General features: G+C 46.4%; 3 protein-coding genes across 3 annotated transcripts in view; 1 reads left to right on the top strand and 2 right to left on the bottom strand.

The window, feature by feature from the left end:
- Positions 1-2,352, top strand: part of LOC311615868 (transforming acidic coiled-coil-containing protein 3-like) — a gene marked incomplete at its 5' end in the record, with an annotated part of 5,920 nt that extends 3,568 nt beyond the window's left edge. The window contains 5 exons of the mRNA XM_084906995.1: positions 216-292; positions 445-488; positions 1,020-1,150; positions 1,870-1,987; positions 2,186-2,352. Of these exons, the coding sequence (XP_084763121.1) occupies positions 216-292; positions 445-488; positions 1,020-1,150; positions 1,870-1,987; positions 2,186-2,301 (486 nt within the window). The 3' untranslated portion in view covers positions 2,302-2,352. The remainder of the gene's footprint in view (positions 1-215; positions 293-444; positions 489-1,019; positions 1,151-1,869; positions 1,988-2,185) is intronic.
- Positions 2,353-43,291: 40,939 nt separating this feature from the next.
- On the bottom strand, positions 43,292-90,397 carry LOC311615884 (protein Daple-like). Its single transcript, XM_084907003.1, has 7 exons — positions 90,281-90,397; positions 89,470-89,564; positions 84,841-84,946; positions 75,987-76,056; positions 71,359-71,423; positions 70,514-70,598; positions 43,292-44,770 (listed from the first exon to the last, which is right to left on the bottom strand). The coding sequence occupies exons 2-7, from the start codon at positions 89,520-89,522 to the stop codon at positions 44,745-44,747; spliced, it is 405 nt and encodes a 134-aa protein (XP_084763129.1). The 5' UTR covers positions 89,523-89,564; positions 90,281-90,397; the 3' UTR covers positions 43,292-44,744.
- Positions 90,398-113,663: 23,266 nt separating this feature from the next.
- On the bottom strand, positions 113,664-119,819 carry LOC311615880 (sulfotransferase 1C4-like). The gene is given in 6 exon segments (XM_084907001.1): positions 113,664-115,414; positions 117,315-117,409; positions 117,797-117,844; positions 117,847-117,922; positions 118,163-118,260; positions 119,457-119,819. Coding segments are annotated over 6 exon segments (729 nt in total). The 5' UTR covers positions 119,611-119,819; the 3' UTR covers positions 113,664-115,156.
- Positions 119,820-143,705: the final 23,886 nt, after the last annotated feature.

Here is a 143,705-nt window from a genome sequence, read left to right as displayed (position 1 = left end):
AGGCGGTGCCACTGGCAGCGGTGTCCTGCCCTGGCCTCGCTGCCCATGGCCCCTGCTCTGGGCTGCCTCCTGTGTGCTGTTCTCTCTGCCACCCTCTCCCCACAAGCTGCTCCCAGCCTGGCCTGTAGCAAGAGGCATGATGGGCTCACCCCCAGAACCGGGCTCTCAGTGGCACCTGCTGCCCGACTGGTGCTGCTCACACCTCTTCTGTGCAGGTGGAGGCAGCACAGAAGGAGATCCTGCAGCTGAGGAGCCAGTGTGAGATGCTGCAGGACACAAACCTGGAGATGAGGCGAGGCCTCCTGGGGGTGGGGGAGGTACCTGGGGATGGGGTGGGGCCTGTGGGGGGGGGGCACCTGGGGATGCGGTGGGGTCTGCAGGGCTGGCGAGACTGCAGTGGGGGAGTGGCCGCCACGGCACTCACATGTATCTGCTCCTCCACAGGAAGGTCCTGGACCTGTACCAGGGCTTGATGGAGCAGATGATAGGTAAGTGCAGCCCCAAGCCCCTTTCTAACAGCAGCTTCCGCCTCGGACACCATAGAGCAGAGCAGCCCAGGCCAGTGTGGGCAGGCTCGGCAGGGGGGTGGGGGGAGGGTAATGGGCTGGTGCTGAGTTCCCAGAGGGCCAGAACCCTAGCCGGCAGCTGGGACCACAGGGAGCAGTCCTCCCAGGGCGGGTCCAGCTTCACCTCTGTGGCCATCGGCTCTGGGTGCGTCCAGGCTGGGCTGGGGTGGGAGCACCCTGCCTCTCCCAGGGCCAGGGACTCAGGTTCCAGAGGCCACCAGCTGTGGGGACAGCTCTGCTGGGGCCCTGGGTTCCTGTTCTCCTTGGGCTTCTGGGCCTGGTGCTGGGAAGTGCTGTGCTCTGGGAGAGCAGACGGGAGGGGCCTGGCCACCGTCCTCTGGGGACCTCCGGGTGCTGTGGCCAATGCTGCCCCCGCGCCTCCGTCCCACTGTCCTGCCCTCAATCGCCCCGTGGAGACTGCCCCCTGACCCCGTGTGCCTGTTCCTTTTCAAGAGGAGGCTCAGAATCGGCACCAAGCCGAGATCCAGGTTCTGAAAGACCTGCTGAGCTCCATGGAGAAGTCCTTCTTCGACCTCTTCAGGTCCTTTGAGGAGCTGAGGGCAGTGATCGAGGGCTACTGCACGGTAGGGGGCTCTGCCCTGTGACCCGCCTTGTCATGCTCAGTCCCAGTCCCTCGGGCAGGAGCTTCCCTCTCCACCGAGTCCTGGTTCCTTAAACACGGCACCTGGCGAAGCCTTGCTCTGTGCTGTGCGGCCAGCCTCACCAGTGGGCCCAGGGCAGGGTGGGGTGCTGTCGGCCTGGGGAGGCCTGGGCATGTGAACAGCGGAGCTGGAGGCACAGCCTGGGCAGGACCGTGTGGCTCAGCAGATGCCCTTGTGACAGTGGGCACCCAGGAGCCAGCGCTGCCTTTGGAGGCCTGGCCAGGGCCCCCTCAGCGCCCCAGCTGGGATGTGCGGCAGTCAGCGCCCACAGGGCTGCAGGGAGGGAAGCTCTGATGCTAGGCAGGCTCAGAGGCCAGGAGGGCCTTTTCCAAAAGAAAAACAAGTGCTGTTTCTGCGGCCCTTCCTCGTTGGAGCTGCTGCTGGTGTGTGTCCCAGGGGCTGGTCGGGCCTCGCACACCTGACCCCACAGCAGCGAACGGATCAGTAACGCCCCTCCCCCTTAGAGAAGAGGTGATGAAGAAGTGTACAGAGGACTACTTCCTCATCGCCAAAAAGTTAGGCCAGCAGTACCAGGCACTGAAGACCCACGTGGAGGAGAAGCTCCGCCTGTGAACATGGGCACCTCGGGCAGTGGGGTGGTGGGGGAGGAAGGGGAGGCTGAGCCACTCTCCCCTGTGCAGGGCCAAGGAGGAGATCGCCCTGGTCTGGAGCAAGGCCCAGGCGGAGGCCCTGGCCTTCCAGGCGAGGCTGCAGAAGGAACAGCTGCAGGAGTCGCTGGAGAAGGCCTTGGCGCAGAAGGTGGGTGCGGCCTGAGGCCTGGGAGCCGGAGGGACGTGGCCCTGTGGTTTGGGACCTGCCCTGTCATGGCCCCGGGGCCTGCTGGCTCCCAAGCTGGGCTACAACCCTCCTCCCAAAAGCCTCTTCGTGCCAGGCCAGGTGCCCCCTGTGCCCTGCTGCCACCTCTGAGCACTGAGAGGGTGGACGCTCCTCTTTCAGACAGAAGAAAACGACAAGCTCATCAGAATATGCGAAGACCTCATTTCAAAGATGCAGATCTTACCTGGGTCTCCTCCCTGCGCACCCTCCCTCCTGTCTGTCTGTCTGTCTGTTAGCTCATGTTTAAACTTTAGAAATGAGACTAAATAAAATGTGAGTTTTGCACTGACGTGGCTCTATCTTCATTAAAGCAAGGCTTCCAGCTTTGCTGGACCCTCCATGGCCCACACTGCCTCTGGCCCCTCTGCCTGCACCTCGGGGTTGCCAGACGGGCACGCAGCCTGCTGTGTCTGCTTCCCAACCACAGACCAGAGTCCAATGGAGCAAAATTTATTTTATTTTTAATGTTTTTATTGATTTCAGAGAGGAAAGGAGAGGAACATCAATATTGATTGGCTGCCTCTGCATGCCCCCTATTGGGGATTGAGCCTGCAACCCAGGCACATGCCCTGACCAGAATTGAACCTGGGACCCTTCAGTCTGCAGTCTGATGCTTTATCCACTGACTCAGATCAGCTAGGGCAGTGGTTAGCAAACTCATTAGTCAACAGAGCCAAAAATCAACAGTACAATGATTGAAATTTCTTTGGAGAGCCAAATGTTTTACTTAGAACTTCTTCTACCGCCACTTCAATATAGACTGGCCCAGGCCGTGATATTTTGTGGAAGAGCCACACTCAAGGGCCAAAGAGCTGCATGTGGCTTGCAAGCCAAGATTTGCTGACCACTGAGCTAGGGCCACTGTAATCCTATCTAATAGAGGGAATATGCTAAGTGACCATCACTCCATCACAAAGATGGCTGTACCCACAGCTGAGGACAAGTTCCTATAGGTAGCCTTAAGGAGCAATCAGCAGGGACCTGAGGCTACGCCCTCCCCCTCCCCTGTGGGGCTTGATAGGGGAGCTCAGGCTGCACGCCCTCCCCCCCGCACCCCATCCCAGTGCCAAGCCAAGGGACCTGAGTCTACACCCCCTGCCTGGCAGGGCTTGACAAGGGTGGGACTGGCCAGATCTGGATCTAGCCCAATGTGGCAGGGATTGGGGGTGGCAAAACCAGGTCTGAGTCTCACACGATTTTTAGGTGCATGTGGTGTGCCCCAGACACTGACAGGAGGATTTCATATACATTTTACTAATTTTCTTTCACCTCTGACACTTCTATTATAAAGGGCAAATAGCAATATTAAATTATTTCCTCTAATCTAGGGGTGTCGAACTCAATCAGAGAAGGGGCCAAAATCTAAAATCCAGCCTAAATCGCGGGCCGAATGGTTTACTGAACAGTCATAAACTGACAATGTCATAAACTGACAGCGGAGTGCAGTGATGACAGCGCGGTGCGGGCCACATTGCAAGGCCTGGCGGGCTGGATTTGGCCCGCGGGCCTTGTGTTTGACACATGTGCTCTAATCCCCCTTTAATGTGCATGAATTTTGTGCACCGGGTCACTAGTTTTAATGTAAAAACAAACTGGCAAGCGTAGGCCCCTGGAAAAGTACCCCCCAACCCACCACCTCCTCTGCACAGGTACCTCAAATCTCACCCACCCCTCCTCTGTACAGGGACCCCAAATCTCACCCACCCCTCCTCTGCACAGGGACCCCAAATCTCACCCACCCCTCCTCTGCACAGGGACCCTAAACTCACCCACCCCTCCTCTGCACAGGGACCCCAAACTCACCCACCCCTCCTCTGCACAGTGACCCCAAATCTCACCCACCCCTCCTCTGCAGAGGGACCCCAAACCTCACCCACCTCTCCTCTGCACAGGGACCCCAAATCTCACCCACCCCTCCTCTGCACAGGGACCCCAAACCTCACCCATCCCTCCTCTGCACAGGGACCCCAAATCTCACCCACCTCTCCTCTGCACAGAGACCCCAAATCTCACCCACCCCTCCTCTGCACAGGGACCCCAAACCTCACCCACCCCAAGACAGGGATGGAGCTGACACGCTGAGGAGCCTTCAGAGCCTGCGAGGCCCCCTCACCAATGATGGTGGCCTCCAAGCCGTGGGCACGGGGACAATGACTGTGGTGGAGAGAGGGGGGTTTCTGGGGCTAGGGGGCAGTGAGAAGCTGGAGGGCTCACAGCTGCCCTGGCTCAGAGCTGCAGTGTGGCCTCCAGCCCCCCTCCTGTTGAAAAGCCAGGGCTGATGTGGAGGCCCCTCAAGCCTCTGATAGCCTCCCCGTGCCCTGTCCCAGGCCTCTGAGCCAGCCAGGCCTCAGCCCGGAGAAGGCCACGCAGGGTGGCTGGTCGCACTATTGTCACAGGCGGAAGCCGCTCCAGGACAAAGGGGCCCTGTGGGCTGAGTAGTGTTTATCCTGGAGCCCTGTTAGCGGGGAGCAAGGCAGGGGGGCCTGGCGAGGACCTCTGCAGGTAAGCATGACCGGAGCGGGGCAGTCAGCGGGCCTGGCCTCCCGCCCACAGCGTTTCCTGAGCCTCGACACCCTGGCATCACGGGCCTCCCCCCAGGATGGGGATGTGGGAGACCGAAGGGGGAAGCTGAGTTGTCCCAGGAGGCCCTCCAGGTCCCTAGCACTGGGCAGCGAGACCCCCAGGCTCGGGGCTGCCCCCTTCCTCCATGCACAGGAGGGAAGGGTGGCTACCCCTGCCCCTGGTATGGGGGTTCTAGGGGCAAGAACTCAGGGACCTGAACCACGACTTTGTCAGCCTTGATTGAATTTCTGTGCCCCCCCCCCTCCCAATTCATGTGTGGGAGCCCTGACTTGATGGGCTGAGAGATGGAGGGAGTGTGGTTAGATGAGGCCTGGAGGGTTGGCCTGTGATGGGTTAGGGGCCCTGGTGAACAGAGACCAGTGCCAACTCTCCACTGTGAGGAAGGTGACAGGCTGCGGGCCAATGAGCAGCCCTCCTGGAAAATAGACTTGGCTCCACCTGGTGGCAGAGGCCCAGCCTCCAGGATAGAGGAGGGCCTGTTCTGTGTTTGTCACAGAGGCAGGTGCAGACTAAGCCACAATGATGGTGGCCACCAATCTGAAGTCACCCTCTGCCCATCTGCTCCCTGAGCCATGGCCTGGGAGGCCTTCAGTTGTTCTCTAGCAATTCTGGCTTATTTACTGTTACTTTCTCTGGATTACTAGTTGTTTCTTGCAGCGTAATATAAATGGGCTTCTATACTTATGAGAAGTATGAGAATTGCCCACATGTATAAACGACTTCCTACACTCTTATCTTACATTGAGAAACTCTGAAAAATTGTCTCTCAACTATGTTTTACACTTTAATTCTACTTTGGAGTGAAGTCTAGGTGTTTCCTAATCTGGTTAAATGTGCTCATTTCTCCCTTTCGAGGATAACTCACATTGTATGAAATACTTTTTTTTTTTCTATATTCTGACATTGGGAAGTCTTTTCCACTTGTTCTCTAGCAATTCTCATCTATTTACTGTTACTTTATCTGAATTACTAGTTGTTTCTTGTAATGTCCTATAAATGGGCTTTTGCACTAAGTATAAGAATTGTCCACATGTACAAATAACTTTCTCCATTCTTATGACATTGTGAAACTTTGTAACATTTTCTGTCAACTATGTTTTACACTTTAATTCTACTTTGGAGTGAAGTCTAGGTGTTTCCTAATTTGGTTATATGTGCTCATTTCTCCATTTCAAGGCTAACTCACATTGTACAAAATACTTACTTTACTATATTCTGACATTGAGAAGTCTTTTCCACTTGTTCTCTAGCAATTTTGGCTTATTTAATGCTACTTTCTCTGAATTACTAGTGGTTCCTTGCAGTGTCCTATAAATGGGCTTCTGCTCTAAGAATAAGAATTGCTCACATGTGCATACAACTTCTTACACACTGTTCAGAACTTGAGATGCTTTGTGACATTGTCTCTGTATTATGTTTTACAGTTTAATGCTACTTTGCAGTGAAGTCTAAGGCTTTCCAAAGTTGATTAAATGTGCTTATTTCTCTGTTTCAAGGTTATTTTGCATTATTACCTTTCAGTGAAAAACAGAGTTTTCAAAGAATATTTAATGTGCTCTTTTAAGGATTTCCCACATCTTAAGATTCCCTTTCTATACCATACCTGACCTTGAAAAATCTTTTCCACTCATTCTATAGCAGTTCTCACCTATTTACTGTTATTTTCTCTGAATTTCTCTTGGTTTCTTGCATTGTCCTGTAAATGTCCTTCTGCTCAAGAATGGGCCAGTCCTACATGTACAAATAACTTCCTTCACTCTTATTTGACATTGAGAAAATCTTTAAAATTGTCTCTCAACTATGTTTTACACTTTAATTCTACTTTGGTGTGAAGTCTAGGTGTTTCCTAATCTGGTTAAATGTGCTCATTTCTCCAATTCAAGAATAACTTGTATTATATGAAATACTTTCTTTACTATATTCTGTCATTAAAAAGTCTTTTCCAGTTCTCTAGCAATTCTGGCCTATTTACTGTTACTTTCTCCGAATTACTATTGGTTTCCTGCAGTGTCCTATAAATGGGCTTTTGCACAAAGTATAAGAATTGCCAACATGTACAATCATCTTCCTACACTCTTATCTGACATAGAGAAAATCTAAAATTGTCTCTCTACTATGTTTTGCACTTTAATTCTACTTTGGAGTGAAGTCTAGATGTTCACTATTCTGGTTAAATGTGCTCTTTTCCCCCCAATTTTTTAATTAAGGTAGTATATATGTACATATCTTACCATTGCTCCCTCCCACTCCCATATGTGTCCTTCCTCCCCAGAGTTTTTTTGTCCATTGGTTATGCTTATATGCATGCATACAAGTCCTTCGTTTGATCTCTTATCTGCCCCATATCTCCCTCCCCTCCCCACTGTAATTTGACAGTCTGTTTGTTGCAGCAAACAGACTCTGTGTCTATCTTTTTGTTCATCAGTTTATAATGTTCTTTATTATCCATAAATGAATAAGATCATGTGGTGTTTTTCTTTCATTGATTGGCTTATTTCACTCAGCATAATGTTCTCCAATTCCATCCAGGTTGCTGCAAATGATAAGAATTCCTTCTTTGTTATGGCAGCATAGATGTATCATAGTTTTTTGATCCAATCATCTGCTGATGGGCACCTAGGCTGTTTCCAAATCCTAGCTATTGTAAATTGTGCTGCTATGAACATAGGGGTGCATATATCCTTTTTGATTGGTGTTTCCAGTTTCTTAGGATATATTCCTAGGAGTGGGATTACTGGCTCAAATGGGAATTCCAATTTCAGTTTTTTGAGGAAACTCCATACTGTTCTCCATGGTGGTTGCACCAGTCTGCATTCCCACCAGCATGAGGGTTCCTTTTCTCCGCAGGCTTGCCAACACTTGTCGTTTGTTGATTTGTTGATGTTGGCCATTCTGACAGTTGTGAGATGGTACCACATTGTTGTTTTGATTTGCATCTCTCGGATAATTAGTGACTTTGAGCATGTTTTCATGTGCCTTTTGGCCTTCCTTCTGTCTTCTTTTGAAAAGATTCTTTTTAGGTCCATTGCCCATTTTTAATTGGATCATTTATCTTCCTTTTATTTAGTTGTATAAACTGTCTGTAGATGTTGGAGATTAAACCTTTATCAGTGATAACATTTGCAAATATGTAATCCCATTCAGTGGGCTTTCTTGTTGTTTTGTTGATGGTTTTTTGGTTTTTTCTTTGTTTTTTTGCTATAAAAAAAAAAAGCTTTTTATTTTGATGCAATCCCATTTGTTCATTTCTCTTTAGCTTCCATTGCCCTAGGGGCAGTATCAGTGAAGAAGTTCTTTTGGCATATGTCAGAGATTTTGCTACCTGTGGATGCCTCTAGTATTTTTATGGTTTCCTGTCTTATGTTTATGTCCTGTATCCATTTTGAGTTTATTTTGGGGTAAGGTGTAAGTTGGTGATCTAGTTTCATTCTTTTGCATGTATCTGTCCAATTTTCCCAACACCATTCATTGAAGACACTGTGTTGACTCCGTTGTATGTTCATGCCTCCTTTGTCAAATATTAATTGAGTATAAAGGTTTGGGTCGATATCCTGATTCTCTATTCTATTCCATTGATCTATATGTCTGTTCCTGTGCCGGTACCAGGCTTTTTTGAAAACAGTGGCTTTGTAATACAGCTTGGAATCTGGTATTGAGATACCTCCTACTTTATTCTTCTTTCTCAGGATTGCTGTGGCTATTCAGGGTCTTTTTTTATTCCAGATGAATTTTTGGAGAGTTCTTTCTAGGTCTGTGAAGTATGCCATTGGTATTTTAATGGGGAGTGCATTGAACCTATAAATTGCTTTGGGAAGTATGGACTTTTTGATGATGTTGATTCTACCAATCCATGAACATGATATGTTCTTCCATCTGTTTACATCTTCCTCTATCTCTTCTTTCAGTGTTGTTTAGTTTTCTGCACATAAGTCTTTTACCTCCTTAGTTAAGTTTATTCCTAGGTATCTTAGTTTTTTGTTTGTTTGTTGTTTTTTTTTTTTTTTTTGGTGCGTTGGTAAATGGGATTGCTTTTTTAGTCTCTGTTTCTGTAAGTTCACTATTTGTATATAGAAATGCCATAGATTTCTTGATGTTAATTTTGTATCTTGCTACATTGCCAAATTCATTTATCAAGTCTATTAGTTTTTTATGGAGTTTTTTTGGTTTTTTATGTACAATATCATGTTATCTGCAAATAAGGACAAATTTACTTCTTCTTTTCCAATTTGGATACCTTTTATTACTTCTTCTTGTCTAATTGCAATGGCTAGGACTTCCAGTACCATGTTAAACAGGAGTGGTGAGAGTAGGAATCCCTGTGTTGTTCCTGTTCTTAGAGGGAATGGTTTTAATTTTTGCCTATTGAGTATGATGTTTTCTGTGGGTTTATCATACATAGTTTTTATTATGTTGAGGTATGATCCTTCTATCCCCATCTTGTTGAGAGTTTTCATCAGGAAAGGGTGTTGAATTTTATCAAATGCTTTTTCTGCATCAATTGATATGACTATATGATTTTTATCTCTCAATTTGTTTATGTGATGTATCACATTTATTGATTTGTGGATATTGTACCATCCTTGCATTCCTGGAATAAAACCTACTAGGTATGATCTTTCTGATGTGCTGCTAGAGCTGATTTGCTAGAATTTTCTTGAGGATTTTAGCATCTATGTTCATGAGGAATATTGGCCTGTAATTCTCTTTCATTCTGTTGTCTTTATCTGGTTTTGATATTAGAGGGTCTGCTGGCTTCATAAAAGGAGCTTGGAAGTGTTCCTTCCTCTTGAATTTTTTGGAATAGTCTGAGGAGAATAGGTTTCAGTTCTTCCTTGAATGTTTGATAAAACTCTCATGTGAAGCAATCTGGCCCCGGGCTTTTGTTTGCTGGGAGCTTTTTGATAACTGCTTCAATTTCTTTCAAAGTTACTGGCCTATTGAGATTCTTCTTGATTGAGTTTTGGAAGGTTATATTTTTCTGGGAATATATCTATTTCCTCCAGGTTGTCCAGTTTGTTGGAATAGGGTTGTTTGTAGTATTTTGTAACAGTTCTTTGTATTTCACCGGGGTCTGTTGTTATTTCACCTCCTTCATTTCTGATTTTGTTTATTTGGGTCCTCTCTCTTGGTTAGCCTGGATTGAGGTTCATCAATCTTGTTTATCCTTTCAAAGAACCAGCTCTTGGTTTTGTTGATCTTTTGTATTGTTTCTTTTGTCTCTATGTCATTTATCTCTGCTCTGATTTTTATTATTTCCTTCCTTCTGCTTATATTGGGCTTTTCTTGTTGCTCTTTTTCTAACTCTTTGAGTTGTAGAGTTAGATAATTTATTACCATTTTTTCTTGTTTTTTTGTTTTGTTTTGTTTTGTTTTGTTTTGTTTTGTTTTTGCAGTAGGCTTGTAGAACTATGAATTTCCCTCTCAAGATTACTTTGCGGTGTCCCATAGATTTTGGATGGTTGTGTTTTTATTGTCATTTGTATCCAGGATTTTTTTTATTTCTTCCTTGATTTCTCTGGTAACCCAATCCTTGTTTAATAGCATGTTGTTTACTGTCCATGTGTTTGATTTCTTTGGATTATTTTTATTGTAATTGACTTCCAGTTTTATGCCACTATGATCTGAGAAGATGCTTGATATGATTCATGTGGTCTATCTTTGAGTATGACCCAGGTGCACTTGAGAATGAATATTCTGTGGCTTTGGGGTGAAATGTTCTGAAGTTCTCAATTAATTCCATCTGGTCTAGTGAGTCATTTAGGATTGATGATTCTTTGCTGATTTTTTGTTTAGACGATTTGTCCAAAGGTGATAGTTGGCTATTAAAATCTCCTACTATGATTGTATTGCTATTAATCTCTCCCTTAATGTCCTCCAGCAGTGTTTTTTGTTTGTTTGTTTGTTTGTTTGTTTGTTTTTAATGTATTTGGGTGCTCCTGTATCGGGTGCATATATGTTTACCAGAGTTATTCTTGTTGGTTGCTCCCTTTAGTATTATGAAATGGACTTCATTATATCTTGTTATGTCCTTCACTTTGAGATCTAATTTGTCAGATATAAGTATTGCTACTCCAGCTTTTTTTTCCACTTCTATTCACCTGGAACACCTTTTTCCATCCCTTCACCCTCAGTCTGTGTGTGTCTTTTTTTTCTGAAATGGGCTTCTTGTAGACAGCAGATATATGGGTCTTGTTTTTTTATCCAATCTGTTACCCTATGTCTTTTTATTGGAGCATTTAATCCATATACATTTAAAGTTATTATTGATAGGTACTTATTTGTCACCATTTTTATTTTATACCCGTATTCCTTCTTCACTTCCTATTTCTATTTTATTTTCACAGCAGACACTTTAACATTTCTTGCATTGCTATTTTATCTATGTGTATGGTGATAAATTCCCTTAGTCCTTTTTTTTTTTTTTTTTTTTTTTTTTTTTGTCTGTGAAGCTCCTGATTTCACCTTCAGTTTTGATTGATAGCCTTTCTGGGTACAGTATTCTTGAATTCAGACCCTTCCTTTGCATGACTTTGTATATTTCATCCCATTCCCTTCTGGCCTGATGAGTTTCTGTTGAGAAATCAGTTGCTAGTCTGATGGGGGTTCCTTTATATGTAATTTTCTGTCTCTCTCTGGCTGCTTTTAAGATTCTTAGTTTGTCGTTGGTGTTTGCCAATTTAATTATAATGTGCCTTGGTGTTGGTTTTTTTAATTTCATTTTGCTTGTCACTCTGTGAGCTTCTTGGATTTGTGCGGTTTTTTTCTTCTCTATCTCAGGAAAGTTTTCTGTCATTATTTCTTGAAATGTGACTTCCTCACTTTCCTTTCCACCTGGAACCCCTATTATTATAATACTGTTTTGTTTTGTGTTGTCCCAAGTTCCCTTAATTTCTCCTCCTGCTTTTTAATTTTTTTTTTCTAGAAGCTGCTCTAATTGGGTATTTTTTTCCCATCTTGCCTTCTAGCTCACTAATTCAGTCCTTTGCTTCTTCTAGTCTACTCTTGATGCTTTCTATTGAGTTCTTTACAGTAGTGATGTCATTTTTCATTTCTTCTTGGTTCTTCATTTACTCTTGGTTCTTACTCATTGTCAAATTTGTCTTCCATTCTTTTTAGCCATCTTATGATCATTTCTCTGAATTCTTGCTCTGATAGGTTGCTTGTCTCTAACTCGTTTACTTCCTTTTCTGGTGATGCCTGCTTTCTTTCATGTGCGGGCTATTTCTTTGTCTCCCCATGGTCTCTCTTTTCAGGATGTCTGGTTATGCGGTTCTCTCTCTCCTTTCCGTGGGTGATTGAAGAACTCCTTTGAATTCAGGTGTTTGCACCAATTGGGGCATCACAGTTGTTCATTGGTCTACACTGTTGTGGGTTTTCCAGGCCTCAGATAAGATCCACTTTTTCTTGCAAGATGGAGCAGTTTTCCCTCTGAGCCTGTAGCTCTGGAAGAGGTCTCCGCCTCAGTGCAGGCTGCTTGCTCAGGGAACCCTGTGCAGTAGTCCTCCACCTTCTCTTAGACTTCTGCTACGCCTTACCTTGCCAACTAACACTCCTTGAGCGACTTTCAGGTGCTCCTTCTATCTGCTCTGGGACAAGGCTCAGAACAGGTCCATCTGTTCTGCTGCCAATTTCCTCCTCTTCAGCCAGTCCCATTTCGTGCATCTTAGATACCCTTTCTATACTAAATCCTGACTTTGAGAAGTCTTTCTCACTTGTTCCATACCATTTGACACCTATTTACTGTTACTTTCTAGGAATTACTAGTGGTTTCTTGCAGTGTCCTATAATTGGCCTTATGCTCTAAGTATAAAAATTGTCCACATGTACAAACAACTTCCTACACACTGTTCTGAAACTGAGAAGCTCTGTAACATTGACTCTCAACTATGTTTTAGAGTTTAATGCTACTTTGCAGTGAAGTCCAAGACTTTCCAAAGCTGATTAAATGTGGTTATTTCTCTAGTTCAAGGATATTCTACATTGTATGACACACTTTTATAGTTCTAGGCTACTTATAAGTAAAAAATAGAGGTTCATAGACTGTTTCAATATGCTCTTTGTTCTATTTTAAGGATTTCCTGCATCTTAGATACCCTTTCTATACTAATTCCTGACACTGAGAAGTGTTTGCCACTTGTTCTATACCAGTTCTCACCTATTTACTGTTACTTTCTATGAATTACTAGTGGTTTCTTGCAGTGTCCTATAATTGGCCTTCTCCTCTAAGTATAAGAATTGCCCACATGTAGAAACAACTTCCTACACGCTGTTCTGAACTTGAGAAGCTCTGTAACATTGTCTCTCAACTATGTTTTAGAGTTTAATGTTACTTTGCAGTGAAGTCCAAGGCTTTCCAAAGCCAATTAAATGTGGTTATTTCTCTATTTCGTTGTTTTTCTGCATTATTAACTTTCATGGAAAAGCAGAGTTTTCAAAGACTATTTAATGTGCTCTTTGCTCTATTTTAAGGATTTTCCACATCTTAGATTCTTCTTTTTGCCTCTCTGGTTGGGTGATTTTTGCTTCCTCATATTCTAGATCTTTGGTTTGATCCTCTGGGCATGTTAATCTATAGTTGAATTTCTGTATGTTCTTTATTTCAGACTGTGTATGCTAAATTTCTGGCTGGTTCTTTTCCATATTTTTGGTATTCTCATTAAGGTCTTTGAAGGTCTCACAAAGCTTATTGGAGGTCTCATCAAATTTCTCAAAGGTTTTTAGAAGATACTTGTGTAACCTTACAAATGTGATTCTGAACTCTGTGTTGTCCAGTAGTTCAGTGTTTTTCAACCTTTTTTGGGCAAAGGCACACTTGTTTCATGAAAAAAATCACGAGGCACACCACCATTAGAAAATGTTAAAAAATTTAACTCTGTGCCTATATTGACTATATATAAAGTAATTCTCTTGAATAGGAATCAAATAAACACAAAGAAAGTATTTTATAATTACTTTGTTATGAAATATTAAGTAAACAAAATAGTGAAAAATTATAAAATTCTTGTCTTGTCTGCACCTACGGCACACCAGGCAACATCTCGTGGAACAGCGGTTGAAAAACGCTGCAATAGTTTACTTTCCTCAATCTCTCCCATTCGTAACTTGCTTCTGTGTCTCCTCATTTTGGCTGCCTTCCTGTGTTAATGGAGTGGCTTTGTGTGGTCGGTGACCTATAGTTGTCAGTAGCTCAGCTTCCCCAATCACCTAAAGTGGTCACTTTTGCTATATCCCTTTGTGGGCTGAGTGCAAAGTCTTGGTGTAATTAAGCCTTGATTGCTGTTGGTACACTGGGAGGAATTGACTTCAGGCCAATTGTCTGTGAGGACCTGCTGTGTCTATAAAGGAAGAACTGCTGCACTGGAGACATGCGTTGTTTCAGTGAGGCTTTGGTGCTCACTGAGGCCGCCTCCTGAATGTGTCACTCATGGGTGTGAGGGGTTAAAACTGAGCACTAGGAACACTGGCTTCTGGATCTCCAATGGGGTGCATGTGGTTCAGCTACTGCACTCTGCAGGAGCTACAGTGTGAACCACAGTCCTCTCCTTCTTTGCTAGGTTAAACTGCAACTGAGAGGGCCATTCATAAGCAAAAGCCACTGCTAGGAGCTTGGATGTGTTGTGAAGGGCAGAGTCTCAAGGCAGAGTCTCAGGGCATCACTAGGCTGGGGTGTGGTCAACAGCAATGGCTGCCCATCAGCTGCCTCTCAGATCTGCTTCTCCGCATCTCCCCACATCTCGCCCCATAGCACAGAAAAATATTTTTGTGCGAAGATCTACAAGCCAGCCTCCCTCCCTTTCTGACCTGATGGCAGACAGTCTAGCCTCTCCCCAGAAGCTGGATTTCAGAGAGATTGGAGCTTGTGTCTCTTTGGGTTGAAGAAAGCAATGCCCTCCACCAGCTGGGATCTGCTGCCAGCCCGTATCATGTCTGCGCCCTCCTACCTCAGTTTTTCAGCGTTGTGCCTTGAATTCTCCTCTTACTCTTTCAGTCTAGTTGTAGGGCTTCCTTTCATCCAGATTTCCCTTGGGTTTAGGGTGATAGACATTTAATATATAGTTGTATATTTGAATTGTTGTGCACAACAGCAGATTAGGTGTGTTTACCTATGCCTCCATCTTCGTTCTCCATGTGGGCAATTCTTATACTTTGAGCAGAAGACCCATTATATGATACTGCAAGAAACCACTAATAATTCAGAGAAAGTAACAGTATATAGGTGAGAATTGTAAGAGAACAAGTGGAAAAGGCTTCTAAATGTTCTGATATAGTAAAGCAAGTATTCTGGCCTATTTACCATTACTTTTTCTGATATAGTGGTGGTTTCTTGCAGTGTCAACTAGGGTTAGGGTTAGGTTTTGGGTTTGGGTTAGGGTTAGGGTTAGAGTTAGGGTTAGTGTTAGGGTTAGGGTTAGGGTTAGATCTAGGCTTAGGTTTAGGATTAGGGCTAGGGCTAGTGTTAAGAGTTAGGATTAGGGCTATGGCTATCGCTATGGCTATGGCTATGTCTAGGGCTACAGTTAGGGTTAAGTTTAGGGTAAGATCTAGCATTAGTGCTAGGATTTGGGTTAGGGCTGGAGGTCAGGCTCAGTATAGGGTTAGTGTTTAGGCTAGGTTTAGGTTAAGGGTTAGGGTTCAGGTTAGGGTTATGTTGTATTAATATTTGGAATTCACAATGAATAAGCTACAATCAATGGAAATAACTGAATGTTACACTGAGGCAGACATGAAAAGATTAAAACAACATTTAGAAATGTGCTTCATACATGAGAATACATGTTCAAATGGCTCTAATATCTAAACAACACAATTTTGTCACTGGGAAATCTTGTTCAAAGAGTTAACAAGTATGTGTGACAATGTTTTCATTTATTTTTCCCATCAGAATGAATAAACATTTGGAATTCACAATGAATGATCTTGAAACCATTGTGAAAGACAAATCAAACTCTGGAAATTAACAATCATAACCTAAGGTAATGTCTAAGAACGTGCTTGAAACAGGAGGAATACATCACAAAAGAGTCTTAATATCGTTGACACATTGTTTAATGACAGGGAATAATGTTCAAAGATCAGAAAGGCAAGTTTTGTACTGATAACATATATATTTCAGTACCAATCAGTTGGCGTTTTAGAAAGAAGTTTGGTTAAGCATTTAAACAGGAAGTGCTGACATCACCAAGTGGGAGGGGCCCCGTAGTCTTGCTCAAGTGCTCAGGTGCTAATTGTTTGGGCCAGGGGTCATGCTGGGAGTGTTGATGTTACCAAGGTTAGGACTACGGTTAGGGTTAGGGTTAGGGTTAGGGTTAGGGTTAGGGTTAGGGTTAGGGTTAGGGTTAGGCTCAGGGTTAGATTTAGCATTAGGGTTAAGATTTGGATTAGGGCTAGAGGTCCAGCTCAGTATAGGGTTACCATTTAGATTAGATTTTAGTTAAGGGTCAGGGTTCAGGTTAGGGTTATTTTTATTAACATTTGGAATTCACAATGAATAAGCTACAATCAATAGAAATAATTGAGTGTTACACTGAGGCAGACATAAAGATATTAAGATAATATTTAGAAATGTGCTTCATATATGAAAATACACATTTAAATGCCTCTAATATTTATTTTATTTATTTATTTATTTATTTATTTACTAAATAAATCTTTATTGTTCATAATATTACAAATGTTCCTGATTTTTCCCCCTCCATTGCACCCCTCCACCAGGTTCCCACCCCACCCTCTGCCCTTTCCCTACCCCACACTGTCCTCATCCATAGGTGCACAGTTTATGTTCAGTCTCTTCCCGCACCCCAGACTCCCTTTTTCCCCGAGAATCATCAGTTCACTCCCCTTCCATATCTCTGACTCTATTATATTCACCAGTTAATACTGTTCATGAGTTTTTTTAATTCCCTTGGTTTTTAGATTCACTTGTTGATAGTTACGTATTTGTTGTTCATAATTTTTATCTTTATTTACTTTCTCTTCCTAAAGAACCGTCTTCAGCAATTCATATAATTTAGCTTTGGCAGTGATGAACTCCTTTAGATTTTTTTTTATTTATTTATGAAGATCTTTATCTGGCCTTCAATTCTGAGTGATAGCTTTGCTGCATAGAGTATTTTTGGCTATAGATTCTTGCTATTCATCACCTTTAATATTTCTTGCCATTCCCATCTGGCTTGCATGGTTTCTGTTGAGAAATCAGCTGACAATCATATGGGTCCTCCTTTATAGGTAACCTGCTTTGCTCTTGCTGCTTTTAATATTCTCTCTTTGTCTTTCGCTCTTGGAATTTTAATTATGATGTGTCTTGGTGTGGTCCTCTTTAGATTCCTTTTGTTTGGGGTTCTGTGCGCTTCCTGGACTTGTAAGTCTAATTCTTTCACCAGGTGGGAGAAGTTTTATGTCACTATTTCTTCCAATATGTTTTCGTTATCTTGCTCTCTCTCCTCTCTTCTTCTAGGACCCCATAATTCTGATGTGGGTTCGCTTGAGGTTGTCCCAGAGGTTTCTTACACTATCTTCAACTTTCTGGATTCTTTTGTCTTCTTGCTTCTGTAGAGGAGTGTCTTATGGCTCTTTATGTTCCAAATCTTTGACTTGATTCTTGTGATCTTCTATCCTGTTTTCAGGACTCTATAACATTTTTTATTTCAGACAGTATATTCTTTATTTCTACTTGATCCCTTTTCATATCCTCATAGGTCTCATTTATTTTGTCGGCTTTTTCTAGGAAATTCTTGAAAACCCTTATAACCATGGTTTTGAACTCTATATCCAGTCGCTTTTTGTCCTCCATTTCTTTCATTTTGATCTGTTTCCTTGTCTCAGCATTTTCACAGCTTTCCTGAGTTGGTAGGGTGGCTTTGTGCACTAAGGTGTCCTATACGGTTCAGTGGGTCAGCCTCCCAGTTATTTGAGGTGGACACTCTTGATGCACCCCTTTGTGGACTGTGTGTACAGCCTTATTGTAGTTAAGTCTTGATTGTTGTCGGTATGACTGGGAGGAACTAACCTCCAGGCCAATTGGCTGTGAGGATCAGCTATGTCTATGCCAGGAGACAGCCTTATTTGACTAGACTTGGAAAATTGCAAAGGCCTCTGTGCTCAGCTTGAATGGGGTGGAATTTCAGGGTGGAGCCTATAGTCTTAGCTTCCCGTATGCCCCGCCCTATGAGGTTTCTGAGTCTCAGTGTTCTCAGTGTCCTTAGGTACTTGCTGCAAGCACCTCTGAGAGAAAGGTGCTCTCAAGTTTCACCCACTACCAGACAGTCTTGTCTCTCCTCCAATGAGCCTGGAACTGGGGTTCAGTGTAGTTGGAAGTGGGGTTGTAAGTGGGGTTCAGTACAGTCCTGAGCTTTTGTCTCCTTCCCGCTAGGGAACGCCAGTCCTCAAACTTTTTAAAGTGGGGGCCAGATCACGGTCCCTCAGAGAGCTGGAGGGCCGGACTATATGAACTACTAAATCCTACTGTAACACCTCAGCTGCGCTCACTGCCCAAAAAACCTGGCGGGCTGGATCAGACTCCTCTGCGGGCTGCATGTGGCCCGCGGGCCATAGTTTGAAGACCCCTGCGCTAGGGCAATCCAGCAGCACAGTCAACAGTCCATCCTCTGCATACAGTGTGCGTGTCTCTGGGAATCTGCCTTTCACTGCTCCCCTGAGTTTCCACCTTACAACCCAGATTCCCTCTGTATGAGCCTGGGGCCCCAGGGTCTGTCCTAAAACTGGGGTTCAGTGCAGTCGGAACTGGGACTCAGCACAGTCTGGAGCTTTTATCTCCTTCCCGCTAGGGAACGCCAGCCAGGCACTCAGCCTCCCCCTCCTCTTTAGCTCAGTCCTCTCCACACAAATGCACCGTGTCTTTGTACCTTAGGCTTTTGCAACTTCTTTGATTTTCCTTCTGGTTTTCTCTTTCCTTCTAGTTGTAGAATTTCTAGTCAGTCAACTTTCCTGTAGTTCTGTATAATGTCCATTTTGTATTTTAGTTGTATTTTTTGAAATTGTTGTGCGAGGATACAGTTAGGCGTTTACCTATGCTGCCATCTTAGTTTCTCCAAATGGCTCTAATGTTTAAATATCACAATTTTTCACTGGAAAATCTTGTTCAAAGGGCTGAGAAGTGAGTGTGATAATGTTTCTATTTATTTTTCCTGTCAGCATGAATAAACACTTGGAATTCACAATGAATTATCTTGAACCACTGTAAAAGGTGAATCAAACTCTGAAAAATAACAATAACCACCTAGGGTAATGTGTAAGAATCTGCTTGAAACAGAAGGAATACATCAACAAAGAGCCTTAATATTGTTAACATATTGTTTAATGACAAACAAATCATGCTCAATGATCAGAAAGGCAAGTTGGATACTGATTACATATATATTGGGTGGGCAACTAAGTAATTGTGGGTTTCACACATATATGGCTTCAGTTGAATTTTTAGGTTTGCAGACGTAGTACAAATGTAAAACACATTTTGTTATTTGATAGTTGGCTATTCAGCTGTTAATCAGTAAAAAAAGTTTTTTGATCTGTTTTGTAGTTTTCGTTTGGCGTTCGTTAAAAAATGGAAAATCAAAAGGAACATTTTCGTCATATTTTGCTTTTTTATTTCCGCAAAGGGAAAAACGCATCGCAAGCTCATAAAAAGTTATGTGCTGTTTATGGTGACGAAGCCTTAAAAGAACGGCAGTGTCAAAATTGGTTTGCCAAATTTCGTTCTGGTGATTTTTCACTCAAAGATGAAAAACGCTCTGGTCGTCCAGTTGAAGTTGATGACGCCCTAATCAAAGCAATAATCAATTCGGACTGTCACAGTACAACACGTGAGATTGCAGAGAAGCTTCATGTATCACATACATGCATTGAAAATCACTTAAAACAACTTGGCTATGTTTTAAAACTCGATACATGGGTTCCTCACGAAATTAAAGAATCACAGTTAACGCAACGCATTAGCAGCTGTGATTTGCTAAAGAAACGTAATGAAAATGATCCATTTTTAAAACGACTGATAACTGGCGATGAAAAATGGGTTGTTTACAACAATATCAAGCGGAAAAGATCGTGGAGCAGGCCAGGTGAACCAACTCAAACAACATCAAAAGCTGATATTCATCAAAAGAAGGTTTTGTTATCAGTTTGGTGGGATTACAAAGGAATTGTCTACTTTGAACTCTTACCACCCAACCGAACGATCAATTCTGATGTCTACATTGAACAACTAACGAAATTAAACAATGCAGTTGAAGAAAAGCGGCCTGAATTGACAAATCGAAAAGGTGTTGTATTCCATCATGACAATGCAAGGCCACACACATCTTTGGTCACTCGGCAAAAATTAATGGAGCTTGGTTGGGATGTTTTGCCACATCCACCATATAGTCCTGACCTTGCACCATCTGATTACTTTTTGTTTCGATCTTTACAAAACTCCTTGAATGGTAAAAATTTCAATAATGATGATGATGCCAAATCGTACCTGATTCAGTTTTTTGCTAATAAAAACCAGAAGTTTTTTGAACGTGGGATTATGATGCTGCCTGAAAGATGGCAAAAGGTCATTGACAAAAATGGGCAATACATTACAGAATAAAGTTATTTAGTTCCATGAAAAAATTGTCTTTGATTTTCTTTAAAAAATCCGCAATTACTTAGCTGCCGACCCAATATTTCAGTGCCAATCAGTTGGCATTTTTGAAAAAAGTTTGGTTAAGCATTTAAACCAGAAGTGCTGACATCAGCAAGTGGGAGGGGCCATGTGGTCTGGATCAAGTGCTCAGGTGGTAATTGTTTGGGCCACGGGACATGCTGGGAATGTTGATGTCACCAAGGTTAGTTCTAGGGTTAGTGTTAGGGTTAGGGTTTAAGGTTAGGGTTAGGGTTAGGGGTTAGGGTTAGGGTTAGGGTAAGGGTTAGGGTTAGGGTTAGGGTTAGTGATCAATCTCAGTATAGGGTTAGGATTTAGGCTAGGTTTAGGTTAAGGTTAGGGTTCCGGTTAGAATTAGGGCTAGGGCAATGTTTAGAGTTATGGTTAGGATTAAAACTACAGTTGGGCAAGGTTTAGGTTAAGGGTGAATTAGGGTTAGGATTAGGGCTATGTCAAGGTCTAGGATTAGGGTTAGGGTTAGGGTTAGGGTTATGGTTAGAGCTAGGGTTAGACTTAGGGTTAGTGTTAGGGTGAGGGTTAGATCTAGCATTAGGGATAGAATTTGGGTTAGAGTTAGAGACCAGGCCTAGTACAGGGTTAGGGTTTAGACTAGGTTCAGGTTAAGGGTTAGGGTTCAGGTTAGTGTTATGGTGTATTAACATTTGGAGTTCACAATGAATAACCTACAATCCATGGAAATAATTGACTGTTACACTGAGGCAGACATGAACATATTAAGACAATATTTAGAAATGTGCTTCATATATGAGAATACATGTTCAAAAGGCTCTCATATCTAAACCACAGAATTTTGCCAATGGGAAATCCTGTTCAAAGGGCTGAGGAGTGTGATAATGTTTCCATTTATTTTTCCCGTCAGCATGAATAAACACTTGGAATTCTCAATGAATGATCTTGAACCACTGTGAAAGGTGAATCAAACTCTGGAAAACATCAATGATAATCTAGGGAAATGTCTAAGAACGTGCTTGAAACAGGAAGAATACATCAACAAAGAGCCTTAATATTGTTAAAACATTTTTTAATTACAGGGAACAATGTTCAAAGATAAGAGAGGCAAGTTCTGTACTGATTTCATATATATTTCATTACCAATAAGTTTGTGTTTTTGGAAGAAGTTTGGTTTAACATTTAAAATGGAAGTGCTGACATCACCACGTGGGAGAGGACACTTGGTAGGGCTTAAGTGCTCAGTTGGTAATTTATTGGGCCAGGTAATATGCTTAGACTGCTGATGTCACCAAGGTTGGATCTAGGATTAGGGTTAGGGCTATGGCTATGGTCAGGGTTAGGGATAGGGCAAGGGTTAGGACTAGGGCTATATTTAAGGTTAAAGGTTATGGTTAGGCCTAGGGCTAGGGTTAGGGTTAGGGTTAGAGTTAGGACTAGAGCTAGTGCTATGGCTAGGGCTAGGGTTAAGGTAAGTACTATGGCTAGGGCTAGTGTTAGGGCTAGGGCTATGGTTAAGGTTAGAGATAGGGCTAGGGCTAGGGCTAGTGCTATGGCTAAAGGTAGGTTTAGGTGTAAGGTTAGGGTTAGTGTTAGCGTTAGGACTAGGGCAAGGGCAAGGTCTTTGGCTAGGATTAGTTTTATGGTTAGGGCTAGGGCTAGTTTTAGGGTTAGGTTTAGGATTAGGTTTAGGTCTAGCATTAGGGTTAGGATTTGGATTAGGGTTAGAGGTCAGGCTCAGTATAGGGTTAGAGTTTAGGATATGTTTAGGTTAAGGGTTAAAGTTCAGGTTAGGGTTATTGTGTATTCACATTTGGAATTCAAAATGAATAACCTACAATCAATGGAAATAATTGAGTATTACACTGAGGCAGACATGTAGTTATTAAGACAATATTTCAAAATGTTCAAAGATAAGAGAGGCAAGTTTCTGTACTGATTACATATTTATTTCAGTACCAATAATTTTGCATTTTTGAAATAAGTTTGGTTAAGCAGTTAAACCTGAAGTGCTGAATTCACCAAGTGGGAGGGGACACGTGGTCAGGCTTAAGAGCTTAGGTGGTAATTGTTTGGGTCAGGTGATATGCTGAGAGTGCTTATGTTACCAAGTTTAGTTCTAAGATTAGGGTTAGGATTAGTGCTAGGTTTAGGGTTATAGTTAGGGTTAGGACTAAGGCTAGGGTTAGGGTTAGGGCTAAGGCAAGAGCTAGGGTTAGTTTTAGTGTTATTGTTATGGCTAGGGCTAGGGCTAGGGTTAGTGTAAGGATTAAGCTTAGGGCTAGGGATAGGGCTAAGGTTAAGGTAGGGCTAGTGTTATGGTTAGGATTAAGGTATGGATAGGGTTAGGGTCAGGATTAGGTTAGGGTTAGGGTTACGGTTAGCATTAGGGTTAGTGTTAGGGCTATGGATAGGGCCAGGGTTATGGTTAGTGTTAGGTTTAGGCCTTGGTGAGGGTTAGGGTTAGGGTATTATTTTAGGGTTAGGTCTAGGGCTAAGGCTAGTGTTTGGGTTATGGTTAGGGTTAGGGCTATGTTTGGGCAAGGTTTAGCCTTAGTGTGAGGTTAGGCTTAGGGTTAGAGCTATGGCAAGGCTAGGGTAATGTTTATGGTTAGGGTTATGGCTAGGCTTAGGGTTAGGTTTAGATGTAGCATTATGGTTAGGATTTGGTTATGGATAGAGGTCAGGCTCTGTGTAGGGTTAGGGTTTAGGATAAATTTAGGTTAAGAGTTACTTCTAGGATTAGGGTAAGGGTTAGGGTTAGGGCTCAGGTTAGGGTTAGGTTTAGAGCTAGGGTAAGGTTGGGTATTAGGGTTAGGACTAAGCCTATGGCTGGGGCTAGGGCTTTTGTTAGGGTTAGTTTTAGGGTTAGGGCTAGGGCTAGGTTTAGGGTTAGGGTTTGGATTAGGATTAGGGTGAGGACTAGGGCTATGGCTAGGGTTAAGGTTAGGGCTAAGGCTAGGGCAGGGTTAGGGTTAAAGCTAGGGTTAATGTAAGGGTTAGGGTTAGGGCTAGGGTTAGGTCAAGGGTTAGGGTTAGGGTTAGGGCTAGGACTAGGGCTAGAGGTAGGGCTATGAATAGGTTTAAGGTTAGGGCTAAGACTAGGGCTAGGGCTAGGGTTAGGATTAGGGTTAAGTTTAGGGCTAGTGTTTGGGATAGGGTTATGGTTAGGTTTAGGGTTAGGGCTAGAGTTAGGGTTAGGCTTAGCGTTAGCGTTATAGCTAGAGCTAAGGTTAGGATAAGGATTAGGTTAGGGTCAGGATTAGGGCAACGGCTATGGCTACAGTTATGATTAGGGCTCTGGCTATGGCTATAGTTAGGGTTAGGTTTAGGGTTAGAGTTATGGCTAGGGATAGGGCTAGGGTTAGTTTTAAGGTTAAAGGTTGATGTTAGGGCTAGGGCTAGGGCTAGGGTTTGAATTAGAGTTAAGTCTAAGATTAGGATTAGGGTTAATGTAGTGTTAAGGTTAGGGCTATGGGTAAGACTAAGATTATGTTTAGGGCTACGTTTAGGGTTAAAATCTTGTTCAAAGGTCTGAGTATTGAGTTTGATAATGTTTCCATTTTTTTTTTCCTGTAAGAATTAATAAAACTTGGAATTCATAATGAATGATCTTGAAACACTGTGAAAGATGAATGAAACTCCGGAAAATAATCTATAGTAATGTCTTAGAACCTGGTGAAAACAGGAGGAGTACATTAACAAAGAACCTTAATATCATTACCACATTCTTTAATGACAGGGAACAATGTTCAAAGATCAAAGAGGGAACTTCTGTACTGATTACATATTCATTACAGTATCAATCAGTTGGCCTTTTTGAAAGTAGTTTGGTTAAGCATTTAAACCAGAAGTGTAGACATCTCCAAGTGGGAGGGGCAACATCGTCTGGCTCAAGTGCTTAGGTGGCAATTGTTTGGGCTAGGTGCTGTGCTGAGAGAGCTGATGTCACCAAGGTTAGTTCTAGGATCAGGGTTAGGTTTAAGGCAAGAGTTATGGTTAGGGTTAGGGCTAGGGTTAGGGTTAGCATTAGCATTAGAGCTAGGGCTAGGGTTAGGATAAGGATTAGGTTAGGGTCAAGATTAGGCTTGGGGTTAGGGCAGGGGTCTTCAAACTACGGCCCGCGGGCCACATGCGGCCCGCAGAGGAGTCTGATCCGGCCCGCCAGGTTTTTTGGGCAGTGAGCACAGCCGAGGTGTTACAGTAGGAATTAGTAGTTCATATAGTCCGGCCCTCCAGCTCTCTGAGGGACCGTGATCTGGCCCCCACTTTAAAAAGTTTGAGGACCCCTGGGTTAGGGCAATGCCTATGGCTACAGTTAAGATTAGGGCTAGGCAGGCCCGAGTGGCAGCAGCCGGGCCCAGAGCAGCCGGGCTTGGAGCAGCAGTGGCCAGGCCCTGAACAGTTGGGTGCGGAGCGGCAGCAGCCGGGCCTGGAGCAGCCGGACCCAGAGCAGCAGCAGCCAGGCCAGAACAGCAGCAGCCGGGCCCGGAGCAGCTGGGCGTGGAGTGGCCCAGAGCAACAGAGGCCAGGCCCGGAGCATCCAGGCCTGGAACAGCTCGCTCCTCGCCTGCCCATATCCCAGGGCTGCTTCTCAGACATGGCTGGAAACTTTTGGGGTAACTTGAGGGTCTGCTGAATCAAGTGATGAAGGCTTAGATCTGGATGTGTTGAGTTGTAGCGCTGGGGTGTTGATCTGTGAGTGCCTTGTGTGGGGTCTGGATGAGGCTGGTTGATCTATTGATATTTGGAAATGTCTTTTGTTTGAAGTGTATCCTTGGGAATGTGGAGGTATTATTGATTTGAGAAAATGCTAAGTAATTGATTTGCTACTTGAAAAATTTAAAGTTCTGAAAGTTTTAAGGTCTCTTGCCAAAAAGAGGTTTTAAAGCTAACACCTTAATTTTAATGGAGAAAGGGGAAGACAAGCTCTTCCCACCCAGAACAGGTAATCCAATTCCAGCCAGCAGCTATCTTTAAACAATGTGTTTATTTACATTTGAATGGCTACGCCTTTTGATAGCCTAAGGGCAAGTTTACATGTAAACAAGTTTGCTTCTTAGTTCCTAGGGCAGAAAAAACAAGGTTTAAAATTATTAGATTTTAAAATTTATTTTTAAAAATATAAAAGTTTATTAATTAAAAAAAAACAAGGAAATTAAAAAACCTAATGAACAATATTAACTATTGATTATAATAGAATCAGAGATACGGGAGGGGAGTGGACTCACAATTCTTGGGGAAAAGGGGAGTTGTGGATGCGGGAAGAGACTGAACATAAATTGTGCACCTATGGATGAGGACAATGGGGGGTGGGAAAGGGCAGAGGGTGGGGTGGGAACCTGGTGGAGGGGGGGAAAATGAGGAACTTTTGTAATAATATGAACAATAAAGATTGATTTTAAAAAATTATGAACAACAAATACATAACTATCAACAAGTGAATCTAAAAACCAAGAGAATTAAAAAACCTGATGAACAATATTAACTGTTGAATATAATCAGAGGTATGGAAGGGGAGTGGACTGATGATTCTCAGGGAAAAGAGGTGTGGGGGGTGCCAGAAGAGACTGAACATAAACTGTGCACCTATGGATGAGGACAATGGGGGGTGGGGAAAGGGCAGAGGGTGGAGTAGAAACCTGGTGGAGGGGGAAAAAATGAGGAACTTTTGTAATAATATGAACAATAAAGGTTTATTTAAAAAATTAGTGCTAGGGCTATAGCTAGGGCTAGGGCAATGGCTAGGCTATGGCTACGGCTAGGGTTTTAGTTAGGGTTAGGGTTATGGTTAGAGTTATGGCTAGGGCTAGGGCTAGGGCTAGGGATAGGGTTAGGGTAAGGTTAAAGGTTGTTGATAGGGCTAGGGTTAAAATTAGGGTTATGTCTAGGATAAGCGTTAGGGTTAATGTAGTGTTAAGGTCGGGGCTATGGCTAAGGCTTAGATTAGATTTAGGGTTAAGTTTAGGGTTAGAAATCTTGTTCAAAGGGCTGAATATTGAGTTTGATAATGTTTCCTTTTTTTTCCTGTAAGAATTAATAAAACTCTGAATTCATAATGAATGATTTTGAACCACTGTGGAAGATGAATGAAACTTTGGAAAATAACAATCATAACCTAGAGTAATGTCTAAGAACTTGGTAAAACAGGAGGAGTACATCAATAAAACCCTTAATATCATTACCACATTGTTTAATGACAGGGAATAATGTTCAAAAATCAAAGAGGCAAGTTCTGTACTGATTACATATTTATTACAGTACCAATCGGTTGGCGTTTTGGAAAGCATTTGGTTAAGCATTTAAATAGGAAGTGCAGACATCACCAAGTGGAGAGGCCACGTGGTTTGGCTGACATGCTCAGGTGGTAATTGCTTGGGCCTGATGACATGCTGAGAGTAATGATGTCACCAAGGTTAGTTCTAGGATTAGGGTTTAGGGTTAGAATTAGGGCTAGGGTTTGGGCTTGGTCTAAGGTTAGGGTTAGGGTTAGGGTTAGAGTTAGGGCTAGAGATAGGGTTAGAGTTAGGTTTAGGATTAGGGTTAGGTTCAGGTTAAGGTTAGGGATAGGGAAAAGGCTCTGTGTAGAACTAGGGTTAGGGTTACAGTTAGTGTTAGGGTTAGTGTTAGGGCTAGGGTAGGGTTAGGGTTAGGGTTAGGGCTAGGGCAAGGTTTAGAATTAGGATTATGGTTAGGGTTAGGATTAGATCTAGCATTTGGGTTAGGATTTAGATTAGAGTTTGAGTTCAGGCTCAGTGTAGTATTTGGGTTCAGGCTAGCCTTAGGTAAGGGTTAGGATTCAGGTTAGGGTAATGGTGTGTTAACATTTGGAATTCACAATAAATAAGCTACAATCCATGGAAATAATTCAGTGTTACACTGAAACATATATAAAAAGATTAAGACAATATTTAGAGATGTGCTTCATACATGAGAATACATGTTCAAATGGCTCTCATATCTAAACAACACATTTTTGTCAATGGGAAATCCTGTTCAAAGGGCTGACGAATGAGTGTGATAATGTTTCCATTTATTATTCCTGTCAGAATATATAAACACTTGGAATTCTCAATGAATGATCTCAAACCACTGAAAAATTAATCAAACTCTGAAAAATAACACTGATAACCTAGAGAAATGACTAAGAATGTTCTTGAAACAGGAGGAATACATCAACAAAGAGCCTTAATATCTTTAAAACATTTTTTAATGACAGAGAAGAATGTTCAAAGATAAGAGAGGCAAGTTCTGTACTGTTTAGATATTTATTTCAGTACCAGTAGTTTTGCGTATTTGAAAGAAGTTTGGTTAAGCATTTAATGAGAACTGCTGACATCACCAAGTGGGAGGGGCCTCATGGTTGGGGTTAAGTGCTCAGGTGGTAATTGTTTGGGCCAGGTGATATGCTGAGATTGCTGATGTCACCAAGGTTGTTCTAGGATTAGGGTTAGGATTAGCTTTAGGGCTAGGGTTAGGGTTAAGGTTATGGTTTGGGTTAGGGCTACATTTTGGGTTAAGGCTAGGGCTAGGGCTAGGGTTAGGGTAAGCTTTAGGCTAGGGTTAGGGCTAGTCCTATGTTTAAGATTAGGGTATGGTTAGGGTTAGGGTTAGGGTTAGGGTTAGGGTTAGGGTTAGGTTTATGGTTGGGGATAGGGTTTGTTCTACATTATGGTTAGAATTGGGGTTATGGTTAGTGATCAGGTCCAGTATAGGGTTACGTTTTAGGCTAGCATTTGGTTAACATTATGGTAATGGTTAGGGTTAGGGTTTGGGTTAAGGATAGGGTTAGGGCTAGGGCTAAGGCAATATGTAAGGTTAGGATTAGGGTTATGGCTATAGTTGGGGAAGGTTTAGTCTTAGTGTGGGGTTAGGATTAGGGTTAGGTTAAGTCTATTTCTAGGTTTAGGATTAGGACTAGGGCTAGATCTGCCATTTTGGTTAGTATTTGGGTTAGAGTTAGAGGTCAGGCTCATTATAGGTTTAGAGTTTAGGTTAGCTTTATGTTAAAGGTTTGGGTTCAGTTTAGGGTTTTGGTGTATTAACATATGGAATTCACAATAAATAAGCTACAATCAATGGAAATAATTGAGTGTTTCACAGAAACTGACATGAACAGATTAAGACAATATTTAGAAATGTGCTTCATACATGAGAATACATGTTCAAATGGCTCTCATATCTAAACAATGCAATTGTGTCGCTGGGAAATCTTGTTCAAAGGACTGAGAAGAGATTGTGATAATATTTCCAATTATTTTTCCGGTCAGAATGAATAAACACTTGGAATTCTCAATGAATGATCTTGAACCACTGTGAAAGATGAATCAAACTCTGGAAAATAACACTGAAAACCTAGGGAAATGCCTAAGAATGTGCTTGAAACAGTTAAAATACAAATACAGCAACAAAGAGCCTTAATATTGTTAAAACATTGTTTAATGACAGGGGAAAATATTCAAAGATAAGAGAGGCAAGTTCTGTACTGATTACATATATATATTTCAGTACCAATAATTTTGCGTTTTTGAAAGAAGTTTGCTTAAGCATTTAAACCAGAAGTGCTGACATCACCAAGTGGGAGGAGACACATGGTCGGGCTTATGTGCTTAGGTGGTAATTGTTTGGGCCAGGTAATATGCTCATAGTGCTGATGTCACCAAGATTAGTTCTAGGATTAGTGTTAGGGTTAAGGCAAGGGTTAGGGTTAGGGTTAGATTTAGGGTTAGGGTTAGCATTAGGGTTAGTGTTAGGTTAGGGTTAGGGTTAGCATTAGGGTTAGGGACAGTAATAGGGCTATGTCTAGAGCTAGGGTTAGGGTTCAGGTAAGAATTAGGTCTAGGGTAGGGTTAGGGTTAGGGCTAGGTCAAGAACTTGGTCAAGGGCTAAGGATAGGTTTAGGGTTAGCATTAGGGTTAGGTTTAAGGTTAGAGTTAAGGGTATCTTTAGGGCTAGGGTAAGTTTAGGGTTAGGATTAGGTTTAGATTTAGCATTAGGGTTAAGTCTAGTGTTAGGATTAGGGTTACTGTTAGTGTTAGGGTTCTGGCTAGGGCTAGGGTTAGGATTAGAGCTTGGGCTAGTTTTAGGGTTAGAATTAGGGTTAATGTTAGGGTCAGTCTTAGATTAGGGCTAATGCTAGAGCTAGGGTTAGGATTAGGACTAGGGCTAGCATGAACGGAAGGGTAAGGGTTAGGGTTAGGGTTAGGGCTAGGGTCAGGGTCAGGACTTAGACAAGGGCTAGGGCTAGGGCTAAGGTGATGGTAAGGGCTAGGGCTAGGACTAGGGTTATGCTTAAGGTTAGGGTTAGACTTAAGGCTAGGGTTAATTCCAGGTCTAGGTTTAGAGTTAGGGGTAGGTTTATGGCTAGGGTTAAGGTTAAGATTAGGACTAGGGCTAGGGCTAGTGTTAGGGTTAGGGTTAGTTCTAGCATTATGGTTAGAATTTTGGTTGGGGTTAGTGATCAGGCCCAGTATAGGGTAAATGTTTAGGCAAACATTATGTTAATGTTAGGGTAAGGGTTAAGGTTAGGGTTAAGGTTCTGGTTAGGGCTAGGTCTAAAACCATGTTTAGGGTTAGGATTAGTGTTATTGTGATAGTTGGGCAAGATTTAGTCTAGGGTGGGGTTAGGGTTAGGGCTAGGGTTAGATTTATCATTTTGGTTAGTGTTTGCATTTTTTAAAGAAGTTTGTTTAAGCATTTAAACCAAGTGGGAAGCGACATGTGGTTGGGCTTAAGTGATTAGGTGGTAATTGTTTGGGCCAGGTGATATGGTGAGAGTGCTGATGTCACCAAGGTTAGTTCTAGGATTAGGGTTAGGGTTAGGGTTAGGGTAGGGTTAAGGGCTAGCGTTAGGGTTAGGTTTAGGTTTATGGTTAGGGTTAGGGTTAGGTTTAGCGTTAGCGTTAGGGTTAGGGTTATTGTTAGTGTTAGGGATAGGGCTAGGGTTAGGATTAGGTCTATATTTAGGGTTAGGGTTATGGTTATGGTTAGGGTTATGGTTAGGGTTAGGGATAGCATTAGAATTAGGGATAGGGATAGGGTTAAGGTTAGGGTTAGGTTTAGGGTTAGGGTTAGGGCTAGGGTTAGGTTTAGGTTTAGTTTTAGTTTTAGGTTAGGGTTAGGGTTAGGGTTATGGTTTGTGTGAGGGTTAGGGATAGTGATAGGGCTATATCTAGAACTAGGGCTGGGTGAGTTTTAGAATTAGGGTTATGATTAGAGTTAGGGTTAAGGCTCATGCTAGTTTTAGGGATAGGTTTATCGTTAGGGCTAGGGCTAGGGCTGGGTTAGGGCTAGGGCTAGGGTTAGGTTTAGGGTTAAGGCTATGGTAGGGGTTAGGTTTATGGTTAGGTATAGGGTTAGGGTTAGTTCAGGGTTAGGTTTAGTGTTGGGGAGACGGATAGGGCTATGTCTAGATCTAAGGATTGGGTTAGGTTTAGGGTTAGGGTTTGGCTTAGGGTTAGGTTTAGATTTAAGACCATGGCTAGTGTGTGGGTTCAGTTTAGGGTTATATTTAGGGTTAGGGCCAAGGCTAGGGTTAGGGATAAGGTTAAAGGTTAAAGGTTAGGGCTAGGGTTATGGCTAGAGCTAAGGGTAAAGTGAGGGATTGGGTTCTGGCTAGGTTGAGGGTTGTGGTTAGGTTTAGGGTTAGGGCTAGGGTAAGCTTAAGGCAAGAGTTAGCTTTAGTGTTAGGGCTAGGGCTAGGTCTAGGGCTAGGGTGAGGGTAAGGCTAGGGATAGGACTATGATTGGGGATAAGATTAGGGTTACATTTAGGGCTATTTTTAGTGCTAGGACTAGGTTAGGCTTAGGGTTAGGGCTAGGGTTAGGTTTAGGGTTAGGGTTAGGGAATATTGTTAGGGTTAGGGTTAGGGCTAGGGCTACTGTTAGGGTTAGGTTTAGTATTAGGACTAGGGCTTGGGGTAAGGCAGAGGTTAGGGTTATAGTTAGGGTTAGGGTTAGTCCTGGGATGAGGGTAAGGACTAGGCCTAGGACTAGGGTTAGGGCTAAGGTTAGGATTAGATTTAGGGATAGGGTAAGTGCTAGGTCTAGGGTTAGGGTTAGGGTTAGGTTTATGGTTATGCCTAAGGTTAGGGTTACAATTAGGGCTAGGGCTAGGGACAGTGATAGGAATAAGGATAGGGATAGGGCTACAGTAAGGTTTAGGGTTAGGGCTAAATGTAGCATTAGTGTTATGATTTGTTTTAGGGTTATTAATCAACCTCAGTATAGGGTTAGGGTTTAAGCTAGGTTTAGGTTAAGGTTAGGGTTATTGTTAGGGTCACGGTTAGGTTTAGGCCTAGGGCTAGGGCAGGGACTAAGGCAATCTTTATGGTTAGGGTGCTGTTAAGGCTATAGTTCGGCATGGTTTGAACTAAGGGTAGGGTTATGGTTAGAATTAGCATTAGGGCTATGTCTAGGGCTAGGGTTAGGGTTAAGGTTACGGTTAGGGTTAGAGTTAGGGTTAGGGGTAAATCTATAATTAAGGTTAAGATTTGGTTAAATGTTGGAGGTCAGGTGCAGTATAGGGTTAGCTTTTAGGCTAGGTTTAGGTGAATGGTTAGGGTTCAGATTAGGGTTATGGTATATTAACATTTGGAATTCACAATGTAGAAGCTACAATCAATGGACATAATTGAGTGTTACACTGAGGCTGACATGAACAAATTAAGGCAATGTTTAGAAATTTGCTTCATACATGAGAATACATGTTCAAATGGCTCTAATATCTAAACAACACAATTTTGTCACTGGGAAATCTTGTTCAAAGGACTGAGAAGAGATTGTGATAATGTTTCCAATTATTTTTCCCATCAGAATAAATAAACACTTGGAATTCTCAATGAATGATCTTGAATCACTGTGAAAGATGAATCAAACTCTAGCAAATAACACTAATAACCTGGGGAAATGTCTAAGGATGTGCTTGAAATAGTCTAAATACAAATACATCAAAAAGAGCCTCAATATCCTTATAACATTATTTATAATAAAAATATAGGGAACAATGTTCAAAGGTAAGAGAGGCAAGTTTTGTACTGATTACATATTTATACAGTACCAATAATTTTGCATTTTTTAAATAAGTTTGGTTAAGCAGTTAAACCATATGTGCTGACATCACCAAGTGGAAGGGGCCACGTGGTCAGGCTTAAGTGCTCAGTTTGTTTGGGCCAGGTGATAAGCTGAGAGTGCTGATGTCACCAAGGTTATTTCTAGGATTAGGATTTGGGTTAGGGTTAGTGTTCGGGATAAAGTTAGTGCTAGGGTTAAGGCTATTGTTATGGCTATGGCAAGGATTAGGGTTAAGGTTAGGGTTAGTGTTAGGATTAGGGTTAGAGTTAGAGCTAGAGCTAAATCTAGGGCTAGGACTAGGGTTAGGGTTATGGCCAGGGATAGGGATAGGGTTAAGGTTAGGGTTAGAGCTAACTAGGTCTGGAACTAGGGCTAGGTTTATGGTTATGTGTAGGGTAATTGTTAGGACTAGGGTTAGGGTTAGGACTTGGTCGAGAGTTAGGGCTAGTCCTAGTTTGAGGGTAAGGACTCGGCCTAGGACTAGGCTTAAGTTTAAGGTTAAGGTTAGATTTAGGGATAGGGTTAGTGCTAGGTTTAGGGTTAGGTTTAGGGTTAGGTTAGGGTTATGGCTAGGGTTAGGGTGATGAATAGGGCTAGGACTAGTGTTAGAGGATAAGTATAGGGATAGCGATAGGGCTATTGTAAGGTTTAGGGTTAGGGTTAGGATCAGATGTAGGGTTAGGATTTGTTTTAGGTTTAGTTATCAGATTCAGTATAGGGTTAGGGTTTAGACTAGGTTTAGGTTAAGGTTAGGGTTTGGGTTAGGGTTATGTTTATGGCTAGGGCTAGGGCAATGTTTAGGGTTAGGGTAGTGTTAGGGCTACAGTTGGGCAAGGTTTGGGCTAAGAGTGGGGTAAGGTTAGGGTTAGTGCTATGTCTATGGCTAGGGTTATAGTTAAGGTTAAGGCTACGGTTAGGGTTAGAGTTAGATCTATAATTAAAGTTAGGATTTGGGTAAGTGTTAGAGGTCAGACACAGTACAAGGTTAAGGTTAGGCTAGGTTTAGGTTAATGGTTAGGGTTCAGGTTAGGGTTATGGTGTATTAACATTTGGAATTCACAATGAATAAGCTACAATCCATGGACATAACTGAGTGTTACACAGAGGCAGACATGAACAGATTAAGACAATATTTAGAAATGTGCTTCATACATGTGAATACATGTTCAAATGGTTCTCAAATCTAAACACAATTTGTACATCAGAAATCCTGTTCTAAGGGCTTAGAAGTGAGTGTGATAATCTTTCCAATTATTTTTCCCGTCAGAATGAATAAACACTTGTATTTATCAATGAATGATCTTGAACCTGTGTGAAAGATGAATCAATCTCTGGAAAATAACACTGATAACCTGAGGAAATGAGTAAGAAAATGCTTGAAATAGTCGAAATACAAATACATCTACAAAGACCATTATTATCGTTAAAACATTGTTTAATGACAGGGAACAATGTTCAAAGGTAAGAGAGGCAAGTTTTGTGCTCATTACATATTTATTTCAGTACCAATAATTTTGCATTTTTGAAATGTTTGGTTAAGCAGTTAAACCTGAAGTGCTGACATCACAAAGTGGAAGGGCCCATGTGTTCAGGCTTAACTGCTCAGGTGGTAATTGCTTGGGCCAGGTGATATGCTCATAGTGCTGATGTCACCAAGATTAGTTAGACTGCAGGGGTCCTCAAACTTTTTAAAGTGGGGGCCAGATCACGGTCCCTCAGAGAGCTGGAGGGCCGGACTCTATGAACTACTAATCCCTACTGTAACACCTCGGCTGCGCTCACTGCCCAAAAAACCTGGCGGGCCGGATCAGACTCCTCTGCGGGCCGCATGTGGCCCGCGGGCCGTAGTTTGAAGACCCCTGAATTAGAGGATTATGGTTAGGGATAGCGTTCAGTATAGAGTTAGTGCTAGGATTAGGGCTATTGCTATAGCTAGGGTTAGTGTTAGAGTTATGGTTAGGGTTACGGTTAGCGTTAGGGTTAGAATTAGGGCTAGGGCTAGGGTTAGGGCTAGGGCTAGGCTTAGGGTTAGAGCTAGGGCTAAGGCTAGGGTTAGGGCCAAGTTTAGCATTAAGGTTAAAGGTTATGGTTAGTGCTAGGACTAGGGCTAGTGTTATGTTTAGTGTTAAGGTTAGGTTATGATTAGGGCTAGGGCTAGGGTTAGGGTTAGGACTAGGATTATGGATTGGGTTACTGTTAGGACTAGGGTTTGGTTAAGATTAAAGGTTCAGGTTAGGGTTAGCACTAGGGCTAGGGTTAAGTGTAGGGCTGGGGCTAGGGTTAGGGCTTGAGCTAGAGTTAAGTTTAGGGTTAGGTTTAGATCTAGAATTAAGATTAGGATTTGGTTTAGGGTTAGAGGTCAGGCTTAGTATAGGCTTAGGTTTTAGGCTAGGTTAATGTTAAGAGTCATGGTTCAGGTTAGGGTTATGGTGTATTAACATTTGGAATTCACAGTGAATAAGCTACAATCAATGGAAATAATTGAGTGTTACACTGAAAAAGACATGAACAGATTAAGACAATATTTAGAAATGTGCTTCATATTGATACATGAGAATACATGTTCAAATGGCTCTAATATCTAAACAACACAATTTTGTCACTGGCAAATCTTGTTCAAAGGGCTGAAAAGAGATTATGTACTGTTTCCAATTATTTTTCCCATTAGAATGAATAAACACTTGGAATTCTCAATGAATGATCTTGAATCACTAGGAAAGATGAATCAAACTCTGGAAAATAACACTGATAATCAAGGGAAATGTATAAAAATGTGCTTGAAACAGAAGGAATACATCAACAAAGAGCCATAACATTGTAAAAATATTGTTTAAAGTTATAAGGAAAATGTTCCAAGAGAAGAGAGGCAAGTTCGGTACTAATTACATATTTATTTCAGTAACCATAATTTTGCGTTTTTGAAAGAAGTTTGGTAAAGCAGTTAAACATGAAGTGATGACATCACAGAGTGGGAGGGGCCCTGTTGTTGAGCTTTAGTGCTCAGGTAGTAATTGTTTGGGCCAGTTGATATGCTGAGAGTGCTGATGTCACCAAAGTTGGTTCTAAGGTTCAGGTTAGGGGTAGGGCTAGGGTTACGGTTAGGGTTAGGGCTAGGGATAAGGTTAGGGTTAAGGGTAGGGGTAGGGCTAAGGTTAGGGGTAGGGTTAGGCTTAGGGTTAGGGTTAGGGCTTGGTCTAGGGCTAGGGCTAGGGTTAGTGCTAAGGTTAGGGTTAGATTTAGGGCTAGGCTTAGTGCTAGGTCTAGGGTTAGGGTTAGTGTTAAGGTTCGGGTTATGGATAGGGTTAGGGTAAGGGTTAAAGCTAGGGCTAGGGCTAGGTCTAGGGTTAGGGTTAGAGTTAAGGTTCGGGTTATGGATAGGGGTAGGGTAAGGGTTAAAGCTAGGGCTAGGGCTAGGTTTAGGGTTAGGGTTAGGGTTAGAATTAGATCTAGCATTAGTTTAGGATTTTGGTTAGGGTTAATGATCAAGGTCAGTTAGGGTTAGGTTTTAGGCTAGGTTTAGGTTAAAGTTAAGGTAAGAGTTAGGGTTAGCGTTCGGGTTACGGCTTGGGCTAGAACTAGGGCAATGTTTAGGGTTAGATTTAGGGGTAGGGCTACAGTTGGGCAAGGTTTCGGCTTAGGGTGGGGTTAGGATTAGAGTTAGGGCTCTGTCTAGGTTTAGGGTTAGGGTTATGGTAGGGGTAGGGTTAGAGTTAGAGTTAGGATTAGGATAAGGGTTAGATATAGCATTAGAGTTAAGATTTGGGTTAGGATTAGAGGTTAAGCTCAATATAAGGTTAAGGTTTGGGCTAGGTTTATGTTAAAGGTTAGGGTTCAGGTTAGAGTTATGGTGTATTAACATTTGGAATTCAAAATGAATAAACTACAGTCAATGGAAACAATTGAGTGTTACACTGAAATAGACGTGAACAGATTCAGACAATATTTAGAAATGTGCTTCATACATGAGAATACATGTTCAAATGGCTCTCATATCTAAACAACACAATTTTGCCACTGGGAAATCTTATAGAAAGTGCTGAGAAGAGATTGTGATAATGTTTCCAATAATTTTTTTCCCGTCAGAATGAATAAACACTTGGAATTCTCAATGAATGATCTTGCACCACTGTGAAAGATGAATTAAACTCTGGAAAATAATACTGATAACCTAGGGAAATGTCTAAGAATGTGCTTAAAACAAGAGGAACACGTCAACAAAGAGCCTTAATATCCTTAAAACATTGTTTAAAGATATAGGGAACAATATTCAAAGATAAGAGAAGCAATTTCTGTACTGATTACATATTTATTTCAGTACCCATAATTTTGAGTTTTTGAAAGAAGTTTGGTTAAGTAGTTAAACCAGGAGTGGTGACATCACCAAGTGGGAGGGGCCACGTTGTTGGGCTTAAGTGCTCAAGTGGTAATTGTTCGGGCCAGGTGATATGCTGAGATTGCTGATGTCACCAAGGTTAGTTCTAGGATTAGGGTTAGGGTTAGGGTTAGGGATAGGACTAGGTCTAGGGCTAGGTTAGGGTTAGGGTTAGGGTTTGGGTTAGGCTTAGGGCTAGGGTTAGGTTTAGGGTTAGGTTTAGGGCTAGGTTTAGATCTAGCATTAGGGTTAGGATCTGGTTTAGGGCTAAGGCTAAAACTAGGTTTAGGTTTAGGGTTAGGGTTACTGTTATTGATAGTGTTAGGGTTAGGATTAGGGCTAGGGCAGGGCAATGTTTAGGGCTAGGGTTAGGGCTACACTTGAGCAAGGTTTAGGCTTAGGGTTGGGTTACAGTTAGCTTAAGGACTATGTCAAGGGCTAGGGTTAGAGTTAGTGTTAGGGTTAGAGCTAGGCTTACAGTTAGGGTTAGGCTTAGGCTTAGATCCAGCATTAAGGTTAGGATTTGGATTAGGGCTATGGCTAGGACTAGAGTTAGGGTTAGGGTTAAGTTTAGGGTTAAGGTTAGTGTTATGGTTACGGTTAGGCTAGAAATAGTGTTAGGTTTAGGGTTAGAAATAGAGTTAGGTCTACCATTATGGTTAGGAGTTGGGTTAGGGCTAGAGGTCATGCTCTATAGGATTAGGGTTGAGACTAGGTTTAGGTTAAGAGTTAGGGTTCAGGTAGGGTTATGGTGTACTACCTTTTGGAATTCACAATGAATAAGCTACAATCAATGGAAATAATTGAGTGTTTCACTGAAAAAAAAGAACAGATTAAGACAATTTTAAGAAATGTGCTTCATACATCAGAATACATGTTCAAATTTCTATAATATCTAAAAAACACAATTTTGTTACTGGGAAATCTTGTTCAAAAGGTTTAGGAGAGATTGTGATAATGTTTCCAATTATTTTTAGCATTAGAATGAATAAACAGTTGGTATTCTCAATGAATGATCTTGAACCACTGTGAAAGATGAATCAAACTCTGGAAAATAACACTGATAACCTGGGGTAATGTCTAAGGATGTGCTTGAAACAGGAGGAATACATAAACAAAGATCCATAGCATTGTCAAAATATTGTTTAATGACAGGGGACAATGTTCAAAGATAAGAGAGGTAAGTTCTGTACTGATTACATATTTATTTCAGTACCAATAATTTGAAAGAAGTTTGGTTAAGCAGTTAAACCAGAAGTGTTGACATCACTAAGTGGGAGGGGCCACGTGGTAGGACTTAAGTGCACAGGTGGTAATTGCTTGGGCCAGGTGATATGCTTTGAATGCTGATGTTACCAAGGTTATTTCTAGGATTAGGGTAAGGGTTAGGGTTAGGGTTAGGGTTAGGTCTAGGTCTAGCGTTAAGGTTAGGGTTAGGGTTATGGCTAGAGTTAACGTTATGGTTATGGTTATGGTTATGGTTAGGCTTGGTCTAGTGCTAGGGCTAGGGCTAAGGTGAGGGTAAGGGCTACAGCTAGGACTAGGGTTATGGTTAGGGTTATGGTTATGTCTATGGTTAGGGTTAGGATTAGGTCTAGGGCTAGGGCTAGGGTTAGGACTAGGGCTATGTCTAAATTTAGGGGTAGGGTTAGAGCTAGGGCTAGGGCTAGGGTTAGGGTTAGGGTTAGGGTTAGGGTTAACATTAGGAAAAGGCTAGGTTTAGGGTTAGGGCTAACAATAGGCTAGGGCTAGGGTTAAGTTTAGGGTTAGAGTTAAAGTTAGGGTTAGGGTTACTTCAAGCATTAGGGTGAGGATTTGGGTTAGGATTAGTTATCAGGTTGTTTAGGGTTAGGTTTTAGGCTAGGTTTAGGTTAAGGTTAGGGTTAGGGTTATGGTTAGGGTTTGAGCAATGTTTAGGGTTAGGGCTACAATTGGGCAAAGTTGAGGCTTAGGGTGGGATTAGGGCTAGGGTTAGGGTTAGGGCTATGTCTGGGGCTAGGGTTAGAGTTAGGGTTAGGGTTAAGGTTAGATCTCTCATTAGGGTTAGGATTTTGGTTAGGGTTAGGTTAAGGGTTAGGGTTAGTGTTAGGGTTAGGGCTATGGATAGGGCTAGGCTTTGGGTTAGGGTTAGGGCTATGGCTAAGATTAGGTTTAGGTTTAGTGTTAGGTTTAGGGTTAGGGTTAGGGTTAGGTTTGGAGTTAGGGTTATGATTATGGCTAGGGTTAAATCTAGGGCTAGGGCATGGTGCATGTTTTGTTCAAGGGTTATGATTACAGCTATGGTTAGGGTTAGGGTTAGGACTAGGATTAATGCATAGATTAGAATTAGGGTTAAGGCTAGGGTTTAGGTTAGGACTTTGTATAGGGCTATGCTAGTGTTACAATTAGGGTTATTGTTAGGGTTAAGGTTGGCCTAAAGTTTGGGTTAGGGTTAGAGCTAGGGTTAGGGTTAGTGTTAGGTGTTTGTCTAGGTATAGGGTGAGAGTGAGGGTAAGTACTAGGACTAGTATTAGTACTTGGGTTAGAGTTAAGGTTAGGGTTAGATTTTGGGTTAGGGAGAGTTCTAGGATAGGGTTAGGGTTAGGGTTAGCGTTAGGGCTAGGGCAATGTTTAGGGTTAGGTTTAGGGTTAGGGCTATAATTGGGCAAGGTTTAGCTTTAGCTTTAGGGCTAAGGATAGTGATCAGTCTAGGTTTAGGGATATGGGTATGGCTAGGGTTAGGGTGTAAAGTTATGGGTTAGTGTTAGGGTTAGGGTTAGGGTTAGGGCTAAGGCTAGGGAAATTTTTAGGGTTAGGGCTAAGATTAGTGTTAGGTTTAGGATTAGGGTTAGGGTTAGGCCTAAGGTTAGGGTTAAATTTTAAAGTTATGGTTAGGGCTAGAGCTAGGGTTAGTTTTATGGTTAATGTTAGGGTTAGGGTTAGGGCTAAGATTTGGGTTCAGGTTAGGGTTAAGTTTAGGGCTATGGATAGGGATAAGGCAAGTGTTAGGGTTAGGGTTAAGATTAGGGTTTGGGTTAGGTTTAGGGCTAGGGCTAGGGTTAGTGTTAGGGTTAGGTTTAGAGCTAGGGCTAGGGTTAGGGTTAGGACTAGGTTTAGAGCTAGGGCTAAAGTTAAAGCAAGGGTTAGGGTTAGGGTTAGGGTTAGGATTAGTTGTAGGGGTAGGGTTAGGTTAGGGTTAGGGTTAGAGGTACAGAATTCTGTAAGTCCTCTCTTTTTCAGATTTCTGGAAATACCCTATTCCACAGAAATCTAGCTGTCTTCCCTTCCTCCAAATTCTAGAAATCCTCTATTCCTCAACATTCTAGAAGTCCTTACTTCATCCCAATTTGAGAAATCCCCTATTCTACAGAATTCAAGAAATCCTCTCTTCTTGAGAATTCCAGAAATCTCTTATTCAAGGGAATTCTAGAAATACTCGATTCCACAGATTTCTCTAAGTCCTTTCTTACTCATTTTTAGAAATACCCTATTTCACACGTTTGTAGAAATCCTCTCTTCCTCCAGTGCTAGAAATCATCTCTTCCACAGAATTCTAGAAATACCCTATTCCACAGAATTCTAGAAGTCCACTCTTACAAAGAATTCTAAAAATACTCTATTCCACTGAATTCTATATGTCCTCTCTTCCACAACAATCTAGAAATCCTCTATTCTACAGAATTCTATAAATCATCTATTCCACAGAATTCTATAATACCTCTCATCCACAGAATTCTATGGTAAAAATTAAGTTACAGAATTTTTATTAAAACCATTCTTACCTAACATTATATTGGCTAGACGGCAAAAATACTGGTTGTGGGGTTGTGAGCATTATGCAGCCCATGCACCACGAGTTTGACATGCTTGCACTAAACACTCAGCCACAAAACACAAGGCTAGAATCCATCCTTGAACCCATGAATTGTAACTTCTAATATTTACTGTGACACTCCCAGTATCCCTGAAACTCAACACCTTTTTACCTGAGGGCCATCACTGCTCCGTCTACCATGTCACACATTGGGTCCCCCCGTGAGTCTGCTGGGCTCCTAATACACACTACACTATGATCCCCCAGATGTCACATGGCGCAAACACATCAGGGACACGTTCAGCACTCACACAGCACACATTCCAGTGTGACAAGGCTCCCATTGCCTACACTCCTATGTGATACGAAAGTATAGCCCACACTCCAATCATGTTGTCACTGCAGTGATCCGACTCTTTATGATCCCCTGTGACATGCAAGGATACCCACTACGCACATTGCACTGGGACACCACACTCCTCCCAAAGCCCTCACTTCAATCTCAAACCAGAGCTCCAAATGCCCACCCTCCACAAGGACAACAAGCAGTTTCCAGGCACAGAACGCCACTGCGATGCTCCAGAGATGACAATGCCATCGCTCCACAGTCACAAGGTTGGGCCCTGTCTGCCCGCATTCCCCTCTGATACCGAGACATTTCACTGCCAACACATCACAGTGCTACCCCAGAGATACATTGCCCACCTTCCACACTGACACACACCGTGCTCCCCCTGCAGACACCGCACTGGACACCCGAGGTCTTCCACTGATCACACTGCTCTGTCACAGCCTGGGTCCCCCACTGGCCTGGCATCAACAGTCTTTTGTGATGTCCTGGAGACCCAATTCCCACAATCCCGTGTGACCTTCTAGGGCTCTAGACTACACTCATTATGTCTTTCATGGCCAAGCTGATGAGATTTCAATACCCACTTCCCACTGTCACAACACATGGTTCCCATACTACACATACACACTTGCAACACATTGTGGGCTCATGTTACCAACGTTCTACAGTGACACAAAAAAACCTTCACTGAAACACCCATGTGGACACCCCATGGGACATACTGACAAAGCTCCGCTGTGACTTGCAATGGCTCTTCAGACTCACACAAACATCATTCCCCATGGCCGTCACTGTACTCACTCTGCTCTGACACCTTCAACCATCCCACTGCCCACATTCTATTGAGAATCCCTTGGCGACCACTCCCCATATTCCACTGTGACATGCCAGGAACTCAATTCCTTTTATGACCATAACTCACAATGCCTCCAAATGCCCTCACCCCACGGTAACATCCAATAGTACTAGTTGCCCATTATCATCTGTCTTAACCCACGACTTCTTTGGACAATTCTCCCCTGTAACACTCCAGAGTGCCCAATGTCCACACTCCACACTTATGTTTCTGGCTCTCACAGGGCAGATTGCAATGTGACAACTGAGGTGTCCTTCTAGCCACCCATCCACCGTGACGCCTCAAGGCATCTGGTTACCACGGTTTCCTTTACCATTCCCAGTTGGTCCCACTGCACATTTTCCATTCTCACACTTCAAGTCTGATGACAACACACAAATGTAAAACACTCGCTCTCCTTTCTTCACTGTGAAGTGTTCGGAGCTTCAAGCACATCTTTCATTAGTGAACCTGCAGGCTTCCACTGTCCACTTTCTATTTCAATCTGTCCAGGGCTCCTACATCCAACACTTCACTGTGACAATTCAGGGGGCTCCCTGTACACAATCCAACGTGAAAGCACAGGGCTTCTACATGCCAATATAAGCCTCCAAAATCTCCACTGTGTCAACACACGGCTTTCACTGCCCACACACGACTGTGACACCTTCAGGTCTACTGCTGTCATACTTCATGCCTCCCACTCCTCACAAACTGCTGTGCTTCCCCAGGGCTCCCATTCCCAAGCCTTCTCTCTGGAAAGCACAAGGCTCACACTAACAATGCACTGCTGTGACTCCCCAGGTCTCCCCTCGCCCACACTACTCTGTCACCAATGCTGAGCTCTCAAAGGACACAACTGGAAGTGACATCTGAGAGAAGCCAGGGACACAATCATATATAACATTCTAGGGCCTCCAAATAACAAACACCTCAGGGCTAGACAAGGTCTCCTAAGGGCCACAAAGTCCCACCCATCTGCTGGCCTTACAACACACCACAGTGACAGCACAGGACTCCCGCTGCCCACTCCAATGGGCCAACACTGACCTCAAGCCCCTGGGGTACCTGAGGGATACTGAAGGCCACAGTATACAGTGACAACTTCAGATCTTACACTGGCTTCACTGTACTGTGAAACCTTCAGTTCCTTGCTGTCCATCTTTTCCATTGACACTCCAAGACTCACACAGCCAATGTCCACTGGGACACATTCAGGACTCCCATTTTACCCTCTGTGGTTGGTCCCAATGGTGCCCAACGTGCAGAATTTTTTCTTGTTATAAATAATCTCCTGAGGATATTACTTTTGTTGCCTTTTAGACACAGTGGAAAAGTGGAAGTCAGAAGGGGTAGGGATAGCTAGAGAGACACACATCAACTGGTTGCCCAAGGTGCATGCCCCAATGGAGGTTGTGGCAATTCCACAACCCAAGTACATGCCCTTGACCTGGATGGAACTCGAGACTCTTTGGTACTCAGGCTGACAGAGTAAACCCAGCATGTCAAACTCAAAGGCTAACACGGGCCAAGTAAACAAAGTTGATGTTTATATGGACCACAAAAAAAAAAAAAAAAAAAAGATAAGCTTCCATTTTCTTCGAAGCATAGTTTAATTTCAGTAGAGACATGCTGAATACAAAGGGCCAAAATAAATGAGTAATCATTAACATAAAATAATAGAACATTTTAATAAAAATGAATATTTTTTCTTGAATATTAATTACTACATACTAAATAACTACACAAATTGAGTGATGTCGAAGATGGCGGCAAGGTAAACACTTGTATGTGCTGCCTCTCACAACCACGTCAGTGCTGCAACTGTGGATGTTACTTTTGTGGCCAGCAAGACCCGGTCAAGGGAAGGCTCCAGATGACCAGCAAGACCCTGTCGAGGCAAGGCTGCAGGCCATGGAAGGAATGAGCAACCAGACCCACAACAAAGAATGTAGCATGATATGCTTTAGCTAAGCATAACTGTTAGCCATAAAATAGTTCTGTTGCAAGGCTCAAACCCCAGGCAGGCACGTCATGTTTCCAGTAGCTACATGGCAGAACAAACAGACCAAACAGGTCAAACAGAGACTGCTTAAGCTGAAAATAACCCCCCACTCCAGGTGTTGTGTGAACTTTAAATGTTACTGTACTAGTGGAATTTTTCTATAACTTATAACTGACATTTCTTTGTTAAAACTTCTAGCCAATCATAATCTGCCAGGCATCCCTAAGACGGGGATAAAAGGAGCATGCTTAGAGTGGGTCGGGGCTCTCGTTGCTCACTGCTGTGTCAGTTCGGGAGCCCGGACTCGAGTTCGTAATAAAGGCTTCCTAAATTCCAATTTGGCTGACTGGTGGTCGTCATTCGCAGGTCACCCACAATATCTGGAGGCCCCAGCGAGATCCACTCTGACCTCTTTGTCAGTGGATGGACACCCCAGAGAGGACACTCTGATCTCCATCCCGGATTCCAGGGAGACTTAGTGACCTCCACACTAAATGGCAATCTGGAGGTTGAAGCCATATGGACCTCAGAGACTGAGGTCTGGTCTGGTCTGGGGAACGTTCCAATCTGGGGGACCCTAGGAGGGCTGGACGCAGCGTAACCTCCAGGTCCAGAATCCCGCTGCAACGGCGCTCGGGATTCACAGGTCTGTGTATCAGGAGTGGGGTTGGACAGGTGTGTCTGGTCTCTGTGTGTTGTATTGTCTTTGTTAGTCTGCTGTTTGTATCTTTTTTTCGTACAATCAGGATGGGGCAGGGTCCTTCTGGACACTCCACCCCGTTGCAATATTTTCTTAAGAATTTTCAGGATTTCCGAAAATGGGCTGACGAATAAAGCTCTGATGTTAATGCTTTTGATTTAACCACTCTTTTTCCAGGTTAACACTGGTCTGCAGGATAACTTTCCCCTCACAGTTCCTAAAGTATTAGTCTTGTTTCCTTTGTCCAATATGAGTGCCATTTCTGTTTTGTTGAACTGTTGTAATAGTACTTGTTTACTGAAAGAGTATAAGTACAGACATTTGTTTAATATTTTGTTTGTCTGCTTGGGTATAATTATTTGTTCATGTAAGTGTGAAAATCTGTAAAAAAGAAAAAAGAGAAATTAATAAAGAAACCTTTAATTTGTTTAAAGCTGAGGGCTCTGACAGCTAGCAAACCGCCCTGAGTGGCCACTGGGATTCCTTTTTCCCAAGGGTGCTTTGCTTTCTGCCAGAGGGGAATTGGGGCCATATATGTTTATTAATTTGAAGGTATGAGGTTGTAACAATTATGGTCCAAAAAGGTTAAAAGCAGAGACCAAATTCTAAAATTAACTATTTACAAGAAGGAAGCTTTAGCTGGCAAAGTCACCAAGTCTGCCCAGCAAGCTCAAAAACTAAACGAATCTGATTTCAGACACCTGCCTCCACCCAGTCTTCATGGTGGAGGAATGGTCTCAGAACTGTTTGTTTCAATTGGCCATCTAAGTTTAATATGATTAATGATTACAGTACATTGTAAAATCTTTAGAAGAAAATGAAAATATTTTGAGGGCAACTTGGTCCTTGTGTGTGTGTCAACTCTTAAGTTATAGTTTTAAAATCAGTAATATTAATGGAAACACACGCAGAGGAGCTTTTCAGAAAGTTCAGGGAGTCTGATTGCAGTGTAGGGGTCACCAGTTCCCCCAAGGCACCTTTGCTAGCAAGAGGCAAGCGGCAGACAGCCTGATGAAAACGCCCTGGTGGAAGCAACACCTTCGCCACCTGGGACCCGAGCGCTCCCTGCCTCCATCCACCTCCAGGGGTTGTTTTGAGTAGTTGGAGGCAGCTGTGGGGAGGAGGAAAATTACCCTGTGACCCCCCTGCACCCAAATGAGACCCCAAGACCCCCCGGTGACTGCTTGGACACTTTTTACCGTGTTCTGTTAGGGGGCTTAAAGGCGCAGCTAGAAATTCTCCTGTTCCCCTTTTCAGGCTTATCAGAATTTGAGATCCTTATCTGTAGGGAAAATGTGGCAGTTTAAATTTCAAGCAGCAGGAGGCCTGGGAACAGGGTACTGAGCCTGCTCCCTCCTCCCTCTGCCTTTTCTAAATATTTTAAAATAATAAGAAGTTTGAGGCATGGTCATGCATTTTTTAAAGACATAGAAAGAAGGTTTAAGGGCTAATTTGAAATAGTAAAGGTTGTACATGTGATGAGAAGGGGAACAAGAAAGGATGAGAAGGGGACCAAGTGGCAAGAAGGGAGACTTAGACTCCAAGGTTTTTTGTTTTTAACTTAGAGGAAGAGGACTGACAAGACCGGGGCTCCTTTCCATTAAGCCCCCAGGAGTAACCTTACAAGTGAGAGGGAAACCTATTAATTTCCTGGTGAGCACTGGGGCAGTTTATTCAGTCTTGACAGAGCCGATGGTACCTCTAGGAAGATATCAGTCCAGGGAGCCACCAGACAAACAGCCTGTTTTCCTTGGACATTAAGAAGGACTCTAGCCAAAGCCGGTTTGGCTCAGTGGTAGAGCGTCGGTCTGCGGACTGAAAGGTCCCAGGTTCGATTCCGGTCGAGGGCATGTACGTTGGTTGTGGGTGCATCCCCGGTAGGGGGTGTGCAAGAGGCAGCTGGTCGATGTTTCTCTCTCATCGACGTTTCTAGCTCTCTATCTCTCTCCCTTTCTCTCTGTTAAAAATCAATAAAATATATTAAAAAGAAGGACTCTAGACCTAAGAAGGAACACGTACTGGAGGAACGCAGCCACTGAACTGGACCAAAGAGGAACAATGGGCCTTTGAGAAGCTAAAGAAGGCTCTCATTTCAGCACCTGCCCTAGCCTTGCCAGATGTCCTTCCACCTATGTGTGAGTGAGATATGGGGCATTGCCAAAGGGATTCTCACTCAAACTCTAGGTCCCTGAAAGAGACCTGTGGCCTATCTGTCTAAGAGGCTAGACCCTGTGGCAGCAGAGTGGCCAGTGTGCCTCTGGGCAGCGGCCACCACTGCATTGCTGGTGAAAGGAGGCAGATAAGCAGACTCTGGGCCAGGAGCTAGCCCTGATAACACCCCATGCCATTGAGACCCTCCTTCAGGTGCTCCAGAGAGATGGATGTCAAACACCAGAATCTCCCAGTGCCAAGCTCTTCTCCTGGACCAGCCCTGCGTCTGGTTTCATAAGATACTGGCCATCAACCCTGCCAGCCTGCTTCCAGATGATCCAGAGGAACCCATTCATGATGGCATAGAGGTAACAGACACAGTACTGACAGATGTCCTGCCGTCATCACCAGATGAGGTACTGAACGCTGATGGGAGCAGTTATGTTCGGGATGGGATCTGATATACAGGGTCAGCAGTAGTCATCCTGGACCATACCATTTGGGCACAGTTCCTGAACTTTTGGCCTTAATCCAGGCCCTTCAATGGGGACACATTACCATCCCCAGGAAAGAGGATTACCAACTTCAGCCAGAAAGAACATTAAAAATAAGGAAGAGATTTTAGCTTATATGAGTCCATCTGACTCCTAAAAGCAGTTGCAATAATGCACTGCAAAAGACCTCAGAAAGGGGAGACAATTGAAGCCAGAGGAAATAAATCCGCAGACCAAACTGCTAAGGAAGATGCCCAAAGACCAGTGGGGCCTTTACAAGTCTTAGTAACCCTGCCAGACCCCAACCTACACCAAACAAGAGGAGGATTTGGCTGAACAGGAGCAAGTCATCAAAGGACGAGATGGTTGGTGGACCCTAGCAGATGACAGACCGTTGGTCCCAGAGGCTCTAGGTCGGATGTTAGTTGCCCAGTTATGCCAGGTTACCCACTTAGGCGTCATCAAAACTTCTGAACTTCTGTGAGGCAGATACTATGAAGCTTAAGTAAGGTAAAAGCATAGTCACTAGAAGTACTGTCTTTGTACAGGTAAATGCTAAGCAAGAATACAGGGTCCCCTTGGGAATTTGGGCCCCAGGGAAATTCCTAGAAGAGCATTAGAAGATGAGTTTCACAGAGATTAAGCCACCAGCATTAAGGTACAAGTACATGCTAGTTTTTATAGACACCTTCTCAGATTAGGTTGAAGCATAGGACAGAAACTGCCTCTATAGTAGTCAAGAAATTACTCCAGGAGATTATACCTAGATTCTAGCTGCCAACAGTCATAGGATCAGATAACAGCCCAGCCTTTGTAGCAAGGTATCTCAAAGTATAGCTCAAGACTTAGGACAGGCATGAGCAAACTCTAAATAGTTTAATTAAATTTGTCCTGTAAACCGGTGAAAATTGAACCAAGCCCCTGCCCTTAGCCCTCTTAGGGCCAAGTGTACCCCCTACTGGGATGCTCTCCCCCCACCCTGCCTTTTTTTGAGATCATGTATGGTAGACCTCCTCTCCATCCTTCCCAGGGTCAGGGAGAAAGTGAAAGCTAGAATTCATAACCATTCCCTTGCTCAAGTCCTTACAGGCTCTGCACTTTACCCAGGGCGCCATGTATAAGCCTGTTCCAGATGCACTGCCAGTGCCCCTCTTGGACGCTGTACACCCCTTCCAGCCCGGAGACTCTGTGTGGGTAAAGAAGTTCACTGCCCAATGACTCACCCCAACCTGAAAGGGACGCTACACTGTTATCCTGAGCACGCCCATGGCTGTTGAAGTAGACGGCACCCAAACCTGGCTACACCACTTCCAGCTCCTGCACAGAAAACATCCTGAATCCTGGCAACCAGCAGCCTCACCCGTGAGATCCCTAGCCTGGGCTCCACACAGGCCAGGAGGAGACTTGATGCCTACAGAAGGGGAATTGGACTTCAGTGAGGACAGTACAAATAGGAGCTGTGGTACTAGAGGTTTTGGTAACTGTAAGAACATTTTTGCTAGCCAGTGAGAAAGTCCGGGGTTAAGTAAAGCTACATGTGCAAGGGAACGGGAGAGCAGAAAGAGAGGAACGGAGAAGACAAGAAGGAAATTGGTATGAAAACTTATTTTCCTGGTTCCCCTGGTTAACGACATTAATAACAGCTATAGCAGGGCCCCTCACCCTACTCTTACTCATATAACTCATTGGACCCTGCCTTCTCCACAGCCTGACAACCTTCATACAGGATAGAATGCAGGCAGTAAAGCTCATGGTCCTACATACCCAGTATCAGCCGATCCGGGAGGAGGAATGGGAGCGGCCAGAATCAAAGATTTGATTCCCTGATAAGACCAGTGGGGAATGTTGTGGCTGGAAAGACCCGGTCGAGGCAGGGCTCCAGATGACCAGCAAGACCCTGTCGAGGCAGGGCTCCAGGCCAGGGAAGGAACGAGCAACCAGACCCACAACAAAGAATATAGCATGATACGCTTTAGCTAAGCATAACTGTTAGCCATAAAATAGTTCTGTTGCAAGGCTCAAACCCCAGGCAGGCATGTTCTGTTTCCAGTAGCTGCATGGCAGAACAAACAGACCAAACAGGTCAAACAGAGACTGCTTAAGCTGAAAATAACCCCCCACTCCAGGTGTTGTATGAACTTTAAATGTTACTGTACTAGTGGAATTTTTTTATAACTTATAACTGACCTTTCTAAGTTAAAACTTTAGCCAATCATAATCTGCAAGGCATCCCTAAGACGGGGATAAAAGTAGCATGCTTAGAGTGGGTCGGGGCTCTCGTTGCTTGCTGCTGTGTCAGTTGAGATGTGAGCCCGGACTCGAGTTCGTAATAAAGGCTTCCTAAATTCCAATTTGGTTGACTGGTGGTTATCATTCATGGGTCGCCCACAACATTACCTGAGACCTGAGAAAACCACAACTGTGGGAACCCCGACCGGTGAGTACACGCAGACTCCACAGAAAGGTTGGATTTTGCCGGGGATAACGCGGGGTGTCTGAGTGTCAACAGCGAAAGCGGCAGCCACTGAAGCTGTGGCCGCTGTGGCGGCAGTGGCAAAAGCGCGCTGGGACCGCAGAAATCTGTGTCCACAAAAGCCCCCCCCCCCCCGCCCCGCTGTTGGGTCTGGCGTGATTTAAGAGAGTGGACAGGGGTCCCCAAGGTTGCTAATAGTGGGGTTCTCTAAGGAGCAACCCATTCTGATCCGACATGGAGGGAGAACAAAGGAGTTGGAAAGCAGTCTGTTTGTAAGTGCGTACAGAGGCTGGTTCCCCTGCAACTCTTTGCTTCTGATTACAAAGGAGAGATCACCCAGATTGGCTGGACTTAAGAGACAGCAGGGGGAAACTGCTTTTCTGGAAGCAGAGAAGCAGAGCAGGGAGAAATCATCCAGGATTCAGCTCTGAGGCAAAAAAAAAAAAAAAAAAAAAAAAAGCTATTGAGTGACATAGAAAAAGAAGGCTAGAGCAGCCAAAAAGATGGGGACATCAATCCAGAAACACTGCCACCTGTGTTTATTACTAGTTTTATTTGATCAAAAACCAAGAAACTAAGGAATCGCCATCTTAAATCAAGGACTAGTTTACAACACAGAGGTGCAGCAGAATGCAGGGAACTGCACTGCTGTCTGAAACAGGTGTGCCAAACAGAATAACAGAAGAAGTGAATGGCCTTCTCAACTGCACACTTTTTTTGCTAAATCTTTGATTTTTATTTTATTTTCATTTTTTGCATCTTTTATTTAAGAAACGAATTTTTTCCTTTTTTCCTCACTTGATTTTAACTTTTTAACTATTACATTTTTAGGTTCAATCAGCATTATTACTACTGCTATTTTAATTTTTTTAAGTGCCATTTATTTTCTCTTTATTTTACATTGGAATGAATGTTCTTCATTTTATTTTCATTTCTCCTTTAACATTGTTTAACCCTATCTCAACACGACCTTAACACCATCACTCTTTTGCTATCCTGTTTATCTTAACCCTTTCCTGCTTTAGATTTTCCTTACTCTTTCTGTCTCCCCCCGCTAAAATTTCTACTCTACTTACATATCTAATTTTCAATCCCCTGTGCCAAGTGTATACACACCACTCTCTGAGCTGTATTTACTAGCAAAATAAATAAATAAATAAATAAAATTGTTTTCCTCACTGTCCTTTTGATGCTGTTTGGGGGAATGTTGATTATATTGTATTTTTATGCTTTTTAGTGAGAGTATTTTGCTTATTCTTTTGTTGTTGCTGTTGCTTGGTATTTTCTTATTTGATTGTTTTTTGTTTGTCTTTTGTTTTCTTTTTTACTTCTGTTTTCCCTTCCTTTGCTGGAAATTAGGGGATGTTGTACATTGTATTATTCTCCAGGTACTGCTGCCAGCATTTGCTGTTGTTAGTGGTTGTTCTATTGAAATTCTCTCCCCATATATATAGTTTATTCCCCATTTATCTCTAAGTCTCTTTCTTCTCTCTCTCTCTCTCTCTCTCTCTCTCTCTCTCTCTCGCTCTCGCTCTCGCTCTCTCTCTCTCTCTTTCTTTTCTTCTCCCTGTTTCCCAATTTCATTTCGACACTCCTTTATATATATATTACCCCTATCTTTTTCTTTTGCTCCCTCCCTCTTCTCTTTTTACTCTTCCTCTTTCTCTCCTATCCCTTAAATTGTATTTCCCTAGTGGTCACCTTTATTGGAGGTTATTAATATCGCAAATACAATTCTGTTCAGTGCCTTGTGTGTTGTACCTGGTTGTGTTGTATTTTGTGCCTTTAAATCAACGCAGAAGAGAGGGATCTACATAACCAGACATCCTAAAAAGAGAGACCATGGGGAGACAAAGAAACATCCCACAAATGAAAGAAAAGCAGACATCAACAGAAAAGGAAGTAAATGAGTTAGAGGCAAGCAACCTACCAGAGCAAGAATTCAGAGTAATTATCATAAGATGGCTAAAAAGAATGGAAAACAAAATTGACAATATGAGCAAGAACCAAGAGGAAATGAAGAAGAACCAAGAGGAAATGAAGATGAATCAAGAAGAAATGAAAAATGACATCGCTACTATGAAGAACTCAATAGAAAATACCAAGAACAGACTAGAAGAAGCATAGGACCACATTAGTGAGCCAGAAGAAAAGATGGGAAAAAATACCCAATTAGAGCAGCTTCTAGAAAAAAAAAATTAAAAAGCAGGAGGAGAGCCTAAGGGAACTTTGGGACAATACAAAACAAAACAATATTAGAGTAATAGGGGTTCCAGAAGGAAAGGAAACTGAGGAAGACATGGAAAATGTATTTCAAGAAATAATGACAGAAAATTTTATTGAGATAGAGAAGAAAAAACCCACATAAATCCAAGATGCTTGCAGAGTCCCAAGCAAAATGAACCCTAGAAGACCGACGCCAAGGCACATTATAATTAAACTGGCAAACACCAACGACAAAATAAGAATCTTAAAAGAAACAAGGGAGAGACAGAAAGTTATACATAAAGGAACCCCCATCAGACTAGCAACTGATTTCTCCACAGAAACTCATGAGGCCAGAAGGGAATGGGATGAAATATACAAAGTCATGCAAAGAAAGGGTCTGAATCCAAGAATACTGTACCTAGCAAGGCTATCAATCAAAACTGAAGTTGAAATCAGGAGCTTCACATACAAAAAAAGACTAAAGGAATTAATCTGCACCAAACCAGCAATGCAAGAAATGCTAAAGGGTCTACTGTAAAAATAAAGAAATAGGAAGCAAAGAAGGAACACAGGGGTATAGAATAAAAATGGAGTCAAATAAATATCTATCAATAATAACCGTAAATGTTAATGGACTAAATGCTCCAATCAAAAGACATAGGGTAACAGATTGGATAAGAAAACAAGATCCATTGTCTACAAGAAACCAACTTCAGAAAAAAAGACGCACACAGACTGAGGGTGAAGGGATGGAAAAAGGTTTTCCAGGTGAAAGGAAATGAAAAAAAAGCTGGGGTAGCAATACTTATATCTGACAAATTAGACCTTAAAGTGAAGGACATAACAAGAGATAATGAAGGCAACTTCATAATACTAAAGGGAGCAATCCAACAGGAAGAAATAACCCTGGTAAACATATATGTACCCAACATGGGAGCACCCAAATACATTAAAACACACACACACACACACACACACACACACACACACAAAAAAAAAAAAAAATCTGTTGGAGGCCATTAAGGGAGAGATTAATAGCAATACAATCATAGTAGGAGATTTTAATACACCAATGTCACCTTTGGACACATCATCTAAACAAAAACTCAGCAAAGAAATATCAATCCTTAATGACACACTAGACCAGATGGAATTAATCGACATCTTCAGAATATTCCACCCCAAAGCCACAGAATATACATTCTTCTCAAGTGCACATGGGACATACTCAAAGATAAACCACATGTTAGGACATAGGCAAAGTCTCTTCAAATTCAAGAAGATAGGAATCATATCAAGCATCTTCTCAGATCACAGTGTCATAAAACTGGAAATTAACTACAATAAATATAATCCAAAGAAATCAAACACATGGAGATTAAACAGCATGCTATTAAACAAGGACTGGGTAACCAGAGAAATCAAGGATGAAATTAAAAATATCCTGGCAACAAATGACAATGAAAACACAACAATCCAAAATCTATGGGAGACAGCAAAAGCAGTCTTGAGAGGGAAGTTCATATCTCTACAAGCCTATTGCAAAAAATCCCAAGAAAAAATGGTAACAAATTATCTAACTCTACAACTCAAAGAGTTAGAAAAAAAACAACAACAACAAGAAAAGCCCAGTGTAAGCAGAAGGAAGGAAATAATAAAAATTAGAGTGGAGATAAACGACATAGAGACCAAAGAAACAATACATAAGGTCAACAAAACCAAAAGCTGGTTCTTTGAAAGGATAAACAAGATTGATGAACCTCTAGTCAGGTTAACCAAGAAATAAAGAGAGAGGACCCAAATAAACAAAATCAGAAACGAAAAAGTTGAAATAACAACAGACCCGTCCGAAATACAAAGGATTGTAACAAAATACTACGAACAACTCTATTCCAACAAACTGGACAACCTGGAGGAAATGGACAGATTCCTAGAAAAATACAACCTTCCAAAACTCAATCAGGAAGAATCTAAAAATCTCAATAGACCAGTGACTTTGGAAGAAATTGAAACAGTCATCAAAAAGCTTCCAGCAAACAAAAGCCCGGGGCCAGATGATTTCACAGGACAGTTTTACAAAACATTCAAGGAAGAACTAAAACCTATCCTCCTCAGACTATTCAAAAAAATTTAAGTGGAAGGAACACTTCCAAACTCCTTCTATGAAGCCATTATCACCCTAATACCAAAACCAGATAAAGACAACTCAATGAAAGAGAATTACAGGCCAATATCCCTCATGAACTTAAATGCCAAAATCCTCAACAAAATTCTAGCAAATTGGCTACAGCAGAACATCACAAAGATCATACACCACGACCAAGTAGGATTTATTCCGGGAATGCAAGAATGGTACAATATCCGCAAATCAATAAACGTGATACATCACATAAACAAATTAAAAGATAAAAATCATATAGTCATATCAATTGATGCAGAAAAAGCACTTTATAAAATCCAACACACTTTCCTGATAAAAACTCTCAACAAGGTGGGAGTACAAGGATCATACCTCAGCATAATAAAAGCTATATATGATAAACCCACAGCCAACATAATACTCAATGGGAAAAAACTAAAACCATTCCCTCTAAGAACAGGAACAAGAAAGGGATGCCCACTCTGACCACTCCTATTTGACATAGTACTGGAAGTACTAGCCATTGCAATTAGACAAGAAGAGGAAATAAAAGGCATTCAAATTGGAAAAGAAGAAGTAAAGTTATCCTTATTTGCAGACGACAAGATATTGTACATAAAAAAAAACAAAATACTCCGTCAAAAAAAATTATAGACTTAATAAATGAATTTGGCAATGTAGAAGGATACAAAATTAACGCCAAGAAATCTATGGCATTTCTATACACCAATAGTGAACTTGCAGAAACAGAGACTAAAAAGGCAATACCATTTTCCATTGCACCAAAAAAATTAAGATACCTAGGAATAAACTTAACTAAGGAGGTAAAAGACCTATATGCGGAAAACTACATGACACTGAAAAAAGAGATAGAGGAAGATGTAAACAGGTGGAAGAACATACCATGTTCATGGATTGGTAGAATTAACATCATTAAAATGTCCATACTTCCCAAAGCAAATTATAGTTTCAAGGCACTCCCCATTAAAATACCAACGTCACATTTCACTCACCTAGAAAGAACTCTCCAAAAGTTCATTTGGAATAATAAAAGACCCCAAATAGCCAAAGCAATCCTGAGAAAGAAGAGTAAAGTAGGAGGGATCTCAATACCAGATTTCAAGCTGTATTACAAAGCTACTGTTCTAAAAACAGCCTGGTACTGGCACAAGAACAGACATATAGATCAATGGAATAGAATCGAGAACCCAGATATTAACCCAATCACTATGCTCAATTAATATTTGACAAAGGAGGCATGAACATACAATGGAGTCAACACAGTCTCTTCAATAAATGGTGTTGGGAAAATTGGACAGACACATGCAAAAGAATGAAACTAGATCACCAACTTACACCATACACAAAAATAAACTCAAAATGGATACATGACTTAAACATAAGACAGAAAACCATAAAAATACTAGAAGCATCCACACACAGCAAAATCTCAGACACATGCCAAAAGGACTTCTACACTGATACTGCCCCTAGGGCAATGGAAGCTAAAGAGAAAATGAACAAATGGGACTACATCAAAAGAAAAAGCTTTTTTACAGCAAAAGAAACCATCAACAAAACAAGAAAGCTCACTGTTTGGGAGAACATATTTGCAAATGCTATCACTGATAAAGGTTTAATCTCCAACATCTACAGACAGCTTATACAACTTAATAAAAGGAAGATAAATGACCCAATTAAAAAATGGGCAATGGATCTAAATAGAATCTTCTCAAAAGAAGGCAGAAGGAAGGCCAAGAGGCACATGAAAACATGTTCAAAGTCACTAATTATCCGTAAGATGCAAATCAAAACAACAATACAGTACCATCTCACACCTGTCAGAATGGCCAACAACAACAAATCAACAAACGACAAGTGTTGGCGAGGTTGCAGAGAAAAAGGAACCCTCGTGCACTGCTGGTGGGAATGCAGACTGGTGCAGCCACTGTGGAGAACAGTATGGAGCTTCCTCAAAAAACTGAAAATGGAACTCCCATTTGACCCAGTAATCCTACTCCTAGGAATATATCCTAAGACTCTAGAAACACTAATCAGAAAGGATATATGCACCCCTATGTTTATAGCAGCACAATTTACAATAGCTAGGATTTGGAAACAGCCGAGATGCCCATCAGCAGATGATTGGATCCAAAAGCTATGGTACATCTACACAATGGAATATTATGCTGCTGTAAAAAAGAAGAAATTCTCATCATTTGCAGCAACCTGTATGGAATTGGAGAACATTATGCTGAGTGAAACAAGTCAGTCAATGAAAGAGAAACACCACATGACCTCACTCATTTATGGATGATAAAGAACATTATAAACTGAAGAATCAAAAAATAGATATAGAGACAGTAAAGCAACAAGCAGACGGTCAAATTATAGCTGGGAGGGTAGGGAGATCTGTGGTAGATAAGTGATCAACTGAAGGACTTGTATACATGCATATAAGTACAACCAATGGACACAAAACTCTGGGGAGGGAGGGCATGTTTGGGATGGGGGGGGCAAAGGTATATGCAAAAAGATAATAATTTAATAAAAATATAAAATAAAATAAAATAACTACACAAATTAATAAGGGTAACGCAAATAAACCTACTTTTCTTGTTTTATGAAAGTTAAATATTTCCAAACAAGTCATTACAAGACTAAAGACGTGGCAATGGTCTGCTAAAATATTCGCTGCTGGTATGTGTTAGGCGCGTAAGGAAAATGAATACAACACGATTACATTAATAATTCATTAACCAATGTTGTAGTTCATTATTAATAATTATGTATAACAGGATATTGTAAAAAGTAAGTTACAAAATTTTCATTAAAACCATTCTTACATAATATTATATTGGCTAGGCCGCAAAAATATTGGTTGTGGGGTTGTGAGCCGTATGCAGCACATGCACCACAAGTTTTACACGCTTGCACTAAACACTCAACCACAAAACACAAGGCCAGAATCCATCCTTGAACCCATGAATTGTAACTTCTAATATTTACTGTGACACTCCCAGTATCCCTGAAACTCAACACCTTTTTACCTGAGGGCCATCATTGCTCCGTCTACCCTGTGACACATTGGGTCCCTCGTGGCCAACATCCCTCTGGAAGTCTGCTGGGCTCCTAATACACCCTACACTATGATCCCCCAGATGTCACATAGCACAAACACATCAGGGACACATTCAGCACTCACACAGCACACATTCCAGTGTGACAATATAAGGCTCCCATTGCCTACACTCCTATGTGATACGAAAGTATAGCCCACACTCCAATCATGTTGTCACTGCAGTGATCCGACTCTTTATGATCCCCTGTGACATACAAGGATGCCCACTACGCACATTGCACTGGGACACCACACTCCTCCCAAAGCCCTCACTTCAACCTCAAACCAAACTCCAAATGCCCACCCTCCACAAGGACAACAAGCAGTTTCCAGGCACAGAACACCACCGTGATGCTCCAGTGATGACAATGCCTTCGCTCCACAGTCACAAGGTTGGGCCCTGTCTGCCCATATTAACCTCTGACACCGAGATAATTCACTGCCCACACATCACAGTACTACCCCAGGGATACATTGCCCACCTTCCACACTGACACACACCATGTTCCCCCTGCAGACAACGGACTGGACACCCAAGGTCTTCCTCTGATCACACTGCTCTGTCACAGTCCCCTACCAGCCTGGCATTAAAAGTCTTCTGTGACGTCCTGGAGACCCAATTCCCACAATTCTGTGTGACCTTCTAGGGCTCCAGACTACACCCATTACTGTATGGCACTACGTCTTCCACTGCCAAGCTGATGAGATTTCAATACCCCCTTCCCACTGTCTCACTACAGGTGTCTCGCTACACGTACACTTTTCTGGGCTAATGTTAGCAACATTCTACAGTTGCCGTACACGAAAGAACCCTCACTAAAAAACCCACGTGAACACCCCAGGGGACATACTGACAAAGCTCCACTGTGACTCGCAATGGCTCTTTAGACTCACACAAACATCATTCCCCATGGCCGTCACTGTACTCACTCTGCTCTGACACCTCCAACCATCCCACTGACCACATTCTACTGAGAATTTCTTGGTGACCACTCCCCACATTTCATTGTGACATGCAAGAAACTCAATTCCTTTTATGACCAAAACACACGATGCATCCAAATGCCCACACTCCACAATAATATCCAATGGTACTAGTTGCCGATTATCATCTGTCTTAGCCCACGACTTCTTTGGACAAATCTCCCCTGTGACACTCCAAGGCGCCCTGGGTCCACACTCCACTCTTATGTTTCATGGCTCTCACAGGGCAGATTGCAATGTGACAACAGGTGTCCTTCTAGACACCCATCCACCATGACACCTCAAGGCATCCAATTACCACGGTTTCCTTTACCATTCCCAGTTGGTCCCATTGCACATTTTCCATTTTCACACTTCAAGTCTGATGACAACACACAAATGTAAAACTTGAGAACACTCGCTCTCCTTACTTCACTGTGAAGTGTTCAGAGCTTTCAAGCACATCTTTCATTGGTGAACTTCTCGGCTTCTTTCTATTTCAATCTGTCCAGGGCTCCTACATCCAACACTTCACTGTGACAATTCAGGGGGCTATAATCCAACATGACAGCACAGGGCTTCCACATGCCAACATAACCCTCCAAAATCCCGTGGAGAACTTTCCACTGTGTCAATATATGGTTCTTACGGCCCACACACAGCTGTGACACCTTCAGGTCTACCACTGCCAAGACTTCCCTATCACACTTCATGCCTCCCACTCCTCACAAACTGCTGTGCTTCCCCATGGCTCCCAGTCCCAAGCGTTCTCTCTGGAAAGCACAAGGCTCACACTAACAATGCACTGCTGTGACTCCCAGGTCCCCCCTCACCCACACTACTCTGTCACCACTGCTGAGCTCTCAAAGGACGCAACTGAAAGTTACATCTGAGAGAAGACATGGACACAATCTTATATGACATTCCAAACACCACAGGGCTGGACAAGGTATCCTGAGGGCCACAGTCCCATCAATTTGCTGGCCTCACAATACACTACAGTGACAGCACAGGACTTCCGCTGCCACGAATGTCAACCCACTTAGGTATTGAGGGGTACTGAAGGCCACAGTATACAGTGACACATTCAGATCTTACACTGGCCTCACTGCACTTTGAAACCTGCAGTTTCTTGCTGTCCATCTTTTCCATTGACACTCCAAGACTCACACAGCCAATGTCCACTGGGACACATTCAGGACTCCCACTTTACCCTCTGTTGTTAGTCCCAATGGTTCTCAAGGTGCAGAAATTTTCTTGATATAAATTATCTCTCGACGATATTACTTTTGTTGCCTTTAAGAGACAGTGGAAAAGTGGAAGTCAGGAGGGGTAGGGATATCTAGAGAGACACACATCAACTGGTTGTCTAAGGTATATGCCCCAGTGGAGGTTGGGGCAATTCCATAAACCAAGTACATACCCTTGACCTGGATGGAACTCGAGACTTTTTGGTACTCAGGCTGACAGACCAAACCAAGCATGTCAAACTCAAAGGCTAACACGGGCCAAATAAACAAGGTTTAATTTTTATGGACCACAAAAATGAAAAAAAGAAAAAACTTCCATTTTCATTGAAGCATATGTTTATATCAATAGAGACATGCTGAATACAAAGGGTTGAAATAAAATAATAGAACATTTTAGTAAAAAAAATTTTTCTTGAACATTAATTTACCAGATACTGAAAAACTAGACAAATTAATAAGCATAACACAAATAAACCTATTTTTCTTGTTTTCTGAAAGTGAAATATTTCCTGTTCTGCACCCCAAACAAGTCATTACAAGACTAATGGCAATTGGCTGCTAAAATATTCACTGCTAGTATGTGTAAGGCGCATAAGGGAAATAAATGCAACATGATTGTAGTAATAAGTCGTTATTGAACATTGTAGTTCGATATTAATAATTATGTATAACAGGATATTATAAAAATTAAGTTACAAAATTTTTATTAAAACCATTCTTACATACTCTTATATTGGCTAGGCCACAAAAACATAGGTTATGGGCTGTATGTAGCCAGTGCGCCGGGAGTTTGACACACTTGCACTAAACACTCAGCCACAAAACAAAGGCCGGAATCCATCCTTGACCCATGAATGGTAACTTCTAATATTTACTGTGACACTCCCAGTATCCCTGAAACTTACTAACTTTTTACCTGAGGTTCATCACTGCCCAGTCTACCATGTGACACATTAGCTACCATTTAGCTCAGGCTATCATGGCCAACATCCCACTGTGAGCCTATACAGTACACTATGATATCCCAGATGTCACATGGCGCAAACACATCAGGGACACATTCAGCACTTACACAGCACACATTCCAGTGTGACAATGTAAGGCTCCCATTGCCTACACTCCTATGTGATATGTAGCCCGCACTCCAATCATGTTGTCATTGCAGTGATCAGACTCTTTACCTTCATCTGTGACATGCAAGGACACCCACTACCCACACTGCACTGGGACATCACACCCTTCCCAAAGCCCTCACTTCAATCTCAAACCAAAGCTCCAAATGCCCACCCTCCACAAGGACAACAAACAGTTTCCTGGCACAAAATGCCACTGTGATGCTCCAGAGATGCCAATGCCATCGCTCCACAGCCACAAGGTTGGGCCCTGTCTGTCCACATTCCCCTTTTACACCAGGATATTTCACTGCAACACATCACAGTACTACCCCAGGGATACATTGCCCACCTTCCACACTGACACACACCGTGCTACCCCTGCAGACACCGCACTGGACACCCGAGGTCTTCCACTGATCACATGCTCTGTCACAGCCTAAGTTCCCACCGGCCTGGAATCAACAGTCTTTTCTGTTGTCCTGGAGTCCCCAATTCCCACAATCATGTCTGACCTTCTAGAGCTCCAAACATCACTCATTACTGTACAACACTACTTCTTCCACTGCCAATCTGATGTGATTTCAATAACCCCTTTCCACTGTCACACCACAGGTTTCCCACAACACTACATGTTTGCGACACATTCTGGTCTCATGTTACATTCTACAGTGACACAAAAGAACCCTCAGTGAAACACCCACGTGGACACCCCAGGGAACATACTGACAAAGCTCCGCTGTGACTTGCAATGGCTCTTCAGACTCACACAAACATCATTCCCCATGGCTGTCACTGTACTCACTCTGCTCTGACACCTTCAACCATCCCACTGCCCACTTTCTATTGAGAATACCTTGGTGACCACTGCCTACATTCCATTGTGACATGTAGGAATCTCAATTCCTTTTACCACAATGGCACATGATGCTTCTAGATGCCCACACCCCACAGTAATATCTGATAGAACCAACTGCCCTGACCCAGGACTCACCAGTCTCCACTGTAGCACTCCAGGTGCACACTGTCCACACGCCACTCATTCTTCTGGGCTCTCAAAGGCCAATTGCTTTGTGACAACTGAGGTATCCCTACAGAAATACAACCATTGTGACACACTAGGTCAAGCAGTGCCAGCAATATCCCCACTGGCCCCACTGCCCATTCCCCATTGTGACACCACAAGGCTCCTGGGCTCACCACACAAATGCTAAACTCAAGGGCACGCGCTCTCCTCACCCCACGTGAATAGTTCAGCCCTCTTGTGCATATTATTGTTAGTGACCTCATGGCTCCTGCTCCTCCCACTTCAATAAGTCTAGGGCTCCACTGTGTCCATCCAGGGTGCTCTCTGTCGACTCTCCAACATGGCAGCACAGCCCACATTCCAACATAACCCTCCAGCATCCCCACCGCCCAGTGCTCCTGTGACAACACAGGGCTCTCGCTACCCAAGCACCATGGTTACACCTTCAGATCTGCCACTGCCCACACTCGTGTCACATGTCATGTCACCCACTGCTCACAGACCACGGTGCCACCCCAGGCTCGCACTTCCAAGCTTTCTCTCTGGAGCTCTCCAACTGAGCTCCCAGTGCCAACACACCCCTGTGCCACCCAGGTGCCCCCTTGCCCACACTGCTCTTTCACAACTGCAGAGCTCTCAAAGGCCACAACTGTGAGTGCCACCAAGAGGCGCCACTGGACACCCTCTCGAGGGCAAAAAAGGCTACAGCACCCGCTATTCCTAGGTGGTCTTCCATGTATGTATTAGCCGGGCCTGTCCATGCTGAGCAGGCCTGGCTAAGAGGCAATCAGGTGTTTTCAGGGTGCTGTGGCCCAGGACATGTGAGGCAGCCTCCAGGAGCCCCAAGAGCAATGCCTCGCCTCCAGGCCCCTCAGCCCCTGGCCTTCGTGCTGAGCTGGTGTCTCCCTGCCCCTCACCCACTCCCAAGACCAGATTTCTAGCTGAGCAACTTAGCTCCCCTTGTCCATCTTCTGAGCTTCCCAGCTGAGGAGGAGGGCACCTCATTGGGTGGTGGGATTCTATGGGTAGCTCAGGATGGGGTGCCCTTCCCGTCTGAGTAGGACAGAACCCCTGAGGGCTGGGAGATGGTGAAGGGCAGCACTGAAGTTGGATAGGGTGCATGCCCTTAGCAGTTTTGGGATTACCTCCCTCCACATCAGCAAAAGTTCATTCCGTTATGGTTGCTTTGAGGTGCTGAGTCCCTAGAGGAGCTCTGGGGCTCCCACCCGGGCACACCGTAGTAAAAGACCATCCCTCTAATGGAGTGGTGCCCTTGTAAGCCGGGCAATGCATTTCTGTGTTTGAGGACGGTGGTTGGGGGGTGGCCCAGCTGGTCTCAGTTACAAGAGTATGAGGGGAGAGGTAGACTCACTCCTCAGGGTGCTGGTTGGAGACAGGGGTAGGGTGTTTCACAGAGTGGCAGGAAAGGGGCAAGCATGGTGGCTTCCAACAAGGCAGGACAGTTCCAGAGGTAGGCCCCTAAAGCCGCGGGTCACAGGTATGGAGAACCTCCTGCCTGAGGAGGTGGGAATTGCTGAGTGGTGCAGAAAGGAGTGCCCATCCCAACTGGGCATGGTGCAAGGTGAGGGGTGGCACCTGCCATCCCTCATGTGTGTTGGGTTCTCTTAGCATCTTGGGGGCTACCTCCCTCCATAGCACCATGGTTCATTCACTTCCCCCTGTTTAGGGGTTTCAGGTCCCCAGAGGAGAGCTTCAGGCTTCCTTTCGGGTGCAGGGGGGTAGGAGACCCCCTCTAATGGAGGGGTGTCTTTATAAGCCAGGAGACATCTTCCCTGACTGGCAGTGGCCCTCAGAGGGGCGCCAAGCGGTGCTGGCTTCCAAAGTAGTCCAGAATCCTCTCCACACGGCTAAGGGGCAGAGGGGAGATGCGGTTGTTCCCTGAACAGGGCGGGAGGTTGGGGGTCAGTGGGCATTTGTCAGAATTACAGCAAGGGGGCGGGTATGGTGGCCAGTTGCAGTGAGCTACAGTTCCCGAGGGGGGCCTCACGGAGTGGGGCTGCTGTGACATAATCCCTCGGAAAAAGAGACACCAGCACTCTGGATGGGACCCTAGCATATTAGCTTGTGTTTCTGTGGTGGGAGGGCAAGCATCTGGGGGCAAACAGCCAACAGCACCCTGTATTCCAAGGCAGTCTCCCTTCCAAGCACGAACCAGGCCTGACCCTGCTTAGCTTCCTAGATCAGAGGAGACAGGGGATAGTCAGGGTGTTCTGGCCCAAGGTGCTGGCAGTGGCATCCAGGAGCCCCAAGTGCCCACACCTGGTCTCAAGACCCTGGGCACTTGGCCCCAGGCAGAGCTGGTTACCCCACCCCTGAACATGCTGGGACCATATCTCCAGCTGAGCTTTTGGCTACCCGCGGCCAGGATTCTGAGCTTCCAGATGGTACAGGAGGGCACCTCCTTATAGGGTAGAATTCCCTGGGTGGTGCAGTAGGGTTTACCCTCCCCAACAGAAGAGGACGGAGCCCCCTAGGGATGGCAGAGGGTGAGGGGCAGCATGAGCCTTTGGCCAAGGACTCGGGGTTCCTATGACAGGTTGGGGACTGCCTCCGTCCATAGCATCAGGGGTTCATTCAGTAACCCCTGTCATGGCACCAGGTCCCCATTGAAACGCTGTGGGCTTCTACCTGGGTATTCCTGGGTAAGAGGCTACCCTCTAATCGTGGGTTCCCTCTGTAAGGTGGTTAACACGTTTTCCTATTTAGGGGCCCAGGTCAGTGGGAAGTCCCCCCTGGGGCCTGATGATTAGAGTAGCCCTGGGGATCCCTCTACCCTCCAAGGGAGGAGGGAAGAGGATGGGCCAACCACCAGGGTGTGAGGTGGAGGGATTTTCACAGAATGGCAGGAAGAGGGTGGGAATGGTGGCCTGCTACAGGGCGCAACAGCTTCTGAGGGAAGCCCCAATGGACTGGGGGGTGATGAGGGTGGTAGGAGGCATGAAAAGATTCCTTGGAAACAAGACACACAGGCACCCTCGATCAGCCACCAGTCATCCTGGCCCTGGCCACCAAGCGCCAGGCGTGTAGCTCCTGTGCCTGTGGGGGTGGGGCCATCTCTTGGGGAAAACAGCCTGCAGCGCCCGGGACACCCAGGCAGTCTCCCACCAGAGCACTAATCCAGCTGGCCATGCTTAGCTTCCAGGTCACATTCCTTCTGGGTATGTTTCCACAACCAAGGCACATGCCCTTGACTGGAATAGAACCCAGGACCCTTCAGTCTGCAGGCCGATGCTCTATCCACCCAGCCAAACCGGTCTGTACTATAATGAGTTTACTTAAACCAGACTGTGAGGAATTGCTGGGAAGCAGAGTCTCAAGGAATTAAAATCTCTTCTGTTCAAGGCAGGGAGGAGGCCTTTCAAAACCCTAGATAACAAAGCCTGCAGGGCAGGCCAGGCCGGGCCAGGCCAGGGGTGAAGGGTAAGCTTAACTCGACCACATAGGAATTTAAAAGCAACCTAACTCTGCATAAATACACACAACACAGCAAAGCCCAAAGTCTAGAAGGAAGCATGTCTGTGTTTGACCTATTTTTATAAATCACTGTACATGAAGAGACGTAAGTGGTTTCAAACAATGTTCTACACTCTTTCCTTATGTTGACCAGCCAGTGGGTTCCATGAGATCCACTGGTGATAGATGACCGAGATGGGAGAAAGCAAGGGATAGGGAAAAGGGGGGGGGGGGGAGAGGAATGATTAGATAAGATGTAAAATGTGGAGAAACCAAGATGGCGGCGTAGGTAAACAACTGGTCTGCCACCTTGTACAACAATTTCAAAACTACAACTAAAAGACAAAACATCTATCACCCAAAAACATGGGACAGCTGGCTGAAAGAGAAAGGAGCCCAAGTGCTGAAAAGCTGAGGAGGCTAGGTACGGAGGCATGTGAATCGAGCTGTTGGCGGGCAACTGGGCGTGTGGCTTTCTTTCAACCCAAAGGGAACAAGCTCCCAATACTTTGAAATCCAGTTTCTGGGGTCATGCAGGAGACCCAGACGCCTACGGGAAGAAGCTGGTCTGTAGGCTATTAGGTCCAGAAGTGATGGTGACTCTCTTGCAGAGGTGCGAGCAGCAATCATTGTTTACTGTGCTGAGTCGCAGAGATGCAGGGACTTGGAAATGCAGGGACTTGGAAACGTGGAAAGGGCAGAGAAGGGGTTCTACCTGGGTATTCCTGGGTAAGAGGCTAGAAGCCCACCTCCTCCCTTGCAGCCACTGCTGTTTGCCATGCCCCAGCCTAGTGACATCCTAGACCCCACCCCGCCCTGAGGACCTGCCTCAAGACCCCGCCCTGCACATTCTACAGACCCACCCAGGTACCACACAGCTGCTTTTGCATAGAAATGGCCTGTACTGTGGCAGCCTAACAAAAGAAATTGCACTTCTAGTAACAAAAACACCCGTCTCAAGCAAAGAGGACAAAACTGTAGTTCTTGTGGTAGCTCCTGCTGGGTGGCCTCAGACAGTAGCTGAACTGCACCCCATTGGAGATCCGGAAACTAGTGTATCTAGTGGTCAGTGTGAAACGACACCACATTTCAACTACTCTCATAAGGGACACGTTCAAGAGACAAACTCAGTGAGCACCAAAGCCCTACGGTAACAAGTCCTCACCCATAAGCGTGTCTCCAGCACAGCAATTCTTCTGTTATAGACAAAGCCAGTCCCCACAGCCAATTGGCCTGGAGGTCAATTCCTCTCAGTGACACCAACAACAATCAAGACTTAACTACAACAAGGCTGTACACACAGTCCACAAAAGGGTGCACCAAGAGTGTCTACATCAGGCAACTGGGAGGCTGAAACATTGAACCATATAGAACACCCAGGCCCACAAAGGGACCCTACCAACTCAGGGAAACAGCAAAAATGCCAAGAAAAGAAAACAGATCTCAAACAAAAGAAATGGAGGAGACCAAAAGACTGGATATAGAGTTCAAAAACACAGTTATAAGGTTTTTCAAGAATTTCCTAGAGAAGGCCGGTAAATTTAATGAGACCTTCGATATGAAAAAGGACCAACTAGAAATTAAACATACACTGACTGAAATAAAAAATATTATACAGAGACCTAACAGCAGACTAGAGGAACGCAAGAAACAAGTCAAAGGTTTGGAATACAAAGAGGCAAAGGACACTCCTCTGGAGAAGCAAGAAAAGGACAAAATCCAGAAAGTTGAAGATAGTGTAAGAAGCCTCTGGGGCAACTTCAGGTGTACCAACATCAGGATTATGGGGTGCCAGAAGAAGAGAGAGAGCAGGACACTGAAAACCTATTTGAAGAAATAATGTCAGAAAACTCCCCTCCCCCCCTTAAAGAAATAGACTTACAAGTCCAGGAAGTGCACAGAACCCCAAACAAAAGGAATCCAAAGAGGACCACACCAAGACACATCATAATTAAAATGCCAAGAGCAAAAGACAAAGAGAGAATCTTACAAGCAGCAAGAGAAAAACAGTTAGTTACCTACAAGGGAGCACCCATACGACTATCAACTGATTTCTCAACAGAAACCGTGCAGACCAGATGGGAGTGGCAAGAAATATTCAAAGTGATGAATAGCGAGAACCTACAACCAAGATTACTCTACTCAGCAAAGTTATCATTCAGAATTGAAGGGCAGATAAAGAGTTTCACCGATAAGAAAAAGCTAAAGGAGTACATCACCACCAAACCAATATTATATGAAATGCTAAAAGGTGTTCTTTAAAAAGAGGCAAAAGAAGAAAAAAAGTAAAGACAAAATTTATGAACAACAAATACGTATCTATCAACAAATGAATGTAAAAGTCAAGTGAATTAATAAATCTGAGGAACAGAATAAACTGGTGAATATTATAGAATCAGGGGCATAGAATGGAAAGGGATTGATAATTCTCAGGGGGACAGGGGTGTCTGTGTGGGGGGTACAGGAAGAGACTGAAGAAAAATCATATACCTATGGATGAGGACAGTGGGGGAGGAGGGAGGTAAGGGCAGAGGATGGGGTGGGGATTGGGTGGAGGTGAGCTATCGGGGGGTGGGGGGGAAGAGGAGAAACAATTGTAATAATCTGAATAAAGATTTGTTAAAATTAAAAAATAATAAATAAATAAAATAAAATGTTGTGTTTTCTAGAAGAGTTAATAATCATACTAGTGGCCCAGTGCACAAAATTTGTGCACAGTAAAAGGGAATTAATTAGAGGAAATATTTTAATATTGCTATTTGCCCTTTCTCTATGATAGAAGTGTCAGGGATGAAAGAAAATTAGTAAAATTTATATGAAAATCTCCCTCCTGTCAGTCTCGGGAATGCCACAGGACCAAATCAAGTTGCCACCACACCCACACGCACCTTGAAATCAAGCTAGACCTAGACACAGCCAGCCTCACCTCCCATAAAACCCTGCAGGGCAGGGGGTGCAGCCTCAAATCCCCCCTCCTAGTGCCAGGTTGGGGAAAGGGGCAACAGCCTCAGGTCCCCCATAAAGCCCCAAGGGGGGGAGGGGGCAATGGCCTCAGGTCCCCTGGTGCAGCCTCAGGTTCCCCAGACCTGGCACAATGGTGTGAGTGTGTGAGGGCCTGAGGGCATGATGACCATTTGCCTATTAGCTCTTTATTGTATAGGATTGTTTACATTTGCTCGGTTACTATAGATGTTACCTAGTGCACATTTTCATAGGTTTTTTAAAGTAATTATTTTTGCTATGTAATTTACAGACTCCTCAAATATATTAGTCATGCTAATTTCTTTCTGCTCCTATAACAAGAACAAGTATAAATTGAAGAATTTTTATATAAAAAGGCAAACTTTTGCCCAGCTGGCATAGCTCAGTGGTTGAGCATTGAACTATGAACCAGGAGGTCACAGTTCAATTCCGGATCAGGGAACATGCCTGGGTTGTGGGCTGGATCCCCAGTGTGGGGAGTGCAGGGGGCAGCTGATCCATGATTCTCTCTCATCACTGATGTTTCTCTCTCTCTCTCCATTCTTCTCAGAAATCAATAAGAATAAAAAAGTAAACTTCACAAGCTTCTGTGAACTAATACTTGTTGGCCCAAGTTTCTGTTTTACTTTTCATGTCCATATAAGAGAGCATCTTGAAATAATTTGAAAAATTATTAAGTAATGTATTTCCTCCATCCTCATCACCCTTTGCTTACCTCTATCCTGCCCCCATTATTTCAAGGCCATCACCACATTATTGCCTATGTCCATGGAGTATGCATGTATGTTTATACTTTAAAATATCTTTTTATTGATTTTAGAGGGAGAGGAAGAAATAAATACATCAATGGTGAGAGAGAATTACTGATTTCCTGCCTCCTGCATGTCCCCACCCCCACCCAACTGAGAATTAGACCTATAATCCATGTATGTATCATAGGTCAATGCTCAACCATTGACCAACACCCGCTGGGCTATATTATTTAAAATAAAATAAATACTTACTTGTCGCTGGGCCCTGAGGGCCAGCTTTCTGCTCCATTCACAGGGAAAGCCCTTCCTTGAGGACAAGAGACCTTCTTGCTGGCGTCCAGTCTGGACCAAGGGAAAATGGGGCTTTTGCAGCCACTGGGGACCCCCATTCTCATTCACAGGGCCCCATTGCCTTATCCACTGGAACACTTCCGGGTGTTGCTCCTGGCCCCAATCCATTCTTGGCTTGGCCGATTCTGGCTGACCATCGAGCCAGCCCCCCAAAACCCCAGCCCCTTGTTTAGGTCTCCTGCATGTTCCCACCCCCATCCAACTGAGAATTGGACCTATAATCCATGTATGTTTCCAGACCAGGAATAGAACCTGGACCTCATGTATCATAGGTCAATGCTCAACCATTGACCAACACCCGCTGGGCTATATTATTTAAAATAAAATAAATACTTATTTTATTTTAAGTAATATAAAATTTTATAAATTATTTAAAATAAAATAAGTATTTATTTTATTTTAAATAATATAGCCCAGCTATATTATTTATAATATAGCCCAGCTATATTATTTATAATATAGCTGGGCAATATTATAAATATAGCTGGCATGACTACCAGCAGCAGGCCTTCCTCCCCCTCCCCCCACTTGTGTCCCTGGCGACCAGCCTTTCTCCTGCTTAGGTCACAATTGCCTGCTCTTCACCTGGCCCCACCCCCTTGTTGACATGACTGCCTTCAGCTGTTCACCTGGCCCCGCCCCCTTGTTCCAGAAACCCCGCCCACTCATGCATTGGACCAATGAGCGAGCAGCACTAGCCAGGCTGCCCTGCTCATCACACATGGGGACCGACTGCCCCACCTCTGGAAGCGTTGTTCAGTGCCTAAAAGCCCCAAGGGCAGATGGCCTTCTGCTCACAGGTTGCCTCCCACCCAGGGCCCAGGTCCACAAGCATGGGGAGACCAGCCCCCCCTTTCGGACAACCATGGGCCTCCATGAGCATCGGAGGCCCCCACCACCCCCACCACGGGGCATCTAACAACGGAGTGTCCTGCGACCCCCACGGCCTTGTCTATGGGCTGTAACATGGGGGAGAGAGCAGGGTCAAGTCTCCAAAAATCACTTTCCACTCTGGGGGAACTGACCCACCCCTCCTGAGGTACCCTGTTTCCCCGAAAAGAAAACATTGTCTTATATTAATTTTTGCTGCCAAAGATGCGCTAGGTCTTATTTTCAGGGGTTGTCTTATTTTTCAATGAAGAAGAATACGGTACACATTTATTGTTAAATGAAAATTGCGGAAATTTACTACCTGTATGTGGTAAGGTAGTATGGTAGTTGTCAATATAATCCTGACAAACTGAGAATCCTACAGTATTAAGAATTTACTCATTTATTCAATGACAATCATGTCAACAACATCTTCTGGCACATCATCATAACAATCCAATTCCTGAATTTCCTGGTGAATTTCTTGTGACTCCATTTCTTTCAGAATCAGTGGATCAAAACCCTCATGTTTAGCCTGGGGGGGGGCCTTAATTTGGGGGGATGCTTTATATTTCACTCATAAGGAAACCTGTGAGTATGTCTTATTTTGGGAGGATGTCATGAAAGCTAAAATTAGGACAATCACTAATGGGTGATGTAGTCTTTAAACTTTCCCTTGGTGGCGAGAGTCTGCCTCCTGGTTGCCAGGGGAGTGGGGGTCCACGACTAAGCCCCACAAAGCCAGCCACAACCTACCTCCGGAATTATGGGCCAGAATCTTGTTCCAGGTCTCCATGTCCAGCTGTTGAGTTTTGTCAATAAACTCCCCTTTCCTGTCACACTGCGGAGGTAACGCGTGTTAATGGAAGCATTCTACAAGTGAGGCAACCTGGGCCCATTGCAGCCACTAAAGTTTCCAAATGAACTGCCCACCAGCCCCTGGCTTCCTCCTTTATAACCAAGAATCTGTCCTCCCTCCTGTCCCTTAGACTGAGGTTTCTCTAGAAGTTGCTCTGAACACCACAGAGGAATCACCAGGGGTACTTGTTTTCAAATGCCCATCAGGTTGAAAACGCTGGGGTGAAGCACAGAAATCTGCACGTTAAACAAGCTCCAGTGACTTAAACCAGATAAGGTCAAGAGCTCCAGGGGGACAGCCTTCCTCTTCAAAGGGCCGGATGGTAGGAACATCTCAGAGTCTGCGGGCCATTTAGTCTCAGCTCTGCCCTTGTGCTGAGCCAGCAGCCAGAGATAATACAGGAAGAATCCAGTGGGGCCCTGTGCCCATGAAAGTTTTTTCCAAAATCAGGGAGGGTCAGATGGGGCTCCCAGGCTGCATGGAGTTTCTGATCTTTGGTCTACGTGTCCCTATACTGGGGACAATGTGCTAAGGGCACCCTGGGCTGAGGAATCCCCGCTTGCCTCTTGCCAAAGGTGCCCTGGGACTAGAATCAGCTGCCACCTAATGAGTGGTCCCTTCGCTCAGGAAGCCGGGATGTGTCATGTGGGAGTGAGCGCAGCTTCCCTCCTACTTCACTCACTACGGGGGAGTTTATCCCCACAAACCCACACACAAGATGGCAAGGGCAGGCCCCCTCCACCCTTGCCCAATCAGCACAGCCCAGCACCAGCACCAGCATTTTCTTCATCTGCTTCATACTCTTTGCTAAATCGAAAGAGCAACATATTTTAGTAGACTCATCTCCTCATAAAATCTCACCAGTGATACACCACTCTGCTGTTGGGGGGGAAATCAGATAAGCTAAAAAAAATCATTTCTCTACCGAGGGATTTCAACTTCGGTGTACTCCGCCACCATCTGTTTTCTACGTATGGGCTTGTGTATTATTTAAGCCAGATGAGAATTCTGTACATAGTGTTTGTGATCCTTTCCCACTCAAATATGTCATCAACATCTTCCCACGATAATCCATGACCTTCAACATCAGCACCTCTTGTTAGTGTGTGCGGGAAGCAAGACCAAGGGCAAAGAGGCAGTTCCGCGGGAAGTGCTGAGTGGCACTGGGATGAGGCGCACACACCTTCACCTGTTCATCCTGCAGCATTGCAAATAGCCAAGCCCCAGACACACCCCCAGCTTCATGCAGCCCACATCCTGCATGTCTGTCCTGCCTCTGTGTGGAAGCACGGGACTTGGGGGGAAAGTCTGTAAGGAGGATTCTCCCAAAGGTCTGGAGCCTCTGGGGGGACCTTGCCTAAGGCGGCAGCCCTGCCTTGACTTTTCGTAACAAGTCTGATCCCCGGGTGTTTTGCTAAAATCTCTATGTTTAGTCTTTAAAGGCCCGACCTTGCAGAAGCACATGCTTTCTCAAGGATGCTTACCTTGCTGATTGTATCTAGAGGTTCATTTTAGTTCCAGCTGTTATGACAATAAAAGCCAGAGGAGGCAGGCAAACAGGGTACTTGGTGGCGATAGCCAAGTAGTGCCTTAGCCTCTCTTTCACAGAAGCTCGTGTCAGAGTCATCATTCCTCCACTCAGGGTCTGCCTGCAGCCCCGGCATGCCCCCCCTCCTCCTGTCCCTCAGTGTCAGTGTTTGGCTGGAGGCTTCCAAAGAAAACCCCAGACAACATACAGATGGCACTTTTGATGGTCTCATACTTACTTTGCACAAAGGCTACCAATTTACTCAACCAACTTCCTTCCAGAGGCTCAAGTTTTCAACGTTTTAATCTAAATGATGCTAAACAACATCTTAGTGGTTAGGTTCTTTGGTTTTTAGAAGAAAAAAGAGCAATTCATTTTTTTAAAATATTTTTAGAGGGAAGGGAGAGAAAGACAAACTAGATCTGAGAGAGATAGACTGGCTGCCTCTTGCATGCCTCCTCCTGCTCACACCCTCCTTCCCCAACTTGAGAGAGAGTCTGAAACCCAGGCATGCCCTAACCAGGAATCAAACCAGCAACCTTTTTGGATGATGTCCAACCAACTGAACCATACAGGTCAGGGCTTAGAGCAGGGGTGGGGAATGTCCGGCCCAAGGGCCATATAAGGCCCCAAATCATTTGGCCTAACCCTCCCAAAGCATTAGGAGTTAATCAAATGTTTGACCAAATATAGCAGCAAATTTTTAAGTTGGTAATTTTGTATGGCCCAGGAATGATATCATACATATCCTAATGGCCCTAGGCAGAGAAAAGGTTCCCCACCCCTGGCTGCTGGTTTGTAAAGCAGATTCTTATTTACCTCTTTAGGGAAAACTCATCCTTTAAGCTCTTTGTACTGCCAAATTGCCAGGCAGAAAGGCTTTTACCATTTCACTCTCTCTCAACCAACATATGATAAGCCCAACTCCCCAGACACAGACCAACACTATCATACTGCTCTTCTCAGCTCTGCCAATAGGCAGGACTAAATAAATAAATAAATAAATAAATAAATCACACTTCATCACTTTACACTGTCTCCTTGATTAACCATCTTCATGTGCTTATGAGTGCCAGCCACTTAGATCAACAGCGTCAGAATACTGGGCTGTAGACCTGGCTGGTTACCAGGAACAGTATGACCCGCCAAGCTGTACCCTGCCCAGCCTCAGTTCCCATCTCTGAAATGGAGACAGCTGGCCTGGGTGATGTGCAGAGTGGCCTTGGGGTAAAAAAAAAAAGTTATCTCATTTTATAGCTTTCTCAACATATCCTGTTCTACTTGGGGAGAAGGAACATGCCAGAAAAAGCATTGTTTTCTTGAAAGACTTACCCACACCCCTTGCACTGTGCTAAATGGCCCAAGGTGCTACCAACGACCCCTGGGATGAAGAAAACAAACTCGTGTCCCAAGAATGAGTGCTGGGCTTTATTTCAGATCCTGGGCTGTAAGGTGTGTATGGAGTAATAGGTGACCTCGTCCTAATAGCTCTCAAATGAGAAATAGCTAAAAACCACCTTTCCTGCAATGAAGACACTACAGTTGAGTCTCAGATCTGGGAGCTGGACATTCACTGACCTAAACAGCACTCTCCTTGCCGCCTCCCAGCCTGAAGGAGGGCGGGAGGGGTGAGGGCAGGACCACAGGGCCCCCATGGACCATGCAGATCCCACTCTTAACAACATGCTCAGTAAGGGCGGGTGCTGCAGAGCCATCCACCACAGACAAAGACGTCCCTTTGCTAATAAGTGTAGAACTTCTTCAATGTTTAAAAGGGAATAATTTCAAAGTCTTTTGATTGTTATTTCACTTGAGGCATTTCATTTGGCCCCAAGGGCTCCAATCCACAGTCATTCATAAAAATAATCACCACCCTGACTCACTTCTCTGTTCATGCTGAGCTGATGATCAGCAACATTTCAGTTTTGATTAAAAATATAAGGGAATGAGCATGGGAGTGTAAAAGCCTCCAATCAGCTCCACCAAAACCTTTCCATGGCCACAGTGCTCTCACCCACCAGCCCATGTGACCGTCCCCTCCCCCAATGGGTGCCCAGATGACAGGCAAGTGCCTCCTGTAGGCCCTTTGATGGGTATTAGAGGCACAGACCCTCCCAGCCATCGCCAGCTCCTCTTCCTGCAGCGATTCACCTCCCCCAGGCTTGTATATGGTGCTGTAGCCAGCAGAGAGCTGACACCCAACGAGAAAGTGTTGGAGGGCATGGAGCAGCAGACACAGAAGGCAGAGTTCATACAGAAAATCTTGATGTTCACGGCAGATTGTCTAAGTGTACCATACTTTGAAATAACTCCAACAGTTCTGAGGGTCCATATTCCCAGCCACAGCAGAGGAAAACAGCATTAATAGTGGAGACCCATGTGGGATAGGCCAACTGCTCCACTACTAATAGCAAGAGCATAAGCAAGGAGGAGACTAGAAACCCTGTACACACACACACACACACACACACACACACACACACAAAACACAAACACAAAATCTGATCCAGAGCACTGTTAGAAAAGTATGGAATTCCTGTTTGCTAAGTTTTGTTAACTAGGGGGAAGGGGGAAGGTGAGAAAAGTTTACAGGTAGAGAATTTTAGAAAAATCTTCATGGAAAAAATGATTTAAAATAAGCTTGGGGGCAATCAACAGGGCATTAGGAGATTCAGGTGGAGCAGTGCTGTGTTTGTTCTCACCAGGGTGAGTGAATAAACACATGTGTTGCAGACAAAGGCATCCTGTGACTGTTTTCCTACACAGATTCCAATGAAACTTATAAAGAGCAGGAGCGGGAGTGGGAAGCAGCAGTTCTCTCATTTTTGGGGGAGGCTGATACCCAATTTCTCTCAGGATTTCAGAAGTAACAAAAACTGGTATTTTCATAAATCTACCAGACTGGGTTTTGCAGTTTCAAACATACAGAAGATTCTCTAGTAGGTCCACACCAGCGAGATTGGCTCAGTGACAGTTAAGCGGGCAAAGAAGAAACAAACCTACAGAGAGCTCCCTTCCAGCCACCCATGTGTTCTGGCTGCTGCGAGCTTTGTCTTAATCAACACAGCCCTCTGGCTCAGACTAAGAACATCGACAATGCACAAAAGCTGGAGAGCGCCCCGGGAACCTGGAAGAAGGGCCTCTAGTCTGCAGTGAGGTCAGGCAAGGCTTCTTAAAGGACCTGACCTCTTCTGGGTGAGGGGCGGGGTTAGGACACAGTGAGGGAGAGCTTGCAGGCACAGGAACAGCATGTGCAAAGGCCCAGAGGTGAGAGAACATGTGCTTGTCCCAGAGCCCTGGTGCAGGCAGACACAGGATGTGGCGGGAGGAGATCCGCAGCCTGTTTGTCTCCTCAGGGAGCCACCTGACAAACATGAATTCACTCTGACTTTCTGGAAGATGTCCAGGAGCACATTTCATTTGTTCTTTCAAGGTCACAGCGAGTGTCCAATTCTAGAACTTGCCCTCTCGGGCCTCAGGGAGCAGTGGCAGACATGCCAGGACTTCCTGGTGAGACTCACCGCAGACTGACAAGGGCAGTTCCTCCACAGATTCTTCCTTTCTTACCTAAAGGCCCCACCCTGTGAAGGTGGCCCTGACTCCACATTTACTGAGGAGGAGAGACCCCCGAGAGGCCACATATGACTCATCCCCTAAGCCCACTGAATCTGGGGCCTTGCTTCATGCCCAGAGGAACAAACCCATCTTTAATATCTCACGGGGATGATCATGAGTTTTCACTGTGCTGGCTCCACGCTGGCAGCCAGAGCTCTGTGTCCAACAGCTGCCTAAAGCCGCTGGCACTAGCCAAGCCTATGGGGGGTGGGGGGGCTTTCACTCACCAGACAGCGGGTCTTTGCCAATCATCAAAACAGCTGGCAAGGTCATTACAATTAGTTGCTTGAGAACTTCCTACAGAAACAAAGAGGAAAGATACTACTGAGAACAGGAAAGGAAATAAAGAATGACTAACAATATGACAGCTTATCAAGTCACTGGGTGAGTGCAGCCACTGCACGGTAACTGGGAACATGCTGTGTAAGAGGAAGGAATAGTTAGGATGTAAATAAATGTGAAAAGCCAGAGCTACCTGTACTTCTGCCCTCATCATCTTACCTACTAAAAGAGTGATATGCAAATTAACCATCACTCCACTCCACCAGCCACACCCACCAGCCAATCAGAGCACATATGCAAATTAACCCCAACCAAGATGGCAAGGCCCCTAGTGGCCAGTGGTTGGATAGGAGACACAAACCTGCAGGGGGCGGGCAACCAGCAGCCCCCAGATTGGAGACACAAACCCGCATGGGGCAGGCACCCAGCCATCCCAAACCCTGCCATCCTGGACCTGGGGCTGGGGAAGGAGTGCATTAGAGACACAAACCCGCAGGTCTGGCACCTAGCAGCCCCAAGGCCTGAGGTGGAGCTGTTGGAGCTGCTGTGGGGGAGAAGGGGGCCGCGGAGACACAAACCTGCAAGAAGCCTGTGGAAAGGGAGATAAACTATCATAATTTTATATCCCTTTCCACAAGATGAGAAATCTGCCCCTGGATTATTTAGTGATGTGGCCCACACCTTTCTACAAACACAGGGTATGTTATGACCACTTCCAGGAAGGTCTGGTCAGAATACCATCTCCAGGGAGTAATGCTACTGTGGCAAATCACCTAAGAGGAAACAAGCTTTTGTTGGATTTATTCTGAAGGTCAGAGAGCATACCACCCCAACACATGCTGTGTTGTTATATTGATGATCTTGAGCTGCAGATGCTTGAAAAACAGCAAATGCATGCAGAGGATTTCACTGAAGTCTCCTGATCTGCCTAAAATCAGACCCCCCAAAAGGAGCTTAAATATCATAGGTCCCCTTGACGGGAGAAGTATCATCAGGCAGAGAAGACTGACTCCTGTCACAGGACAGGAGAGTAGAAGTTGACATAACACCCAAACTTTGTTACAAACTATTTCCCCTCACTCCCGTTCACCTTTCCTAAAAATCACTTACTCTCCTCTATGAGACCTACATCTCCCGCCCCCTTTCCTAGAAAGAAGGTATTTAAATCTGCATTCTAAGCCACCTTGGGGAGTTACTCATTTTTCCCTGGGATCTCCCACATATACACAAGGTACAGTGTTAACGAACTTTTGTTTTTCTCTTAGTGCTGTGTCTTTCATTACAAGGGCCTCCACTAAGAACTCAGAAAGGTAGAGGAAAACTAATTTTCTTCCTCCATAATTCTATCTCAGGAAATCAAGTCCGGAGCTGAACAATGAGGTTGGCTCAAGTACCAAGCAATCTTGGCTGATGGGAGGGAAGCTTCTAGGGAGAAATCAATGATATTGGCATCAAAGTTGCATGTTTGCTGGTGGGAGTTTAAATCATCCCTTTTGGAGGATGATTTGGCAAATTCAGTAGAAATGTTCAAGATATATCCAAGAGTCTTCTTCTAGGAATCATATCTGCTGAGATAAAGCACAAGCGCATAAGCCCTGATCAGAACCCAGGATGCTACTGTGGGCTCCCCTTCCAAGATAGGAAAACCTGGGAACAACCTGCATTTTTAGGACAAGGTGGCATCTATACTAATAAAAGGGTAATATACTAATTAGACTGAACATCTTCTGGGCGACCTTTCAGACATCATTCCCTACATCCTTCCCGACAAAGCCATGTTGGCAGGGCCAAGGCAGAGGAGGTTAGAGGTGATCAGGCAGGCAGGGGAGAGCAGTTAGGGATGAGGCTAGCAGGGGAGAGCAGTTAGGCAAACAGGCTATCTGGAGAGAGAAGTTACGGGGATCAGGCTGGCAGACAGGTGAGTGGTTAGGAGCCAGAGGTCCTGAGGGGTCCCAGATTGGAAAGAGGGCAGGCCGAGCTGAGGGGACCCCCTTCCCATGCATGAATTTCGTGTACCAGGCTTCTAATAATCAAATAAACATTATGTCTGCATATGTGCAGACACCTTGGGAAGAATAAGATACATTACATGCCAGGATAGCAGCATCAGGTGTGAGTGTCTTTTTAAATTTTTTAAAATGTTTTTATTGATTTCACAGAGGGAGAGGGCTGGGGAGAGAAATATCAATGATGAGAGAGAACCATCCATAGGCTGCCTCATCCACTCCCCCTACTGGGGGATTGAGCCCCAACCCCTGCATGAGCCCTGACTGGGAAGCCAACCATGACCTCCAGCTGGGCTGTGAGTGTCTTTTGAAAAGATTTCTTTATTTTCATGGTATAATTTGCTGGTGCAACTAAAGTAAAGAATGAAAATTACAGAGATGCTGCGGGGTCTCTATGGGATGATTCAGGATGCTGTGTCAGTAGGTCTCTGGAGACTTCTTTCCTTTACAGCAGCGCCCTCCCTGGGAGAGGGATAGATCACAGCTACACTGCACCCCTTAGAGAGGTGGCTCTGGAATGGAGCTGCGGTCACAGAAGGGTTTTGAAAGGAGGCCCAGGCACCAGCCCCAGGTCTGGGGGTCTCAACCAGCCCTCCTCGGAGTGTGCAGCTCACCCTGACCCTCCACTGCGTTCCCCAGAGCGCCACCAGGGGAACAGTTGGTCTTCCCTGTCCGGAAGGGCCTTGCTATTTATGAATCAGAAGATAGAAACCCAATTTTTCAGAAGACAAGTAAGGGGGTAGGTTTCACAGGTATTCTTGGCCTTAGACAGCGGTCGCTTGAGACATTTCTCACCAACAAAGCTCTTCTTATTCATTTTAAAAAATGTTCCAACTTTTTTCAGGAGTCACTCTACTGCATAACTCGCTGAATGTCTGCATTCACTGTCCTGCCAGCTAGCAGTGATGAAGAAAAGGGGGACCATAACACCATTAGCCGAATACGTGGGGAGGGGTTTGGGATGGAAATGAAGGGATGAGGACAATTATGTGATACCATAACCAATAAAGAAATTTAAAAATAATAATAATAAAAAGTAAAAAAAACAAAAAAAAAAACAAACAAACCACCATGGGCCCAGCGGAAGACCTCAGAACTCTCTCTGAATCCTCACATTAGAATGTGAGGCAGGCAGGCCAGGAGTTGCAGTGCCATCAAACATTCAAACATTTATGCACTGACTTTATCCTCCCTCTTGTCATCTCTCTGTGGCTCCTGTCCACACCAGAACTTGGGGAAAGGGATGCTACCCCATGAGGCATACCCACTCCCAACACGCCAGGCCCCTCTCCACTCAGTGTTGGAGAGTGTTTCTTGGCCATCTGGGGTCCCATGTCACCGCATCAGAGGTGACTAACATTTTCTTAACCATGTCTATGTTCCTCCAACAATGTCAGACGTACATTTCCTTCTATTCTTGGAAGTGAACTTTCCACTTTTTAAACTGAGTGTGCACATTTCTAAAGAAAATTCCAATGTTTATTCCTCAGCCCCATACTCATCCAATACAACTGCCACACAGAGCTGACAGGTCTCAAAAAGAAGGTGAAGTAGAAAAAAGGTGCAAGCAGTGTATGGAAGTTTTATCTAAAGACATACACAAAGTAATGCTAGTGTGTGTGCATGTGTATGTACACAGTGACACACACATGCCCACATACGGGCACACCTGACAAGAGTATAAAAATCTGAACTGATACCCAGCAAATTGGTGACAGCGGTTACCTCCAGGGAAGGAGGAAAGGATAATTGGACTCAGTAGAGGCATCCTGGGGACTTCTATCAGAAAGAAAATTTATTTCCTTTTATTAAAAAAAAAAAAACATATTTGAATTGATTTCAGAGAGGAAGGCAGAGGAAGAGATAGAAACATCAATGATGAGAGAGAATCATTGATTGGCTGCCTCCTGCATGCCCCCAACAAGAAAACAAGCCCTCAACCCAGGCATGAGCCTTGACTGAGAATCGAACAGTGACCTTCTGGTTAATAGGTTTTTCTCTCAACTATTGAGCCCCACCTACCAGGCAAAGAATTTATTTCTTAAAAAAAAAATCACATCTATAATCTAAATAATGAAAGGGTAATATGCTAATTAGACAATACATCCTTCCGGATGAAGCTGGGGCTGGAAGGAAGCCATCCAGGTCCCAGATGCCAGAGGGAAGGCAGGTGCTGGCAGCAGGAAGGAAGGCCTACCATTCCACAGATTTCCGTGCATCGGGCCTATGGTATATTCACATTCATTGAAAAAAGGACACTCGGGTGTTCATTATAAACACTGGTACTGTTTGATTTTTAACTTTTCAAAGCAATGGCAGTAAGAAGGGATTACAGAATATCACACTACCCCAGACTACTTCTGCTGTTCCCTAGGAGACATAAAACAATATTGGGGTCTGCAGCACCTTCTAACCAAGGTGAGAGTTCAGAAGGAAGAAGCCAAGTTCAAGAAATCATAAACCACACTTCCTCGAGGTGCTCTTAACTGGAAAACTAGTGTATGTGGTCGCTGGCCATCATGGGATGTGGAATATCGGGCCCAGGCCCATCCTCTGCTTGACAGATGGGAACTCAGGGGCCCAAAGAAGAAAAGCACCTGAGGGGAGGAGATTGGAGAACCTCAGCAAAGCACCTGAGGGGAGGAGCTTGGAGAACCTCAGAAAACCTCCCATTTCAGAGTCGGTCCTGCAGGTGGGTCCCCTACATCCATCTAAGGGTCCAGGTGTCAGGATCGAGGTCCCTACGTGGACTCAAAGCAAACATGTACATGTCCGTCAACAGACATGGGATGTATCCAGCCACTGACTGAGGGCCCCCCCGCCATGCAGCCAGAGAAGCCTCAACAGCTTCACAGGACAACGAGGCCCTGACTGCCCTGAGGAAGGGCCACATCGCAGGCGTCCAGGGCAGGGAATGGTGGTGGACACAATGTTCAGCCCAAAGAATAAACAGGTGTCCACTATTTGTTTCACGTGGAATTCCCCCTACACTGGCCTTCTTTTCCTACTGGCTCCATCATGGAGTGAACTTGTGCTTCATGTAAGGACTCCAGGCTCTGATATAGAAAATGAACCACTGCGCCCCAACATTTAGTTTAAAAGGACTCGGGTGAAAAAGAGCTTGGCTGTTGAGCAAGTACACAAGGGCTGTGTGGCACTGATGCAAAGCTGACCCGCAGGCAGCGGGAGGCAGCATGCGGCTCTGCTCCAGGCTCAGCTTTCCTCCAGGCCTCTCACCCCTTGGGGTGTCTGTGCTGGAGCTGGTGCCTCCTCGCCCTCACCAGCCTTTCTCCTTTAAAAGCAGAGACTGAGTGCGGCCTTCTCCCAAGGCCCTGTCCCTTCCCAGCAACTCCCTCACTGAGCCCTCGGGTCACTGGGCATCACCGGCCCCCTCACAGGGCTGCCAGGACCGCCTTCCTGCCCCAGAGCAGGTGAGCCGTGTGTCCGCTGTCTGATGCAGAGGAGTCACCGGGGAGAACGGAGCTCTCGGCCCCAGGAAAACCAGGGGAAGGTGCTCCTTCCCTACATCACTCCGCGTGCTCTGTAGCCCAGGTTCCCGTGGGAGGGCGCGTCAGCATCCCCACAGGCTTGCTCAGAAGGAGGCAGGACCTCCACAGCAGGTCTTGGGGGGGTCTGTTTAGAGATGCAGACCCAGATGGTTGCTGACAAGTTCCCGGGTGCTGCTGCTGCTGGGCTGGGAACCCCCTTTGAGAACCACCGCTCCAGCCAACTGATTCCCAGTGAGACAGGAAGGACATAAGACTCAACATCCGGGAACTTCTGAAAATACAGAATCCTGGCCCCAACCCCAGAGGCCACCAAGCAGCAGGCCAGGAGGAGGCCGGAGACCCTGGCTGAACACTGGCGCTCAGTCTGAGCCTGGCCATGCTGCTTCTCACCCTCCTGTCCTCTGAAAAAGGTCAAGGAAAAGTCTCCCCAGGTTTTCAGAGGCAAAACTTGAGCTTCTTAAATAGCTGGACCTGTTCAAGAGGGGCCTCTGGTATTCCCAAGTGCCTGCCCTGATGCCTCAGAAGAGGACAGCCAGGGTGGCAGAAGCGTTGCCTGGCAAACAAGACCAGGGCTGGCTTCTGTGACTTTGCATGTCTCGCTGAAAAGCCACGGGCAGAGGGATCCCACTCTCCGTGGAGGTGGCCTCTCACCCTCCCTGGTCAGAGTAAGGAATGACTGTCTGGCTTGGTCCAAGCCCTCACAACAAGGGGACACTGGGTGGCACTTCTGTTGGAAAACTTTCTTGACTGCCGCTTCACAACAATGAGCGGTTATGCTCACGCAATCATGTCAGGAGGGAAGGAAAAAGGCATAACATGAAAGGCAGGGTGTGAAACACAAGTCCCCATGCTAACAGTGGGAGGAAACACTAGAACCGCTCACAGTGACTGTCTTTCAGTGGTGGGATTCTGGGTGGTTCTTATTCTTACTACGTGTTTTCCTAGCTGTTTGTAAAAAGCACATATTACTTATATGACCAGAACTTAACTTTATTTTCCAATAAATGAGAAGGAAATACACAGCACAACCCTGCCCTCACCTACCTGTGTCAGCCCAGAGGCAAGAGCCTGCGGCTTTCTCCATGTGAGCAGGCCTGAGGCAGGGGCGCCCTGCGGCCCTTAGCAAGTGCTGCAGCAAACATTTACTCTGGGCCCCGGGGCTGAGGCTGCCCCGCACCCCTGCCTGCCCTCAAAGAGCTGCCAGTGCAGAAGCCGGGCCAGGAGACAGGTCCTTCCTTCTCCCTGCGATTCTCTCTGGGCCCTGAGGGTGGACTGGCCGTCTTTTCCTTCCTGGGACGGTTCCGTGTTCTGGAGCGCTACCCGGTGCCCAAGAGCAGCAAACTGCCTGCAATTCCACATGGTCCAGCCCCCTTGGCCAGCCCAGAGCTGAGCGCAGGGCAGCGGACCACCATCAGCTGCATCCTCCTCGACCAGCAAGAATGGGGGAAGGCATGCGCATGGCCACATAGCTTGCCCCGGATCCTGCCTGCTCCCTGCTGCTCGCAGAGAGCCTCAGAAACCTCCCCTTCCCCACCCCCCCACCCCCCAGGCCTTCATCGCTGCCACAGGGAGAGGTGATGCCCTGAGGTGGGAGGGCTGCCTGTCAAGGGTCCCACGTTGGCATCTCCGTGGTTTTGATTCCTGTGGAACCAGGACAACAGGCCTCCATCCCAGGAACTGGGGCAAGTGCTGCCGGTGACAGACGTGGACAGGACCACCTCCACCTCAACGCCCGTTCCCCGTCTCCTGCCCATAACCCTCCCGAAGGGAAACTCAGCTGCGCACCATCACTCCACTCACGTGTCATTTCCTCCAAGAAGCCTTCCCAGCTACACCCATGCAGCCTGAGTTAGGAGACCTGTCTGATGAACTGTTGGCACCACCTGCCGCCCTGGCACTTAGCACACAGCATCAAAAGCACCGGCTTACCATGAATGGTGCCTGCAGCCAGGAACCAAGGTCCCTCAAAACTAGACCCAAGTCCAATGGCAGCACCACCCCCTGTCCGTTGCTGTCACAAGGGCAGCACTGGCTGAAACCCACCAGCCTACAGCATGCCTGGGCCTGAGTGTGGCTCCCCTCAGACCAAGAAAGGAGGCCACTTCAGCCCCATCATCTGAGCTCCCCCAGGCCCAGCCCAGAGGCTGCTCAGAGTCATGGTGCTGTGTTGCCAACAGGCCATGGAATGACTACAGCTGCGAGCTGGGATCAGGGCCAGGGGCAGAGTCTGCCCAAGATCTCAGTGAAACCACAGAATAAACACACGTTGGACAGTGGGTGTTTCTTCAACATATATATATCTCATTTATTTCAGAGTGGAAGAGACAGAAACATCAAAGATGAGAGAAAATCATTCATCGACTGCCTTTGTATGCCCCAACTGGAGACTGAGCCTACAACCTGAGCCATACAAGCTGGGCCGGGGAGTGGTTCTTAAACCACATTCCCTGAGATCCCAGGAACTCACAGAGATGCCCTGGAGGGAAAAGTGGGGGCTGAGCAGAGGGCACTATGGTCCCCCAGCCCCCAATCAATCAGAGTTATGGGGCTTCACCGGAGATCTTAAGAAAACTCATATGGGGATACAAGTTTCAGTGCTCAGAAGAAGTGTGAAAACCAGGGCCCAGGTAGCAGGTTCAGTCCATATGGCGTCCGTCCTGGTCATATAGACCATAAAGATCAGAGACTTCACCCCACCTTCCCAAGGCCTGGGTGGGGATTTAACAGCCCTTCGCCATCAGGTCCTCCTGCACGGACTATCTGAATGAGATACAGTGAGCATGACAAGTGGACACTCTGCACGCTGAACTCCAGTGCTGCCGTCCGCACCCTGGGGGCTCGTCCATTACAGTCCTGACCCAACATAACCCTCTGTGGTCCCATACCTCCTTCAGCCCCTTGAATTGCTGCTGTACAAAGACTCGCTGAGCTGCGGACAATAACCAGGTCAGTGTGCCCCTCCCAGAATCCAATCCAGCCACTCCCCACGAGACTGGTGCTTGGAGCCACAGTGGCGTCTCATCTCTGGGGCCCTCAGAGCACCAGACCCAATGCCATGCACACTGCTCAAAGGACATTGGCTGGACAAAGTAAAGCAATGCAACCTCTGTCCCTTCTCACAATGCTGGGGGAGGGGGAATAAAGGGTGCAAGTGAGAAACCCCAACTGTCAGCAAGCAGCTGCATCACCATGAACACCATTTCCTCTGGGCTTCCTGCAGGAAACCTTTGGAGTGAGGACAATGCCAGGAGCACAGACGTCCTGGGAACAGAGGCCGCCCTTACCTGGTAGAAGGTCTTGATGTGTCTGACCAGGACGCTCAAGTTCTCAATGCGGAGGTTCACATCGTTGTTCACGTGCTGGTGGAAGCGCTGATTAGGCCTGGGGTCTCTAGGGGAGGAAACAGGAGACTGGAAACAGAATCTCCCAGCATTTGCCTCACCTCCCTTCCCAGCGCTGGGCAGCCCTCTCTAAGCCCAGGTCAGTGTGAGGCTGAAACCAGTGTGGCTCCACTCAAACCCAAAATCTTCATCTGCCGAGCCATGGACCTTAGACAGTACACATCCCTCCCAAGTATAAGACAAGCCCTCCTCAGGCCCTTAATCAATGTCATTTCCACTCCCACTCCCAGCTGTTCCCACAAACCACCACCAAAAGGTTACACTGTATGAAAATCGACAATCCACCCCACAATACAGTTAAAGATTAAGAGAGTTAGGAACTGAACACGCCAAAATATATGAACCATCAAGAAAGAAAAGGGGGAAACATGGCACATTTTCTGACTTAAATCAATAAAAATCATTAATGTTCTACTTCACACGGGTTCCCCTCCTCGGTCACCAGCCTGGGTCTCGGGCTGGTGCTGTGACTTTACATTCTAGGGACACAATTCCACCTGGTCAAGCCGACATCATGGTCTGTGACACTATATGGTGTACAACGCCACCTAGGAGCCATGATAACAGGAGAGACTCAAGCAATTCATGTGGGAACCCCCAAAGCCTATTGACTTCCACTCTCCAGCAAAAGTCAGGTCTGGTCGTGATGAAACCAGAATTCTCAATCAAGTGACTTATAACTTCACTCACTTATACGTGTTCAGTGTATTTCTCAGAATTCTCAGGCTCAAAACAGGTTTCCTATCTGAAGAGACTCAACAGGAGGCCTCAGCTGCCGCCTCTCCTGCTTTTCATAATCAAGCCACAGTTACTGACCCAGCACACAGGGAGGGTGATGATTCAAAGGAGGGCCGTCTTCATGGGTTCATGAGGGCGCTGAGCCTCCTGGGAGCTGGTCTGATGGGAAAAAGGCAGGCCTCTTCCTCTTTCCGCAGTAACCTGCCCCCCTCCATAATGAAGGGGCGATTGGAGAGTTATGGAAATCGATCTCAATGCCATTTGGCTCATTTGAAGCCAATAATTAATACAAAATTGACAAATAGGGGGGGGGGGAAATCTACAAGTTTCAACATTTCAAATGTCACTGGGAGTACAATTTTAAAACCACCACCATCACCACAAGCTGTTTGCAATTCAACCGGGACACCAGCAGCTGACTTGGAGAGGAGGACACCTTGGCTGGGGCTGGGAAGCCCCGAGAGTGAATGTCTGCAGAAAATCTGTGAATGAGATGTGGCGTCTGCCAAGACCGAAGTGAAATCTTTTTCTGGCAAATGAAGGCCCGAATAAGTCACATGGGACCTCCCCAGGAGAGGCAGCAGCCAACGGGCCTCAGCACACAGGGACGCTCGCTGCACCTAGAAAGCATTCCAAGCACTGGAGTAGGGGCCTGGGTCTGACCCCCTGCTTCTCCCACCAGCTCTGAAGGCAGCACTAGCTGAAACTACACTCCACAAGAGCCCTGGCATTTACTGCCTGAGCAATCAGACTAATTATCCTGATCATTAGCCAATACCCCCTCCTTTAAGGCTCTCAGGGCAGAGAAAGGCTATTAGGAACCAAATCCAAACAAGACAGCTAAGGAAAGTCTATCCCCCTCTGCTCAGGATGGGAACCCCCTTCTCTCCTGCTGTGGGAAAAACAGAGCAACTGCTGACTCCAACCTGGGCCAAATCAAAATGGTGTCCACTCCCACAAGTACATGCACACCAGCACAGGCATGTGGGCACACGGGCACATATGTGTGCACGCCCACCCACACACACACACACACACACACACACACACACACACAGTTCTGGGCCTTACTCTAATGACAATGATGATGGACATTTGTTGGACGTTTTCTGTATACATGATCTTTTTTAATCCTTCCAGATCTATGAAATTCCATCCCTTATTACAGATCAAGAAATGGAGGCATAGAGAGTTTAAGGAATTTGCCCAAAGGAATAAACTAGTAAGTGATAGATGGGGAATTAGAACTTGCCTGCCTGATTCTAGAGTCAAAGCTCTTAGATGATTTTCTCACAAGTCAGTGAGAAATGTGTGCAACGTGAATGAGACCCTCCTTTCCCCTGGGGTCCAGTGGGTACCCAGAGATTCTGCCTTTACAGAGGAGCCATTCCGCAAGTTTCCCTGCATCTCCATCCACGCCCCTCAAGGCCTCACTTTCATTCAGCGATTCTCTAGGCCAGGGCTCCCCGGAAAGCTGAGCTCACAGGGCTTTCCTGCAGCCCTCCTGTCACTGGGAGGCCAGGGCTCAGAGACCGCAGCCTTCCTCGGTTGCCCAGGTGAGCCTCCTGGTGGTCTGAGGTGTTAGGTAACACGCCCCTTATGTGGGCCCCAGCAAGCCAGTTAGCATATTGCTGCTCTCTTTCCTCAGGTCCGATCAGCCTGGGGGGAGTTGATCCAAACAGGTGAACAGCACGCAGTTGGAGCTCCCAGCATGGACGGTAAAGCAGAACAGCCTTACCTGCTGGTGAGTTACATTTCTCCACTTGGCAGGAGTGAAAACACAGGCTTAGCTTCAGTGTTGTGTCGGATGTGGCGATAGGACTTGGGTCCCTGAGTCCAGTTCTGTCCTAGAACTCACTGGGAGAAGGCTAACGCTGTGAGTTATAATCTAGGAGACTAAGAATGTGGGAGGAAGGCTGAAGAAACACAAAAACAATTATTACTGGCTGCCTCAACTCCTTCCTGGATCAGGAGGGTATACACATGAGTGAGTAACTGACACTAACACCTTTCACGTTGCAGGCGCTGTGCTACATGCTCACACACCATCGCGTCTAATCCTCACTGCCATCTCTTAAGGGGGGCAGTGCACTTCCCATTTCATAGATGAGCAAACTGAGGTGATGAGTGCCACACCCCGCATCAGACAGCCAGGATGAGAGATACCTGGACTTCAGTCCCCGCTGGCTCCCTACATGTGGACACAAGGGCTGGGTTTTTGTTTGTTTGTTTGTTTGTTTGTTTGAGAGGATTTCATGCATATATCATAAGTTACATCTTGATGAGTTTTTAAAAATTAAACATACTCCAGTCAGTAGGTAGAAGACCTCTACCCTCCCAGTTCTCCTGCACCCTTATCCAGTCAATCCCCACCCCCACTACTGGCCAGGACCTGTCTATGCCTCGGGACAACCCATGAAAAGTCATTTTCGTCAGTGTTCTCAGAGAAGTGCTGCCAAAGCTAACAGATTTGTCATTTATATCTAAGCAAACACAGGGTTGGTAAGATCGGTAAGATTGATAGGGCTTTTGAAAAAAAAAAAAAAAAACATTAGAAATGAAACTTCTACCTCTCCCACAGCATGATAGCACATGATGTATTAAAACAAAAGGAGCTATGTTCTTGGGAAATTTCTTAAAACAGATCTTTTTAGGTAAGTCTACTTAAACCACTTTATTTTTTTTAATTTTTAAAAAATATATATTTTATTTATTTTTTACAGAGAAGAAGGGAGAGGGATAGAGAGTTAGAAACATCAATGGCAGAGAAACATCCATCAGCTGCCTCCTGCATACCCCTTACTGGGGACGTGCCTGTAACTAAGGTACATGCCCTTGACCGGAATCGAACCTGGGACCCCTCAGTCTGCAGGCCGATGTTCTATCCACTGACCCAAACTGGTTAGGACTAAACCACTTTCTGAATATGGCAAAGCTAACTCCTCCTGCGTGTGCCACAAATGAAGCTGATTCTCATTAGCCAAAGAGTTTATGCCCAAGTCGGACAGCTTAGTTGCAGGTGAGTAGGTGAGCATAAGGGGTTGGCCCACAAAGAACGCTAGGATGTTCCTTTTTCCTTCAAGTTCCCGAGAACCACACCGACACTAAGTTCCAACCTCTCTCCTGCCATTTCTGAGTTAAGAACGGTCAGAGTAGGAGCCTCCGTGGGGCAGGCTGTCAGTCAGACAGGCTCTGCAGAATTCAGCAGCAAGAGAGGATGTGGTCCCCAGGCCCCGTTTCAGAGGCTCCTAGTCGGTCCCTCAGCATTCTGACGCCCGGTGCCCCTCCTAACACAGTGGCTTTCAATCCAGGACCTGAGAAGCCACTCACTATGGAGCAGCTGAACGTGGAAGATGCGTGAAACAGCTCAGAAACAGGGCCCTACCCAGGAATGAACCCTCAGTCACTCTCACTGCTCCCGACCCACTGACACTTCCTGTGGCCAGACACTGTCCGTTACAGTTCCATGACCCCCAAGTTTTAATTGTAAATTTCATTGTTTAAACCACATTAAGTACTGGAATTTGAAGTTAACTGAACCATCTACACCAAGTGCTTGACAGTCCTTCGGTTCCAAATATCCTTCATCAAACAAACTGCCACCACTGTCCTGCAGTTCTTCATCGCCAACGAATGGCAGCAAAAGGGCCCGGATGCTGAGGTAGCACTGGCGCAGGAGAAACCCTCCCACAGCAACCCCAGTTCCTTCGTTTCTACACCCTAAGTCACACCTTCTGAGCATCAGTTTGTGCTTGGCCTGTGAGGACAACTTACATTTCCATCATGACCTGGTTCAGCATGGTGCCATCCACCACGTGCACATACATGTCCTCATCCTTGCCGCTTGCGACTGGGCTCAAAGTTTTCACCTGCGAGGAGGGGGTGCGGGCAGAAAGGCACAAACGTCACCCCACATGCACATTCTGAAGGTCCATGGCAACGGCGGGCAGGACCCGTGGGCTGAAGGGTCACCCAGCGCCCACCCTCGCTTCAGTTGGCACCAAGCCCACCTTTCCCCAGGGCCTGTCTCCCTGCCCTGATCTCGGCTCCAGATGGGAGCGAGCAGGAGGCAGACTTTCTCACCACTTTTCTCCAGCGTCACAGGACAGGGAAAATGAAAAATAAAAGGAGCTTTCAAGGCATTTCTCATGTCTCTGATCTATTGGAGTCACCGTGCCCTTCCCATCCGGTACACGTTCCCACTCAGAGACACCCCAATCCTCACCGGCCACCACCATCCACCAGTGGTCTCGGGTTCAAACACTAAACCAGGATATTTGGGGGAGTGAGTGCTTTTCCGCAGTGGTTCAGCCACATGGGCCGGGTGACCCCTCAGTCCCTGTCCGCTCCGGGACCGGCAGCCTGGCGCGCTGGCAGGAGCAGGTGAGCCCACCTCAGTCCTGCACTGGTGCATGGGCTGCAGAGTAGGAAACCCCTTAGGCCCCAGACCAGGACCCCGCCTCCAGCTTGGAGACCTGTGAAGGCCCCGAGGCCAGGACTGCCAGGGCCCAGGTCTGTGGAGACCCAGGGAGGCGGGAGAGGAGCCAGGGCACCAGCCATGGGACAGGGAGGCAGGTGCACTCACCCACGCCACCAGCGGCTCTGAAGGAAGCGCTCCATGAGCTCCCGGACAGTACTGTCCATCCTTAGGCTGTGTCCACGGTTCATCGCTGCACACATCGGCTCTGGGCCCACAGTCTCTGTGTCCAGCAGCTCAGCACCACACACTGCCAACGGCCACTCGCCCCAGATTCTAAATGGCTCCTCACCCCAGATTCTAAACGGCTCCTCACCCCACGTTCCAAACGGCTCCTCACCCCACATTCCAAACAGCTCCTCACCCCAGATTCTAAACGGCTCCTCACCCCACATTCCAAACGGCCCCTCACCCCACATTCCAAACGGCTATTTGCTCCACATTCAAAAAAGGCTCCTCACCCCACATTCTAAACCGCTCTTGAGCCTCTGTTCCTAATGGCTCTGGGCTCCATATTCCAACGGGCTCTGGCAAGGAACACAGCTGGGCTGGGGGCTGTGGCAGCTCCTGAACAATGCTAAATGCTTCAGAATACACCAAAATTATGACACATTCTCTATGAAATTTAACATCTCTCTGGGCCCATAAACTATAAGGAAATTGAAAGGGTCTATATCTATATCATACTATGTAATTATAAATGTAAGTTAAGCACTTAAACATAATATTGCCAATCTCCATTTTAAATTATTTTTTCTACCAGCCAAATTGCAGAAATTTGATCAGAAATTCATTCATTTTATTTTGTTAAGCCTGACCTAGTGGCTCAGCTTGGGAGTTCTCCTCCCCATTGACAGTGAAAGGAGATGCTCCAGTTAGTAGTTCATACATTACAACACCTAAACCCACCGTCAACTGCCTACAAAACGATTTGATAGAATATTAACAAGTACTTTAGAAGAAAGAAAAATGAACAAAATTAAGCTGCACATTTGGGAAATATTTTAACATAAAGCTCCTGAACATAGCTTTCTGTGCAAGGAATATTAAACTAGCACATGCAAGAAAGACATTTAGAGAACAGATATGCAGGTATGTCAGAACAAAATTTAAACATTTAGGCTGTCAATCAATGAACTAAAAGTGTTTTATTTTCTAAACTAGTAATGATTTTCTTTTGGTTAACTAAAAATTTTATTTTGTTTAAAATAAATTTAAAAAATTTTAAGTAAATGAAATCTTTGGACTTATGATAGAGGGGGACAAAGTACCAATGAGCATTTTTACTAACTATCCAGCTCCAATAAATATTACAAATTACTTAAAGTCCAAGAACAAAAATGGAAAAAAAAAATACCACCTAAAGGTGTTATTTTTTCATAATCACCTAAACCAATTCCACTTATAGAATCTACCACAAATCTAATAGCCTTCATTTGTGGAAAGCATGATGAGATTTAAAATAATATAAAAATGTGATCTAAACAGGAAACAAATTTATAAATGTAGTGACCTGAACTGAGAACACAGCAAATTACATATAATTTAGAGATTCCTGATATGTTGAAAATTAGTTCTTTTATAATTATGCAAAACAGGATTTGAATAACGGTTGACTATATGAGCTTATGCCAATGAAATATTAGCTGGATGCTAAAATTTTAAACTCTCTGCTTCCAAATTTCAGGGCCAGGGTTTCAGAGAAATGCAGCAAAATTTATGAGTCTTGAACTGTTTTAAAGAAAACGCGTAACAGCTGAAACCGGTTTGGCTCAGTGGTAGAGCGTTGGTCTGTGGTCCCAGGTTCAATTCCGGTCAAGGGCATGTACCCGAATTGCGGGCACATCCCCAGTAGGGGGTGTGCAAGAGGCAGCTGGTCGATGTTTCTCTCTCATCGACGTTTCTAGCTCTCTGTATCTCTCCCTTCCTCTCTGTAAAAAAATCAATAAAATATATTAAAAAAAAAAAAAAAGAAAGAAAAGAACACGCGTAACAGTGACATAGAAAACAGGAAGAAATCACAGAAGAGTGCGTGCAAGCCAGGCACAATGAACAGCATGCTGCATACTTCAGAGCTCAAACGCCTCAAGGCGATCCATCAACTCCCATTGACTTAGCTGAACTTTAGACCTCGGGTAGGCAGAAATTCTAGGACTATTACCAAGTTTTCTTTCCTGAAAACCGGATCCCCGGTTCCAGGCCCTGAAGGCTGTCGGTTTGATTCCCAGTCAGGCCACATATCTAGGTTGTGGTTCAATCCCCAGTCAGGGTACAAACAGGAGACAACCAGTTAATGTTTCTCTATTGCATAGGTGATTTATTTCTCTCTCTCTCTCTCTCTCTCTCTCTCTCTCTCTCTCTCTCTCTCTCAAATCAATAAGCATATCTTTGGGTTAGGATTAAAAGAAAATTGGTTCTATCTTAGAAAATTTAGGGAGTAATTTTCAAAAATTTTTGTTTTTCTAGTACGTAGTATTTTTTTATTGCTTAAAGTATTACATGTAGTTGTACATGTATCTCCTTTTTTCACCCCATTGACCTTCCCCCAGCCTCCCCTACCCACTGTCACATTCCCTCATCCCATCTCCTCCCCCCGCCCCCCCCAGTGTTTGTGTCCATTTATGCTTGTATGCATGCATACAAGTCCTTTGGTGGATCTCTTCCACCACCTCCGCACACTCCCCATTGTAATTTGACAGGTGCTTTACTGCCTCTGTATCTATCTTTTTGTTCATCAGGTTATAATGTTCTTTATTTTCCATAAATGAGTGAGATCAGGTGGTATTATTCTTTCATTGCCTGGCTTATTTCATTAACATAATGCTCTCCAGGCCCATCCATGCTGCTGCAAATGGTAAGAATTCCTTCTTTTTTATTTTTTTATTTTTCCATTTTTTATTAAGGTATTACATGTGTACATATCTACCCATTGCCCCCCCACCCTATTTCCATACATGCCCTCACCCCCCAGTGTCTTGCGTCCATTGGTTATGCTTATATGCATGCATACAAGTCTTTCGGTTGATCTCTTATATCCCCACCTTTCCCTAAACTTCCCGCTGGTATTTGACAGTCTGTTTGATGCTATACTGCCTCTATATCTATCTTTGTGTTCATCAGTTTATAATGTTCTTTATTATCTGTAAATGAGTTATTTTCTCATTTCACATGAGATCATGTGTTATTTTTCTTTCATTGAGTGGTTTATTTCACTTAGCAAAATGCTCTCCAGTTCCATCCAGGTTGCTGCAAATGGTAATAATTCCTTCTTTTTTATAGCATTATAGTATTCCATTGTGAAGATGTACCATAGTTTTCTGATCCACTCATCTGCTGATGGGCACCTAGGCTGTTTCCAAATCTTAGCTATTGTAAATTGTGCTGCTATGAACATAGAGGTGCATATATCCTTTCTGATTGGTGTTTCTAGTTTCTTAGGATATATTCCTAGGAGTGGGATCACTGGGTCAAATGGGATTTCCATTTTTAGTTTTTTGAGGAAACTCCTTACTGTTCTCCACAGTGGCTGCACCAGTCTGCATTCCCACCAGCGGTGCATGAGGGTTCCTTTTTGTTGGTATACTCGCCAGCACTTGTCATTTGTTGATTTGTTGATGATAGCCATTCTGACAGGTGTGAGATGGCACTGTATTGTCGTTTTGATTTGCATCTCTCAGATAATTAGTGACTTTGAGCATGTTTTCATGTGTCTCTTGGCCTTCCTTCTGTCTTCTCTCAAAAAGATTCTATTTAGGTCTGTTGCCCATTTTTTTATTGGATTATTTATTTTCCTTTTATTAAGTTGTATACATTCCCTGTAGATGTTAGAGATTAAACCTATATCAGTGATAACATTTGCAAATATGCTCTCCCATACAGTGGGCTTTCTTGTTGTTTTGTTGATGATTTTTTTTTTTCTTGCTGTACGAAAGCTTTTTTTTTTTTTTTTTTTTTTTTAATATATTTTATTGATTTTTCACAGAGAGGAAGAGAGAGGGATAGAGTTAGAAATGTTGATGAGAGAGAATCATCGATCAGCTGCCTCTTGCACACCCCCCACCGGGGATGCGCCCGCAACCAAGGTACATGCCCTTGACCGGAATTGAACCCGGGACCTTTCAGTCTGCAGGCCGATGCTCCATCCACTGAGCCAAACCGGTCCCGGCTGTACGAAAGCTTTTTATTTTGATGTAGTCCCATTTGTTTATTTTCTCTTTAGTTTCCATTGCCCTAGGAGCAGTATCAGTGAAGAAGTTCTTTCAGCATATGTCTGAGATTTTGCTGCCTGTGGATTCTTCTGATGTTTTTATGATTTCCTATCTTACGTTTAAGTCCTTTATCCATTTTGAGTTTATTTTTATGTATGGTGTAAGTTGGTGGTCTAGTTTCATTTTTACTGCATATATCGTCCAATTATCTCAACACCATTTATTAAAGAGACAGTCTTGACTCTATTGTATGTTCATGCCTCCTTTGTTAAATATTAACTGTACATAGTGGTTTGGGTTGATATCTGGGTTCTCTATTCTATTCCATTGGTCTATATGTCTGTTCTTATGCCAGTACCAGGCTGTTTTGATAACAGTGGCTTTGTAATACAGCTTGAAATATGGCACTAAGATCTCTCCTACTTTATTCTTCTTTCTCAGGATTGCTGTGGCTATTCGAGGTCTTTTTTTTTTTAATCCCAGATGAATTTTGGAGAGTTCTTTCTAGGCCTGAGAAATGTGCCATTGGTATTTAATGGGGAGTGCACTGAATCTATAGATTGCTTTGGATAGTATGGACATTGTAATTATGTTTCCTCTACCAATCCATGAACATGGTATGGGTCTTTTGAATACACAAATGAAATTATTTAATTATATCAAATTTTAAATTTATTTGATGTCTTCAAAATAAAATATAACTTAACATAGCATTTTAAAATAGTTCATTTTACTGAAGTTATTTAAGCAATCGATTCATTTGATGGGATTTCAACACAAATCTGCAGAGACCTGATTTTATTTTTAAGTGACTCAAGAGCAATTCAGTGACTTACCCCAAGGGCTTTGTGCCCCACTCTAAATTCCGTAAGGACCTTCCTACCCCCACGGAACTGGAGTTTAATGGGCGCAGCATCCGGAGAGCTCACGGCTGGGGCACAGGATTCAGGGGATGCCATCAGCTGAAGCACCACAACGGCTTCCCTGGAACCAGTCAGATCTGGTGTCCTTCCTGCCATGAGTGAAGGTTAAATGAGAAGTGGGCCATTAACTTCTTGTGTTAATGCCCAGTGGATGCCTGGCCTGCTGCAGGTGGTCAGGTCTATGGCTTTAACTACATCTCCCTGAAATTCTGTCCCAGCCAGAATCATCTGGTGTGGAGGATCCCGGGCTCACACGAGAGCGGGAGGAGGTGGGAGACACCAGGAAACTCTGGATCCTCATGGGGCACGAGGCAGGCACCTGGACCCCTCACACTGTGCAGGGAGGAGCCGTGGTGAGGATGAAATAACACCCTGACTGCAGAAGGCCGGCTCCCTAAGCAGCTGGTGGCCTCAGAGCCGCCTGCCCTCTGCCCTGGCCTGCCCTCTGCCCTGGCCTGCCCTCTGCCCTGGCCTGCCCTCTGCCCTGCCCTCTGCCCTCTGCCCTGCCCTGCCCTCTGCCCTGCCCTCTGCCCTGCCCTGGCCACCCTCAGGGGACGGGAAGGGACTACCTGCAGTGAGCTCCCCTCGCAGAGGTCCCAGCGCGGACTCCTCACCGCGGGCTTTGCAGCTCCGGGGCCCTGCCCGCCGTCTGCAGCCCTCCGCCCACAGGCCCTGCCCGCCTCGTGCTGCCTGAGGCCACGCGCACTGGAAAGCCAGCACTTTCCGGAAGCACCGGCTCTAACTTCCGGCAGGGGCGGGACTTCCTGGTGGAGGCTGGGGCCGGGAGGGGCGGGCGCCCCGCTGGCGGAGGGCGCAGCCGCAGTGCGTCTCCGCTCGGAGCCGGAGCCGGCCACCCGCTGGCGGTGCGCGCGGAGGTTCCTCAGGGCCAGTCCGGAGCCTGGCCTCTCACAGGCTCATTGGCGCTCAGTGAGGTGACCGCGTCCCGCTTTGGGCGGGACAGTCCCGATTTCCAACAATGCGGCCCGCGGCGTTTTACAAAAGTCCCGATTTTTGGAAAGATTCTTTTAAATCTTTTGGACTTTTGTAAAACGCCGCGGGACGCGGGACAAATTGTTAAAAATCGGGACTGTCCCGCCAAAAGCGGAATGTCTGGTCACCTTACTCTTAGGGAATATCTACTTTATATCTTAATAATAAAGTATGACTTCCAAAACACTGTCTGAAATTCTGGTTTAGTCCAAAGCTGAATTCCAAACGTGTTTCTTTTTTCTGCTGCAAGAGTCCCAGTCACACACATTCCTCTTGTGTGAAAGGAAAGCACCCCTTCCCTGCCATGCAGATGGGTGCCTGTGGGTGGTGAGAGGTGGTCGTACACAGAGAAATGAAAAGATAAAGGCACCTGAGCATCAACACCACTGCCATTCCGGCAATGTCTTCAAGGAAAAAGGTTATAGTTCACTTTCTCCCCGTACTCTCTCAGGGTGTGTAGCACACAGTAGGTGCACATGTGGGGTGACCAACTTGTCCCACCGTCTGGCTCTTTGGTCTTTGGCCAGAACAACTACTGGGTTTCAGAAGGTTAGAGAAATGGTTTTTACATAGATTCTGCCAGACTTTTCTAGGAGGGAATTCACACCCCCGGCAGCAATGTGCGACTGGTATAAAAGTGAAAGAAAGATCTGCTCTTTAATAAAATTTTGTATTCATAGTTTCACACTGTATTGCACCATGTGAGAAACGCCAGGACAGAGGCCTGAGGGAGGGTTTATCTTCTAGTAATTTGCAGTGGAAGGACATCTGTGCCATGGTGCTGGCTCAAAGCAGTGGCTCAAAGCGATGGAGATGTCCCTCAGGAGACAGGGGTTGTGCCCTAGACTTGTCAGCACCACACCAGAGTGACTTCTCGGATGTCCCCACCACTAGACTGGGGCGCTCAGCACTGGGGGCTGTGTCACTGGCACCTGCCTCATAACATAACTTCCGTCCTGGCAGTCCTCTGGGAGTTACACCCCTTTCCGTGTACTTCACAACCAGAGCCACACTCCCCCTGGCACATATAGCTCCCCGGTGTCCAGCCCCCTCTCTGACCTCATCTCCGGCGGCTCCAGACACTCTGACCTTCTCTGCTTCCTTGTGCACATCGAGCAGAGGCTTCTTACAGCCAGCTCCCCCTTTGGAGTGGGTTGATGCTCCTCTCAGCTCTTGACCTCTTGGTTACATCTCAACCTTTGGGTCTCAGTTTATGCGTGCTCTTCTCAGAGTGACTTTTCTGGTCCAAGCAGTTTCATAGACACCCCAGGATTTCCTCACAGGACCCCATGCTTTTATTTTGTGGCCTTGTCACACTCTGTTCACATGCTCTACTAGTTTCATATCTGCTCTACCTTGTAGACTTTGGAGGTGGTGTCTGGCTCTGTTTTATTCCTTGCTGTGCCCTACAATGTAGCAAACGTCAGGCATCACTGAATATGGATCAACTGGATGCAGAGCCCATGGGCTTAATTAGTGAATGAATAAACTGATGATATAAGAATTGTGGTGTCCACAAGAAAAAAAATTATAACTGTGTGGTCATGGATACTAACTAGATTTACTGTGGTGATCACTTTGCAATATATGCAATATCAAATCATTAAGTTATATATCCCAAATTAATATAATGTTACATATCTAATACATCTCAATTGTTAAAAAAGGAAAAAAGTATGAGGATGTTGATATTATTTAAATTATTGATAGTACAGAATTAGAATGTTTTATATTCAATTAAATATAAATATAAAAATATAAAAATAATGTAGAATCACTGCAAAAAATCAAACTAAACAAGAAGATACTAGTATAGAGTTAATAATCCCTCTCCTTCATACTCACCAATATTAATAGTTTTTGTGTGTGGGTATTATTCCAGATTTTTACATAAATATATATGTGTTTCTTCTTTCATACATATTTGTGCATGTGTGGATTTATATACTTGTATAAGCAGTTTTTCTTCTGTAAGTGAAAAATGGGAGGCTATTTTACACATACTTGGTAACTTGCTTTTTCCACTTACTACTTCTTTCTACTTAATAACATATCATGGCCATCTCTCTAGTTCAATACACACACATCTCTTTATTTTTAAGAACTACATAATATTTCATAGCATAGATACCATAGTTCTTCATCTAATTTCCTGTTGATGAAATGGGAGTGGTTTCCAGGGTGTTACCGTTACAAATAACTGTACAGTAAATCTCCTTATATAACTTGTGCTTATTCACTAGATTCTCAAAGCATATGGGGAAAGCATGGGCATTTTTACATAGATTCTGCCAGACTTTTCTAGGAGGGAATTCACACCCCTGGCAGCAATGTGCGACTGAGTCCATTTTCCTCTGTCTCAACTAAGAATAGATGTCTTAGTTTCTAAAACTGTTTTCCAATCTCCGCTTCCTTGTGGATGAGGCTTACAGGGAGTCATCCTCCTTCTAGAGTCTTGAGGCCTGAGAACGGAGAGTAGATCCCCTTCTTTCTGACGGGTTGCACAGGGACCTTGGCTTGAACACTTGGGGATCAGGAGGCGGTGAGGAGTGGGGGGAGGAAGGAAATGGGCTGAGGACGTGAACATGGACATAAAGGCTGTGTTAAGGAGTCTGCCTTTGAGTGCCCGTGAGGATACACAACTAGCTAAACGCAGGTCTAAGTCAAGGGGGAGTTTGTGTATGCTGAGCTACTTAAAGAAAAGGTGTCGTGCCGAAACTGGTGTGGCTCAGTGGATAGAGCATTGGCCTTCAGACCGAAAGGTCATGGATAGAGCGTTGGCCTTCAGACCAAAAGGTCCCAGGTTCGATTCCAGTCAAGGTCATGTACCTTGGTTGTGGGCACATCCCCAGTAGGGGGTGTGCAAGAGGCAGCTGATAGATGATTCTCTCTCATCGATGTTTCTACTTCCCTATCCCTCTCTCTTCCTCTCTGTAAAAAATCAATAAAATATATTTTAAAAAAGAAAAAGAAAATGCGGCGTAATGACCAAATACCTCAGTGTGTCTCTAAAAAGTGAGGGCAGTTCCTCACCTAACTGCAGCACCATTGTCACACTCACCAGTTTCCAATGAGTCTTCCATGTCATCTAATAGTCCGTCCAAATGAATCCAGAGACACAGAAGCATGGAACAGATGTGGAATGTCAGAGGGGGTGGGAGTGGATGGGTGGGTGGGAAGAGATCAGCCAAAGAACTTGTATGCATATATTCTTAACCCATGGACAGACAATAGGGTGGTGGAGGCCGGGGCTGTGGGGCAGGGGCAGACTATAAAGGGGTCAATGGGTGAAAAAAGGGGATACCTGTAATACTTCCAACAATAAAGATTTAAAAATAATAGCCAGCCCACCTTTATATTTTCAGACTTTTATCTTAATTGAGAGAATAGGTTTTAAGGAGCACACCCAAAGCAGGGAAAGCACTGGAGATACAGGGGAGAGGGACTGAGGAAGGGGAGAGCAGGCTGCGGGGAAAGCAGGTGGTGTGTATGTCCCATCCAGCCAGCTCTGCCGCCAGGTTGCCAGCCCACCCCATCCCTCTCTGTGACTTTGCTGCCCAGGTCTCCCCTCTGGTCCAGGTCCATGTGAGGGGAGAGTGAGGAAAGAGCGCTCCAGGGCCACACAGAGTAGGGGGAGCCTGGTCACTCTCCTCCAGGAACTACTCCAGGGTGACCCTCCTCTGCTCCTGGGGCACAGGGAGCCCCAGGCCTGGTGTTGGGCCACACCCCTCTTCTGGATGCCTCCTGGTGGAGAGGCCCATCTGGGTGGCAGGTTCTCCTGGCGGCTGAGGGTACTGTGTTCTGGGGTGCTGGCATCGTGGGGCAGAGTGCTGTGTCCCTGCTGGGCATCAGGTCCTCACTGTGGAAGCTCTCGGGCCTGCGGTGGAGCAGGCGCCTGGGAGAAACCTGGTGTGAGGGTGAGGGGACACAGAGCAACACACGTCAGTCTCTCACTCTCGCTCACCTGCCTCTGGTGGGCTGTGCTGCCTCCTGCTCACAGAACACCGGGAGCCTTGCTGGGGCACCAGAGCACACTTCTCCCAGGCTGGCTTTGGGGGTGTCAGGACATGCTGGAATTCCCTACAAGTTCACGCTGGGGTTTAAAAACAAAATAAGGTGGGAGGAAATGCAGAGCTTCTAGAGCTGAGATTAGCAACAGCTGTGAGGCCCCACAGCCCTTGGGACAGCGCAGACAGACCATCTTCTGCACCATTAACAAGCTTACACACCATAAAGGAATCACACTCACCCCGTGTCCTCTGACCACGATGGACCGGAACTCCCGGCGCTGTCCCCATCTGGAAGCTGCAGGAACTCAGGCTCGGAGGATGGGTGGCTCACACAGGCGCCCAGAGCTGGCCAGAGAGGAGAAGGGACCTGACCCCAAATCCGTGAACACTCCCAGACCGGAGCCTGAAACTGCATGATGTGCCCTATGAGGCCAATCCATCAAGCTTTGAAGAATTGCTAATTGTCTTCTTTAAATCACACAAATCACACCAAGCCCACAGCGGAGATCCAGGGGCTCTGGGAAGTGCCCAGAAGGAGGCTGACTTACCTTTCAGGCCGCCAGGTGAGGGGTCACTGGCAGCATCCCTGCGGCTCTCTAAGCTGCCTGGCCGGGACCCTGAGAGGAGGACCACCCTGGACCAAAGGGCCGCTGACCCAGTCTAGCCCAGACTACACCATCCAGTCTGCATAGAGGACAGAGCAGAGTGATTCTGCCACAGCTCGGGCAGCGCCCTCAGAGGGACAGACCCAGGTTCTGGAGACGCCCCAGGTCTCACATCCCATGAGTGCCAGGCCCCGTGCCGAGTGGGCATGGCTGTGCGGCATGACAGCCTGTGCTTCTGTGTCTGAGAGGTCTGGGCCTGGAGCTCAGTGTTTTTAAGAGGAAATTTCACACAGAATTCCAGTATAGACCAAACAGGGCGGCTCTGGGAAAGGAAGGGTTGGAGGGGTGGGGAGCCCACCCTTAGGACACATGGAGCTTCTAGAGCATGTGGAAACATGCTGCCTAGACCAGGACAGGGCAGTGTGCGCCCACTAGCGCACAATGAAGCCTGAGCCGGCTTCAGGGGCCATTTGCCTCGGGCGGGGGGAGGGGGGTGCTGGGGCCTCAGGAGGAAAGAATGTGCTGGCTTTCCATGGATGTTTGCTGTCCTTCAGCTCCTTCTCCTTTTGTCTCAAGTTGACAGCTGCCCCAAAGGGAAAAGAAATGGACCTCACGGTGACAAGTGTGGGGCAGCCGCCCTCCTGGCTGCGGTGTGCGCCTGCCTGAGGGTGTCTAGGGCAGCCCTCCCTGCCCCCCGGGATCAGAGGGGAGCATCTGCTGCAGGGAAGGCGGCACCATCCGGCTAGGGCAGAGGGTCCCTCCCAGGCCTGCACACCGCCCCTCCTATCCACGCTCCCAGCACACGCAGTCCCAAGGCCCCACCCCGTGTACCATCAGGGCTTGTCCCACTGCACAGTCACAGCTGGGGACCTGTCCTCCCTGCACACAGCTGAGCTGAACTGCACTGAGAACCGGGCACACTAGGAGCAGCTCTGCTTTCGCCCCACCCAGCAGTCTGCTCTGGACTCACTGGGCCCAGGGCACCCAGTTCCCCAGCCCTGGCGCGCTCCCCCAATAGCAGGCCTCAGAAAAAGCCCGTCAGCAGCGGGGCGGGTGAGCCAAAAAGTGCTTGGTTTCTGTGAAGAGCACAGAAGCAGAACAAGCTTCCTCTTTGAGAAGGAAAACCTTGAACAGAAGCATCCACCTTCCCCTTTAATACAGTTCCTCATGTTGTGGACCCCCAACCATAATCACAAACATAGACTGAAATTTCATTAGCTGAGTTGGCTGATTCCCTCTCTGACAGAGAAAAACAGAAGGAAGGAAGGGAGGAAGGAAGGAAGGAAGGAAGGAAGGAAGGAAGGAAGGAAGGAAGGAAGGAAGGAAGGGAAGGAAGGGAAGGAAGATGGGAAAAAGGAGATCCCAGCAGCTGCTTAGGGGTAATTGCAGTCTGCCAGAGCACCTAGCCTTACTATACACAATTAGGCTTCTCCTTAAAGTAGGGTTTGCCCTCCCTTTAAACAAATTAAACCACAAAAAGAGAAAAAAAATGCTCTCATGTGTACAACCAGATGGTACAAAGTAGCTTTCACTTCACACAGACTCTCACACTTACTTTATACACCTGACAATCTGAGTTTTCTACCAGACATTTACTCAGAGTTTAAACAGTCCACCGGATTCCTGATTAAGCTCCCCCTTCCACTCACTTGGGTGCACCTGGCTGACTGGGGCCCCTACCTTACCAATTCTGTTGACAGGCCCAGAAGTATCTGTCCACTATCTCCAAATGCCAGTCGGGTGCTGGGCTGATGTCCAGAGCACTTAGGGTCCGTCCCCTGGTTCAATTCTGATAAATCAGCAGAGCGCACCTCCCGAAGGCCTGTCTGGCGCTCCCAGACCCCAAACCCGGTCCACTCACCGGAGGCCAAAAAGGCCAAAAAGGTCCACTCACCAGAGGCCAAAAAAGCCAAATGTGGGAAATCAAAAGTGATTTCTATATTTCAGGGAACCATTAATGTTACAGAAGACTGGAGAAGAACCAAGCAATGCTTGGAGAGATGGCATTACATATTATTATTATTATTATTATTATTACATATGAGCCAAGGGAAAACTGTATTTCAAATTCTGGGCCCCAACATGAAGGAACTTTCCCTATTTATATGTTTTTACCTTCTTTGTCTCCCAAATATGGGGTGTTTCTGGTCCCCTTTGTAAGTTCTTAAAGAGCCCTGTGTGCTGTGGCTTCGCGACTTCAACCAAAGGCCTGGCCCGGTGCGAGCACTGATAACTTCATCGGGGAAGATTCATGGCCTCTCTGGAATGGGAGTAGGCTTATTTTCCTTATTATTTAAGCAAACAAGCATTTACAGAAGCCAAAATAGCAGGGTTAAATTTCAAACAGCAGTTTTTGTATAAGATGGATGCTTCCACAGGGTGTCAGTTTGCCTGGACGCGGACCGCAGGGCTGGCTGGACTGGCAGGGGACCCTGGGCAGCGTAGGGTCTGCCAGGGGAACAGCTGCGGACACAGGCCTTGGATGAGCTCCTCGTTCGATGGTAACCTGTGCTCCTTGCAGTAGGTACATCGCGGCTGGAGGGGGCGCCGCTGTCCAGGACACAGGACTCAGTCGCTGGAAGCCCGCACTTGGTCTGGTTTCCAGCCTGGGGACTGTGGGAACACAGAGTTCTGGCTGTGATGCAGCCCTGAGAGACTCGTCCAGGGCATCATCTGGTTAAGGTGGGCGTTTGGTAACTGGCTCTGGCATCCGATTTGGTCTCCCCTGGCAGAGAGCCTGCGAGTAGGCGGCTCAGGCATAACTGCAGGGTTTACTTTTTCCATCACAAAACTGAAAGGGCAGGGCCAGCTCCCGGTAACTGGACCCTAGCCCTAACCCAACCAATCAGGTCAGCCAAGATAGTGGCACCACCCCCCTATAAAACCCATTGATATGTTAAATTCTTTCTCTCTCCCGCCATGCCATCGCTGGTGTAGTGGGACCAAGTGAGCTCGGACTAGTCCGAAATAAATACAGGCTTTCTGCAATGGCATCGGATTCGGCTCCCTGGTAGTCTTTGGGGTTTATGACACTTGGGCATTACAAAAACATGTTTTCTATTAGACAAGCCTGCGATCTAAATTTCTCTTCCATATGCAAGCATATAAAGTAAACCAGGAACATGATTAGAATGAAACTACAGGCAGGTATGCAATGGGGAGAAGTCCCTCTCCCTTTACTCTTTACCCCCTTCCCCTTCCCGCTCACAGGCAGCCCCGAGGACAGGCCACGCCCACCCTGCCAGAAGGGTTTCATTCCTGTGTCAGAACAGAAGAGATCAAACCAAGCAGAGGGCTGCCCCTCGGGCCCCTTCATCTCTGCAGACCTTTCCATCACCCACGGAGGCCCACTGGGTGCACAGGCTGGGGGTTCAGGGGCGTCTCTCCCAGGCCATCCCAGGCGGCTGCCAGGCTCTGTGAACCCTGCCCGGCATCTCCTGAGGGGGCTGCAGGCTGGCTGCCAGCGCTGAAGAAACTTAAATGGTTATATTCCAAAAGGGGGGCAAGGAGGAAGAGGTCCTTCCCTCTGAGCCCACAGGGTCTTTCCAGCCAGGCCAGCTGACCAGAGTGTCCTGAGCTTCCCGGGCGGTGGTGATGCTGGGAAAGCGCCCTGGGTGGCCAGGAGCCAGCAGGACCCTCTCCTGGTGAGAGGACCGGAAGCCCCGCCTGGGGGAGAGGGGGGTAACAGATGTGTGGGACCAGTGAGATGGGCAGACGTGTGTAAAAAGGCCATTTTAGTGACCTACCCTATAGCAGCCATTCCTAAATCCCCACTTGGAAAAGGGTTAAATAACTGTCTTACTCCAAAGCAGGCGCAGTTACCACATGATGGCGTTACAAGCATTTCTCTCGGCTCTGCTTTGCCCTCACCTGCCATCTGCCCGCCCCCTGGTGGCAGCCGGGGGATCAAAGGGGAAGGCCTCCTGCCCCTCCACCAGCAGTGGCGGGGACACACACACACACACACACACACACACACACACACACAACAACAACAACAACAGAAGCAAATAGAGAAGAGGCGCCTGTGGCCGGCAGGAGGGGCGCAGGGCCTCGGAATGGAAGCCATGGGTGGGCGGAGCCGCTGGGCTGCAGAGCCAGTGAAGCTATAACTGAGGGAACAATGGGGGGCAGGGGTGGGGGGGCGGCAGGGCTCGCCTGCCAGCCTCGCGGGACTCTGAATTGCACGGCAGGCGGCGCCCCCTGTTTATTTCTCTCGTGTGTGACAAGTGGCCACACGTGAGGGCCTAAGACCACAGCATCTGTGACCCTGCAGCCTGCAGCTCTGCGTCCCGCAGGCAGGGCTGGTCTGCGCCGAGTCCCTGCCACCCAGGGGCAGCGCGTGGTTCTCCTGGCGCTCCAGGGAGGAGGGGGGAAGGTGCCGGGGCGGCAAGACTCAAGGACCCTCCCGGGTCCCCCTTCTGTCTTCCTCTCCCACTTAAGAGGCTCATGTGGCCAGAGGCCAGGTACCGAGCTCACCAGGTGATGGCTCGGGCGCTTGCCCCAGGGGCCTTCCTCCCAGCAGATCGCTGCTCCTGCGGTTTGGACCCCTGACCTCTCCTCCCTAGAGGCCTCCCTTGCACATCGGCTCCAGGCCCAGAAAAGCAGCAAAACCAGGCAGGGACGCAGTGGCTGCCTCAGGCCCAGCTGCATGGGTAACGACCCTGCCCCGGCGCTGACCCATCCATGGAGGCCAGGACCCTGACGACCACCCTGAAGCTGGTGAGTGTTCCATTGAGACCCTCCCTGCGGCCTCCCCTCCTCACGCTGCTGGGGTAAGTACGGGCAGAACTGGAAGAACTGACCATTGGAGCCTCAAACATGAAGGAGGGCTGAGGCCCGCGGAGTCTGGGAGGCCTGCGAGCCTGTGCTCACTGCTGCCTGCAGGAGCCTGAGAGCAGTCGTGTGCCTCTCAGGGGCGCCGGGACCCTCGGCGGAGCCTCCTGTGTGCAGAGGTCCCAGCGCTGACCGCCCTCCAGCCAGGGTGCCCTGGGCCTCCTCGGCCGCCAGGCTCGCTGCACACTTGGTGGCGCTGTGACCTTGCTGAGCTGCTGCAAGTCAGTTTGGGCCACTTAGCAAGACACTGCCCTGCCCTGCAAAGGTTCCCCCTCCGTCCCAGCAGCTCCCGGGCCGCCCTGCCGCGAATGTCCCTGGCAGCGGTTCCAACGCTGCAGCTTGAAACAGACAGTCGGACCCGAGGGACCCTCCCGTCCTCATGGTCACACTGTGTCCTGTCAGGCCCGACCCAGGGATTCTGACCGCATCTGCCTGGGTGCTGCCTGGGCAGCAGGGACTTTAAAACCGCCCAGTGACCAAAGCACAGGCCCTGCTAAGACACACACACACACACACACACACACACACACCCGCCCCGTACCCCCCCCTCCCCACTGTTTCTTTGTGGCTTTTATCTGCTCACTGATACTGTGTGACTCTTTCAATGCTCTCATCCTTGACCCTTTCTTCTGGGCCTTGGCTTGACCTCTGTGCGGGCTCTCGGCCCCTGGAGCCCCCTTACAGCAGTTTGCAGAGAGGTTCTCGGGGGTGGTGACGTCTTTAGGAGTCTGGGAGGGTGTCAGTTAGACAGGTGGCCATGGCTGAATGCCCCCAGGGTCAGGCAGAACCTCACTGAGGGGCTGGGCGGAGGGCAGGGGGCGGGGGTGGTTGAAGGGCCTGCTGCTGGCCAACTACCCGCCTGGCTGGGCGGCCATGTGGCTGTCAGATGGCAAACGCATCCCTGGACTTGTCAGAGGCTTTGGGGGCTGGCTCACGGACTTGCTCTGGCCAACGGGCCCTGTTGCTGGGAGGCAGCAGACGCTCAGACCCCTGCAGTGGGCTTGCTCTCCTGGGCTCAGGGCGTCTTTGGCCATCACATGGCAGGGAGCCCTGCAGCCGCCACAGAAGGCGCACGGCCAGGGCCGAAGGCGCGGCTCTCCTGGCCGCCCGCCCAGGTGACCACGAAGAGCAGCCACACCGGCCCGAACGAGGACTGCCCCTGGGAAGTGAGGTGTGTGTTAGGGGACTGAGACCAGGGTGGGCAGCAGAGGCTTCCGAGTCCAGCCCAGATGTCCGGGACTTTCAAGGAAAGCCGAGGCCACATTTGTGTGTAAACTCCAATTCTTAAAAATGTCCATTAGTAGCCAGGCATCCATAGAGCACTCTGGGCAAACCCGCACCTCTGGGGGCCGCTCTGGGCCTGCAGGTGACTGCTGCCTAGGGGCCTGGCACGTTTACACCGCCCTCATGCCAGGCTGCCATGCCAGCTTCCCCTCCACAGCTGCTCCTTCGTGTGCGATGCCCACAGTGCCCACCACAACCTCAGCCCCTGGCAGTCTTTCCTTATGGACGTGGAGGTGGAGGGTAACTCCAGTGTCCTGGGCCCCAAGGAGGGGAGGGGAGGGACCCCTGACTTTGGGTGAGCAGGAGGTCACCATGGAGGTGGCTGGTGGGGGCAGTGGACAAGGCGTCCACCCGTTTTGCCAGAGAAGAAAGTCTTGCAGAGAAAGTTGGAAGACAAGCTGGGAGGGACAGAGGGGAGAGTGTGTGCCCTTCATGCTCCACGGGGGGGAAGGGACACACACACACACACACACACACACACACACACACGGACGACACCCTTGAACTTGTGGGCATTCCAGGCAGTAAGTCCTCTGAAGCTTTGAAGGGGATCGGGGCAGGGACGGGGGAGGTAGGTAGGTAGGTAGGGAAGCAGTGCTGCGCCTGCTCCAGTGCCAGTGCCCAAAGCTGAAGCATCCATCTTGTATGAAAACTGCTGTTTGAAAATTTAACCCTGCTATTTGGCTCCTGTGGATTTAACCTTCCCCAGACAAGGTCATCAGTGCTGGCGCCGGGCCAGGCCTCTGGTTTAGGTCTCAAGGCCCCAGTACACACTGGCTCTTTAAGAACTTGCAAAAGGGGGCCAGAAACACTCATTATTTGGGAGACAAAGAAGGTAAAATCATATAAATAGGGAGAATTCCTGCATGTTGGGGCCCAGAATTTGAGATACATTTTCCTCTGGACCCGCGCGAAATAAATGTAACTCCATCTCTCTAAGTCTTGCTTTGTTCTTCTTTGATTTTCTATAACACAGCTGGAGGAAGGGAGAAAGAGAGAGAGGGAGCAGGCAGAGAGGCAATCAGAGGAGCCGTGTTTGTAGCGACAGAGGGGAAAACTGACCTGGGGCAAAATTTCACTTAAAATGATGGTAACTTCTCTTTAAGTTATGGCTAAGTATGCTCATTTTCTTATATGCCTAAAGAAGACATATTAGCATTTTTCAAAGCACTCTATCAAGGATTATGAGTTTGGACAGACAATAGTGCAGATGCTACTATTTGGACAGACAATAGTGCAGATGCACAAAGTGGGGAAGGGGGTCTGGGGAGGCTCAGTGGTTAGAGGGTCAGCCCATTCATCGGAGTTCAATTACTGGTCAAGGGCACTTATGACCTGGGTTGTAGGTTTGATCCTTGGCCCCAGTTGGGGCACCTGTAGGAGGCAATTAATCAATATGTCTCTTTCACATCTCTCTCTCCCCCCTCTCTCTCCCCCTTTATCTCTCCCTCCCCCCATTTCCGCTTTCACTCTATCTAAAAGCAATAGAAAAATATCTCAGATGGGGATTAAAAAAAAGGTTGAAAGTGTGGGAGGAGAAAACACAAAAAAGCAAGTACAAATTTTATGCTTCAACTAGGGGCTCAGTGCATGAATTCGTGCACCTTGAAAGGAACTGTGGGCCGAGAGGCTGCAGTGAGCACAGGGGCGGGTCTTGGCCCATCCTCCCGTCACCTTTTGGCTCCCGGTCTCCTGTCTGCCAGCAGCCCTGCTGCTGCAGGTCCCATGGGCTAATGGCACAGGCTATGCTTGCAGCGGCTGACAATGTGGAGTGATTGGGATTGGAGCCAGCAGTGGGTGCAAGTGGGGCTGGTGCTGATTGCCCCTTAGGAGCAGGGGGAAGTGGAGAAACCAGCAGGGGTGGTTGGAGCCAGCAGCTGCTGCTCACACCCACTGATGGCACCAAGTGAATTTTCAGGAACCACCAGAGGCTCACCCTGATGACAGCGACCAGTGCCCCACCTTGGTTTGGTGCCCTGGCTCACCTGCGCCACCATCCCACTACAGCCAACCATGTTCCGCACTCTGCTGCCTGCTGCTGGCGCCTGCCATGTTCTGAAAGTGCCCCCTAGTGGTTTGCACACATCATAGCAACTGGTTGTTCCACCATTCAGACCATTTGCATATTAGTCTTTTGTAATATAGGAAAGTGAGTTTTATTGATAAAACAAAGTCTATATAGGGTGGAGCAAAATTAGGTTTATAGTTGTGACCATGCTAAATAGTTTATTTTCATGCTATTATTTATTAATTATTGTATAATTTTCCAGATGAGCAGCTGTGAACCTGCTTTTGCCCCACCCTGAATGTCACTGTGAAGTGCGAGGCCTGGCAGGATGGCCCATTTCCATGCCCTGTGACGCTACTCTCCCATGGCTTCCGCCAGCAGCATCTGCTCCCGGAGGGGGCGGGGGGCAGGAAAAAGAAAAGAAAAACCTTCCTCTGTGATTTTCTCTCCAACAACTTCCTGACCGCAGTGCTAGCTCCAGGCACCATGCTGCAGGTTCCATCCAGCATGCCTGTGGCTGCAACGTATGCCTTTTGGGCCCTTTCTCCAGTTCTCCCTCCCCACTGCGGACCTCCAGTCTGATCCCTGTCTGAAAGTTTGGTTGAGGTTTTTTGTGGTTGCTATTTTATTTTATTCATTCATTTACTTATTCATTTGCTTAAGATTCCACTTATATGTGAGATCATGTGGTATTTGTCTTTGTCTGAGTCATTTCACTTGGCATAACGCCTTACGCTTCATCCATGTTGTCACAAGCGTAGGACTCTCTCTTGTGAAGGCTGAGTCCCATCTGTTGTGCGTATGTGTGTCACCACGTCCCTGTCCCTGCCCTGGCTGATGGGCACTTAATAACCTGCAGGGTGCAGACTCCTTTAGAACCATTCCCCTCTGCCTTTGGGTGTGCTCCCAGAGGCAGAATTGCTCGGTCAAGTGGCAGTTCTACTGTTGGTTTTTTGAGGATTTTACACACAGCTTCGCACAGTGGCTGCACCAACGTCCTTTCCCACCAGCAGAGCCCGTCCAGGGCATGTCCGCCCAGCTCGCTCTGTTCCACCTGCTGCTGCTCTTGCTGCTGTCAGGCACCTGCATAGCCCTCGCTGTACCTGTCTCTCACTTTTGCTGTGAACATAAAACTGCTTCGGAAAAAGTCTTAAACAGTAAGAGCCCTAGGTTTTCTGGTGAGTGTTTTCACATAGGCAACATTTCTGGAAAAGAGTATCAGCGTTAAGCAAGAAATGCCTCATGTGTGTTACTACTTGTCTTTTTGTGGGTCAGAACTATTTTACTGCCTTTTTGAAAATATAGAGATTCGACCCTTGTTTTTGTGTATCTTCTCTACGCAGTTTTGTTCTCTATTTCATGAACTGCTCCTTTAGTCTCTATTACTCCCTTCCTACACTCCTCGTTCAGTTTACTTCCTTCACAGTGTCTTGGTTATGGACTTCATTCCAGTCTTCTGTCCCCTCGCACGTGCACTTTAAATTGCCTTCCAAACACTATTTTGGCTGATTCACATCTTTGAATTGTGGAGCTTTACCACATCATTCAGTTTCACAGGTGGTCGGATTCCTGTAACAAGTTGTTTTTATTTTCAGTTGTAGTAAAAACCACCTGACACACAGGAACCACATAACCGGCTCCAGTGTGTGTGACAGGGAGCAGCACAGTCTCCTGTGGGCACAGACCCCCGGGGCTGGTGCGTTAAACAGTCTCTTCCCCTTCCCCCGCCCCCTCCCCGGGAAACCCTCATTTACTGTTTGTGTGAGTTTGACAGTTTAGGTGCCTGATTGTAGCTGTAGAACGGAAGGGATTCTACCCGCCCACAAGGTGGAAATCAGGGGGAACCGGGTGGCCGTGGAAGCTGCGGTAGATTCTTCGCTTCCAGGCCCTGCTGGTGCGGGGAGGTGCGGGGAGGTGGGGGGAGGGGGGCCCAGGCTCCTGTCGGGGCCCAAGACCAGTTCCGAGACCCAGGAGGGCTCAGCAAAGCACAGGAGGCGCATTAAGGAGCTGGGCAGCGGGAACCGGCCCTGGGAGGGGAGAGCCCATCCGGGCGGGGGCGGGGGTTTCATTGAACTGGGGGGGGGGAGGGGATCAGTGGTTCCCAGCCGGAGCTGCAGGCTCACGCCCCTCCTCTCCAGCTAGGGGTGTGCGTGGTGTGTGGGTGCATTGACCTTTGTGCTGACCTTATTGGTCAGTTCCCGGAGTTGCCATGGTGATTCAGGGGCGGGGTTTGTCTCAGCAACAGGAAGGTAGACGGGCAGGCTCACCCCCGCTAGAGTCGGGGTGCAGCCCAGTGGAGCTCTGAGTAAAGTGCCAGAGGGGACTGGAAACTCCCTCCCGAAGGCTGATGCTCCCTGAGGAGCATCCCCCTGAGGGTCCGCCTGTCCCCTGTGAGTGTGTCACGTTATTGGTCCGTGTGTCCGCTCCTTTCATTGCGGTCCCCACGCGCCCCCCGGCCCGCAGGCGCGGCTGCCTTACGGCGGGCACCGCCGTCCTGTGCGCCCCAGGCTGCTGTCCGCTCGCCCATCCGGACGCTCCTGGCCTTCCATCTTTTGTTTGTGAACATGGGTTTGCAAATATCTGTCTGAGGTGCGTGTTTTAATCCCTTGACCCGGAAACGAGGCCTCGGAGCCCTGTGGTAGCTGCCTGGGAAGCACTGAGAGCGCCCAGCAGGCTGCTCTGGAAGCTGTGATTCCACCTCACGCTCTGGCCAGCGCTGGGTAAGCCATGGGCACCCCGATGGGTGTGCGGGGGTGTCTCATTTCTTTTATTTTGCATTTCTCAGGTGACTAGCGATGCTGAGCATCTTTCCATCTGCTGTAGAAACACCTATGCAAGTACTTTGCTCATTGAAAACTCAGGTGGCTTTGTTGAATTTTAGGAGTTCAGTATGTATTCTGGAAATCATTGCCTAATTAAATCTCATTAAGCCTTTTTGAAATATAGTGGCAACCATACTGTGGTAAAAACTGCTGTTTGAATTTTAACCCTTCTAGTTTGGCTCTTGCACTTGATTAAACACGAGGGGGCGGGGGGCGGAGGGGAGCTATTTACCTCAGCTTTCAGGTGGAGACTTGGAGGCTAAGGCAAGTTTTCCCTTGCCTGGGGCCAGGAGCTCAGGAGAGTAATTCCCACTGACTCAGTAGCCTTCAGAGATAGAAACTGTAGATAACCTCTGAGCTCTGCTTCTATGTTATAGGCTATTGCAGTATAGGACCACATTCCAATGTCCAGCAGGATGTGACTAGCAATGACCCTGCGGGCTGACCCCAGTCTTTAGAATGTAGTCTTTAGGATTTAGAATTTAGAACAAAGGAAAATTCCTGTGGTTTGAACCTTTAAAAGGGATTGCCTACCCCTGAAACGGTGCGGTCATGTGGAGACCACCTGCGTGTGGTGCTCTCGCGTCTGACCTGGCCAGCTATTTCAATACATCTTTGCCTGCTTTTTAATCAGTCATCAGCCTCCGGTGGTCTTATTCTGAGCCCAGGGTTCGCCCCATTCCATAGGTTGTCTTTTAATTCTGTTGATAGCTGTCTTTGAAAAAGTTTCATTTTCTAGCCCCTGATTTGGGGGCTAGGAAAATGAAATCCTAGAAATCATTGCCTAATTAAATCTCATTAAGCCTTTTCTCTATATTTTCTTCTTGGATATATATATATATACATACATACACATATATATGTGTGTGTGTGTGTGTGTGTGCAGTACATATATAAATGTATATGATATATTTGTCTTATGCTTAGGTCTTTTATTTTTAAAAAAATATGTTGTTTTTATTGATTTCAGAGAGAAAAGGAGAGGGGGAGAGAGATAGAAACTGTAATGCCCAAGTGTCATAAACCCCAAAGACTACCAGGGAGCCGAATCCGATGCAATTAATTGCAGAAAGCCTGTATTTATTTCGGACTAGTCCAAGCTCGGTCCCACTTACACCTGAGAGATGGCATGGCTGGAGAGAGAAAGATTTAACATATCAATGGGTTTTATAGGGGTGGTGCCACTACCTTGGCTGACCTGATTGGTTGGGTTAGGGCTAGGGTCCAGTTACCAGGAGCTGGACCTGCCCCGCCCTGCCCTCTCACCCGCCCCGCCCCCTCACCCCACCTGCCCTCTCACCTGCCCTGCCCCCTCACCCCGCCTTGCCCTCTCATTCCCGCCTTGTCTTGAGACTAACAGGCCCAATCATGGGACCGTTTGCACTTCTGAATGGTGCATAAAGTCCCTCCTTCCCGGTGCCCTGATCTGACATTTTGGGGGAGTCCACGAGATGTGTCCATTGGGGACACAAGACTACACGGCGGGGTCGGGAGTGTCCAGGGCAGAAGTGAGTCTTTCCCCCCCCGAACCAGTGTATGGGGTGTGGGGCTCCTGCAGCCAGAGCGGCCGCAAACAGAATTTCCAGTATCAGGCAGGTTCAGTTCGCCGTAACTTGAGCTTGAGGGGGTTGTCTCTGTCTCGGTCGATGCTCCATCGGTTGGCAAAGTCTTCCCGGATTGCAGAGGAGTCAGCTGGCTGAACATGGGTGTGGTGGACCCAGGTCGCAATGCTGTCCACTTTGAGGGCGGTGGGTGTGGTCAGCACCACGATGTATGGCCCTTTCCAACGTGGTTCAAGCGTCTCCCGGCCGGTACTGGTGGGGCATCGGGATCGGGCCAGCCTCATAGATGGCCTGTAGGCATGGCCAAATGTCCTCATGCGCCCTCTGGAGCCTTCTTAAAGAAAAAGACATTTCTTGGTTTTCAAATTCAGTTAGCAGTTCTGCCTTAAGATTGGGGATGACAGGCGGGGGCTACCAAATATAATTTCATAGGGAGTGAAGCCTAGGGTATAGGGTGAGTTCCTCACCCAGTAAAGAGCATAGGGAAGGAGATACACCCAGTCCCCGCCAGTCTCCATGGTTAGTTTAGAAAGGGTCTCTTTTAATATTCTATTCATTCTTTCTACCTGTCCTGAGCTCTGGGGCTTATACGCACAAAGTAATTTCCAATTTGCCCCTATAGCCTTGGCTACTGCCTGTGTTACCTGTGAGATGAAAGCCAGGCCATTGTCCGATCCTATCATAGCTGGGAAACCGTACCTGGGTAGAATGTCCTCCAGTAGCTTCTTAGCAACCATCTGGGCTGTTTCCTGCTTAGTTGGGTATGCTTCTGCCCATCCAGAAAAGGTATCTACAAAAACTAGAAGATATTTATAGCCATTCTTTCCCGGCCTTACCTCAGTGAAGTCAATCTCCCAGTGCACCCCGGGCTTTGTTCCTCTGAGCCGGGTTCCTTTTCCACTGGACCCGGCCCTTGCATTTATAAGCTGGCAAGTTTTGCAGGCTGATACAATTTGATCTATTCTGGCGTCCAGTTGGTGAATTTTGATCTTAGCATGCCGGACCAAATCCTTTAGGTTCCGGGACCCCAGGTGAGCCTATTGGTGTATGTGTTTCAACATCGGGATCCCAAGCTGGTCTGGTAGCAGGAGCTTCCCGTCTGGAGCATACCACCAGCCTCTGACTTCCTTGTTCGTGGGGTGGCTTTTGATTCGCTGTAATTCTTCCTGGGAGTATCCGGGCTGATCCGGCAGAACTGGGTTCCCTGGGTCTGGCAATTGCAGGGCCAGTGCGGGGACTGCAGTGAGGGCTACTTCTTTGGCCACCTGATCAGCCTTCTGGTTGCCCCTGGCTACAGGACTGTTGGCTTTCTGGTGTCCTGGGCAGTGGATGATGGCTAACTTGGCTGGGAGCCATAAGGCAGCTAGCAAGTCAAGTATTTCTTGTTTATTTTTATAGTCTTTCCTTCTGACGTCAACAGCCCTCTCTCCTGATAGATTGCCCCATGGATGTGAGCTGTGGCAAATGCATATCGGCTATCTGTAAAGCCTGGTGGCTTTGCTGTCTTTTCCCTGCCCTCTTGCATGTCAGGCAGCATCGCGCTATCTATGCTTTGCTCGATTGGACTGAAGTCGGCATTTCCACCTTATCATCTGGAACTCTGGAGGGGAGTGAGATAAGGCGGTGGGTTTAGACACTAAACCTTACTCTAGTTGTGGCTAAACGTTGTTTTCATTTCATCTGTGGTCTCTTAAATACTTCTTCCCCAGCATCATTTATTATGGACCTTGTTTTTCTTATTCATGGAAACCGCCCCACAGGCCCTGGGGTCCTCCCAGTTCTTTAGGGTCATGACCAACAGAGAGAGAACCTCCTTTCCTCATGAACGGAGAGACCAAGTGGTCCATGACCTCAGCGGGGACTACCGTGTAGTTTGCCATGGGATTTTGCTTCATGACATCAAACGAAGTGTGATGGACAATTTTATCTAGGACGTTGTCATCCAGCTTTTTTCCAATAAATTTTCCCAGCTTCCGGATTTCATGCTTTGGGTCCTGTGATCAGAGTGAAAAGAAACATGAAAATTTGACATAAAATAGTTTTTAAAGTATTGCATTGAATTAATAACATTGATAAGTAACAAAATAAAAAATAATCTTGCCTCACAAATGCTCAACTTTCCAGAAATGACTTATTTTAATACGGTGACACAGATTTTTAAAAATTAACTATAATTATTAAGCTTTTCCTGCTCCAAGATGGAAGCACCGCTGAGGATGATGTGCAGTATCTGGGAAAAGCTGCACTTAAACTTATTTCCAAATGTCCTGCTTGGGCAGTTACTAGAGGGTCTTGGTCAGCCACATGTCCAGCAGGAGAGTCTGTAACCGAGCGGTGAGAACGAAGGTACTGCAGAGGCACGCGGCAGGCGGTGAGGCCTGACCAGGGGAGGCTGCCGCTAGCTCTGCCTTTGACAGAAACGCGCCCAGACATTGGTGTGGATGGAGAGGACCTGTTACACTCAGGAGGCGACTGAGAGGTGCCCGCTGAGGACTCCGGGCCAAGTCCCTCTGCCCGGTGCGTATGCGTAGGTGTCTCAGTGCCTAAGGGAGCCACTGTTCTCTCATCAGAGGGCCACAAAGAGATGTGGCCGTGGAGTGAGGGAGGGCAAGTGGAGGAGTGTACTCCACAAAGGTATCTTCTGTTTTATGATGAACTTCTGCTTTAAAAGGTTGGGTGTTTAATTTGCCCAGGCTGGGGACTCGGTGATTAGAGCCCCTCCCTGTGAACTGAAGAGTCACGGGTTTGACTCTGCTCAGGGGCACGTACCTCAGTTGCAGGCTGGATCCCTGGCCCAAGTCAAGGCAGGTGTGGGAAGCAGCCAGTACATGTGTCTCTCACATCGATGTTTCTCTCTTTCTCCCTCTCCCTTCAACCCTCTCAGAAAGCCAATGGGGGAAAAACAACAGCAACATACACTTGGGTGAGGATTAACAACAAAAACAAAAAGTGCTTAATTTAATTGGCCTCTTACAGACTGGGAATCGGCAAAAGTGCTGAAAACTGTGAGCTTTGTGTGACTGCATTCAGGGAACATTCCAGAATATGACCACAGAACATGTAAAAGGGTTTAGGAACTCTGAGGTTAGACTACCTGTGTATTAGAATACTAGAAATGTAGTAAGTTATTTGTTTTAAAAAAGCATAGAGTGCAATTTAAAACAAAACAGAGTAAGAATATAGGCACGGGAACAAACTGGGGTTGCAGGGGCAGGGAGGGCTGGGAGGAGTGGGGAGGGGTCGGAGGCACAGACTCCCAGCTGTCCGCTCAGTCAGTCAGGCGGCTGTGGTTAATGATACTGTGCTGCATAGCTGACAGTCAGGGAGCGAGATCTTAAAGTTCCAACTACAGGAAATAGTTATAACTCTATTTGGTGCAGATGTTAAGTAGACTTACTGTGGTGCTCATTTTGCAAGGAGTACAAATATCAAATCATCCTGTTGTATACCTGAAACTAACACTATATTACATATCAATGATCTCAAGTAAAAACATAGAAAACGAAGCTGATTTTCACTCTCGATATTTTGTATCTGGCAATAAAGCCAGAATTTGAATTCAATAATTCTGACTCTAAATCATTAGTGTTTTCCCATTATACCATCATTTCTTAAACTGTTGTTTAAATTGGTGTTCCTCAATGGAAAAAGTGTGTTAGAAAAGCATTTCCCTCCTAAGCAGAATGTAAAATGTGCTGGAAGGCGGGTGAGGGACCAGCAGCAGGAGCTGCGGGCGACGTGCGAGGCGGGAGCCAGGACAGCGGGGCATTGCGCAGGGGCAGCTATGCAGTGAAATGAAGCCACTCTTGCTCCCTTTCACGCTGCGAGGCCCTGAGGCGGCCCCCTGCTGTGATGTAATATTTCCTGGTCAAATAGTTACCTGCTGCCCCTCACCGTCTTCAGGTCCTCGTAGAAGAGGTAAAGGATGCGGTGTTGGTCTCTGGCTTCCCACCATCCTTTCACGTGGTCGTGCCATGAGCCCCAGCATACTGCAAGACAGGGCGAGGCCAGGGCGGGGATGGGCGAAAGGGCGAGGGACAGGGCCAGGGGAAAGGGACGGGGGGGGGGGGGGGGGGGGCACAGGATGTGGGACGGGGTCAGGGGAATGGGATGGGGCCAGGGGAATGGGACATGGGGTGGGGCCAGGGGAATGGGGCAGGATCGGGGGAATGGCATGGGGGACATGGCATCGGAGGGGGCCAGGGAATGAGGTGGGGCCAGGGGGTCACCAGCTGACACCCCACGGAGGAGAGAGTTCCCAGTGTCAGGTGGTGATCCCCTCACATCCAAGAAGGCAGGCCCCAGGGGTCCTCAGAAAATGGCGCTTTTTATGGTGTTTGAGGCTTAGAAAGGGGTTCAGAGCAGAAGGTTCATACCTTTCCCAGTCAGAAAGCTCTCAAAATACTCTTCCCAGGTCCCTGGGCCGGAAGCGCTTTATACATCCTGTGGCAATGGTAGTAAGACACCAGGCTGTCCTTGGGGCTTCTCGCCACATAGACTATCTGGGAAGCGGGGAGAGAAATAGCCCGTGAGGCCGCCGCGTGGTGGTGATCGCCCACGAGCTGCGTCCTTCCGGACGGGTCTCGGGCTGCTGATCCCGGAGGCGGGTGAGGGGAGGTGGAACGCTCACGGCCGTGGGCACGCCGTTGTGGTGAGGAGGTGAGCCCTTTAAGAACTGAAGTGCTTTCAGAGGAAATAGAGTGAAGACCAGAGCATAACTCAGAGCTCCTGCCGCCCTTTACCTTACAGTTTTTCTCCAGCAAGGACGGAGGCAGCAATTGGAAGGGAGGGTGTGTTTTCAGGGTCCGTGGCGAGGGCATCGCATTAGCTTGTTCCAAGCCTGTAAAATGATTTTGATCATTTCCCACTATTGTTCTCTGTGCTTCAAAACACTGCTGCGTTCATTGTTACCCCGCAAGGGCCAAGTGGACAAGTCGAGGCAGCTCTGTGCTCTGACCTGTGAGTTAATGTTCTGGCTTGAACAGTGTCTAACCAAGCCAAACAAATAAGAACCCAAAAACCCAAACCTGTTGACCAGGAAGTCCTCCTGGTGGAGTAAAATGAATGTCTAATTGGAGGATCAAAATGTACCTTCCGTACCAGCAGAGACTCATTAGAAGAGGTGGCTGGAGTACAGCATTGGCCTGATAGTTTTTTAAAAAGACAGAGTCACAAAACTCATCATTACTTGTGCGAATGTCTGGAGTTGTGAGAGGCTATTTGACAGTCAGCATTCTGAGTCTGCATTTAGGAGTGCAATCAAGTGAGGGGCGATCCCTTCGATGAAAGGAAACCGCACGTGAGTAGGTGCTCACTGAGTTCTGTCAACATCACCGTCATTTAGTATCAAGTCCACTCTCTCCTGAGTCCACGTTGTCCCTTGTTCAGCAGGAGGTGAGATGAGTAGACCGTTAGTGTACTATACCCTTAAGATGGCCAAGTGCTTGTTAGACATCTGTGTGCATGGTGAAGCCAGGTTTACGATGGAATTGAGAAAACATCATTCTTTATACCTTGTTTTACCATAGTATGATTTTTATGAGAATGCTACAGTGTGAAGTAGACTTGTGTTTGCAGTTCTTTGTTTCCTGCCTCAGCCATTCCCTGTGAGCTGTCCTGTTGGCTGAGCTGCACTTTCCTCAGGAAGAACAGCCCTCCGACCCTGCCTGCAGGTTCTGAGGTGCCGAGCCGGTCTGCAGTGCAGAACCACAGTCCCCTAATTGTCCCCCAATCAGCCTGGGCCCTTTCCCGCTCGCTCACACAGAGCGGCGTTGTACACGGCCCACACGGAAGGCCTGCCTTGGGAACAAAGCAATCATCAAGTCTAGAGCCTGTGCGTTCCTTGCTGAGGAGGTAAAAAGAAACGTGCGTCACTGGGAGAATTAAACACTTAAATCTTGTTTCAGTTTCACTTTCCACAGCGGTTTGCTGTAGCCCTCACTGCCCAGCCAGCAGCCCTCCACTCAAACCCCATCATCTCTTTATTTCCCTGTAAATGCACTCCCCACCCCCTCCCTGCACCCCCGCTCCGCCCACCTGCTTTAGGGTAGGTGCAGATGAGCAGGTCGTCGGGCCTGGCCCGGAAGTCCCAGATCTGGTCCCAGCTGTCGCAGGTGGATTTGGGTTGAAGGATTCCCTTCACATAGTCCACAGTTATGCTCTCTGTCCATTCACATTTCAGCTCCTCCATTCTGTTCTGGTGTCAGGAGCCGGAGTGCTGTTCCCACAGGCTGCGGGCTCTGTCAGCACAGAGCTGTGGTCTGATACCCTCCTGGGAGCCTGTGCGCTGAGCAGGGAGAGCCGCTGGCCTGCTGGTCCTGCCCAGAGCCAGGCCTGTTTGGGATTTGCACTCAGTCGCCTCCTGGCCTCGGCCCTTTCCCAACTGCAACACCCCGGGCCTCGCCAATCTGGAGCGCTGGGAGCTGCTGGCCCTGCCCTCCACTTCCAGGCCTCGACCCTCCCCCAACCAGCGACACCCCGGGCCTGGCCAATCGGCCAATCCAGAGCGCTGGGTGCTGCTGGCCCTGCCCTCTGGCATCAGTGCAGCAAGGGTCAGTGCCAGGCTCATGTGTCATCTCTGTGCCCACAGAATAAGGCACAGATACCCCCGCTGTTTCTGGAAGGTCTGCGCTGCGGGAAGAGTTGGAGAGGATCTGCCTGTGGGATTACAGCTCTGAGCGGCTTCCCCGGTGGCTGGAGGGCAGGTTCTGGCTGTGACCAAGGTCCTGCATGGGACTCTCCCGGCCCAGAAACCTAAAGGCTCCGCTCTGGGTTTTAAAGAATAAGACCGGCCTGTGAGAGAAGGCTCCTTCCTGCTGGAGGCCGTTTAGTGTTCATACCAACAGCCGTCTCTCAGGGCTCTAAGAACAGTTTGTCTCAAAAGGAAACCAGTGGCAGGGGGGTTGTGTTAGGACCCATCTGCTTCCTCCTTCTTGGGGTTCACGCCCCAGGCTCAAGCCAGAGGCGACTGTGGGCTCCTTTCCCTCACAGCCTCCGGTTTGTCTGGGCTCCCGGCTCCTCTCCCGGGAGCAGCCTGGCTCCTGCGGGAGCTGCTTTCCTCCTCCCTCCCGGCCCGCCCTCTTCCTGGCTCCTCTCCACTGCTCCTTGCAATGCTGAGTGCTGCTGGTCGCCAACCAACTTCCCTGCCTTCCTGTGATGCAGCAGAACAGACATCTCTGCTCCTGTTTCTTTCCTTACACAGAGCTCCTAACCTTTGGGAGTTCCTGTGGTTGGAGTGTCCTTGGTTATTCATAAGGAGGCCATTCCACCACACCTGGGTGTATGCTAATGAGGGGGCGAGGCCCTGGGATAGTCTCCGAGCTGGAGCGAGAGGGCTGGCCACACCAGGAAGACGGCCATGATGAGGGTGGGAACTTTTTCAGGCCCATCCCCAATCTACAGGGAGGGGAGAGGGGATAAGGCCCCAAGAAAGCTCTGGCCGCTGAAGTATCAGTGGGTGATGAGCACGTGATGTTCTCGGGTGGGGGTGGGGGAGGCGACATGCCCAGTGCCATGGGGAAGGGCCTGGACACTCTGCCCCTCTCCCCAGACCTTGAACTATGCACCTCCCCACTAGACTCTCCGGACTGCATCTTCATGGTAAAGCTGTGAGCATGGTGCCTTCTGTGAGCCCTGCGATCCTGCTGGTGGGTTAGTGAACTAGGGGGACACGGGAACTCCCACAGGAGGGCTGGTTGGTCATCGGTGCGGGTGAGCCTGGGCTGGCTGGCACCACAGATGGGCAGTCTGTGAGCAACTGTCCTTGGGTGTTGGGTCTGCACACCGGCAGGTGGTCGTTGCCGACTGAATGGAATTAGGACCCGGGGATTGCTCTTGGCGTCCCAGCAACCCTCAACTGCTCTCAGAACCCATTGTCCCCAGAAATCAGGAAGTTCTGTTCTTGCTTAAATCCTCCCCCAAATCTTCACAAGCTCCCATGAGGGCCTTCGTGCAGAGGCCTCCCTGTACCCAGGCTAAGCCTCACCTGCTGCCTCTCACGGGGCAGCCCCAAGGCCATGCCTGCCTGGCACCAGATCCCTCTGGGGTTGCAGACACCACATCTCTCCTGGCATGCTCATTGGCTCTGCAGGTCGCGCATGTTGAGTTCTCTGGCTTCCTTCTCGGCTGCTCTAATGTCTTCCCGCCATGCCCCCTCTCTGAGAGGCCCCCCTGAACTCAGGTCCCATGCAGGTCCCACCTCCTTCCCTTCGCGGATCTTTCCTGATGTGGCTGTGTGAGTGAGCATGGCACTCGCTTATTACAGTCTACCAGGTTCAGTCGTGCAGCATTATACAGTCCAGCTGCGTAGCACTCACTCCAAAGTCCAGCTCCCCTTTGTTACCATACAGTTGGCCCTTTACATGTTTCACCCTCTGGCACCGTAGCCCCAGCCCCAGCCCTAGGCCCAGCCCCTGATCTGTTGTCTGTGAGTTTGTTCATTTGTCTTTGGTTTCCTTTTAAAAAGTATACCACGAATGAGTGAGATCATATAACATTTGCTTTTCTTTTTGTAATGTTGAAAGTATTGTAGATTTTCCTTTGATTAGTTTTTCACCATTGACCTCCTTTAACCCGCACCTACACTTACCAGGCCTTCACCACTCTATTATCTGTCCATGGGCTATGCAAAGCTGTATATATAAAAGGCTAAGTGTCCATCCATCCAACTGACCACCAGGGGGCAGATGCATCACACAGGAGCTGTCATGACTCACACTGCCCATCTTACCTAATAATAGACAAACATGTAAATTGACCGCATCTCTGCTACACCCACAGCCAATCAGAGTGAGTATGCAAATTACAAGGCCAAAGATGGTAGCCACCTAGCTGCTTCAGGCGCTGAGTGGCCAGACAGGACAGGACACCTGCTATGAGAGGGAGGGTGGGGGGTGAAGGGATCTACAGGAGCAGAGTGCCACAGCAAAGACAATACTGCAGACTCTGGAGTCTGCAGCAAAGATGAAGATGGCAGACTCTGTCCAGAGCGAAGGCCTGGGTCCCAGGTGGAGGAAAACTGGTGCTGAAAGCCAAGGGAAGGAAGGCCTATTGCACGAGTCTCTTCGTGCAATGGCCTCTAGTTTAAAAATAAACAGCACCACAGAGCTGGCGCTGACAACCAACACTCAGCTTCTCCCAAGTGTGACACAGGCCCCGCCACCACCCTGGAACAACACCCCACCAAATGGAAGCTGACACTGCTATGACCCCATGGCACAAAGTACAGCCCACAGCCCATCTCCACTCAGAAACGGTCACTGTGGGTGCCAGGTAACAATGTCAAGTAGCAATGCCTGGCTTCCTCTCCCTAGGGACTAACCTCCTTGCAGTTTCTTCAGCCCAGAAACACGACTTCCTTTATAGCCAGGTGCAAACATTTTACAGTTCAATCAATGTCTGTGAAGCATTTTCACAAGTGTCATCTCATTTGATCCTCACAGAAGTCCTGGAGTAGGTAGATAGGAGACTATGGAATACTATTTTATTTTCATTAGCCAGAAAATAGAAATTTAGAAAGTTCAGAAACTTGACCCAACTGAAGAGATGTAAGAAACGGTGGACCTTGAAAGTGACTTCAGCTTTTCTCACTGCACAGAATATAGTCAAAAACTGCTACAGTTAAATATTTTACCATTTGTTCTCCCTGTGTGATCTACAATAATAACCTGCTTTGTGTTGATATTTACTGCTGTGTTGCTGACAGTTACCTGAAAGAGAAGTTGGGATGCTTTACTGGGCTGGAAAAGTTTTAGCTACATCTCAAAGCAGGTCTAATGAAGCAAGTTTATTCTATGTCTATAAAAGGCTAAGTTGACTTGCACATGTGCAGTACATACAAAGCGCTCACTAGTGCCAATCACATGTGTTTCAATCTGTCATTGTCGATTGTGAATTTGGTTGACACTTCTATTATAGAGAAAGGGTGAATAGTGATATTAAAATACTTCTAATTAATTTCTTTTCAATGTGCATGAATCTGTGCACCAGGACACTAGTATGACTATAATATCATTACCCAACCACCCCACTCCAGCCTTCCCTCTGAGGTTTGAGGGTCTGTTCTGTGCTTCTATGTCTCTGGATCTGTTTTGTTCATCATTTTATTTTATTAGATTCCACATTTGAGTGAGATTGTGTAATATTTGCCTTTTTCTGACTAGCTTATTTCGCTCAGCATAATGCTCTCCAGGCTCCTCCATGCTGTTGCAAATGGTAAGAGTGCTTTCTCACAGCTCGAGAGTATTGCACCTCCTGGTGGGAATCATGAAAACATGAAACAGACTGAACCCCGGAGAAGAGAACATTCATTTCTTTCTGGGGAGAGGTCAGAGCACTGCCTTCTGTGTCCCTCTCCTGATGTTTTAAAAACAAAGCATGTGAGAATGTGTTGCAACTCCAAGTGTATGTTGACACAGTCCTTAGTGACATGGGACTAGGTGCCCAAAACTTGAGTTCTCATGTTGGGTTTCATAAATTGGAAGTGCTTATGCTGCCCATCATGAAGCCCAGAGTCAGCGAGAAGACGAAAGTGGGAACAGACTTACAGGTCTCTGTTCTCCAAGCCCCTGGATGGCAGAGCCTGTGTCTATTTGCCCCTCTAGCACTGCATCCACAATGTCACTTGTGCCTTGTTAATGAAAGTGTCATCTTGGGCTGGTGTCCTGTCCCTCTGAGTGACCTGCCTCGGCACCCCTGGCCTAGCTGCCTCGGAGCCACTCCATCCACGGCCAGAGGAGCCCTGGCACAGGAGGCGCAGCACTTTCCAGGTGTGGCTCAGAGACGAGAACAGAACCCGTGGAGACCCTCGCAGGCCACCTGCCAGAGGGAGGTTCTGCATGTGCTGCTGGTCTGCTCTGACCCCTGGAGGGTTCGGGTCCACTTCCTGGCGAATGTGACCCCCAGCAGAGACCTTAGTGGAACCTGACTCCCTCTCTCTGAGAGCAGCCGTTTTAGCTTAAAGTTTGAAATTCTGTAAACAGAAGCAGGAACAAATTTTACTGCCTGTGCAGATTTGTGATTAGATTTTGCAAAGAACTCAGTCATTCACCACAGAGGAGGACCGTAATGTCACTCTCCCTGGGAAGTGAGAGCAGGCTGTGCCTACGTCTCAAGGAGAATATCTCATTGGCAGACTCCGTTCCCTGGCAACCTGTGGCCTCAGGCCAACCAGACCATGTCGCATCCCAGACACAGCTAGACGGGACCAGACGCATGATGAGTATTGAACGAAATGAAATCCAAGGAAGGTAGGCGGGGTGGCATCTCAGACCTAACTTTTCATGCTCTCTTGTCTTCTGTCAAGAGCACCATTTGCCTGCAATGCATTTGTGGCCAGTCTTACTGGCCTTGCCTAATTTAAAAATATATATATATATTTTTTACTGATTTCAGAGAGGAGAGGGAGAGGGAGATAGAAACATCAGTGATGAGAATTACTGATTGGCGGCCACCTGCACACCCCACACTGGGGGTCCAGCCAGCACCCCTGATGTCAGAACAGCCCAGCAGGAGCCCAGCATAAGCACCGCAGAGCTTGTGGTCTGACTGGTGCTGAGTCTGGGCAGAGCTGGCAGGGGGTGTTGGGAGCTGGAGAAGCCAGGAGAGGCTGTGGGTGTATAAGGATGAGTCATTATTGCTGAAGCCAGTGGCCACATAGCCATCAGACAGAACAGTCCAAACAGCCAAGTCCATGCAGGCAGGCAGCGGACACTGGCTGGTGAACATACCTCTTCTCCGTAAAGCAGCATCCATCCCTGAACCCACAGCTTTAGCGGGACAGCCGCTCGCTGCCTCTTAGACTCACCTCCTCACGTTGTACGGCACCCGCCCAGCTGCTCTCTCCAGCAGGCTTCTCCTCACTCCATCCCAGCTGCTCCCTTCATCAGGCTTCTCCTCACTCCATCCCAGCTGCTCCCTCCATCAGGCTTCTCCTCACTCCATCCCAGCTTCTCTCTCCAGCAGGCTTCTTCTCACCCCATCCTAGCTTCTCTCTCCAGCAGGCTTCTCCTCACTCCATCCCAGCTGCCCTCTTCAGCAGGCTTCTCCTCACTCCATCCCAGCTGCTCTCTTCAGCAGGCTTCTCCTTCACTCCATCCCAGCTGCTCCCTCCAGCAGGCTTCTCCTCACTCCATCCCAGCTGCTCCCTCCAGCAGGCTTCTCCTCACTCCATCCCAGCTGCCCCCTCCAGCAGGCTTCTTCTCACTCCATCCCAGCTGCTCCATCCAGCAGGCTTCTTCTCACTCCCTCCCAGCTGCTCTCTCCAGCAGCCTTCTCCTCACTCCATCTCAGCTGCTCTCTCCAGCAGGCTTCTCCTCACTCCCTCCCAGCTGCTCTCTCCAGCAACCTTATTCTCACTCCATCCCAGCTGCTCTCTCCAGCAGGCTTCTCACTCACTCCAGCTGCTCTCTCTAGCAGGCTTCTCCTCACTCCATCCCAACTGCTCTCTCCAGCAGGCTTCTCCTCACTCCATCTCAGCTGCTCTCTCCAGCAGGCTTCTCCTCACTCCCTCCCAGCTGCTCTATCCAGCAGGCTTCTTCTCACCCCATCCCAGCTGCCCTCTCCAGCAGGCTTCTTTTCACTCCCTCCCAGCTGCTCTCTCCAGCAGGCTTTTCCTCACTCCATCCCAGCTGCTCTCTCCAGCAGGCTTCTTCTCACTCCATCCCAGCTGCTCTCTCCAGCAGGCTTCTTCTCACCCCATCCCAGCTGCCCTCTCCAGCAGACTTCTTCTCATTCCAGCCAACTAGACTGGTCAGTACCCACTATTTACACAAAGAAGGCTTCGTGCCAACAGTGAGGTCAATCACATTGGCCACAGAGGGGCACATGTACCGTGTGTCCTTGCACCCGCTCATGGCATGTTGGTCTGATGAGGATTCCCGGGCTTAGAGTCCTGAACATCTCGTTGAGGCTCATGCCCAGTGCGGCCTGTGGCCATTGTGGTGTATTGACAACAAGTCATCTGTGCTCCACTGGCCCTGACTATCCAGGGACCTGGCATGATTCCCATACTGGGCATGTGCCCTGACTGGGAATTGAACCGTGACCTCCTGGTTCATAGGTCAACACTCAATCACTGAGCCAACTGGCTGGGCCTAATATTTTTAAAAGTAAATTTATCAACCAGGTAATATTTTGGCATTAAGAGGAGAACTAATTTCTCTAAAATGAATGTCTGTTTATACCTATTGTAGAGTGCTACTCTACCCCTTCAAGTTGGGAGGTTACCAGAATTAATTAATTAATTGCTTAATTTAATTACATATTGAACCTGTGCAAGGCTCTGCCCAGCCCAGAAATCACCTGCTGGCTTCTTCCATCCGATGGCAGAGCTGAGCCCGAGCACACGTCCGGCTTTCCCGAGCCCCTCTGAGCGCTCTGGCTCCAGCCCCGCCATCCTGGCAGTTAAGCCTCTGGGTGCTGCCTCCGCTCCTCCCGCAGAGCTGTTTGGGGGTGTGGGGGGCAGGCTGGTCAGGGTCTCTCCTGGGCATTGTCAGTCTGTCGTGAGAATGGCCCATAAAGCTAACTAGTGAGAAGGCGGAAAACGGGCAAGAAGGTTCTCTTAGTGCCTGTGTGTGGCCTCTGAGAGTTCTGAGACAACAGCAACACGAACAAGGCAGACACGGCCCCGCCATTTTACTCAGGGATTAGAGCATGGCTGCGGGCTCAGGGTTTCGGGTGCAATTCCAGACAGGGGCACTTACCTCATCGCAGGCTCCATCCTCGGCCCGGTTAGGGCAAGTGCAGGAGGCAACCAATCGAAGTGTCTGTCTCACATTGTGTTTCCCTTTGTCTCCCCCTGCCTTCCACCATCTAAAAATCAAGGGGGAAATATCCTTGGGTGAGGATTACCCAGAATAAAAAAGAATTAAGGGGGGTGAGGGGAGAGAAGCTGGACAAAAATGAACCTAAAAGCTGTACTTCTCTCAATGGACTGGAATTAAAGTTAATGAAAACTTTCCCTTTTCGCCTCTGCTCCTAATGCGCCCAGCCTGGATTCTGACCACCGGGGACTTTTCATTAGCCTTTGTTTGGGTGTAGGTGTCTCTTTGGAACTCCTACTGAAACACAGTAATATGGTCCCAGCCCCTCGCAGGTGGAGGTGAAGCCTGTGGAGCTGTGCCTCCTGGGAAGGGTGTGCAGGTGCCTGCTGGGTGCTGAGCCCACAAGACAGGGGAGTGACTCTCCGCAGAGGGAGGGCGCAGTGGGAGACTGAGAGGTTGGACAGGGGTCAGAGTTCCTGCAGACGAGAGGCCTCCGTGCGATCCGTGGTGACCAGGTCAGCTCAGGGTTCAGGACGCACGTGGCTGAACGTGAGGACGTCCACCTTTGTCATCTTGGCAACACCACCTGGGCCGCAGAGCCGGTATGCTCCCCTCCCCCACCCCGTCTCCGAGGGCCCACAGCTGCACACACTTTGTTGTGGGTGGAATTAGGACTCAGGTGGCTTGGAGAGTCCCGTTTCTTTTCCTGTTTACTAATGAGCCTTTCCTTCTCTGTTTACCCGTTTTTCTTACCTTTTGTTTCTCTGGAACCGCCTGGTCATGGCAGGTGCGGGTGTCCCGCCAAGCCCTGGGGTGCCTCCTAGCGGATGCAGGCCCAGCCCAGCGACTGGCTGGCTGCAGGTGCCTTGCTCATGCTCAGGCCCCAGCCTCCTGCCCCTCTGCCGCCCAGAGTGAAATAGGCCCCTTCGCTTCCCACCCCGGGCCGCAGCCTCCAGGCAGAACAGCTGCTGCAGCCCCCCCCCCCGTTATTTCCTGACCACACTCCTGTGTAATCCTTCCCCTTGGACATGCTTCCTCCTTCCTGCTAATCGTGTGCCCAGGAGCCCTGACCTCTGCTCCTGCTTCTAGGGAATCGACTTGAGAAACAAACTGGTGCTTGCAGGGAAAATGGATGCTTCAAAGTAAAACACATTTTTCCTCTCATTTGGGACTTTTCCTCTAATTCCTGATATTAGCCACAGCTGAGCTTTATGAGAGCATGAGTGACTAATGTGTCTCATTCGCTTAGAATTAACTGGTGACTGCTATGGAAAGAGACCTAGCACTGTTACAGAGAACTGGAATACATCAAGCAATGCTCGGAGAGTTTGGAATCACACTTTGTTATTATTACGTATGGGCCCAGAGAAAAATGCCTTTCAAATTCTGGGCAAAGCTACAAGCAAAACTTATGTTTTTATTAAAGAGCCAGCCCTCTGTGTACTTAGTGGTTATCTGGCTGCTAGTCTTGAAAATAACACAGTTCAATCCAATTAAAAAATACACCTGGCATGGCATTAAGAGCATGGGTGTATCTAGTCTCTGGCCTATGAGGTCAGATGGCTGAGTTTATCTTCCTCATTAACCTCAGCACTTGGCCCCGGGGGCTGGGGGAGGAGAGAGATCTGCAGTCCTCCCTCCTGAATGCCTCCCCTGCCCCTCTTGGGCTTTGCTGTTGAAGAACTACTCCCCTGGGCCTTGGAGGGTCCCTGGGCCTTAGTGAACTCTGAATGATGTGACCTTGTGAGGTTTTAAAAACACAGTTGACTCAACGCAAGGGTCAGGGCCGCCAACCGCCGAGCAGTCAAACACCTGCATTGACTTCTGATCCCTCCAAGCCAACTCCCAGGCGCCTGCTGTTGACGGAGCCTTACCAATAACAGTCAAGCAACACACATTTTGTGTGTTACATGGTACAGCCTGTGTTCTTCCAATAAAGTGAGTTAGAGGAAAATGTTATTAACCAGGTAACTGCTATATGTCCAAAACAGAAACCACCCCCACTGTATCTGCAGATGCTTATGGCGTACAAAGCGTTAAGAAAAGCATAAGGAAGATGTTTTATAAAAAGATGGGTATACATGGACCTGCCCAGGTCACACCAGGTTTGCTGCAAGGTCACCTGTAAATGGTTGAGCAGGCAGCCTGCGGGGCGGTGAGGGGGAGAGGAACCTGGCTGCAGCACTAGTGGCCGGGCAGGGCTGCTGGGAGATGCCCCTTCACGGCCCTGGTTTCCTGTTTCTGTGGCTCCTTCCCACGGGGCTTTCTCTTCTCTATTGAAACTATTGAAATGGGAGTTTCTAGGCAGGTTTAGGAACTTTCAGAAATCTTTTTTTTTTTTTTTTAACATATTTTGTTGATTTTTCACAGAGAGGAAGAGAGAGGGATAGAGAGTCAGAAACATCGATGGGAGAGAATCATCGATCAGCTGCCTCCTGCACACCCCCTACTGGGGATGTGCCCGCAACCAAGGCACATGCCCTTGACCGGAATCGAACCTGGGACCCTTCAGTCCGCAGGCCGACGCTCTATCCACTGAGCCAAACCGGTCCCGGCAACTTTCAGAAATCTTAGAAGTTAAGGGGACCATGACAAAAATACAGGGCTGCAAAGTAGCAGAAAGAGTATTTCCATAGAATGGGGAAGCAGAAAAGCTGCATCAGGTGCATTTCCATACAATTAGGGAGCCAGGAACAGCTGAAGGTCTATGTTTACAGAATAAAGGGAAGGAGCCCCTCATCCAGGAGGAGAAGAAAGCCCGGGGAGTGGGGGGGATAGGAAAACAATGGCGAAGGAGCAGGAGAACCTCAATTGTCCCCTGTGAGGTTCCACCTTTGACCTCAAGTTACTATAGTAACTGTCCAAGGGAATTGTGACCCATCAGGGGAGATATCTAGGCACCAGGGAAAAGGGACTCAATGGGACTCTTCCCCTCCCCACAGGAGTCTGTGCTGTGAGTCTCTCCCCTCCCCATTTGTTCTTCAGTACATTTCCACCTTTGCTATACCACCTTCCATCTGTGGATTCATTCTTCGACTCCGATGGACAAAGAGCCCAGAAACCATCCTGCCCAGGGGGACTCCGCCTGTTCCAGTCCAAACTCCTGCTTCTCTAAGACCCAGTGCCCCTCTCAGCCCAGGAAGTGAGCACCGCAGTGAAGGAGTTCCAGCCGAACTAGGTGGAGAGGTGGGGGTGGGAGAGGCGGAATGGGCTGAAACAAACGGAAAATGTGTTTTGCAGGAAACGGTGCAGAAAAACATGAGGGATAGCAGAAACACAGGGTGCTTTGAAACAAGGATGTTTTTCTTGCTAGTGACTAACAATGTTGCAAAAATGCCGGGAACCAATCAGAGAGCAGCAGAGAGCAGCTGATACTAGAGGCCAGCAGAAGGCTGGGGGCAGCCCATGTGAATCTCCCTCCGGAAGATAAGACCTGGGACAATTCCTGCTCACAGTTCCCATATCAACAGTTTGTTTGAAATACAGTCACCTGGGCCCATGCTACAGTTCTAGCCGTTAGGGGAAGGGCAGCTATAGGAATGGAATCTGTTGTTTAATAAGCTATGCACATAAAGGCTCAGCGGCTGTCCGACCAGCGGTAGCTATGCCGCACTGACCACCTGGGGGCAGACCTCAAAGCAGGAGCTGCTGAGCTGCAGTGACTTGGCAGCGTTGTTTCTCAGGTGACGCACCCCAGAACCAGAGAGGAGGGGCCTGATTTCTCGCAGGGCCATGCAATCCCACCCTCAGCCATGGGTTATATTGTTATTGGGGCACTGTCGGCCCTGAATCTGGTTACTGCTCAGCTGTGGTGACGGTGGACACCCTGGGAGCTGCGGGGACACCCCAGGTGCGCTGGCCAGGGAGGGACCACTGGAGGTTGGCCCCAGGGCGTGTCCAGCCCATCTCACCCAGTCCCATCCCACCGGCCACCCAACTAATTTCCTTTCAATGTGCATGAATCCATGCACCGGCCACTAGTTCACTGTGTTAGCTGTAGAAACGCGATTGTTCTTGCAGATCCTGGAGCACTGGAGCACGTGCTGCAAGAAGACAGGCAGGGCTCTAAACATAAGGCATCGGGAGCCCAGGGCAGCTGTACTCAGAGAAGAAGATACATTTCAAATGCAGGTCAGAGGCAAGGCCCATCTCAAGGGAGATCGAATTTTGGGCCCATCTTTGCAGGTTCCCGGGCTTTCTTTAGGAGGATGGTGGAGAACAGGCCCTGGGACTCACTAGTGTTAGACTTTTCCCACCTTCTAACCCTATGGTAGGGGCTAGTTTGAAATGAAATGTCAGAGCAGTTTCTTTTGAAATAAGAAATTAAGAATATACAACTCAAGTAAAAACTGCTGTTTTAATTTTAAACCTGTTAAGGCAGTTTTCCTGTGCCGGGTACCATAACCTTTGGAGATTAACCACTGAGTTCTGCTTCTGCAAGATAGGGCCACATTCCAATGTCCAGCAGGATGTGACTGGGAACGACCCTACTGCTGACCCCAGTTTTTAGAATATAGTCTTTAGGATTCAGAATTTAGAACAAAGGAAAATTCCTGTGGTTTGAACTGTTGCAGAGTTCCCGAGCGGTCGGATGGTGCAGGGGGAGAATTTGAAGAGACTTACTTTGTTCATCGTGCGATGGGCTTAGGGAGGATGAGTTCAAGTTCTGGGCAAGGTTACAGGCAGAACTTTCTTTTTCATTAAAGAGCCAGCCCTATGTGCACTTAGTGGTTATCTCGATGCTGGCCTCGAAAACAATGCTGTTCTATCCAATTAAAAAATGCACCTGGCATGGTATTGAGATTGTGGGCATATCTGATCTCTGGCCTGCAAGGTCAGACAGCTAAGTTTATCTTCATCATTCTTCAAACGGGCTAAAGCAAACTAGAAAGCAACATTTTATCTAGGAAGAACAGCAGAAAATTCCAAACAGCAGTTTGTTGTAGAATGGGGGTTTTCCTTCTCAGAACCTTTAAAAATAACTACCTGCCCCTATAGCGGCGCAGTTGTTTGGAGTCCGCCTGAGTGTGGTGCTTTTGTGGCGGCCCTGGCCAGCTCAATAAATTCCTTGCCTGCTTTTTAAAATAAATTATCAGCCTCCGATGGTCTTATTTTGAACCCAGGGTTCGACCCCACAACATTTTTTCAGTGTATTATGCCTGCTGCTCTCCGGATCGAGAGCCACCTGAGTAAAACACCAAAGATCCAGCTCTGTCTCTTCGCATTGACTCACTCAGGTAGCGAGGGGCAGCAGGCCTCCCTGTCCGGTCACTGCTGCCGCACCTTCCTGGGGGAAGGAGCCTTGTTTGTCACCTTTTGATGCTTCCCATTTCTCAGCATGAGTAAGGCACTCAGTACTTGTCTGTCATCCAGTGAATGGAGTTGGTCTTTTCCTAGGTAGGATTGTTATTATACTTTTTTTTTAATATATTTTATTGATTTTTTTTGCCCCCCTCCCTCCCTCTCATACATACCCTCCCTCCCCAGAGTTTTATGTCCATTGGTTGTACTTATATGCATGTATACAAGTCCTTCAGTTGATCTATTATCTCCCCCAGATCTTCCTCCCCTCCCCACTGTAATTTGACAGTCTGCCTGTTGCTTTACTGTCTATATCTGTCTCTTGGTTCATCAGTTTATAATGTTCTTTATCATCCACAAATGAGTAAGGTCATGTGGTGTTTCTCTTTCATTGATTGGCTTATTTCACTCAGCATGATGTTCTCCAATTCCATCCAGTTTGCTGCAAATGATGAGAATTCCTTCTTTTTTATGGCAGCATAGTATTCCATTGTGTAGATGTACCATAGTTTTTGGATCCAATCATCTGCTGACAGGCCCCTAGGCTGTTTCCAAATTCTGGCTATTGTAGATTGTGCTGCTATGAACATAGGGGTGCATATATCCTTTTTGATTGGTGTTTCTAGCTTCTTGGGATATATTCCTAGAAGTGGGATCACTGGGTCAAATGGGAGTTCCATTTTCAGTTTTTTGAGGAAACTCCATACTGTTCTCCACAGTGAATGTACCAGTCTGCATTCCCACCAGCAGTGCACGAGGGTTCCTTTTTCTCCGCAACCTCTCCAACACTTGTCATTTGTTGATTTGTTGATGTTGGCCATTCTGACAGGTGTGAGATGGTACTGCATTGTTGTTTTGATTTGCACCTTTCGGACAATTAGTGACTTTGAGCATGTTTTCATGTGCCTTTTGGCCTTCCTTCTGTCTTCTTTTGAAAATATTCTATTTAGGTCCATTGCCCATTTTTTAATTGGATCATTCATCTTCCTTTTATTTAGTTGTAAAAGCTATCTATAGATGATGGAGGTTAAACCTTTATCAGTGGTATTATTTGCAAATATGTTCTCCCACACCGTGGGCTTTCTTGTTGTTATGTTGATGGTTTCTTTTGCTGTAAAAAAGCTTTTTTTTTTTATGTAGTCCCATTTGTTTATTTTCTCTTTAGCTTCCATTGCCCTAGGGGCAGTATCAGTGAAGAAGTTCTTTTGGCATACATCTGAGATTTTGCTGCCTGTGGATGCTTCTAGTATTTTTATGGTTTCCCGTCTGATGTTTAAGACCTGTATCCATTTTGAGTTTATTTTTGTGAATGGTGTAAGTTGGTGATCTAGTTTCATTCTTTTGCATGTGTCTGTCCAATTTTCCCAACACCATTTACTGAAGAAACTGTCTTGACTCCATTGTATATTTGTGCCTCCTTTGTCAAATATTAATTGAGCATAGTGATTTGGGTTGATATCTGGGTTCTCAATTCTATTCCATTGATCTATATGTCTGTTCTTGTGCCAGTAACAGGCTGTTTTGAGAACAGTGGCTTTGTAATATAGTTTGAAGTCTGGTATTGAGATCCCTCCTACTTTACTCTTCTTTCTCAGGATTGCTGTGGCTATTTGGGGTCTTTTATTGTTCCAAATGAACTTTTGGAGAGTTCTTTCTAGGTGAGTGAAATGTGACGTTGGTTTTTTAATGGGGAGTGCATTGAACCTATAGATTGCTTTAGAAAGTATGGACATTTTGATGATGTTGATTCTACCAATCCATGAACATGGTATGTTCTTCCATCTCCTTACATCTTCCTTTATCTCTTTTTTCAGTGTCGTGTAGTTTTCCGCGTATAGGTCCTTTACTTTCTTAGTTAAATTTATTCCTAGGTATCTTAATTTTTTTGGTGCGATGGTAAATGGAATTGCTTTTTTAGTCTCTGTTTCTGTAGTTTCACTGTTGGTGTATAGAAATGCCATGGATTTCTTGGCATTAATTTTGTATCCTGCTACATTGCCAAATTCATTTATTAAGTCAATTAGTTTTTTAATGGAGTCTTTTGGGTTTTTTATGTACAATATCATGTCATCTGCAAATAAGGATAACTTTACTTCTTCTTTTCCAATTAGGATGCCTTTACTTTCCTCCTCTTGTCTAATTGCAATGGCTAGTACTTCCAGTACTATGTCAAACAGGAGTGGCGAGAGTGGGCAACCCTGTCTTGTTCCTGTTCTTAGAGGGAATGGTTTTAGTTTTTGCCCATTGAGTATAATGTTGGCTATGGGTTTATCATATATAGCTTTTATTATGTTGAGGTATGATCCTTGTACTCCCACCTTGTTAAGAGTTTTTATCAGGAAACTGTGTTGGATTTTATCAAATGCTTTTTCTGCATCAATTGATATGACTATATGATTTTTATCTTTCAGTTTGTTTATGTGATGTATCATGTTTTTTGATTTGCAGATATTGTGCCATCCTTGCATTCCTGGAATAAATCCTACTTAGTCATGGTGTATGATCTTTGTGATGTTCTTCTGGAGTCGATTTGCTAGAATTTTGTTGAGAATTTTGGCATCTATGTTCATGAAGGATATTGGCCTGTAATTCTCTTTCATTGAGTTGTCTTTATCTGGTTTTGGTATTAGGGTGATGCTGGCTTCATAGAAGGAGTTTGCAAGTGTTCCTTCCTCTTGGATTTTTTGGAATAGTCTGAGGAGGATAGGTTTTAGTTCTTCTTTGAATGTTTGGTAAAACTCTCCTGTGAAGCCATCTGGCCCTGGGCTTTTGTTTGCTGAAAGCTTTTTGATGACTGTTTCAATTTCTTCCCAAGTCACTGGTCTATTGAGATTTTTAGATTCTTCCTGATTGAGTTTTGGAAGTTTGTATTTTTCTAGGAATACGTCCATTTCCTCCAGGTTGTTCAGTTTGTTGGAATAGAATTGTTCGTAGTATTTTGTAACAATCCGTTGTATTTTGGTGGGGTCTGTTGTTATTTCACCTTTTTCATTTCTGATTTTGTTTATTTGGGTCCTCTCTCTTTGTTTCTTGGTTAGCCTGGCTAGAGGTCCATCTATCTTGTTTATCCTTTCAAAGAACCAGCTCTTGGTTTTGTTGATCTTATGTATTGTTTCTTTGGTCTCTATGTCGTTTATCTGTGCTCTGATTTTTGTTATTTCCTTCCTTCTGCTTACACTGGGTCATTCTTGTTGCTCTTTTTGTAACTCTTTGAGTTGTAGAGTTAGATCATTTATTACTGTTTTTTCTAGTTTTTTGCAATAGGCGTGTAAGGATATGAACTTCCCTCTCAGAACTGCTTTTGCTGTGTCCCATAGATTTTGGATTGTTGTGTTTTCATTGTCATTTCTTTCCAGGATGTTTTTAATTTCTTGTTTGATTTCTTTGGATTATTTTTATTTTAGTTAATTTCCAGTTTTATGCCATTATAATCTGAGAAGATGCTTGATAAGATTTCTATCTTCTTGAATTTGAAGAGACTTTGCCTATGTCCCAAATGTGGTCTATCTTTGAGAATGTCCCATGTGCACTTGAGAAGAATGTATATTCTGTGGCTTTGGGGTGGAATGTTGTGAAGATGTCAATTAATTCCATCTGGTCTAGTGAGTCATTTAGGATTGATATTTCTTTGCTGATTTTTTGTTTAGATGATTTGTTGAAGGGTAATAGTTGGGTATTAAAATCTCCTACTATGATTGTATTGCTACTAATCTCTCCCTTAATGTCCTCCAGCAGTTTTTTTTTTTTTTTTTTTTTATGTATTTGGGTGCTCCTGTATTGGGTGCATATATATTTACCAGGGTTATTTCTTCTTGTTGGATTTTTCCCTTTAGTATTATGAAGTGGCATTCATTATCTCTTGTTATGCCCTTCACTCTGAGATCTAATTTTTCAGATATACCGTATTTTTCAGACCATAAGACGCACTTTTTTTCCCCCAGAAGTGGGGCGAAAATGTCCCTGCGTCTTATGGTCCAAATATAGCCTACACATATACTGTAAAAAAAAAGTTTTTTTACTTGCCCGGCTCTGTGTGGTCTCTGTGTGCTTGCCTGGCTCTAAAATGGTTCTAAATGCTGCTGTTTACTTTACAGGGTTGATTACATGTGTTTATGACTGTGATGTTGGGTTTTAATGCACATAAAATATTTTAAGACACTATTTGTTTCAGAATCTTTTTTTCTTCATTTCCCTTCTCTAAAAACTGGTGCATCTTATGGTCCGGTGCGTCTTATGGTCTGAAAAATACGGTAAGTATTGCTACCCCAGCTTTTTTTTCATTTCCATTTGCCTGGAAAACTTTTTTCCATCCCTTCACCCTCAGTCTGTGTGCATCTTTTTTTCTGAGGTGGATTTCTTGTAGACAACAGATATATGGGTCTTGTTTTCTTATCCAATCTGACACCCTATGTCTTTTGATTGGAGCATTTAATCCATTTACATTTAAGGTTATTATGGATAGGTACTCAGTTGACGCCATTTTTATTCTATACTCATGTTCCTTCTTCACTTCCTATTTCTTTATTTTTACAGTAGACCCTTCAGCATTTCTTGCATTGCTGGTTTGGTGGAGATAAATTCCTTCATTCTTTTTTTGTCTGTGAAGCTCCTGATTTCCCCATCAATTTTGATTGATAGCCTTGCTGGGTACAGTATTCTTGGATTCAGACCCTTCCTTTGCATGACTTTGTATATTTTATCCCATTCCCTTTTGGCCTGATATGTTTCTGTTGAGAAATCAGTTGCTAGTCTGATGGGGGTTCCTTTGTATGTAACTTTCTGTCTCTCTCTGGCTGCTTTTAAGATTCTTACTTTGTCGTTGGTATTTGCCAATTTAATTATAATGTGCCTTGGCGTCTGTCTTCTGGGATTAATTTTGCTTGGGACTCTGTGAGCATCTTGGATTTGTGTGGGTTTTTTCTTCTCTATCTCAGGAAAGTTTTCTGTCATTATTTCTTTAAATACTTTTTCCATGTCTACCTCAGTTTCCTTTCCTTCTGGAACCCCTATTGTTCGAATATTATTTTGTTTTGTATTGTCCCAAAGCTCCCGTAGGCTCTCCTCCTGCTTTTTAATCTTTTTTTCTAGAAGCTGCTCTAATTGGGTATTTTTTTCCATCTTGTCTTCTAGCTCACTGATGCGGTCCTCTGCTTCATCTAGTCTACTCTTGATGCTTTCTATTAAGTTCTTCATGGTCATGATGTCATTTTTCATTTCTTCTTGGTTCTTCTTCAATTCCTCATGGCTCTTCTTCAGTTCCTCATGGTTCTTCCTCATTTATTCTTGGTTATTGTCAAATTTCTCTTCCATTCTTTTTAGCCATCCTATGATCATTACTCTGAATTCTTGCTCTGGAAGGCTGCATGTCTCTGACTCGTTTACTTCCTTTTCTGGTGATGCCTGCTTTTCTTTCATGTGCGGGCTATTTCTCTGGCCCGTCCCTGGTCTCTCTTTTCAGGATGTCTGGTTATGCGGTGTTCCTTCTGCGTTGATTTAAAGGTGCAAAATACAACATTACCAGGTACAACACAAGAGGCACTTAACAGGAATGTATTTACAATATTAATAACTTCTAATAAAGGTGAGCACTAGAGAAAGGCAAATTAGGGGATAGGAGAGAAGGAAGAAAGGTAAAAATAAAATAAAGAAAAATTTAAAAAAATAAATAAATAAGTAAATTTTTTAAAAAGAGGGATAAAGAGATAGAAAAAGAAGAAAAAAAAGTAATGAAAAAATGAAGTTGGAAAACAGGGACAGAGGAAAAGAGAGAGAGAGAGAGAGAGAGAGAGAGAGAGAGAGAGAGAGAGAAGAAGCAGACAAAAAGAGAAATGGGAAACAAACTATATATATGGGGGAAATTCCCATAGAACCACCACTAAACCCAGCCAATGCCAGTAACAATACTTGGAGATTAATACAAACTACAATATTCACTATTATTAAGTAAGGCTATGATATACAGAAGTAAAAAAACAAATAAAAACAGAGGATTTTTTTTAAAAGAAAATACAAAGCAACAGTAACAACACAGGAATAAGCATAACCATTTCACTAAAAAGCATAAAAATTCACAATAATCAACATTCACACAAACAATGAGAAAAAGATAGAGAGGAGAACAGTTTTGTTTTTTTTTTAACTAGTTAATATAGTGCAGAGAGCGGTATTTATACACTTGGATCAGGGGTTGGAACTTAGGTCTATACGTATAGTGAGAGCTTTAGCAGGGGGTATGCAGAAAGAATAGAGGAAAAACTAAAGCCAGAAAGGAATAGGATAAACAGGAGACTAAAAGGGTTGAGTTTAGATAGGGTTGAATGATGCTATAGTAGAGATTACAATAGAATGAAGATTGCTCCCAGTGTGTAAAAAAAAAAAAAAGGAAACAAAAATTGCAAAATAGCAGTAGTAATAGCGATGATAGAGATTGAAAAATGTAATAATTGAAAATGTAAAATCAAGTAAGGGTAAAAGAAAAAAATTCGTTTCTTAAGTAAAAGATGAAAATAAAATAAAGAATAGTAAAATTAGCATAAAAATGTCCAGTAGTGATCATTCACTTCCTGTGTTATTGTATTTGGCACGCCTGATTCTTGGACCAGACAGTCTTGCAGTTCCCAGCATTCCACTGCACCTCAGTTTTGTAAGGTAGTCCTTAATTTTAAGTAGGCTATATCTTAGTTATTTGTGTCCATTTATTTTTGATTAATTAAAAGTAAAAAGTAAAAAAAAAAAAAAAAAACAACAAAAAACAAAAAACAAAAAAAACCAGTTTCTAGTTCAGCCCCATAGGTTGCAGTGTTTCCTGTTTGACTTCCCAGTCTTTTTGGTTGGTCTGGCCTTCTTTCGCTATGGCTCTAGCTGGCAGAGTGCCAACTGGCTCCCAGACTCTCTTCTGGCTCTGATCCCTTGTTTCCAGGAAGGCAATTTCCCCCTGCAATTTCCCCAGATATGCCCAACTAGGCAGTCCTTCCCTGGTATTCAGGAGCAAGGGGGTGAATGGGATCAGGCGCCGAGGTGTCCAGATGTTCTGCCCTTGGCGGGACAGCCGCGATTCTTAACAAACTGCCCCGTGTCCTCTGGGGTTTTAAAAAAGTCCCGCTTCTGGGGAAGATTATGCCAAACCTTGGACTGGGTGTTGCCGGGCAGGATTCTCGCTGCAGCCTTTTTTGGGCGCAGCTAGGCGGCGCGGCGCTCCGGGGCTACAGTGGGGGTGGGGCCTCGCGGGAGCTCCGGGGCTACCGTCACTGCCTGCGCCGCGGGACCCAGAACCCTCAAGTTTTCCCCACAAACTCTGACCTTTCCGTGGGTGATTGAAGAACTCCCTTTAATCCACGTGTTTGCGCCGATTGGGGCGTCACAGCTGCTTGATGGACTCCTCCGCTGTGGGTTTTCCAGGCCTCAGAGAAGCTCCTCCTTTCCTGGTAAGATGGCGCAGCCTTCCCTTCGAGCCCGCAGCTCCGGGAGAAGTCGCCGCTGCAGTTGTAGTGCTGGCCGCTTGGTCAGGAAATCCTGTCCAGCGGACCCTTCCTTACCTTCCTTGAGAGTTCAGCTGCCCCTTAGCTGCCAATCAACAATCCCTGAGCGACTCAGACGCTGCTTTTTTCTGTTGGTTCTGTCAGGAATGACACAGTGCTGTGGTTGCTGGAGTCAGAGCTGTCCCTCTGCATACTTTCTTTTGGTGTTGGGATTGCTTACAGGGGCTGAGACTTCAGCACTTGCTTTGGCATTAGAACAGACAGTTCTAACTCCCTCAGAGCACACGTTAGTCACGGGTCTCTTCTGGTTCCAAGGACAACTGGCTGGAAAGGAGGACTGGAAGTGTTAACAAAAGCTTGCTGCCACTGATCTAATATTGACAGGAACCCCCCATCTGGGGTGCAGCGGAGAAAGAAGAGGCTTTATTCTGGTAAACAGTTTGGAAAACCGGGTAGCAGCCACCACGGAAACTGAAAGCGAACTTCCGAGCTGTATTATACTTTTCAATTCAAATTATAACAGAAAATGGGAAGAGGCAATGCAGACGGAACAAATTCTTAAACGTATATTGCATATTACATGCTGTATATTGAGGCTAATCTGAACACTCACAACCTGCAGAGAGAAGAGGGAGATGCTGGATATTGGTGCTGGGTAAATGCAGTCACACTGGGCTCATCCAAATGAGCAAATCATACTTGAAGAGTAAGAATGTCCAGGGCATTGCTCACAGCCCTCCCGGAGGTCGGGAAGCCACCAGCGGCCTGGGGAGCAGCGTGCTCCTCTGCCTCACAGAGCCCGGGGGAGCAGGTCTCATTCCCACGCTCTGGTTTCTGGAGCCCCATGCAGAACGACAGCGAGGTGCCAGCCATGTTCTTCCCAACGTGCTCCTTACACTGCTTGTTCTGAGCTTCAGTGAATTGACTTTTCCAAACCCCCAGGACTCCTGAGAAGAGCAGCGTAAGTAATATTTTCATGAATTCTGACCATTTTTTGTTTGGGTAATCCCTTTCCTCCCAATACTTACATTTCTCCCATAACAGCTCATTGTCCTGCTGCACTGAATGAGAAGTGCAGCTACTGGTCATACTCCCCAGGGCACAGTGAGGCCCTTGTAAGCAGGGAGCTGTGCTCTGAGCACTGGGGAGGGGCTGCAACCCAGGTCCTGGTTCTCTTACTCTTGGCTTTGCACCCTGACCTCTCTCACCCACAGTCCTTTGTGGCCCCCCAGGACACCGCACAGTCTATTTAAGTTCACTGAATCTCGTTTTCTTGTCTTCTCTTTCTGAATCGCTGAGCACTGATGTAAGTGGCTACCTCCTCAGAGTAGCTTTATTTAGACAGAATTCATAGTTGAATACAAGTGAGAATTCTCTTTTCCAACCTGAATTATCATTGCTGTTAACATAGGAATCTATACTAATAAAGGGGTAATATGTTATTAGATTAGATGTCTTCTGGACGTCGTTTCTGGCGTTTTTCTAGACAAAGCCACAGTGGCTGCAGAGGCTGAGGGCCAGCAGCCATGGCGGCTGTGAGGGCCAGTCCAGCGCCGAGGTCCCTTTTGCAGAGACCACGGGAGAAGGTGTCACAGGAGAAGGCAGAAGGAAGAATGTTAGTTAGGCAGTTAGGGGGATCAGGCCAGGAGGGGAGAGCAGTTAGGGGCATCAGGCAGGCAGACAGGTGAGCAGTTATGAGTCAGTGGTTCCAGATTGTGAGAGGGATCCCAGATTTGAGAGAGTGCAGGCTGGAGGACCCCCCACCATGTATGACTTTTCCCGTGCCTCATCTCATTTGATCTTCACAGAATTCCTGGAGTAGGTAGATAGGAAACTTGGTGGAATCCTATTTTCTTTTCAATAGCTGGAAAATGGAGGTTTAGAAAGCATAGAAACTTGACCCAACTGAAGAGATGTAAGAAATGGTGGATGTTGAAAATGACTTCAGGTTTTCTCACTGCACAGAATATAGTCAGACACTGCTACAGTTAAATTTTTTATCCTTTGTTCTCCTTGCATGATCCACAATAATAATCTGCGTTGTGCTGATGTTTACTGCTGAGTTGCTGACAATTACCTGAAAGAGAAGTTGGGGTGCTTCACTGACCTGGAAAAAGTTTAGCTAAGTAAGAAAGCAGGTCTAGCCGAGGCCAGTTTGGCTCAGTGGTAGAGCGTTGGTCTGCGGACTGAGGGGTCCCAGGTTTGATTCTGGTCAAGGGCGTGTACATTGGTTGCGGGCACATCTCTGATAGGGGTGTGCAAGAGGCAGCTGGTCTATGTTTCTCTCTCATCGATGTTTCTAGCTCTCTATCTCTCTCTCCCTTCCTCTCTGTAAAAAAATCAATAAAATATGTTTTAAAAAAAAGAAAAGGAAAGAAAGAAAGCAGGTCTAATGAAGCAAGTTTACTCTCTATACATAAAAGGCTAAGTTGACTCACACATGCGTGATACATATAAAGCTCTTACTGGCACCAATCACATGTCTATATTTCCATCTGTTATTGTTGATAGTGAATTTGGTTGACACTTCTATTATAGAGAAAGGGCAAATAGTAATATTAAAATATTTCTTCTAATTCATTTCCTTTTGATGTGCATGAATTGGTGTACTAGGCCCCTAGTATAATATAAAGGAACGGTAGGGATGTTTAACTTTGGCTCATACTTATGCAATAGAGTATTCATTCATAGCTTCAATAACTAAAAGTGGTCAGAGAGAACATAGAAAGTAATTTCTCTCCTGATTGCTCCATGCTATCTGATTCATTTAAGCTAAGCATGTCAAACTCACAGCCTGCGGGCCACATGTGGCCCACAATGAATATTTTTGTAACCCAGCTAATATAAAGGTATGTAAAAAAATGTTTTAATAAAAATGTAGTAACTTAATTTTTACAATATTCTGTTATTCATAACTAGGAGCCTAGTGCACGAATCCATGCACCTTGAACTGTGGCCACGAGGCTGCGGGGGCACAGGGGCGGGTCTTGGCCCATCCTCCACACCCCTACCTGGCCCCTCCCACTGCAACCCAGGTCCCCTGTCTGCCGCAGCCCCACTCCTGCCTCCACCTCTCACACCCACTGATGGCGCTGGCACCACTCACACCTGAAGCCAACACCAGCAGCATGTGCGAGTGGTGGCTGCCAGGCCCAATAGCCCTTCAGGAGCAGAGGGAGGTGGAGAAGCCCTCAGGGGTGATCAGGGCCGGCAGCCGCTGCTCGCACTCATTGATGACACTGAGCAATTGGGGCTGGCTCTGGGGGCCAGCAGTGGGTGCAAGTGGGGCTGGTGCCAGCAGCAGGTATGAGCACTGGGAAAGACATGGCATGCAGGAGCAAAGAATTTTCAGTAACCACCAGATGCTGGCCCAGATGACAGCGGCCAGCACCCAGTCTTGGTCGATCTGGCTCCCCCAGCGCATCGCAGCTGGTGCCCCCCATGTTCGGCACATGCCCCCTGGTGGTCAGTGCACATCATAGAAACCTGTTGTTTGTTCCTCTGTTTGTATATTAACCTTTTATTATATAGGACTAGAGGCCCGGTGCATGAAATTCATGCATGGGGGGTGTCCTTCAGCCCAACCTGAACCTCTCCAATCTAGGACCCATCAGGGAATGTCCAGCTGCTGGTTTAGGGCTTAAACTGGCAGTTGGACATCCCTCTCATAATCCGGGACTGTTGGCTCCCAAGCTTGCCTGCCTGCCAGCCTGATCACCCCTTAACCACTCTCCTACCAGCTAATC

Source organism: Pipistrellus hanaki (assembly GCF_964339955.1).
Source record: "Pipistrellus hanaki genome assembly, contig: scaffold_23, whole genome shotgun sequence".
NCBI classification, from domain to species: domain Eukaryota; kingdom Metazoa; phylum Chordata; class Mammalia; order Chiroptera; family Vespertilionidae; genus Pipistrellus; species Pipistrellus hanaki.
This window is presented reverse-complemented; position numbering and strand designations above follow the sequence as displayed.

Coding starts and splice junctions, on each gene's coding strand:
- LOC311615884 (XM_084907003.1), bottom strand. CDS start 89,522: ATGTATGTGCACGTGGTGGATGGCACCATGCTGAACCAGGTCATGATG. Junction 71,424..75,986: donor TGGCAAAGACCCGCTGTCTG/GTGAGTGAAAGC, acceptor CTTTCGATTTAG/CAAAGAGTATGAAGCAGATG. Junction 70,599..71,358: donor GCTGTGCTGATTGGGCAAGG/GTGGAGGGGGCC, acceptor TTACCTCCGCAG/TGTGACAGGAAAGGGGAGTT.